Consider the following 109,209-nt stretch of genomic DNA (forward strand, 5'->3'; position numbering starts at 1 on the left):
TGTTACCTCTTGTCCTCTTGGGTCTAGGCACACGGTAACCCCTTTGCGGTCAAGGGTTTGAATAAGGAAAAGGCAAAGAAAGTAGCTGTCCTCCATCGTCACGAACCTCCGTGGCTGCGTATTGCGATGTGCGGGTGCTGGATACCGGGGCGACCCGAGGGACTTTAAATGTTGCCGTGCTCAGGGAAGCCCACAACTTGCATGGGTTTGGCTTAGGTTAGTGATCATGATGGACGGATGGTGGATGGACAGAGGAGCTAAAGCTCCAGAAAAGGCAACATCAAAGATTTCCCTTCTGGTCTCTTTGGTTAATGATTTCAGCTCTCGAGTATGATGAAAAACTAGTGTGTACTTATCACGTGCCAGGCGTTATTCTGAGGACATCTCATGCTTTCACCCATTTGATGCTTACAACACCATTACGAGTTGGTAGGAGTAGTGGGATCCCCATTTCACAGGAGAACAAACTAGTGCACAGGGAAACGTTCAATAATTTCCAGCATCACAGCATATACGTGGAGCCCGGGTTCAAATCCAGACAGGTGACATCAGAGCCCACAGTTCCAATCATTTAGTCATTCGTTCAGCCTCTACCCTTTGAATGCCTGCCACGTGCTGGGTATTATTGCAGGGACTGGAGATTCGGTGGTGAAGAAAACCAACACAAACCCCAACCCTTACAGGGGTCTGTGGGCCACACTGGTGATAAGGGCGGGCAGAGTGAGGATGGGCTAACATTACAGTAATGAAGCAGGGTGCTTGGTGCTTGATACGTGTATGCATCCTTCTCCACGCTGGGCTGCCTTGATGTCAGCTGATCTAGGAGATCACAACAGTCACAAAGAGGAAGTTCTGACTCACTGCAGGGTGGGGCCGCGGGGGTGCTATAGGCTTGGCCCTTACTCAAGGTTCATTTTCCCTAGGAGTCTTGCCAGTTTCACTTTCCAGTTTCAGTTTCTCTTTCCTCAAGCCAACTGCGGGAGAAAGCGAGGTAAAGGAACCAGGTAATGCTTCCATATATAGGTCTCCTTAGCATCTCTCTGAGGCAGAGGAGGAAGATTTCTGGAGAGCACAGTGGCCTGAGCTGCAGCCTTTCAGAACAGTTGAGAAGTGCCCCGTGATCATGAGGTAAAGATTCGCCTGCTCTGATCGTGTTGAAAATGTCCAATCAATCTTGTTGTGGAATGCAAATCCTATACAGCCATGCTCCTGAAACACGAGTTCCCGATTTGTTTTGCTTTAGTGTTTGCCTGTAGCCTTGCTGCGCATCTGTCTGTAGTCTGTCTGTGTTTGTCTTACCGAAGCTGGCTGGCTTATTTCTGTTATTTTCTGCCCCACGCAGTCAAGCTTTGTTAGGGCGTCTCTCCCAGGGAAGCTGACAGCTGAGGTCCAGAGGAGGGAGGGAGTGGGGGAAAGGCAGAGAGAGAGAGATGCTTTATCAGGCAGGTGTTTCATGTAAAGATGGATCTGGGGGAATTGCTCCTGTAGACTCTCTTTTGTTTTGAAAGGATTAAGTGGGGGCTTTTAATAGGATTCTTATTTAATGAACAATCTCTTTTGGGCAGATATTGTTAAAATGTACTCTGGGTAGCAACCCCAGCTCATGCTAAGCTAGATTTTACTTTTAATGTGCTCATTCATCTCAGATTTGTATTAGGGCTGGTAAAATGTATTCATTCACTCAATAGAAATATATTTTACCTCCAAATGCTACTGATTAGCTAGAGTCCTTCTCTCTGAAGTATGAATTGGAGGTAGGGTGCTTGGAGAAAATAGCCCCCACCTCAAAAATGCTCTCACACCTCAGAAACATAAGATTTCCCGGGAAGGAAGAAGGGTAGGAAGGGAGATTTCTGTTTTCTCCAGCATGAGGGTGGGGTGAACAGACTAGATACCTATGCCTCAGGCTTGGGAGCTCCAGAATCTGGAGACACCCACCCCGGCACTTACTTCCTAGGGGATACATTGCCCTCCTTCTATAAGTTTCCTGCTCTCTCTTCTTGAAATGATATTTTTTTCTGCTCCTCTACATGTCTGTCTGATAAGAAAGAGAAAGATTTGATCTATTTCCAGATGTCTGTTTGAGAATAACTCAGAATATTTAGAAATATTTCTTAGAACTTTAGCGTGGTCTCTCTTAGAGTCTTCCCCTTAAGAACACAGACCCATCAGTATCTCTCCTAATTGTCTTTGGTCCCTTAGCTATGGGCACTGTCACCAGGCACTGGCCCTGCACTCTAAGGTAGTGGTTCTCTAATTTGAGCATGCATGAGATCTAACTGGAGGGCTTGCTGAAGACCATTCCTGGGCTCAAGCCCCCACTTCAGATTCGGATTTGGTAATCCTAGGTTGAGGTCCAAGGATGTCCATTTCTAACTGCTCTAAGACACTGGTAACGGCATTGGCTCTGAGCCCAATAAACAACCATCACCGTGGCTTTCATCCAGACCAGAAGCAGGGGAAGAAAGTGTTGTGTGTATACAGTTGGTGCTTCTAGAAGTATCAGGAGCATAATTTTCACAAGTCTGAATCCAGGAAGCAAGTGTCTGGAACCAGCTTCTGATTCACTGGTAGAAATAAAAGCCCATAATCACGGAGTGAAATTGGATGTTTTTGAATGGCTGCTCGAAGGGATTTTACCTAAGTGTGTATAGTAAGTGCCTCTCTCCTGCAAATGCACAATTGACCATATGCTTTATATGTTGGCAATAATTTCAACTGTATTCACTCTGTTTCTTTCATAGAATGAGAAAGCTGCTAAAGAGCTTACGTGCTAAGGGAATCTTCCTGAAACCTTATTGAGAAGGAAAATAGATCAGGTCGGACGTGAACTTTTCAAGGGGAGGCTGCTGTCATTACAGTGACAGAAACCACACCAGGCACTCTCCTGGGCTCACACACATATATATGTGTGTGCGCGCGTGCACACACACACACATACACACACACACACACACACACACACCAACCCCCATATACATCAAGAGGCTCAGACATCCTGGCTTTTCACTAAGACCTATCCAGGGCTTTGAAAGGACAGAGGGTCCTTCCCCAAGCAGGAACTCCTACCCATTTTCCTTCATCTCTTCTGTTTATTCTACCTGGGATAGTTGAGTCTCCATCTGATTCAAGTAACAGAAATGAACAGGGACTGATTTAAAGTTCCTGGAAGGGCTCACAGGACCCACACACATGACTAGAGCCAGCCACTGTTCTAGAGGGCCAGAACAGGACAAAGGAGAGCTTGGGAGCCCCAGAGTCTCTGTCCTGTGCATGTGTATCCAGTCACAGCCACTCCATTGTGTGCCGCAGATCATGGACGCCATGACACCTCCAGTGTGCACAGTGCTCTCTTTGACTCCAGAAAACCAGCTCCCTTGCACTTCCATTTCCAGCTTCCACTTGAGTTTGGGTGCCCAGCCCTGATCTAGTCATCAAATTGGGGGGTGGGGGTGTGGGAGGGTATCAAAAGTGAAAGATAGGGGACAGGAAGAAAATGGAGGAATATAATCTTCCATTTGTACAACATTTCAACAGCGGTATTTGCCACGTTATGTAACTTCCCAGATATCTACTGCTTGTCTATGTCAGAATTCATAACATTTAGAATATCAGCTCCTCATAAAAGGGTTAATTAACATATACCCTGAAGAAAAAAAATTTTTTTTAAGTGAGAAAGAGCAACATTTCAGGGACTCCAATACATAGGCAATGCAGAGAAACGATTTGGGGCAGTTGATGATTTTTAACCTTCTCATCGCTGAAGTTATCTAAGATGGGGTTTTGGGGTGGAGAGTTTTTATTTTATTTTATATTTTATTTTATTTTATTCCATTCTATTCCATTCCATTCCATTTTAAAGAACTAACGCTGAAGGGAATGGAAAATTCTTCCAGAAGAGTTTCAAGAGTACCTTAAGGGAAAAGGAGCATTTCCCATAACAGAAGATGCTAGCTGTCTTCTGAGCCTCCTCCCGGAGCTGCACTTCTAACACCATGAGTGAAAGCAAACCATAGGAGAGGAAAAATAAAATTTCCAAAGATAATTAAAGCAACAAATGCAAAATTTTTAATAGACCAACACAATGGGAGATGTTAAGAAAAGAAATCTCCAGACTAAGAAATAGAGGTGGGGGTGGAGGGGAGAAAAAAATGATTATATTTTATTCCAAAATAAAAGTTTAAAACATTGCTAGCATATATAATAAAATTAAGGGGTAGAATAATACAAAAGCAGAAGAAGTAAGAATTTAGAATTATTGAAATACAATTTAAATGGTTAAAATGTAAAAGTGCAGATAAAATGAGGACAGAGAATGCTGAATTAATAAAAAGACAAGAAAGGGGCACCTGGGTGGCTCAGTTTGTTAAGCATCTGACTTCAGCTCAGGTCATGATCTCACAGTTTGTGGGTTTGAGCCCCGCGTCGGGCTCTGTGCTGACAGCTCAGAGCCTGGAGCCTGCTTCGGATTCTGTGTCTCCCTCTCTCTCTGCCCCTCCCCTGCTCATGCTCTGTCTCTCTCTTTCAAAAATAAACATTAAAAAAATAGTAATAATAGTAATAATAATAGTAATATAATAAAATAAAAAGACAAGACAAAGCCAATGGGATTAAAAAAACGTTTGGATAAACAAAGAAAATCAATTAAGGATATATGGAAAACTTAAATAATAAGATAGGCTATAGAAAGGAATAATGCTAAAAAGGACAGACAAAGAACTAAGGAACTAAAACTACAGGGGACAAAATGCAGCTGAACTTCAGAGGGATAATAAGATTAAAATCAAGCCGGCAAAACATTAAAAGAATAGTCCATTCTAAAGCTAACATCTTCAAAACACGGAAGTAAATGCTAGGTAAGATGAAAGGAAACATAAAGTAATCAAATAGCCTTTCTTCAAAACCGCATCAGGTCCACCGTGGGCTGGAATCCCTTCCCCCAGGCTTGACCCAGCACTACCTGACGGAAACCACCTTGTTCAGGGAAACCCAGCCCCGGGCTCAGGGCATCCCTCCCCCAACTCCACCACTGCCCTCTCCCTAATTCCTCTGCCACCCAGTCACCCAATCCCTGAGTCTCTGTGCATTTAATGCATAGGCCAAAATATAGAAAGTAACAATCAGGAAATATTGTTCTCTTTTGAACGGGGTGAACACCCTTGAGGAGGAGAGGAGAGTTGTGTCTGCCCTGCTCCTGGAGAATCCGTGCTGTGTCTCAAAGTGTCCATCTCTCTGTTTCGCCCTCCAGTGAGACCACCAGAAACACCCTGGAGAGTTGTCTGCGGCAACTTAAATGCCATTTCACGTGGAACTTGGTGGAGGGAGGAAAGTCGTTGGATGACTTTGAAGACGAGGTATGTAACACGACGGAGTTCCAGAACAACGAATTCAAAGCCACGGTGTTCAACATACTGGCCTACATAAAACACCGCAGAGGCCACGATGAGGCCGCCCTGGGGTGCCTACAGAGGGCTGAGGAGCTGATCCAGCGGGAGCACGCGGAGCAGGCAGACATCAGGAGTCTGGTCACCTGGGGAAACTACGCCTGGGTCTACTACCACCTGGGCAGACCCGCAGACGCTCAGATGTACGTGGACAAGGTGCGACGGGTGTGCGAGAAGTTCCGCAGCCCCTACCGAATCGAGAGTCCTGAGATGCACTGTGAGGAGGGGTGGGCCCGGTTACAGTGTGGAGGAAAGCACAACGAGAGGGCCAAGGTGTGCTTTGAGAAGGCTCTGGAAAGGAATCCCCGGAACGCAGAATTCAGCTCTGGCCTGGCCATCGCGAGCTACCGTCTGGACACCTGGCCGCTGCCTCAGGATCCCGTCGACCCTCTGAGGCGGGCCATTCAGCTGAATCCTGACAACCGGTATGCGAAAGTGCTCTTGGCTCTGAAACTTCAGGGGATGAAGGAAGAAGGTGAAGGAGAGAGGCTTGTGGAGGAAGCTTTGGAGGGGGCCCCGTGTGCAACCGACGTGCTCTGTGGAGCAGCGAAGCTGTTTAAAAGAAAAGGAGCCCTAGACAAAGCTATCGAACTGCTTCTAAAGGCTCTAGAAGGCATGCCCAACAATGCCTACCTGCATTACTACGCTGGGTGCTGCTACAGGGCAAAAGTCCTCGATATCCTACAGGACACAGGAAAGAATGGCGTGTCCTGGAGAAGAGAAAAGTTACAGGAAGCCATTGAGCAAGCTGTGTATCATTTGAAGAGAGTGGAGGAGGCCGACGCAAACCACCCCTGTGTCTGCTCCTATCTGGCCTGCCTCTATGCACAAGCAGGTCAGTACGACGAAGCAGAGTGCTACTTCCAAAAGGAATTCTGCAAAGAGCTTTCTCCCGTAGCCAAACAAGTCCTCCACCTGCGCTATGGCAACTTCCAGCTCTACCAGCTGAAGAGCGAGGACAGAGCCATCCACCATTTCATACAGGGTGTGAAAATAAAGCATGACTCAAAGGAGACAGAAAAGATGAGAAATAAGCTGCAAAAAATTGCCAGTGTCAGGCTTTCTAAAAACGGGGCGGATTCTGTCGCTTTGCACCTCTTGGAGTTTCTTCAGGAGCTGGGTACAGAGATGCGGCCAGCAGAGGAAAAGTCTGAGAGGCATTTGGATTCTGGAAGCTTCCTCCCTTCAGCATCTTCCCCTGAGGAATGAGGAATCAGGATATGGTGCCCGTGGGATGGTGACGGGAAGGGAAGCAGAAACCCCTCCACCAAGTAGTTCGTGTTCAAGATACTTCTCAACTGGTATGGCGTAGGCCTGGACCGAGCCACTGGCCACCAGTCTGGACCAGGTTTACAGAGGAACCCACTGCGTAGAGTGTTTACACATGGATCACTCAGGCTGTTCTGAGACAGGGACTAGATTGGAGTAGGGGGGGTGGCCCTGGGACTTGGTAAGAGGGCTAGTTCCGAATTGACCTCCTGGGAGCACTATGCGTTGTGACATTCCCTTAGTCATCCTCCCTGGGTGATGCTTTGGGTTTTTCTTTATGTTTATATAAAGCAGCCAGATTCCTCACATCTGTAACACCGTGGTCCATTTTTTGTAATGTTTTTCCACCCTTAGATCCTATACGGTTTGGCCCTGCATAGACACCAAAGTGCTGTTTCCATTCAAAGGCTGGGGCACCAAAGCCTACGTAGGGCTGGGTGTCTCTTCTCCCCCACTTCTGCCTCCTTCCCCCAGACAGTCTTCCATCTAGACTGTCCTATACAACCTGAGTTCAACTGTCCCATTAACTGAATTGGGAACGTAGTTTGAAGAAAAGAGAGCAGAGAACAGGTTGAATTTAGAAGGAACACACCCAGGACAAGCCATGGGATCAGGCAATCACAGCACAAGGGTTTTGGGAGGCACGTGGGGAGGTTTCGCCTCCATTCCACCCTCCCAGTAACACAGCGCGTGAAGAATAAAAAAGGGGATTGTGCGCAAATGCTAGAAACCAAAATAATACATTTCTCTAAAACGTGTGGAAAAATAAATATCACACCAGTAGGGACAGGGATCGAGTAGGCAAAAGAGAGAAAGAGAGAATGCTGGTTTGTCACTGTAGACCGTAATCCTATGGAGAAAATTTTCATTTTCTTGGCCATTATTTGGAAAATTTCCTTGTAAGATGAAGACGTGTTTTGTTCAAAAGTGCCCAGGTTCAAGGTGATGGGAAAGTAGCAGAACAGAAGGCTCCTTTGGAAGCCAAGGACCTAGAGAAAGGTCTTGTCAGAAGACATCAATAATGGAGGGGTTTTCCCCCGACTAGACGTTTTTATATTAGGTGATATAAAACTGCTTTTCACCCTGAAAATCTTCAAGGAAACCACAAAATTCATGATTTGCTTGGGGTGACTGGGGTTTTCTAGGTAAATACTGAATGCCCCATGACATCAGGGTCCATGTGAACCAAAACAAAGTCGGTTGACCCAGCCTGAGACCATCAGTCACCCTCTGGGTTGGAAAAGATTTGCCTGTTCCGATTAATTTAAATTTAAATGGCAGTTACCAGGGGTTGGGGGTTGGGGGAATAGGAGAGATGTTTAAGGGTACAAACTTACAACTGATTAATAAGAAAGTACTGGAGATCTAATGTGTAGTATAGTGACTATAGATAACAATATCATATTATAATCATCAAACTTGCTAAGAGGCTAGATCTTAATTACTCATACCACAGAAAAGAAATGATAAATATATGACATGATAGAGGTAGTAACTATTGCTACAATCATATTATGGTATATAAATGTGTCAAATCAACCTTAAAGCTGCAGTGTTATATGTCAAGTGTATTTCAATAGATTTAAGTATATTTAACATTTTTACTAAGAAATGAAAACATTATACAAACTTCAAGGTTTTTTTAAATGAAAAATTACAACTTTGGGTGATGGGCATTGAGGAGGGCACTCGTTGGGATGAGCACTGGGTGTTGTAGGTAAGCAATGAATCACGGGAATCTAGAGCACGCTCTATACACTGTATGTTAGCCAATTTGACAATAAATTATATTTTAAAAAATTGCAACTATATAACAACACTTTTCATGTTGTCTTCTGCATTAAACATAGATTGTTGTGGGGGCACCTAGGTGGCTCAGTTAGGCGTCCAACTCTTGATTTCAGCTCAGGTCATGATCTCACAGTCGTGGGATTGAGCTCCGTGTCGGGCTCCGAGCTGAGCACACAGCCTGCTTGGGATTCTCTCTCTCTCTCCCTTTCTCTCTCTGTCCCTCCCCCACTAATGCTCGCTCACGAGCTCTCTCTCTCTCTCTCTCAAAATAAATAAATTTAAAAAACAATAGTGTTGTGTGCACTTGAGATCACTGGTATGCAGAGCATCGATTCTTGAATAAAGCAATAGATTTAATTAATAAAGAACTTAGAGGTGATGGAATATAAAGGGGGGGGGGGTGGTTTCTGGTTTTTTTCAAAATTTGCTGCACCTTAAGTCTTCCAGACCCAGCTACTGATTAACGGAATGTCATGCGGGTTACGAACTATATATAACCCAGATTGGTCTAACATTCTAACCACTGAATAGTACAGGCTTTTTTCCCCTCCACCTTAAGAATCCAGGACTTCAGCTTACACCCTGACCCCCACCACCATGCACCCTCATGCACACAAACACCCTACCCCCACACTCTGCCAGAGGGTGGGCTCCCTCTCTTCCTTCCGTTATATCTTGTTAACACCACGTGCTGCCATCCGCATTCTCTCTCCTCTTCTGACCTCCTTTACGGGAAATGACTGTCGCCCATTCTCTTTTATGCTCCATCCTGGAGGCAATCTAAATGGCTGTTGGAGAGGTTTTCCTATTAATTAAAGAATAGAAAGAGACAAAAGGCCCCGAAGTCTCTTGTTTTCCGAGAGGCCTCTAGTGGAAAATACAACTCACACCAGCTGCAACGGTAAACTCATTCCACTGGACTGAATTGAACAAGCGTACATCTCAGGGAAAGGTTTGGCTTCCTTATTATTGGATCTGGTGCTTGGGGAGGAAGGGCAGGGGTGCTCTGAGTGGAAGGTAAGATGGGCAGGTAGGCCAACCTTGAGAGAGGACCACTGGCGTCTGTGGAGTGCCAAAGAAGGTATACTGGGTGCACACCATCTTGTCCAGGCAAGTGACGCCAGCAAAACCAGTGCTTGGATCCTTTCAGGATCCTGAAAGGACACAGGTGGAAAGAACAGGGAAGAGATATAACGTGTTATACTCAATTTTTATTTGAGGACTTAACACTGACAGAAATGATTAGAAAACAATAGACAAAATTATGTTGGTTGCTCATGTTTCCTGAAATCTCGCTGTCCAGGGACAACAAATGGAGCCATGTTATTTGGAATGAGTCAAAACTCCCTGACTCTTAACCACATTCCTCAGTGCAGGGCATGTGACTCCCCTCGGATACCCACCCAGCTAATTTGAGGAGGCATCTCACAGGTGTTGAGAAACAAGCCTGACAGAATTTTCTAATCACGTCTGTTATTCATATTGTTCCCACACCTACATGCACTAACGTCCTCTGCTCACAAAAGTGCCTCGATATATCGCCTCTGGTTGCCACCTTGAGAGCTTCCTGATATCCTGCCAAAGATGTTCTCACCTGTGTTAGTGCCCGTGAAGGAGTAAGGAGAATTCCTCTCATCCGTCTGGGTGTTAAGCAATACTGAGTATTTGCCAGCATTAGAGTCTTCAGTGGAAGGTTCGTCAGCTTCTGCTCATAGCCCCTTTTTCCACAGAGCTGAGAGACAGCCCCCAGGGACAGCAGACCTTGAGTCATGCTCCATTTTTATCTTCCTTCCTACCTCATGTCAACAGATTTTCACAACCTGCATCCAGTGCAACTAGAAACATTGGAAGGGTCCAAATCCTGAAGATAAACTCAGGTAAAACTGTAAGGTCCCTACTGTGTGCAAAATCGACCTTGGACGCCAACCTGGGAAATGTGGATTCCACCCAGAGACGATATGCTCCTCTCTCCCTCCTTCCTCTACCATTTCCCTCATCACTTAGTTTTAGGAACGGAGTAATTAGGATTGACAAGTAAGTATGATTTACAGTGTAATTGTTCATTGCTGGTGACCTGTAGCTTCTTGGGAGGCTGTGACACACTAAGGGTGTCTGGGTGGCTCAGTCAGTTAAGCAGCCGACTCTGGATCTCAGCTCAGGTCTCAATCTCAGGGTCTTGAGTTCAAGCCCTGTGTTGGGCTCCACACTGGGTGTGGAGCTTACGTGAAAAAAGAAAAAAAGAAAAGAAAAGAGAAAAAGAAAGAAAAAAGGGAAACTAACTAAAATCCTTAGTATAAAACAGTACAGCGACTCGGACAAACAGTTCCGCAGTTTCTCAAATGGTTAAACATAGACTTAGCATACAGCCCAGTGATTCCATTCCTATATACCCAAGAGAAATGAAAACACATTCACATAAACTTGGACGTGAATGTTCATGGCAGCATTATGCATAATAGCCAAAAAGTAGATTCATCAACTGATAAATCGGCATATTAAATATGGTATATCCTTACAGTGGATTATTACTCAGCAATAAAAAGTGTGGCACTTATTACAATTATTGCAAATAAATGTAGTACTGATACATGCTCCAACATAGATGAACCTTGAAAATATTATGGTAAGTGAAAGAAGCCAATCACCAAAGGTGTATTAATATGAAATGTTCACAGAAGGAAAATCTATAGAGATAGAACGTGGATAGTGGCTGCCTAGGGCTGGGGTGAATGGCAGAATCACAGGTGACAGCAAAGGGGCATGGACTTTTCTTTTGCAGGGAATGAGAATCTTCTAAAATTTACTGCGGGGATGGTTGCACAGCTCTGTGAAATGGTGAAAGCTTTTGAACTGTACCCTCTAAGTGAGTCAATTGTATAGTATATGGATTATGTTTCAATATAACTGTTAAAAATTTCATAATAGCCAAAAAGTAGATTCCTTAACTGATGAATTGACTCTTGTTCCAAATGAATATAAAGAAAGCAAGCTTTTCTTTCATTGCCTTCTATTTTTAGCCACTAGGTTTGTTTTCATTGTATTGTAGCCTTCATATGACTAGCATTTTAAATACTGTTGCTGCTTCACTGCTTGTGTACTCCACAGATATGTTGGGAGAAATCCTGCAGCCTATTGTCTGAGTAGAGTATGAAAATCTGGTCTTTATCATTTTGATATTTATTTCTTTATTTGTTTATTTATTTAGAAAGAGAGCATGAGTGGGGGGCCAGAGCAGAGGGAGAGATTGAATCCCAAGCAGGCTCCGTGCTGATGGTGCAGAGCCTGATGCAGGACTTGATCCCACCAACTGTGAGATCCTGACCTGAGCCGAAATCAAGAGTCAGATGCTCAACTGACTGAGCCACCCAGGCGCCTTTATTTGTTTGTTTGTTTATTTATTTATTTATTTATTTATTTATTTATTTATAGAGTATTTTACTTTAAGTTTATTTTATTTTGAGACAGAGAGAGACAGAGTGCAAGCGGGTGAGGGGCAGAGAGAGAGGGAGAGAGAGAAACCCAAGCAGCCTCCATGCTGTCAGTGCAGAGCCTCAGGTGGGGCTCAAACTCATGAACTGTGAGATCATGACCTGAGCCAAAATCAAGAGTCAGACGCTTAAATGAGTGAGCCACCCAGGTGCCCCAGAGAGCATTTTACTTTAAAACACCTGTGCCAAACAACCATTCATGGGCAAACTGGCACAAAAGAAGGGTCCAAATGGAGAAGGAAATTTAACTTGGTGTAGAAATCTAGGTCTACATGGGTACAGATTTAAGAGGACTGTGAATTTCTTAATATGCAGAATGTTATTCAACCATATGCGATGGGTACAAATACTGTACTGCTTCATAAGTAATTCTTGAGCCAGGAATTAGAATAAGAAAGAGAAGAAGAAGGTAGGCAGCCAGCACCACTGTACTTGGAAAATAACTCTTTCTTAGATAAGAGTCCATTGTATTCAAGCAGACAGGAAGGCTTTGACCAGAAAAGGAAAAGTTGCCTTTTCCCTAATCTAACCACTTCATTGCTCAGCCCCTCCCAGCCCCTCCAAACCCATGTGCGGCTCTCAAGTCAGTACCCTCACAACACGGAAACTTGCACCGTACAACCTCCCTTCTCTTTCAGCAAAGAAGGTAAGACACAGAGACCCGTTGCTCCTGGGCTGGATGCTTAGGGTGTACAAGCCTAAGCCAGGGTTAAGATCTGCCAGGGTTAAGCACCACATTCTGAGCAACAGAGATGCTATGTGTTCTCTTAAAAATTTACATTTTTGGGGGCGCCTGGGTGGCTCAGTCGGTTAAGCGTCCGACTTCGGTTCAGGTCATGATCTCGCGGTCCGTGAGTTCAGGCCCCGCGTCGGGCTCTGTGCTGACAGCTCAGAGCCTGGAGCCTGTTTCGGATTCTGTGACTCCCTCTCTCTGACCCTCCCCTGTTTATGCTCTGTCTCTCTCTGTCTCAAAAATAAATAAATGTTAAAAAAAAAATTTAAAAAAATTTACATTTTTGTTTGTCTATGACATGTGAGGCCCTCTAAGGCACAGGGTTGAAGCCAAGGGCCCCTTCTACCTGGGTGTAAGGGTATGACACCTCTTATCGTATCACAAGTATTTGTACCATTTATAAAGGTATGCCACTTTATTACTACCAGGATAACAGATTGTTAAGGAAGACAACCAGTCAGAATTACAGACTTTTCCAAGTTGCAGGTTACTTTCCCTAGATACAACAATAATCTCTGGGCTCGAGATATCTCCTGATATGCCTGCTGTTGGAAAAACCATATGCCAGCTTTGTTACGCAAGCATCTCTTCTTTCTGTAGTTGCAGAATGGAGGGAGCCTTTCTCCTATCCAACTGACCATTCTTTCATCAAATCAGCCATAAGAACTATGGTCCCTAGGTTTTCATGTATATACACATCATGACCAAGAAATTTTAGAAAAACTTTTTAAAAATCTCTCAGGATAATATCACTCCTTCAAGACTTGAAGCATAAATACATGAACTTATCAGACAGCCATGAAACGTTATTACATGGGTCACTATTCCCATGTTACAGCTGAGAAAACTAAAGGATTGCCTGAGACCTCAGAGAGCTAAACTGCACTCCCAGGCGTGGCTTCCTGTATTTAGTGCGGGGCAAGAAGGAAATTTAGACTCAGTGATTTGACTAATGGATAATCAATCCCACAGCTAGTAAACTGAACACACAAAATTAACCCAGGTCTCCAGTTGCAAATTGTCTCCCAGGAGTAAATTTACTGGAAGAAACTACTTTTCACAGAGTATTTCTGGATGGTCGTTCGCATCATGAGGTCCCAGAAATCCCTACATCAGAATCTCCTGCACACTGCTATTAAAAATGCAGTTTCTGGGAATTCTGGTCCAAGATGGCAACGTAGGAAAACCCTGAACTGGCTTCTTCTACCAGGGCACACCAAATCACACCCATCGATAGAACAATTTTCCCCTGAAGTACTGAGGGCTGACTGAACAGCTACTGAACAACCAAAGATAGAGAAAATGGCCAGAGAGACGGAGACATCATAAGGAAGGGAACCCTGACCACCAACGCTGCCAATGGCAGTGGGGAGGGAATGTACTGAAGGACTGAGAACAGATCCCCCTGTCCTGGGGCTTAGTCTCTTAACATATAAGAGACAACACAAGACTACTGCCAAGTAGTAGAGGAGCTGCAGGAACACTCTCCAGGTCAGAGGGACTGGATAACGACATGGTTACGTTCCCATCCGCCTTAAAAGCCCAGATCAGAGTATGGACACCATAACAGGCAGGTCCAGTGGTCACAGGGAGTTTGCAACCTCAGTGAGCACAGGATCCACAAGCCCACACCAGCCCTGGTCTCACTGGGACAGAAAATAAGCCAGAGGTGAGAAAGGCCAAGTTGGTTAAGCGTCCGACTCTTGATCTTGGTTCAGGTCATGATCGCATGGTTCGTGGGTTTGAGCCCCACATCAGGTTCTGTGCTGATAGCACAGAGCCTGCTTAGGGTTCTCTCTCTCCCTCTCCCTCTGCCCCCACTCCGCTCGCGCTCTCTCTCTTTCTCTCTCTCTTAAAAACAAACAAACAACAGACAAAAAGGCTGAGGAGCTGTGGGGATGCTCCCTCCCCTCCACCTTACAAGCCCAGAGTGGAACAGAGTCTGGAAAGCATAAGTGGTGCGTCCAGTCATCACAGAGAGCTTGTGACCTCAGCAACCCCAGTGTCCACAATCCCACATCAACCTCTGTGGTGCTGGGAGACAGAAAATAAACCATGCTGTATTTTTTTTTTAATTTTGTTTTGGTTTTAATTAATTTTTATTTTCTTATTTTTTATTTTTTTTAATTTGTCCCATTTTGTTTTAATTTTGTTCTTTTTGGTTTTGTTTTTTCCTTCTCATTCATTTTTTTTCTTTTCTGCTTTTTTCTCTATTTTGTTTTCCTTTCTTTTATCTTTCCATTATCATCATCATCATCGTCGTCATCAATCATCACTATTACTATCATTACTTTCTTCTTTCTGTAAAAAGCCACTGTTTAAAAGAATAACTAGCATTTACAGCCACAGCTTCAGCCAGCCAGCAGTCACCACATACACAATCTACACAGGGAATACCTTTCACAAGACAAATTTAGGAGAAGTAGCCATTCAACCTAATCCACAGAAATAAACACAGAAAGCCAACCAAAAGGGGGAGCCTGAGGAATATGCTGCAAAAGAAAAAACAAAAGGAGAACAAGAAAAAATATCAGAAAAATAATTAGCTGAAACAGAGATAAGAAACATGCCTGATAAAGAATTTAAAGTAATGATCATAAAGATGCCCACTGGGCTGGAGAAAAGAGTGGCAAAACTCAGTAAGACCTTCAATAAAGAGATGGAAAATATTAAAAAGAACCAGTCAGAGCTGACGAATACAAGAACTGAAATAAAACACACACGAAAACACTAGAGGGAATCAGCAGTAGATTAGAGGAGGCAGGAGAGTGTATCAGCCATCTGGAAGACAGGGTAATGGAGAACACAGGGGCTGAACAGCAAAAAGAAAAAAAGAATTTTAAAAACAAGGAATCAATTAAGAGATCTCTTGGACAACATCAAGTAAACAAACATTCACAGTATAGGGTTCCCAGAAGAAAAGAGAGAGAAAAGTGTAGAAAATTTACTTGAAGAAATAATAACTGAAAACTTCCCTAACCTAAAGATGGAAATAGACATCCAAATCCAAGAATCACAGAGAGTTCCAAGCAAGAGAAACCCAAGAAGGTCCACATCACCATACGTAATAATTAACACATCAAAGATTGAAGATAAAGAGAGACTCCTAAAAGCAGCTAGAGAGAAACAAAAAGGTACCTATAAGGGATAAACTATAAGGCTATTAACTGATTTTTCAGTAGAAATTTTATAGGCCAGAAGGGAGTGGCATTATATATTCAAAGTACTGAAAGAAAACAAACCCCTACAACCAAGAATACTCAAGGTTATCATTCAGATTTGAAAGTGAGATAAAGAGTTTCCCAGACAAACAAAAGATAAAGGAGTGTATCACCACTAAACCATCCTAAGAGGCAATGTTAAAGGGACTTCTTTAAGTGGAAAAGAAATGGGGGCACCTGGGTGGCTCTCAGTTGGTTAAGTGTCTGACTCTTGGTTTCAGCTCAGGTCATGATCTCCTGGTTCATGAGTTCAAGCCCTGCAGTGGGATCTGTGCTGACAGTGCAGAACCGCCTTAGGATTCTCTCTCTGTCTCTTCCTCATCTCTCTCTCTCTCAAAATAAATAAATCAGCTTTTTTTTTAAGTGGAAAAGAAATGGTCATAATTAGACATTAGAAAATTATGATTAAAAGAGGTAAAGTATGACAACATATACATAAAATGTGGAAAAGGGAATAAAAGGGGAAGAGAAGGTAAAATAGAAAAAGAAAGGTTTTTTTTCAGAATGTGTTTGAATTTAAATGACCATCAAATTAATATAAAATGTTATTTACTTAGGATGTTATACATGAACTTCATGGTAACCAGAACCCGAAAACCTGTGACAGATATGGAAAAAATAAAGATAAACACAGCACAATAGAAACTCATCATCCACAAAGAAAGAGATCAAGATAAGAAGAAAGGTACAAAGCAAATCTACAAAAACACCCAGAATAAAAATTTTAATATGGCAATAAGTAAAGACCTGGCAATAATTTTTTTAAATGGAAATGGCTGAGGGGCACCTCTCTGGCTTAGTCAGTGTGACTAAGCATGTGACTCTTGATCTCAGGGCTGTGAGTTCAAGCCCCATGTTGGGTATAGAAATTACTTGAGTGTAAATGGCCTAAATGCTCCAATCAAAAGACATGGGATGGGAGAATGGATAAAAAAAAAAAAAAAAAAAAAAAAACAAAAAAAAAAACAAAAAACAAGACCCATCTATGCTGCCTATAAGAGACTCACCTCAGACCTAAAAACACATACAGACTGAAAGGGAAGGGATGGGAAAACATTCACCTTGCAAATGGAAGAAAAAAAAAGCTGAGGTAGCAATACTTCTATCAGACAAAACAGACTTTAAAACAAAGACCATAACAAGACAAAGAAGGGTATTACATAATGATAAAGCGATCAATCCAACAAGAGGATACAATAACTGTAAATATCTACACACCCAACACTGGAGCACCTAAATACATTAAGCAAATATTAATGGATATGAAGAGAGAAATTGATGGTAATAAAATAACAGTAGGGGACTTTAATAACCCACTTACATCAAAGGATAGAACATCCAGACAGAAAACCAATAAGGAAACAATGTCTTTGAATGACACATTGGACCAGATGGACATAACACATATATAGAAGGTATTCCATCCAGAAACAACAGAATACACATTCTTTTCAAGTGTACTTGGAACGTTCTCCAGAATAGATTACATATTAGGCCATAAAACCAGCTTTAATCAGTTTAAGAAGACTGAAATCATACCATGAATCTTTTCCAACCACAACGGTATGAGACTAGAAATTAATCACAAGAAAAATACAGGAAAAAACACAAACATGTGGAGAGTAAATAATATGACACTAGACAATGAATGGGTGAGCAAAGAAATTTTAAAAAGAGATAAAAAAAATACATGGAGACAAATGAAAGTGAAAACACAATGGTCCAAAATCTTTGGGACAAAATGAAAGCAGTTCTAAGAGAGAAGTATATAGAAATACAGGCCTACCTCAAAATATAAGAAAAAAACCCAAACAATCTAACCTTAGGCCTAAAGGAACTGGAAAAACAAACAAACCCAAGGTGAGTAGAAGAAAGGGAATAATAAAGATCAGAGAAGAAATAAATGACACAAAAGTTAAAACAATAATAGAGAAAATCAATGAAACTGAATAGTTGGTTCTTTGAAAAGATAAACAAAATTGACAAACCCTTAACCAGACTCATCAAGAAAAAAAGAGAAAGGACCCAAATAAATAAAAACAGAAATGAGAGAGAAGTAACAACTAACACCGCAGAAATACCAAGGATTATAATAGAAGAGTACAAAAAATTATATGCCAACAAACTGGACAACCTAGAAAAAATGGATAAGTTGAATTGGTAATCAGAAAACTACAAAAAGATAAAAGTCCAGGACCAGATGGATTCACAGGGGAATTCTAACAGACATTTAACAAATGTTATTATTCCTATTCTCCTCAAATTATTCCAAAAAATAGAAGAGAAAGGAAAGCTTCCAAATACATTCTATGAAGGCAGCATTACATTGATACCAAAAACAGACAAAGATACCACAAAAAAAGAAAACTACAGGCCAATATCACTCATGAACACAGAAGCAAAAATCCTCAACAAAATATTAGCAAACTGCCTACAATAATAAATTAAAAAGATTGTTCACCATGATCAGGTGGCATTTATTCCAGGAATGTACGGATGCTTCAATATTCACAAATAAATTAGCACCATACACCACATCAACAAAATGAAGAACAAAAATCATCTGACCATCTCAACAGGAACAGGACAGGGATGTCCACTCTCCCCAGTTTTGTTCAACATAGTACTGGAAGTCCTAGCCACAGCAATCAGACAAGTAAAAGAAATAAGAGGCATCCATGTTGGTAAAGAAGTTAAACTGTCACTATTTGCAGACAACATGATACTATACACAGAAAATCCTAAAGACTTCACCAAAAAACTACTAAAAGCAATAAACAAATTCAGTAAAGTGGCAGGATACAAAATTATTACTCAGAAATGGGTAGCTTTTCTATACACTAATAACAAAGTAGCAGAAAGGGAAATTAAAAAACAAAACAAAACATCTACAGTTGCACCAAAAATAATAAAATACCAAGGAATAAGCTTAACCAAAGAGGTGAAAGACCCATACTCCAAAAACTACAAAACACTGATGAAAGAAATTGAAGATGACACAAACAAATGGAAAAATATCCCATGCTCATGGATTGGAAGAATTAATATTGTTAAAATGTCCATATTACCCAAAGCAATCTACAGATTCAATGCATTCCCTATCAAAATACCAACAGCACTGTTCACAAAACTAAAACAAATATTATATTATAGAACCACAAAAAGACTCCAAATAACCAAAGCAATCCTGAGAACGAACAAAGCGGGAGGTAGCACAATACCAGATTTCAAGATCTAGTACAAATCTGTAGTAATCAAAAGAGTATGGTACTGGCACAAAAATAGACACGCAGATCAGTGGAACAGGCTAGGGAGCCCAGAAATAAGGCCCCAATTTTATGGTCAATTACTCTATAACAAAGGAGGCAAAATATACAATATATAAAGACAGTCTCTTCAACAAATGGTGCTGGGAAAACTGGATGGCTACTTGTAAAATAATAAAACTGAATCACTTTCTTATACCATACACAAAAATAAACTCAAAATGGATTAAAGTCCTAAATGTGAGACCATAAACCATAAAACTCCTAGAAGAGAGCAAAGGCAGTAATTTTTCTGACATGTCATAGCAACATTATTTCTAGCTATGTCTCCTACTACAAGGGAGACAAAAGCAAAAATAAACTGTTGGGACTACAACAAAGTTAAAAGCTTTTTCACGGCAAGGGAAATCAGAACCATCAACGAAACAAAAGACAACATACTGAATGGGAGAAGATAGCAGCAAATGATATATCTAATAATGGGTTAATACCCAAAATATATAAAGCACTTATACAGCTCAATACCAAAAAACCACACAATCCAGTTAAAAAATGGGCAGAAGACCTGAACAGACAGTTTTCCAAAGAAGATGTACAGATGGCCAAGACACACATGAAAAAAATGCTCAACGTCACTAATTACTGAAATGCAGATCAAAACCACAAAGAAATATCAACTTACACTAGTTAGAATGGCTAAAATCAAAATGACAAGAAATAACAAGTATTGGAGAGGATGTGGTGTGGAGAAGAAGGAACCCTGCGCACTGTTGGTGGGAATCTAAACTGGTGCAGCCACCACGGAAACAGTATGGAGCTTCCCCCCAAAATTAAAAATAGAAATACTATGAGATCCAATAATTCCACTAGTGGGTATTCACCCAAAGAAAATAAAAACACTAATTTGAAGGGCACCTGGGTAGCTCAATCAATTGAGTGTCTGATTTCGGCTCAGGTCATGAACTTGTGGTTCGTGAGTTCGAGCCCCACATCGGGCTCTTTGCTGACAGCTGGGAGTCCGGAGCCTGCTGGGATTATCTTTCTGTCTGTCTCTCTCTGCCACTCCATCACTTGTGTTCTCTATCTCAAAAATAAATATTAAAAACAATTTTTTTAAGTTGTTTTGTTTTCAAACAAGAATAATAAAATATTCACTTGCAATTTAAAAAAAAAAAAAAAAAAAAGCTGTTTCCTGGGACTCGCCCTGGACTGATGGTCAGATTCCTGCGAGCGCCTTCACGTTCTCTCAAAGCATCGTTTCAGAATTTTTAAAGGATGCTTCCACTGAGTTACCAGAGATTTCGACCTTCAGTCTTCTTTTCCTGGAATTTGATCAGTTTCACTTTCCAGTTCCCTTCCCTTTCACGGAGGCACTGGCTCGGAAGCAGGGAGAAAACATCAGCTGACGCGTCCCCCGCCCCCACGCCCCTTATATAGCTCCTTCAGCAGGGACTTGGGGCACACTCGGGACGTTTCCCAAGAACGGATCAGCTTGGGGCCCAGCTTTTCAGAACGGAAGAGGAGCAGGTTGCAGACATGAGGTCAGTGACATAGAAATGCGTAAGCGCCCCTCCCCCGATCTTGAAGGCAAATTGTAAACGGAGCTGCTGGGTGCAGGCAGGGTCCTGTGTTGTCCCGCGGCTTTTGGATGAACCGTGCGTTTATCGGTGTGGGCGCCTTTTATTTCCGGGTCTTTTCCCCGGAGTACACACACTGAGGCTTCCGGAGCTTCTAGAACTGCTCCTCCAGCTGGGAGCCCAGAAGAGGGAGGGCTCAGCAGGAGTGTTAGACCCGCTCAAGCACAGTTTGTGGATTCCAAGTTGGACCTGGGAGGAGTGATGGAATTACTCTTTATGGGCTTTTTTGTTGTTGTTTTCTTTGCAACGACTGAGAGGCTTTTTTTCTTGTCGTTTTAAAAAGAAGCATTTCTTTTCAGCAGATATTATTAAAGATGGAATTGGTAGCACAAACTCCACTCGTGTGTTGAGGAATTTTGCCCTGAAACGTTGGGTCAGTTCGAGGTGGGAAGTGGAAGAAATAATTCTTCCATGTGGGCATTTTTCCATTTCTTATATCAAAACAAAACCAGAAGCATAGAGTGTGTTTTTATTTCTGTGATGAGAGCTGGGGAGCAGCAAACAATTTGCTCTTCAAAACAGAACGACCTAATCTCTTGTTTAATAACAATCTAATCTCTAGTGATGGAAAGCAGGTCGGTGGCTGCCTGGGATGGTGGAGGGGGCTGGGGCTGGGTAGGAAGCAGAGTGGGGAATCTTTGGGAATGATGTCAATAGTCTGTAGGGAGAGAGTGGTGCTCGTTGCTTGTCAAAGCTCAAAGCTCATCAAACTCTACACTTAAAATGTGTGCATCTTATTGTATGTAAAGTATAACCTTAGCAAATTTGGGTTTTTGTTGGTTTTTTCGTTAAAGCATGTGAACATGCTTAAGTTCTGCCATTAGAGCCTCAGGAAAGATAGAGTTGAGAGAAGAAGAAGCCATTTTCACTCAAACACCAAGGGGAGGGAGGATCCCAGTGACCACACCCTGGGAAAGTCCCCAGGGCTCCTTTTCGGGAATGGGCCAGGTAAGAGGAAGTCACTGCCAAGTGCCTCAGGTTACCCTTTGCTGTGTAACAGGTTCCAAGTTATATATGTGTCTCCATGAGTGGGGTTAACCAGAAAGCCTGGCCCTGCCCTGCGCCCTGTTAGCCAGTTTGCCCCAAGAGGTTTTACAGTGGCCTGTGCTTAGGTGTGTCCAGAGTCACTGACTTGAGGAAGTCTGGGGGGTGGGGGTGGTAAGGGGTTCTCTGGACTCTGCTGGACCGGTGCCCACATCAAGTTGCCCTGTTCCCAGAGGCTATATAGGGCCAGGGCCAGGTGGGTCTGCTCCTCCCTGGCAGGACTAAAAATTGCCAAAGGGGAAAAACCACCTGGGGAAACACCTGCTATCTTCGGGCTGGCTGATGGGCACCCTCCTCTGCCCCACTCACTGAGGAACTCCGTGGCTGCCCCGTGCACTAAAACTTCTTTTAAAATCGTAACACTAATAGACCAGCGATTGTGAGGGTAACTCTTTCTGCGTGGTCAGCAGCTGGTAGTGCGCTCTGTCGAGGGCTTTCCGTGTGTTATTTCATATCACCTTCCCAATAGCCCTAGGAAGGAAGAACTGTGATTTTTATCAGCCTCATTTTCTATTGTTTATGAATGTAATTTATTGTCAAATTGACTTACATACAACAAGTGCCCTCCTCGATGCCCATCCCCCATTTTCCCCTCTCCTCCATCCCCCATCAACCCTCAGTTTGTTCTCTGTATTTAAGAGTCTCTTGTGCTTTGCCTCCCTCCCTCTCTGTAACTATTTTTCCCCCTCCCTTCCCCCATGGTCTTCGGTTAAGTTTCTCAAGATCCACATCTTGAGTGGAACATATAAAACATATAAAATCTGTCTTTCTCTGCCTGACTTATTTCACTTAGCACAATACCCTCCAGTTCCATCCACGTTGCTGCAAATGACATGGTTTCATCCTTTCTCATTGCCAAGTAGTATTCCATTGTATATATAAACCACATCTTCTTTATCCATTCATCAGTTCGTGGACATTTAGGCTCTTTCCATAATTTGGCTATTTTTGGAAGTGCTGTTGTAAACATTGGGGTACAAGTGCCCCTACGCATCAGCACTCCTGTATCCCTTGGGTAAATTCCTAGTAGTGCTATGGCTGGGTCATAAGGTAGTTCTATTTTTAATTTTTTGAGGAACCTTCACACTGTTTTCTAGAGTGGCTGCACCAGTTTGCATTCCCACCAACAAACAGGACAACCTGGAAGAAATGGACAAAATCCTACACGCCCACACACTACCAAAGCTCAAACAGGAAGAAATAGAAAATTTGAACAGACCCATAACTAGTGAAGAAATTGAATCAGTTATAAAAAGTCTCCCAACAAATAAGAGTCCTGGGCCAGATGGCTTCCCAGGGGAATTCTACCAGACATTTAAAGCAGAGTTAATACCTATCCTTCTCAAGCTGTTCCAAAAAATAGAAATGGAAAGAAAACTTCCAGACTCAGTCTCACTTTCTAGATGAGGAAAATGAGGCTCAGCAGCCAAGAGAGTAGGTGTCAGAGCAGAGTCCTTAGTGAGGTACCAAACTCTAGGGCCGAGCATCTTCTAATTCTGTGGACCAAATCCAAGAGGGTGGAGGCTCTTAATGCTTTTAATTGTGCTCACACTAGAGACAAGGGGCAGGAGTTAAAGGACTGGGCCTTCGAGATCCCTATTTGGAGAATGAGGACCACTCTCTTTGATGGAAACTCTTGGAGTGCACAGAGCCACACATTAGAGGAAGGTAAAAGCAGACCTCCCCAAGGCATAGTTTCCTACAATTTGGATGGAAGGAAAAAGGAAGATCATTCAGGACCATTTCCTCATAAGGAAATGAGGCTAAATAATGTGATTGCAGAAATATTCCAGACTAGGTCAAAGAGGTAACAGAACTCCAGGTGTCTTGTGGTCATTTTCGTCTCTTCTAGATTGTCTGCCTCGCTCTTTGATGTGCTACATTATCTCTGACAAGTAAGTGGGAAACTGCTTTTCAAAATCCCTCTAGAATAGTGCTTCTCAAAATGCGGGACAGGGGCTCCTCCAGGTACACAATTTCCCTGGTGCTTGTATGAATGCAGATTCCTGAGCCCGAGCCCACACCCAGATTTCAACAGAAGCTCTGAGAATAGGGCCTACATATATACGTATAATGCCTTCTTCCAAACCCTCAGTGTGTGTGGAACCCTGTTCCTGGTGGGAATGACCTCAGCTCTGACAATTAGGTTTCAGTTTCTCCTCAGTGGGAATCCTGATAGCATTGTATTGGTCTCATTGTCCTTTTCTGTTTGATAAAAGCATAGATCTCAGGGCTAGCTGGCATCCTGGTTGGAAGGCCCTTCAGCAGTTGCTTCTGATCCACAAGCAGAAAACAAAATCAGCCTGGACCCCAGCCTTTCAGAATTGAGGGAATAGCCATCATGAGGTAAAATGTTCCCTACTTTTCTGAAAGGAAGTTGAGAATTTCCCACAAATCTTCAGCCTTGCATGCAACTTCCTGAAGTATGTTGATGCAGTGCTTGCTTATAGATGAAATACACAATTATCTAATTTGATCATAAATCTCTCTTAGTTTTGTGGCCATTTCTGATTTACAGACACTGAGGGAAGTGCTTCCAGGAGAGCCGGGGATGGGGGGGGGGGGGGGTGGGAGGAGAAGAGACTGGCAGGTGGAAAGGGGCAGAGGGCCTGGAGGGCACCACTGTCCCTCAGGAGAGTTCTGGAGGTCCTGGTCCCTCTTTTGTTTCTTTTGTGAAAAGACTAAGTCAGTGAATTTTGTTGTGGTTGTTGTGGGTTATTTCAAAAGTGTGGTTACTTCTCTGCTAATGACTAAGCCAGCACTGCATTTCATAATGAGGTTGCTCTTACCCAAAGTTTGCTCTTTCAGAACTGAGAAATATGGTGAAGGGGCGGAAAATACGCCACCCCAAAATGTGCTGCTTTGGCATGTGGGTTATTTTGAGCCAAAGGCAACTGAGACCCAACAGACTCAAGAAAACGTTTACCTCTCTGTTAACTGCCTGAGAGAATTTAGATACGGGCCCTGACCCCAAAGGGAGCTGTTACCAGAGATAACTTTTTATCTGAAAGACTTACATGCACGGCAGGGCAAAAGGCTGAGTATCAACCGTCTACACTCATCTTTTTGGGAATTGCTCTCCACCGCTTTGAAATTCCGGGACCCAATCTACTACTTAGCTGAAGATGGCATTTGAGCCTCAACTGCCTGACTGCCTTTGGGCCTCATGCTTTTATGGGGCTCCTACACCTACAAAATTAAATTTTTCTTCCCTGTTCATCTGTCTTATGTCAACTTAATTATTAGACTAGCCAAAGAACCGAGAACAGTGGAAGGAAATTTTTCTGAGCTGACAATGTCTACCTGACACGCCCTCTTACTGACCTGCTAGGCGCCCCCTGTGGACTATGAACTGTCACAAACTGTAGCAAATATCCTATATCACAACTAACCTGAGTGCCCAGTTAGAACGCAAATTAGCAGGCCCTGCATTCCGAAATGCAGATTGAATAGATCAGAAACAAGGCCTAAACTTCATACATATACATATAAAGAGTGTTTAGAGCAACTTTCACAAACATATACAAGCTAAATTAGTAAGTGAGGAAGCCATGGCATATGGGGTATTGGTTTTTAAAAAGGGAATTGTATTTTTTATATTTTTTAATCAGAATTATCTTCAAATGTTTTATTTTGATCTACTCAGTTAATGATGTTAACATTATCATAAATATGTAATTACAGTGACATGTGTAAATATGTGAATTAACATATAAAAATATGTAATAAAAATCCAAAGAGGGGAGTGAGGAACAGAGTGTTTCATGTACCTAAACTACACAGAAGAAAAGGGATAAGAATTGCTAAAGTAATTCTATTCTTTTCTTTCAGCTTTATTGGGGAATAATTGGCACATAAAATTCTAAGATATTTAAAGGATACATCATAGTGATTCAATATACAAACACACTGTGAAAGGGCTCCCTTTTTCCATTAGGTCAGTTATCACCTCACATACTTGTGTTGTTTGTTTGTTTATTTTTGGTGAGAATATTGATGTTCTACTCTCTCCACAAATCCCAATTATATATACAATACCATGTTATTAATTATAATCACTATGTCATACATTAGATCTTCAGACCTTATTTATCTTACATCTGAAAGTTTGTACTTTTGGCAACCTCTACCTATTTCCACACTCCACCCCCCACAACCACTTTTCTACTGTTTCTATGAGTTTGACTTTTTTTTTTTTTTTTTTTTTTTTTTTTTAAGAATCCACAGATAAATGACATCATGCAGTATTTGTCTTTCTCTGTCTGGCTTATTTCACTTAGCAAGATCTCCTCATATTCCCTCCATGTTGACGCAAATGGCAGGATTTCTGTGTTTGTTTGTTTGTTTGTTTATGATTGAATGATACTGATCAGAAAAGATGCCTGATATGATTTGAGTCTCCTTAAATTTTAAGATTTTTTTTGTGGCCTAACATATGATCTGTCCTAGAGAATGTTCCATGTGCACTTCAGAGGACTGTGTATTTTGTGCTGTTGGATGGAATGTTCTGTAAATGTCTAAGTTCACCTGGCTAAAGTGTTGTTTAAGTTTGATGTTTTCTTATTCATTTTCTGTCTGGATGATCTATCCACTGTTGAAAAGGGATAGAGCAGTCCCTTATTATTACTGTATTACTCTCTATCTCCCTTCAGGTCTATTAATATTTGCTTTATATATTTAGGTGCTGGTGTGTTGGGTGCATAAACATTTATAAACATTATATCCTATTGTTGGATTGACCACTTTGTTGTTAATTAATGACTTTCTTTCCCTCTTTAACTTGAAGTCTATTTTGTCCAATATAAGTATAGCTGCCCCTGCTTTCTTTGGCTTTCATGGAATATCTTTTCCATCCCCTCACTTTCGTCTATGTGTGTCCTAAAAGCTGAAGGCAGCTTGTGTTAGGTCTTCTTTTACATCCATTCAGCCATTCTGTGTCTTTTGATTAGAGAATATAGTCCATTTATATTTAAAGCAATTGTGGATAGTTATAGACTTATAGCCTATAGACTATAGACTATTGCCATCTTGTTCATTGTTTTTCTGGCTGTTTTACAATTCCTTTATTTCCTTCCTTTTCTCTTGCTCTCTTTCTTTGTGATTTAATGCTTTTCTGTAGTAGTGGTGTGCTTCTATTCTTTTCTCTTTACCTTTTATGTATCTAGTACAGGTTTTTTCTTTGTGTTTACCATGAGGCTGAAATAAAACGTCTTATATTTATAACAGACCATTTTAAGTATATAACTTAAAAGTTTGAGTGCATACCTTTTTTTACTCCTCCTTCCCCCTACATTTTATGTTTCAGATGTCACAATTTATATCTTTTTAACTTTTCTATACATTAACAGATTATGGTGGTTATAGTTATTTTTTTAAAAAAAAACTTTTGTTTTTTAATCATTATACGGGATTTATAAGCAATTTACCTATCAAGCCAATAGTGTTTTAAAGCAAATCTCCTGGACTCCAGCTCCAAGTTTCATGTTTCTTCTTATCAAGATATCAGGACTCATGGTCCAATATACTTTTCTCCAAATCTTACTTCAAGGGGGTATCAGGTGTCAAATATATAATCAAATTGGAAATGTACAGAGGAAACCTTATGAAAAGTCAACAGAACTTAATTAAAATTTTCAATAAGTCTTATAATCATGAAGCCACTTACACAGTTGGCTCTCTTCCTGAACAAACTGCCCTTTGTTAGCATACATTCCTTAGCATGGCTAGCTCTAGCATTTGGTGAGGTGGTGGTAGGGATGGAGTATCCCTACGTGTTCCATCTTTGGGGCTGTCTCTCAGGTTCAGGAATATAGAGGGAGCTTTTCTACTTGCCCTACACTTCATGAGCCACTGACATCTCCTGAAGCTTATGTATAACAGGATTGGAATGTGTTTCATCTTGGAGAGTTGATGGAATATGTTTCATCTTTATCAATAAGGGCCTAAAATTTTAGTCTGGTAAGATCCCTCTGGTTTACTAATATTTCAGCCTGTGTCATCACCACGGGAAAAAAAAATAGCGAGATAGTGTTATCAAACTGGTGTTATAGCAAAAACAACCAAAGTCACCTGCTATTCTGCAGGCTCACTGAGAAGTTGGATGAATACACTCTATGGCTGATAGAGTGTTCACCTATTATTTCCAGGCACCTATATCTACAGATACATTCTACCGATCTGAAACTCGTGCCTTCCTCCAATGCCCTAATTGGGAAGTCAGCAAAGTTAACTAATGCTGAAACACAGAAATGCCTTTATTATGCCTTACTTGCATAACAGTTATAAACATATTTGTTCAGTGATCATCTTTACAACTTGCTCTTAATGTTTACTTTCTAATACTGGCTACCTTGAGTTATGATCTGTAGTCCTTCAAACAGGGCAGCTAGAATCACCACATGAAGCCAAACTGGAAAACCCTAGAATGGAGATAAAAGACATTGGCATTGTGGTACTCTAGCCAGGGACCTAGAGAATGATAAAGATGGCCAGGAATAGAGGCATGCACATAAAAGGGTATCTAGATAGACAGCAACTTCCCCCTTTTTCCTTGTCTTGGGTCAATTGCCTTGCCTCTGTGTCTTTCACTATAAGGCATTTCACATGTGATCACATTGGGTCCAGAAATGGCCTAGATGAGCATTGCTGGAGAGACAGACAGAAACTAGAGCAGCAGCAGTAGTGTGTGGACTGGTGCTGGTCCTTGGGAAAGTACAAATAAAGTCAGTGGCTCCTCAGTGAGCAAAATGTATTTTGACAAGTTAAAGAACTTCCCTTTATTCTCATTATATCTTTCTTATTTCTTCAGGGATAAAAATGCTTCTTTCTTTTTGTTTTTTAATCCAGTGTTGGCAAGCATAGGTGGTTGGTGTCTTTTGGAATACATTTTCTCCCATTGTCATGATTTTGCCAAATTTAAGTTGGCAGCCCTATTTGACTCAACTTCTTTATGACGTTGTGCTAGTCTGTGAAACCCAAAACTATGGACAACAACTGGGTTTAATGATTTCTGGAGGTTCTTAACTATCTTGTGGTGTCAAGAATCTACTAGTAGAAAAGGGGAGCACAAACTCAGTGAAACATCCTCCGAGTCCCAGGCAAAGAGTGATAGGAGAACACTTTGAGAACCTGGTAGTTTATCCAACTGAATAAGGCCAGTGATCTCCCTTGGCATCCTCCATCTACAAAACTCAGATATGTTGATTTTGCTTGTTTGTTCCTCAAAATTAATTCATTCTGTCTGGGGATCTGGCCTGTGACGGGAAGGCTGCCCCAATCAGACTGAAAGTGAGCGCCCATGGGTCTGTGTGAGTGACTGTAGGGAGATGGTGAAGATGAAGGGAAAGGGCTCAGTCTCCACAGCATGGTGTAAAACACCCCTGGGCTTCCTTCTCTTTATGTGGCTCCTTCTAACCAGTCTGTGGGCTTCTAGGCCAGAGAGAGCAAGGATAACTGACTTTACTTTGCCTTGGCATCCTTCAAAACTAACAAAGCGACACAAAGGAGTACCCCTGTAAAGGGTCATTGGATCCACCTTGCCCAGCATGTGAGGACTGAGCCCTGACTTCTAATGGAGCAGGACAAGAGATCCAGGTCTTCTCTCTGCAGTGCTCTCCTCCCACCCGCCCACCTCACCTTGCAGATCTGCCCACACAGTGGGAGGGACGTGCTCCATGGGCTCTTGCACAGAGCACAGCTACAGGCGGGTGAAGCAAGGGAGCGTGAGGAAGGTACCTCCTCTTCCGTCAAGGACAACGTAGGGTGCGCATTAGTCAGGGCTCTCCAAACAGGACCACTAGGAGATACATGTATGTCCATGTAAGCTGCTGGGAGGTGTCAGGCCCCACCCACCAAGGCTGGGAAGAGGCAGCAGGCATTTGCTAAAGGCAGTTGTTCCAGGCTCTTTCATGTGTTTGCTGACCAAGAAGTCAACCGTTCAGAGCACCACAATAGAGGAAACGCGGGCAGCCAACTATGGAGCTCAGACTGCATGAAGGGCTTTTTCTTCAGCTTCTACGTGAAGGTTAGGGCAGGATAGACTCCTGGATGGGGGACTCTTGGCTGTCCCACCATCAACTCTGCCCTGAACTGTAGTCACCGACTTCACTCAGATCATGAGTAGGCTCAAGTAGTGGATTCACAACGTTTGAACTCAACTAGTTTTTCTGTTACTTTGTCCATTTGCCAACAGCGAAAACAAACTGGATCTTCAGCTTTATCCCCATTTCTTGAAAGGGAAGAGCCTTTATACAACCGGACATATTTTTTTGGTTTTCCTCACTGAGAATTTTAACCCTCTTTTTTCTTCTTTCTATAACAATTTCTAAACATGCTTATTTTTACCTACTCTTTTCTCTACTTTCAGTAAAATAAAGATTAAAGATTCTTACCTACTGCTGGTTTAAAATATATATGTGTGTATGTATATATTTATATATACATATATACAAAATACATGTGTATATATATTTATAGATACATACCATATTATAAATATATATTACGAATATAGTATTTATATATAGTATACTATACACACACACACACACACACACACACACACACACACACACACAAAATGAAAGAGATTTATTCTCAGGAATTGGCTCACATGATCATGGAGGACGAGGACCATAATCACGGGTCACTGTCCACAAGCTGCAGACCCAGGAGAGCCAATGCTGTAATTTCAGTCTGGGCCAAAGGCCTGAGAGCTGGAGGGACAATGCCATAGGCTGAGGTCCAAGTCTGAGGGCCCGAGAACCAGGAAGGCCGATGTACAGGCTCCAGTCTAAGGGGAGGAGAAGACACATGTCCAGCTCACACAGCCAGGCAGACAATTCACACTCCCTCTGCCTTCTTGTTGTACTCAGACCCTCACCAGACCGGGTGGTGCCCAGCCAACACTGGGGAAGACAGTCTGCTTTACCCCTGCCTCCTGAGTCAGATGCTGGTCACAGACACACCCAGAACTGATGTTAGACTCGAAGTCTGGGCCTCCCACAGCCCGGGCAGATTGACACACAAACTTAACCTGTAACTGCATCCCAGGCCGCGGTGCCTGGCAGGTGCACATCGCAGTGACCGTGTCTATTTTCTCCACAGTGAGGTCAACAAGAATTCTCTGGAAAAAATCCTCCCACAGCTGAAATGCCATTTCACATGGAACTTACTTAAAAAAGATGGTGTCTCGCGTGATCTAGAAGACAGAGTGTGTAACCAGATTGAATTTGTAAATGCTGAGTTCAAAGCTACAATGTACAACTTTTTGGCCTACATAAAACACTTCAATGGTCACAACGAGGCCGCCCTGGAGTGCCTACAGCAAGCTGAGGAGCTGGTCCAGCGAGAACACTCTGATCGAGCAGAAATCAGAAGGCTGGTCACCTGGGGAAACTATGCCTGGGTCTACTATCACCTGGGCAGACTCACAGATGCTCAGATCTATGTGGACAAGGTGAAACAAGTATGCGGGAAGCTTTCAAATCCATACAGTATGGAGTGCCCTGAGCTTGACTGTGAAGAAGGGTGGACACTGCTAAAGTGTGGAGGAAAGCACAATGAAAGGGCCAAGGTATGTTTCGAGAAGGCTCTGGAAGAGAAGCCCAACAACCCAGAATTCTCTTCTGGACTGGCCATCGCAACATACCGCCTGGATAGTAAACCACAGAAGCCATTCTCTGTCGATGATCTGAAGCAGGCCCTTGAGCTGAATCCCGACGATCAGTATGTCAAAGTACTCTTGGCCCTGAAATTGCAGAAGATGAATGAAGAAGCTGAAGGGGAGCGGTTGGTCCTAGAGGCCGTGGAGAACACTCCTTGTCCAGCAGATGTCCTTTGCAATGCAGCCACATTTTACAAAAATAAAGGTGATCTAGACAAAGCTATTGAACTGTTTCTAAGGGCATCGAAATCCATTCCAAACAATGGTTACCTGTATCACCAGATTGCATGCTGCTATAGGGCAAAAGTCAAACAGATTCAGAGTGCAGGAGAATCTGAAGCTGGCAAGAATGGAGAGAAGATTGAAGAACTAAAGAAACATGCTATTGACTATGTGATCAAAGCTATTGAGAAAGGAGTAGATCCACTGTATGCATATTCTGATGTCACCGACCTCCTGGAAAGAGAAGACTGTTTTCAGACAGCTTTCAGTAAGGAGCTCCCCAACACTGGGAGGCTACAACCCCACCAGCACTATTGCAACTTTGAGGGGCATCATGGGAAGTCTGAAGACACTTCTGTCCAACGTGATTTAGAGGGTGTGCCCACAAGCACAAAACCAGCTGAGAAGGGAGAGACGAAGTGCCCACCACAGAACATAGCTGGAAATCAGCTTCCACAAAATGCACCCAATTCTTGGTATCTCCAAGGATTAATCCACAAGCTGAACGGAGAGCTGCTTCAGGCAGCCGAATGTTATGAGAAGGAACTGGGCTACCTCTTAAGGAACAGCCCTACCGGCATAGGCAGCTTTTTCCTGCCGTCCCCTGAGCTTGAACAAGGCAGTGAGGAAGCAGGCCGGGGCCCACACAGCCCCGTTCTCAGAGCTCCCCCAACCCTGAGCTGAAACACAGAGGAGGGACGGGAGCACAGTCAGGGAGCGTGGGGTGCTGGTCTCGCTTATTGCTTTAGGGCACATCTGAGGAGTTGTTTCCTCGTGTCTGTCTCCCCTGTGCATATCAGCCACACACACTTCCCTAGTCCGCAGGTCTTATAACAAAATTAGCAGTGGAAACAGTGCTTCAGGCCTGCATGCTGCTGAGTAATTCTCAGTCTGCACTCGGTTCACCGGATAGCCCCCATTTCTGCCCTTCTTGCCAAGAGTCTTAGCTCGCCGCTGCCTGCTCCCAGGTCTCCCGCCCTCTGCCCCACTGCTATCTAGCCTTCTGGACCCCCTGAAAGACCACCTTTTGACTAATCCTGGAATATTCCTTCTGTCTGACTCTTGGCTTCAGCCACGTATATATATTCCTGATTGTGATACTACAATAAATATGTATTCTTGATAGCGATGCTACAATAAACCTTAAAATTTTGACTCAGGATTAAGCAGTTGTGTGCTTTGCATGTGTGACTGAGAGTACTATTAATTCCCAAAGTTTCTCTTCGGGACACTGTCTAGGGACAGTGGGTAACTGCTACAGCCATACCATACTACTGTCAACGTGCCCTTGTTAGCTAACACTCCCCTGTAGCCGGCCTGCCCTTGGCCATGGGAACTCTCTCTCTTATTCCAGTCCAGGGGCCCCAGCGGAGTGCAGTGCCCAGCCAGCAGCTTCTGCAGGGTTGCTGTGCACCCAGCAATGCCTGGACAGTTGCCCTCCTGATGGTGTGTAAGAGGTGCCAGTACTAGGCTGGCTATAGAGACAGAGATCTTCACCCGCCCGACGGTATGAAAATATTCAAGTAGTCCCTCCCAGCTGCGGAGACCCACAGGCTTGTGCACCATGCAGCTAGGAGATGTGCCGAGGACCCTGTCCACCTCTCCTCAACCCATTACAAGGCCTGCATCCGTATGCTTCTCTAGTGGTATCATCCGATTGTCTGGGTGCAGAGGAAGATTGTTAGGCACCAGATCCCAGACAAGACAGAGGGACTGGCAATCCCACCTCCTTTGTGAGTGGGCAGTCAGAAATTTGACTCTTTCCTTGTGCAGAAGGGGAATTCTGGGAAGGTGTTTCATAAGCCACATTGGCTGTAAAAGCAGCAGACTTCAGTGAGGCTGCCCCCCACCCCTGAATTATCTGTTGGCTCCAGCAAGGCTGGGAGAGCCTCCAAGTGCCCAGCAGTGAATTGCTGCCTCCTGGCCAGCCTTGGCCTGGAGCAGCCCGTTCCAGAGGGGTTGCTGGGCCCAGGTAAAGAATATTAGCATGGAAACCAACATTGAAAGCGTGGAAGAACATGGAAGGGTGGCTGGGAGTAAGGTGGAGACTGGCAACAGGTACAGCTCTGGGGTAGGTGAGGAATTGCCCATCTATATGCAAACACACATGCTCAAGGACACAAAGATTTTGAATACTGGTGGCGAAGGAGGACATTGGAAGTTTCTCCAACAGGGGTACCTGGTCCCATCCCCGGAAATTACACACAGCTGATTGACACAAGGATCGTGGCCACCTACCTACCCTGTCCCTCCATGCTCAGGGTCCCATCCGCCTTCCAGATGGTGCTAAGGCTCCCAGAATTGCTGTTGATCTGTCCTGACCTACATACCTAGGCTTTGATTTATTTTGCTGCCTGGACAATTTTATGGAAAAGATGCCTCTGCACCCACAATCTACTGTTGTCTGAGGGAACGTCCACAATCTGCACTTCCTTGTGTGTGCCCCTGATCTCACACAGCCCCGCCTCTGGAGACCCAGAGGGAATAAGAAATCGCTGGTTTTTCACAGACATCCACTCCTTACTACCTGGGGCCATACCCAACCCTACCCAACTAGTAACTCGGTGGGGACTTAGAACTTCTCGACCAGTGCCATTTTACCACCTAGGCTGTGGGGCAGGCTTGACTGGTGGCCACATAGCATGTCTTAGCAGATTCTAGGGCTGTCCACAGAAGAGACAATTGGAGGAACGGAGTCTGTCTCCACAGGGGAAACCATGGGCTCCTCCCCTCAGGTTTATCAGCTCCAGGGAAGCATGGACTCTGTCTCCTTTGCTCACAACTATATGCCCATTCCAGCAGTGCCTGGAATGAACTGAGCTCTCAAAAAATTTTGAACACATTGTCTCCATTGACAGCTATGACGTTGCCATTACCACCAGCTCAGTGGCTCACTGTGTGAGCTCACCTCTTCTAAAACAACTTCTCTGAATCCTAGGGGAGGGTTCTGGGAAAATAAAAGAGTAAGTGTCCCAAACTACAAAACAGTAACAATAAAAGCATGGCAGGTTTCTGTACTGGCCTCTGAACTATGTTCTAGGATCTGTGCTAAGCCCATTGCTAGCATCTAAAACCAGTGTGGAAGGTATGAGGCTCAGAAAGGTTTGGTAACTCGTCCAAGGCCACACAGCTAGAAAGAGGTATCGCTGGGACTCAAGTCCATAGCTGTGTGAACCAAGACGCTCTGCTCACATGCATTTCTGTACTTTCTCACATGCTGTGTCCTCAGTCTGTTGGCACAACCAAGAGGTTTCAGGCTCTACCGTGAGGGTAGACCCCTGACTTGTGTCTCCTCCTATCAGTTCCTCCACTTAATCCAAACCCCCCTCCCCCACACTCCCATGTGTGATTCCGGAATCTCCTGGCTTTCCATTTTACTCCTCTTTCCCACTGTCTTTTGTAATCCAGTGTCAGATTTTTTTAATTCATCCTGATACGGCAAATTCACAGGACCTTGACAGTGGTAATGCTCCTCAAGCTACATGCAAAGGAATTTAGAATTACGTCCACGCAGGGCTGCACCGGCCTCTCCAGAACCACCAGCAGCTGACACAGTGAGCTCCGTTTTGTAAAAGTTGGGCCTGGACAGCCAGGATCTCTTAAATGCACGGGGAATACTTTCCTTGGACTTTAAGATTTTCCTCTGCAGTCCATTTTTTATTCATTCTCATAGGAAATTGGGAAGGGTGGAGAGAGAGCCACACTCAGCAAGTCTTGGCCTGTCCTTCCTCCCCCTTGCTCCACTAGATGGAGTGACTGTTCCCTAACTGCCTGCTGTATTGTGTTCTCCAATGAGAATTCTAGGAAGTTGGCATCAGAGTCCCCAAGATACCACCTGGGTCCGGTGATTCACTAGAAGGACTCACAGGACGCAACATACGGTCCTATTCATGGATTAGACTTATTACAACAAAAGGATACAACAAAAGCAAAATCAGCACAGGGAAAGAGTGCATGGGGTGAAGGTCAAAGAAACCAGGCACAAATCTCCCAGATTCTGTCCCAGTAGAATCAAACAGGATGTGCTTAATTCCTCCAGTATCGAATGTCACACATCTGAAGCTAGTTGGAGCCTCAGTGCCCAAGGGTTGTATCGGGGACCAGCCACACGGGCACCCCCTGCTTAGCACATATCAAAATTCCAGACTCCCAGAAGGAAAGCAGGTGTCGGCATTAACCAGATTGTTTGCACAAACCGTTTACGCACAGCAAACCAGCCTGATCAGTTAGAGAATGGTGGGAGTGTTCCAAAAATCCAAGTTCCCAGATGTCAGCCAAGGACAAACCTTGCAAGCAGGTCTTTCTAAGGATCATAGTCTAAGGCCTGATATGTTAACCCTTTTCTGTACAGTTTATGAGTGCCACCAATGACTCCACAGGCACCAGGCACCCCAGGTATCTATCCCCTTACCCTTCATTCCCAAACAATGCTTTCACCATGTTTCAGTGAGTCAGGGTCCTTCAAGCATGCAGTGAGGGGACCCACGGCCACCCTCAGGTTTGCCCATATGTTAAAAGGACTCCCAGACTCAGCATGCAGCCATAATTACAGGTAAGTTATATTATAGTGTAAGGGAAGAAAACAAATCTTTTCCCCCTACAGTACTCCCAGGTTCTCCAGCAGGGGCCCTGCAAATTAGACTGACGACAGATTAGCAAGAGAAAAATAGCTGCTTATTAACTGGTATATCCACACACATGGGGGAACTCAGGGATGCATAACTCAAAGGGGTGGATAGAACTAGAGCTTCTATAGTGCAGGGGAGGAAAAATCTTTCTCCCTCTACCCTCCTATATTCAATGGCTGGGCTCATGAGTCAGTTAGACAAGAGCCAGGTTAGTAAGAGAAAAAATAGGTTTAATTACATACATACACACAGGAGTTCACAAGGAAAACATCGCTTCCAGAGGTGCCAGATGACTGAGGCTTATAAACCATCATGCAGGGTTGATAAGTCATTGGCAGACCTAATTCCCTTCAGCTCATATTCAAACCTGACATAATGAATTTGCTGACATCATGTCAATGAATTTTTCCTTTTATTAAATTTTTTTAATGCTTATTTATTCTTTTTTGAGAGAGACAGAGAGACAGAGCATGAGTGGGGAAGGGGCAAAGAGAGGGAAACACAGAATCCAAAGCAGGCTCCAGGCTCTGAGCCATCAGCACAGAACCTGATGTGGGGCTTGAACTCATGGACCATGAGATCATGACCTGAGAGGAAGTCAGACACTTTACTGACTGAGCCACCCAGGCGTCCCATCAATGAAGTTTTCTAAGACTTCATGGCCTCTAAGACGTCTGTCTCCGTAAACATGTGGAGCCCAGAGGGGACAGAGGTCACTGAAGTGGGATGCTGTAGGGGCTGCACCAAGCACAGAACAGCCTGGAATGATGTTGACAATGCTGAACTTTACCTGAGCCCTGTGCTTCTAGACAAAAGCCACGGTCAAAAAATCTGCCCACCCCCAACTTTGGTGTCTGAGAATGTGGGGAGTTTAGCTAAGCTACTCCATGTTATTGCTGTCTCGGTATCCATTTTGTTTGGCCAAGGAGCCTGAGTGGGGCGTTGAACTAACATTAGTCTTCATGTGCAAGTACACGCCCTAGATAGCAGCCTACAGAATTACAAGCAAATGTAGGTTCCTGATATGATATCTCCCAGCAGCCTGTCTGAGCAACAACCTTCCTGGCCTCCTGGGGCCTTCCCCTTCTGCCCTCCTCCCCTTAGAGAAGCCCCTGTGGAGCTGACCGAAACCCCACTCTTTTGAGTTTGAAGGGACCATTACGAACCTACGCCCAGAACCCCAAAGCATTTCACTCACAGCCTATGATAAACGCTTCCTCTCTGCCTGCAGCCTGCCTTGACATCCCTATCATGTGGTGTCAGGACCTGTGAGGAATAAACCTGTCCAGTTCAACTTCTCTTGTGGTCTTCTGTGAAACTGCAGAGAAACACCCTTTTCCGTATTACTTAGATAAAACTCGGGATGGGACCCCTGTCTCCCTCTGTTGAGGCCACAGACTCTCCAGATTCTCATTCTGCTTCTCCTAAATGATCATCTGAATTATTTGTTCCCGTGATCAATCAGAACAAAGTGCCTGTACATTTAATCAGACTGACTAGAGGTTTATCAATTTTGTTAATTCTTTCAAAGAACCAGCTCCTGGTTTCATTGATCTGTTCTACTGGGGTATTTTCATTTTTGTTTTGGTTTGTTTTGGTTTGTTTTTGATAGCTTTGATTTCGGCTCTAATCTTTATTATTTCCCTTCTTCTGCTGGTTTTGGGTTTTACTTGCTGTTCTTTTTCCAGTTCTTTAAGGCGTAAGGTTAGATTGTGTATCTGAGACCTTTCTTCTTTCTTTAGGAAGGTCTGCATTGCTATATACTTCCCTCTTATGACTGCCTTTGCTGCGTCCCAGAGGTCTGGGGCTGTGGCGTTATCATTTTCATGTACTTTTTAATTTCCTCTTTAACTTCTTGGTTAACCCATTAATTCTTTAGTAGGATGTTCTTTAATCTCCAAGTATTTGTTGTCTTTCCAAACTTTTTTATTACGGTTCATTTAGAGTTTTGCTATGAAACTCTTTATTGTGGTCTGAAAATATGCACAGTATATCTCAGTCTGTTTGCACCTTTTGAGGGCTGATTTGTATCCCAGTATGTGATCTATTCTAGAGAATGTTCCATATACACATGAGAAGAATGTGTATTCTGCTGCTTTAGGATGAAATGTTCAGAATATATGTTAAGTCCATCCGGTCCAGTGTGTCATTCAAAGCCGTTGGTTCCTTGTTCATTTTCTGCTTAGATGTTCTGCCCATTGTTGTAAGTCAAAATGCCTATAAATTTAACTTGGCCAAATCTCTCTCTTTCCCCACGAGACCCTTAAGTCTGACTCACCCCCAAGGCTAAACAAGTATTGGAAGGCCAGACAATCCCTCTCAAAGCTTGGCTGACAACAAGGAAAGAGACTTCCTGATCTCTCCACCCTCTCCCTTCTTCCCTGACACCCAGTTTCTAGAAGTTTCTAGAACACCCAGTTTCTAGCCTTGTTTGCACCTCTATGTAAAGGAAAAGCCCTCTTCTGACTAAACCTTTCAGACATTAGCAGATCTTAAGATCAGAACTGTCTCCCTCCCTTATTGCAAGTCGTCTTCTTTTTTTTTTTTTTTTTTTCACTTAATAAACTCAATTTCTTAGAGCCCTTTTGGACATATAGAAAAATGTGCAGGAAGTACAGAGTTCTAATATACCTCCCTCCTCCACACCCTCACCCCTCCTACAGTTTCCCCTATTATCAACACTTTGCATTTGTGCGTATATTAGCTCCAACTGATGAACCAATATTGATACTTTATTCCTAACTAAAGTCCACAGTTTACATTAGGGCTCACTCTTTGTATTGAGCACAACATCACCCATCTACCATTGCTCTATCATCAGAAGAATTACATCGCCCTAAAAACGCCCTGTGCTCCAACAATACCACTTCCCCTAAAGCCTTGGCAAACACTGATCTTTTTACTATTCCTATTGTTTGGTTCTTTCCACAATGTCATGAAGTTGGATGTACAGGGTATAGCCTTTTTAGGATGCTTCTTTCACATAGCAATGTGCATTTAATGTTCCTTCATGTCTCCTTTAGCTTAAGAGCTCATTTGTTTTCACTGATGAATAGCATTCCATTCTGTGGCTGGACCACAGTTTGTTTATCCCCTCACCTGCTGAAGAACATCTTGATTACTTCTAATTTTTGGCACCAACAGGAGTACCAAATAAGCCAACTCACTGAGAGGAAGTGGGTATAATCCAGCTCTGCACCTCTGCTTCTTTGAGTCCGATCCCCAGGTGGTATCTTGCCTGTCCTAGGAAAAGTGAGGGGCTAGATCTCACCTACAGACCATGGAACAACTGACGATGTTCAGGGGGTATAAGTGCCAAGCCACCTGAAACAAACTCATGCCTGACCGGACAGTAAGGGCAGATCCACACAGCGAGGCCCCTGTCATGTAAAATGTCCCATTTCCAGAGTCCCAATCTGGTGGTCGGCTGGCACTTTCACAGTTACATATTCCTCTTATCTGCTTCTGCACGTTTACTGTGACTTGAGATACAAGTGCTGGTTTGGCGATCCTTCTGGAAGCCTTAGCATGTGCAGCTAGCATCACTGCACCTTTGCATAAGTAGCCTCAAAACCGCCAGGGCCTGGCCTGGCCACTGCATATCTTCTTAGGAGTATTCTCTAAGTGGGGAGCCAGCAGGACTATGATTCTTCAAAATACTTCAGCTGAAAGATTGAGAGTTAACCCAAGAAGGTGTTTTCAAGAAGAGAGAAAGAATCCTTCCTCTGTGATTATAAAGCAACCAACACCTACTGCTTTTGTTAAAATTAAATGCTCATGGATCTGTCTCCCACCTAGATGGCAAGTCACCTGAGAAGAGGAAATCTGTCATATCCATGTCCCAACAGAGCGCCTGACATGTAACTAATGGTCATTCATGGCTTGCAGACTTTAGAAATGGGTAAGGAAGGAGCTCATGGCAACGAAGGCCGCCTTGGACATGCCAACAGCTCTGGGCTGAAGCAATAATATAGAAGCTCTCTGAACAGAAAGAAAGAGACCCACACAGCCCGACGCTATCAGCAAGGCCTCGGTGGTGCTGGACAGCGCCCCACAGCCAGGACCCTGTTCCCCTGTCCCACATGCACATTATATCAACATCAGACAAGGCCACCCTGACACCATGAGAGACCAAAACAAAAACAAGGCCACTCCATAAAACATGTCTGAACACAGACAAAAAAGATGAATGCTGCCCAAATGGGTCCTACACTGACCCAACACCAGGTGAAGTTCTCCCCACATTTCCTCTGACAGCATTAGTGGTGCACTGCAACGTTGAGGAGAGAAGGGTTTTGCAGGGCTGAGGGTGGGGCTAAAATTGTTTTGACATTAGCAGAATTAATCCCTTTCAAGTTGCCTTTTAGACTACGTGTAACCTACCTGTTGGGGCCATAAAGCGATGAGCGTTTCCTCAGGGTTTTTAGGCCAACCTGCTCTCTGTCCTAATGACGCGACCACAAGAACCCAGGGAGGCAACAGATAGGGGGAGGCAAGGACACTGGAAGGTATCATTTGACCATTCAAGTGCTGGCTCCATTTCTATTAGACTGAATGCTCCTAAAAATACAAATAATTGTTGTCTACTTTTTACAGTGACGAATCAAACGGGAATCCCATTGAAGATAGCCTGGTTCAGCTGAGATGCCACTTCACCTGGGAGCTGCTAGTTGAAGACACTGAGATGCCCGATTTAGAGAACAGGATCCTGGATGAGATTGAGTTCCTAGACACCAAATACAACGCGGGCATACACAACCTGCTGGCCTACGTCCAACACCTGAAAGGCCAGACTCAGGAGGCCCTGGGGAGCCTGAAGGAAGCCGAAGACCTGATCCAGCAGGAACACGGCGACCGATCGGCTGTGAGAAGCCTGGTCACCTGGGGCAACTACGCCTGGCTGTATCACCACATGGGCAGGCTGGCGCAGGCCCAGACTTACCTGGCCAGGGTGGCGAACACTTGTGAGAAGTTTGCAGCCCCCTCCTGCTACAGGCTGGACTGTCCTCAGATGGACTGCGAGGAAGGGTGGGCCTTGCTGAAGTGTGGAGGAAAGAACTACGAGCGGGCCAAGGCCTGCTTCGAGAAGGCTCTGGCAGCGGAGCCCGAGAACCCTGAATTCAGCACTGGGTATGCAATCACCATCTATCGGCTGGACGGCCTCAACAAAGCGACCCAGGTCAGCGACGCATCTTGTCTGCAGCCTCTAAAAGAGGCCATCAGGCTGAACCCAGAAGACGCGTACATTAAGGCTCTGCTCGCCCTGAAGCTTCAGGACGTGGGCCAAGAAGCCGAAGGAGAAAAGTACGTCGAAGAGGCACTGACCAACATGTCCTCGCAGACCTACGTCTTTCGATACGCGGCCAAGTTTTACCGCAGGAAAGGCGCTCTGGATAAAGCTCTTCAGCTCTTAAAGAGGGCCCTGCAGGCCACGCCCTCCTCCGCTTTCCTGCATCACCAGATGGGGCTTTGTTACAAGGCACGCATGATCCAAATCAAGAGAGCGGCAAACTGGCAGCCCAGAGGACGGGATAGAGACAATGTCCACAGACTGGTTCACTTGGCTATATGTGAAATTCAAAAGACTCTGATGCTAAGGCCCACATTTGAGTTGGCTTATGTTGAACTGGCTTACATGTATGCAGAAATAGGCCAACACACAAAGGCTGAGGACGCCTTTCAGAAAGTGTTGCACATGAAGAACATCAACGATCATCTGCAACAAGAGATTCATTACTGCTATGGCCATTTCCAAGAACTTCATAAGATATCTGTGGATAAAGCAATCACCCATTATTTAAAAGGTCTCAAAATAAGAAGCATCTCCCGCACCAGGGAGAAAATTCTCAGCGCCCTAGAGAAGTTAGCTAAAAGACATATTCATCAGAATGTACGTGTGGTGGAAAGTTTCAGCATCCTCGGGCTCATCCACAGATTGAAAGGGGAAGTGAGTGAGGCCCTGGTGTGTTATGAGAAGGCTCTCAGGCTGGCTGCTGACTCCAACACCATGGTCTGAAACAGAGGTCACCATTACTTGTTTAATGTCATAACTAAACATAGCCAACACCTTCCTGATCGCTGCTTTCAGGAACATGTGACATGCTGAAATACAAGAGATGATACAACACAGGCTGTGCTGCCTGCTGAGCGCCGCCCCCCACCCCACCATTTTCTTTCCCCTCCCGTCCATGTGTAACACATCCCTGTACTCATTGGCCAAGGTCGGTTGATGCTTTGGGGGGCACCTATCACCTGCTAGACCAACGGAAGCTCTTTTCCCTACGGCTTTGCACGGGGAAAGGGCGCATGGGTGGCTTCCGTCCTCCATCCGCCCGGTCTCCGAAACAGAGGAGTCTTAAACAGGGAAGATTTCAGCCCCTCCTGGGCCCAGCACACCGGTCACACGCCAGTGTAGCTCTGTGCACACGCCCCTGTCTCTGCAGGCGCACACACACAGGACGTCCGTGCCTTGGTCCGAAGCCACTTCCGCTGGTTGGCTCACACACTCAAAGCATGAATTCCTGGAGACAGTCATCCGGAGCCAAGAGCATGGGCTGCTCATATACACATGCACCACGTGTATCTCTCTCCACACACACTGATCCTGGAGCTCACACAGGCCCATTCCTGCGGACTTGTGCACATACACATTCTGTATTTGGAAAATTCCTGACACTGTAACCCAGTCAGAAGTTTAAAAACAAAAATTAAAAAAAAAAAGATTTACTTTTCATGTGGCCGGGCGTGCTGACCTACCAGATCTAAAAGCAAAGCAAATGAGCAAAGATGAAAGAGAAAAGAGAAGGGACTTCAGAAGGTCACTAGAGTGTTCCAGTCCCGGTGTCCATCTCCCAAGGCCTTCCCACAGCCAAGAACTGCTGGCCAGGAAGCCAAGTCTATAACCTCATAAGAAACTCAAACATTTCGGGACACGTTTGTCGAGCCACCGGCAATCGCAAAGAATCTGTGCATTCCAAACACGTCGCTGGACGTGTACTTACCCTAAGAAAAATTAAAATGTACCGGGGAAAGACAAATAAAAGAAAAGCCCATTTAGGAGGTGCAAGCCACAAGTGACAAATACATTAATGTAGTTTTTAGGTGCTGGCCCTTGGAGTGCACCATATAATCTTCTTTTTCCCTAAGATATTTTCTCCAAAAGCATTCAGTAAAGTTAGCAACTTGGGAAGCTAACAAAGTCTTTGAGTGAGTTTTATTAGTGAGATTTTTAAAAGGTATATATTCCAGGGGCACCTGGATGGCTCAGTCAGTTAAGCATCCGACTTCTGCTTAGGTCATGATATTGGGCTCATGGGTTCAGGCCCCGCGTCCAGCTCTGTGCTGACAGCTGGGAACCTGCTTAGGATTCTGTGTCTCCCTTTCTGCCCCTCCCCTGCTTGCACTGTCTCTCTCTCTCTTTCTCAAAAATAAATGTTAAAAAAAATTCTTTTTTAAAAAAAAAGATGTGTATTCTTGGGGCACCTGGGTGGCTCAGTCAGTTAAGCATCCAACTCTGGATTTCAATTCAGGTCATGATCCATCGGTTTGTGAGTTCAAGCCCCGCATCAGTCTCCGTGCTGACAACGCAGAGCCTGCTTGGGATTCTTTCTTCCTCCTTTTCTTTCTCCCTCCCCGGCTCAAGCTCATGCTCTCTCTCAAAATAAATAAGTAAACTTAAAAACATATATTCTATGTTTGGATGGAAGTAGAAAAACACAGAAGCGACTTCTATAAGCAATAGAAGGTCTGAGGCAGAAGCTTCGGGAATATAAACACTACCAAGAATTTTTTCAAGTATTGGGTAGGGATTTACTTTTGCAGGCCACGGAATTGTAAGGTTGGTTTTTCCCTGAGGGCTGGAACTGACCTATGGGGGCGGAGGGTGGCGGTCACTCAGATGATACCCGAGGAAAACAATTAATAGCAATAATTAGCACCAAAATCACTGCCCTTTCCAACTTTGTCGCTCCTAAACCAAGAATGGATTTATTATATTGAAGCAACACAAAAACCCTACTGGGGCAGGAATACTGTCTTTTTCTTGTAAACAAGATGTGACTGAAGTCATCACAGTATGCATGCCGACACGTTTCATCGGCGAATTGCCTTCTTACACAACAAAAACTAAGGTAAATAAATGGATGGAGACTTGATGGATGAATAGATTTGCAGTTAAGCAAATGTGTAAAACGTTACTGTAGGATCTAGGTAGTTGAGTATGTTAGTGTTCATTGTAAAATCCTCTCAACTTTTCTCTGATGTTCAGGACAAAACTGTCAGGATAAAAAGGTCAAAAAGCCGTATCTGAAAGGTAAACCAAAATGAGGCAAGTGAGCCAAAATATATACGGGCTAGAAGATAAAACCACACATGATGAGAAAATACTCTAAGTGATTTGTTTGAAGCACCAGGTATCTATGTTCCCCTGACGTGGGACTTTGAACACCACGGGAACAGCCCCTCTGAGGGGAGGACGGGGCTTCCTTGCAGCCCGTGGCCTCATGGCACGAGACAGGAGAAACAGGCTTGTCTCTCCTGCTCTCATTAAGGACTGAGGGGACCCATGAGTGACTCCACCCCCTCCACCTCTCAGCCGGGGAGAAGCCACCTTGGTGACGCGTTCTGTCCTAACCATTCCAGTAGGCGGAGAAGGAGAGGCCCGGCCCCAGCATTACTGGGTGAGGTGTACATGGTAAAGAAGGGGCACAGTTTGGATTAGGCCATGGGCTGCCCCCATCCGGAAGCGTGCGCAGCGTTGGGGGGGCGGTGGAGAGCGCAGTGATTGGGCCTCTGCCCCACCTTGTCCCTGGCCGAGCAGGCAGAGTAGGGGACGTGGATGGGGTACACTGCATGTCACTGGTGGTGTCCCCCAGTTTGGCCCCACAGCAGGCTGGCTTGCTGGCTCCTTGCCGGCTGCCCCGGCCACAGGACCTGAGAAATACACGGGATGCTCCGAGCCACTGCATCAGCGTTAGACGTAAGCCATCCCCAGAGCTCGGTGTACTTCCTGGGTCCGTTGGGGCAGTGCGGTCTTGCCAGTCCTGACGGCCCACGTGGGCTCAGAGGCCAGGACGACCTTGCCCTGGTCCTTCGCGTTATCCACAGCCACCTTCTCGGTGACACCAGCTTCCCTCCCGTGTAGCTCCTCCCCAGCGCAGGCGATCACTCCAGTCCCTCTGCGAGGCTGTGGGCCACTTTCTGTTCCATCAGCTCACCTGACTCGCCCAGGACTGATCACCCTCTGCAGCAGCTCTGCGCAGCCACAGCAGTCTCGGGGTCCCTGCCAGGGGCAAAGTCCGTGTGACAGTGGGGGGTGCACAGACCACCTCAGCGTCTGCCCCAGTTTCGCACCCTTCGGAGTGAGGATGGGTTCCCCTAGCCTCTTCTTACAGTGCTCCCCACAACAAAGGACTTCCTGAGGGAGCCGAGGCACTGGAACCCACACGCCGAAGGTCAGCATCACCCCCCACCTCCCAGAGATTTTTAGCGTACTGTAATTTGACTCTACAGTTTTAGAAGAATAGATCTTATGGACAAAAAGAACAGAAAAAAAATCTTAAACTCTACTCAGCCATCATTGTGAAGGTTGTTTTGTGGATTTTGTTACTCTGAGGCTGTTGTTACCCAGCCTCATATGAATAGAGCATATGAATATGGGTATCAGATACTCCATTCAGGAGAAGAGATACACAATTAGGTTGAGTAAAACTCCTATAAGCTTGAATCAATAAGATGAACTCGTGATATATTTTGTCTTTAAAACATACACACAGTGCCAGTGTCACTTTCCTGGTTTCGATACTGTACTACAGCTACGTAGGAAGTAGCCACTCAGGGGTGGGGGTCAGGGGGGAGTTGTGTGAAAGGCAGACAAGACCCCTCTTGCTACTTCCTGTGAGTCTGTAACTATTTCAAAATAAGCTTGAAATGTAAAAAAGGGAAATCATAAAAATTCAGTTCGTACTTGAATATGTTGCAATGGGCCAAATGGGGGGTCAAGGTGGCCTGAGAGGGTGCGGGAAGTACCCGAGATGTGAAATTCATCAAACCGTTCACAACAAAGGATTCCTGGTGTCTCTGAGTCCTTCCCCACGGATATGATTGCAAGTATTTGGGGAAAATCCCAAAAGCCAAGAAGATCCTTTTACAGAAGGGTCCAAACATTCAAAATTCCATTCTTTTTCCATGCCATCTTGTGGGGTCAGTAAGAGGTGGAGGAGTTAACTGTCCATTGTGCAGGTGGGGAAATGAGGGGAAATGAGTAATGAAGACACTGAATGTGAGCCACACAGAACGGCGAGTAGGTCCAGGGTTGGTGTCTCAGACCACTCAGTCAAAGAATTTCAGTTTTACAGTAGATTCCAGGGGGCATCTAGGCCCTGGTTCCTCCCCAGGTGTACACCAAAATCACCTGAGGATTTCTTTTTAATACAGGGATGGGAGGGGGGCATTCCCTGACATGTATTCGACTGGCCTAGGATCGGGCCTAGTTAGCATTATTCTTAAAACCTCCCTAGATGCTTCTAGGGTACAGTAAGGGGTGAGATCCAATGATCTATCCCAAGTCACTTGTTTATCACCTGAGGAAACTGAGGTCATCGAGGTGAAGTGGCTTATATCAGCTGGTCAGTCACTCAGGGAGCTGGTCGTAGACTCCCAGAAATGGACTCATAGTCTAGTGCTGAAATTTCATTTTCTGTAAGTTTCGTTTTCTCCAGTTCTTGATTTCTTTCCTAACTGAACACACACATACACAGACACACACACACACACACACACGCACACAGAGGTACGCATGCGTGTGTACTTTATTGGCTATTTCCTCTCTGCTTTGTCTAGTGTCACTCATGGGCAAGACTCTGAATTACCTATTCACTCTGAGTCGGCGCTCATTCGAACTGGAACCATTGCCAAATTCACAGTGATCACAAGATACACATTCTTTCTGCTTGTCTACAATCTATTTAGTGCGTTTGGAAAATTACAAACTAATTGCTTTTCTCCACAAGAACTCCAAAGACACTTTTCTACCCCCAAAAAGAGAGCTTTTCTAATGCATGTAGTTCAGCGTTCGCTTATGGCCTGAGCATTTATCAGAACACATGGATAAATGTGTCTTATGTATTGAGAAATTTTTACTTGTGCAGAACTTTCTGGCTAGCTCAGGATGCCTCCATGGAGGCTTATATTACTGGTGAGAGCTGAGATGGGAGATGAGCTGGGCACTCTGCTGTCAAACCACAAAATCTTGCTCTTACCTCCCGTCCAAGTGATCAGGGATTAAGAGGCATTCTTGGTATTTGGTCCATTTCCTTCATTCGTGAACCAGGTGGCTTGTTTATTTCTGTCAGGCTGAAACCAATAGTAACCACCAGAATCTTGATCACTTCAAAATAAGAGTAGGTTTTTATATTTTACAGTAGATTCCTTCTATATTTAGGAGGCTAATTGAAACTGGGGCTACTACCTCCCTCAATTCTTCCAGAATCCAGCTACCAACCTCCATGACAGGCAACGATGGCCTGAAGCTCTCCTTTAGGGTACAAGACAGATCTGGTTCCAGACACTGCTGCTAAGTGTTTGCACCACTAGGAACACCCCTCAGTAAGATCCCAGGTTCACAGCCATTGGTACTCTGATTTCGTACAATTCTGTACTCACCTGCAAACTCCACAAGACCCTGCACATGGTCCTTGCCCCTTGACTCTTGATGGTAAAGCTGCGGACAAAAGACATCATCAGAACTTTCCATCTCTTACTTCAGTTCTCTATTTCTCTCATTAACCACTTGCGATTCTTCTCTTTCAATAAGCTTCTTCTGTTTTTATTTTCAGGCCACAGGAAAAAACATGGCTGACAATGGTACTCAAATATATATGCTACAGGTCCAACACTTCCAAGATCCAGCTTTCTAGGGAAGCAAGTCTAATTGTCTCCTCTTAACAAATTTCTTTTTTTTTTAATTAATGATTTTATTTATTTATTTTTCTTTCTTTATTATTTCAATTTAAATCCAAGTTAGTTAACATATAGTGTAATAATGATTTTAGGAGAATTCAGTGATTCATCACTTACATATAACACCCAGGGCTCATCCCAAGTGTCCGCCTTAATGCCCATCCCCCATTTAGCCCCTCCCCCTACCCACCCACCTCCCCTCCAGCAACCCTCAGTTTGTTCTCTGTATTTCAGAGTCTCTTATGGCTTCCATCCCTCTCTGTTTTTATCTGATTTTTTCCTCCCTTCATCAGATGAACATATGTTCATCTGTTGTGTATCTTAAATTCCACACATGAATGAAATCATATGATATTTGTCTCTCTCTGCCTGACTCATTTTGCTTAGCATAATGGCCCCCTAGTTCCCTCCATGTTGTTGCAAATAGCAAGATTTCATTCTTTTTGATCACCAAGTGATACTTCATCATATATATGTGTATATATATATATATATATATATATATACATATATATACATATACATACATATATATGTATATATACGTATATACATATATGTATACATGCATACATACACACCACACCTTCTTTATCCATTCATCAGTCGATTAACATTGGGCTCTTTCCATAATTTGGCTATTGTCAATAGTGCTGCTCTAAACATTGGGGTGCATGTGCCCCTTGGAATCAGCATTTTTGTAACCTTTGGATAAATACCTAGTAGTGCTTTTTCTGGGTTGAAGGGTAGTTCTATTTTTAGTTTTTTGAGGAACCTCCATACTGTTTTCCAGAGTGGCTGCACCAGTTTGCATTCCCACCAACAGTGCAAAAGTGTTCCCCTTTCTGTGAATTCTTGCCAACATCTGTTGTTTCCTGACTTGTTCATTTTAGCCACTCTGACCTGTGTGAGATGGTATCTCATTGTGGTTTTGATTCGTATTTCCCTGATGATGAGTGGTATTGAGTGTCTTTTCATGTGTCTGTTAGCCATCTAGATGTCTTCTTTGGAAAAGTGTCTACTCACGTCTTTTGCCCATTTCTTTGCTAGATAGATTATTTGCTTTTTGGGTGTTGAGTTTGATAAGTTCTTTGTAGATTTTGGATACTAACCCTTTATCTGATATGTCATTTACAAATCTCTTCTCCCGTTCCATTGGCTGCCTTTTAGTTTTGCTGATTGTTTCCTTCGCTGTGCAGAAACTTTATATTTTGATGAAGTTCCAATGGTTCATTTCTGCTTTTGTTTCCCTTGCCTCCAGAGACGTGTCAAGTAAGAAGTTGCTATAGCCAAAGTTCCTCTTAACAAATTTCAAGCCGAGGCTGCAAAACAAAACCAAAAAAAAAAAAAAAAAAAAGTTCCATTTCCCTAATGGAGCTCCATTTTGTGACCCTTAGCAATCATAACTCCATTTTATAACTCTGTTCACATCTCCTCCTTTTGATCAAGATCTTTCTTCAGAAAGCATGGATGATCAATAAATTTTCAAAAACATTGATGAATAATTTTATGGTTTGGGTCCTTCATCGCAGGAAGGTTCATTTCTGGTATGTCATGTCCCACTGAGGAGAGAAACAGGTGTAGGCAGGAGTTGTTGACCTAAGGCCAATGGCTACATTTGAGCAACAGGGAGCCTCAGGGAAATGGATCTTAGGCATTGTCCTCAGTCATATCTGTCAGTTGAGGAAAGATGTCAGGAGGGAAGGTTTGGTCAATCGTTTCTAGTCTCTGAGCTATCGTCACAACATTTTAGGAAGAAACAACAAAAAGAAATAAGAAATGCTGGGAATGCAAGCTGGTGCAGCCACTCTGGCTGCTATTTTGTCTATAGCTTATCACTTGGAAAAATTATCAAAAGGCTTTGCTCAACCTACTTTTTAAATCCATTCCCTTGCCTGACCCTCACTTACAAGCATGTGGACAAGTTGATAAAGGTTGGAATAACCAGGCTCCTAGGTCTGACTGACTACATGGAATTCTTTCACAAATCTTAGCAGGTCTTCAAAGGCACTGGGAAAGTCCTCGGTAATGGCTTACAGTTCTTAGTCCGAGGAGCATAAGGAACTGATGAAGTCTCAGAGCCTCCTTCCTTAGATCTAACTGGGAAAGGATGCCTGCAGGATCTACATGAACGCCCAGGCTGTCATTATAGAAGGGCAGTCCAACTCATCTAGGATGTGTACATGGAGAGTAGGAGACAGAGGGTGGGAACAGCAGGGGTGGGGGCAGAACAGAGGAGGAGGGGCAAGGGGTTGAGAGGCATCAGCTATTTCTTCCATTCTTGAGAGCCTCTTAGAAGGGTCTGAATTAACTGCTGGGAATGTAGACTTAGCTCCTGAAGGGAAGCAAACTTTCCAGTGTTTCTTTTGGAATCTCCACTTAAAATAAGCCCCCCACTCATTTTGTTCGGTTTCATAACTCCTTTTCAGTCTATGCATGCAAGTAACCTCAGTTTGGACTATCAGAAGTGCCCCACGTTGGCCAATAAGGCTTTAAATCATCGTGGGGAATGCGAGTCTAACAGGCAAACATTTTTCAGCAAGAAGAGCCGTCTTCCTTACACATAAATCCTGCAGGAGCTCTGGCAGGGGGCTGGTTATCAAGAGTCCCCTTAGGAGAATGATCTCCCCAAACAGAGTATTCATCAAGAAGCTGAAACCCAACTCTTGCACTCAAAATGAGTGAAAACAGAATCCTCTCTTCAGAAATGAGAGAGGACAGAAGCCAGCAGCAGAGGACACCCAAACAAGGGAGGTTTGGGCCCAGGAGGACTTCCCACCAAGAACAAGGTTGCCAGGGAAGAGGGTGGAAAACAATGGCATCCTGCAGCTACTTCACAGGCGCCCACTGCGGCTTGGAACACAAGGCAGTTGCTCTGGACCCCACTTCTCTGACACCATGGAATGTCAACGGATCTCAGACTGTGTCTGTAAAAACAAGCAATGCGTTTATTTGGGGTCTTGGGGATTGCAGTTGGGAAGATAGATTCGAGAGGGATCAAACAACTGGGGGAAGAAATTAGGAGTTTCTAAAGGCAAAAACCACAAGTTGTTTTAAAAGAATAATGATTGATTCTGACAACAGGTGAGCTATCTGATACATAGAAATGTTCCAGAAATGGTTCTGTGGTTAAGGCCCGGGTTCTAGAGTTCAGTCTCCATCCAGGGGCAGACACGCACAAACTCCATTTTCCTAAAGATCTCCCAGCTCCCTTTTGGGACCCCCAGCAATTCTCCAAGTCCATCTCGGGACTCCCTGTTCACACTCATCTCAACATGGAGCTTTCCCAGGACTAAATGAACTGTGTCTGGGGATAAATTTGCTTTGCGGGAGCGGCTGGAGAACCCCCACTCTATGACGTGTATCGGGAGGGTGGGACAGTTTCCAATGAAAGGTAGAAAGAAACAGGGACTTGGCAGACAGCACCAACAGGAGCCTCACCCCCAGTTTCAGCACTTTTCTCGTCTCCCTGTTATCACAGACACCCTGAGCACAGAACGTGACGTGGGCCGGGATGAGGGATGCCAAGCCTGGTGCCGTGGGCGCCTCCAGAACTGGACAGGGCCCTGAGCAGCTACGAGAGTCACGTCTGCTGAGTAAGGACACTTTAGACGACTACCGTAGAGGGCATCAAAAATACTGTCATTAAGGCCTAACGTGTTCTGTCTGAAGTCTCAAGATGCTAGCACATACACTCTCTCCGTTCTAATGAACAAGGAAGAGGTTACAAGCTCTTACTGCCATTGGCCATTCTCAGGAAGGGTATGCAAAAAACAAAGCAGAGAAGAACTGGTAAAACACAGCCTCTCAGACAACAGTGGCAGATTTGGGTCAAAACTCCAGCTTGGAGAGATGCAGAATTTTATGCCACGAAAGGGAGGCCTTCTATTTCCAGATGAGCAAACGAAGGCACAGATCTGGGGCGAGAGTGTGGCAAGGTCCCGCAGCCAACTTCCCCAGGCCTCCCTGGCTCCAGGGTCCGCGGACCCTGCGTGCCTGGCACTCCACACTCCCAGCTCTGCACAAGGCCACGCGGAGCCTGAGAGAGGACTTAGCACATCGGTGAAACTGCTTCTCCTCGGCCTCTTCTCAGTCAGTTTCCAGACAGACCAAAGAAAGCAATCCTGGTTTTGTTTTCCCCAAGCAGGAACTCTGCTCACTAGTTTCGCTTTCCACTTTCAGTTTCCATCTCGGTTTCCAGTCTAACTTGCCAACAACATGCCCACAGGTTACGTCATGAACTGTTCATCTTTCTCATATAGCCCTGTGGTGGGGCTCACATCCTGAAACCCCAGTCTCCTGGCTGGATCTCAGAAGAGCCCACAGCTAAACAAGGCCCTGCAGAACTGCCAGCCATGAGGTAAGGACTTCTCTGCTTCTCTGCCTGTCAGTCTAAAGTTCTAGAAAAAAAGGCTAATCAATACTATCTCAAAAGACTGATTTCAGTGATGTCGAGTTTCCTTACTCTTCCAGGTGAGGGTCTGCTTGGAGACTGAGTGTCCTTAGTTCAGGCTTTTTCTTTTCTTTTTTTTTTTTTTTTCTTTTTTTTTAGCATCACCCCGAGGAAGCTTACCTCATAACAAAGCCCAAAGAAGCAGAGGGATGTGGGAAAAGAGTTTCTCAGGGAGGGAGAAAATGATCCACGTCTCTGAAATTCTCTTCCCCAAACTCCCGTCCGTCTGACCGAGGGAGGGAATGGACAGTTTGTCTGGAAAGGGACACTGCTTTCTGCTGGCTCCTCGCCTGGGGAAAAGGACCCCCACAGCCGTGTGAGCCACAGTCCTGGGCTCTCCCCAGATGTCTTGAGGAAAATATTGTGGGCAAATGGTGGCAGAAGCTCACTGTCTAGGGAGCAAGGCCCTCCTCTGTAGACTTCTGGTCTCACTCTCTGTGCTGCTGGGCTCCTATGTCAGGCCTTCTCAACGTCCCTGCATTTAAGATTAGCAGATGACCCTCTCTCCTGGGGAAGCCTCTGGTCTGCAGATACCCTCCTGTCGGTGGGGCTGGACTGCAGTTGTGGCCTCATGTGGGAATTTCTGTGCTGTCCAAACTGAATCTTGAGTTAAGTAACCCTTAATATCAACAGATTTTTAAAAAATTAATTGATACTGACTTGCACATTTCCCCTCGGTGCTCCAGTGGGCAAAATTTTCAAGGGGCAAAAGTTCCAGAAAGTGCATAATTACAGGCCTATGATCAACCCTCCTCCCAGGTCCATTGACAGAGGGGGTTGTCACTGACAGGGAAAATAATAATGATAATAAAGTAGCTATCGCTTCCTGAATGCTTATAAAGTGCCAGCCTGGCTTCTAAAATTATTATGTAAACCATGGGGCGCCTGGGCGGTTCAGTCAGTTAAGCATCCCACTCTTGGTTTTGGCACAGGTCATGATCTCACAGCTTGGTGGGTGTGAGTCCCACGTCAGGCTCTGTGCTGACAATGCGAAGCCTGCTTGGGATTCTCTCCCCAACCCCCTCACTCTCTGCCCCTCCACCACTTGTGCTGTCTCTGTGTCTCTCAAAATAAAGAAACTTTAAACAATTTAAATTATGATGTAAATTATATTTAATTATTTAAAAAACCCTCAAAAGACACCTACGAAGCAGGTACTCATATCACCCTGATTTTGCAACAATGAATCTTAGATTTAGAAACATTAAGATCACACAGATAGTAAGTGATAGAGCTGGGACATGAGCCAGAGTCTCTATTCAGTGATACCCAATTTGACCTCTACACCCATGCTTCTTAAAGTGTACCAGTGGAAGGTTTGTGAGACTATTTCGGATGGCACTCCAGTTGGTGTTTATGTTTTAATGTTTTGTTTATTTCAACATGTACTAACGAAAAATACATACATCATTTGAAGAATTTCTGTTCAGGTTACTAGTACAATGTTTCATTGTGATAAGATACATGTATGATAAACTTAGCCATTTTAACTATTTTTTAAGTATGCAATTTTGTGGTATTTAGTGCATTCACAGTGATGTCCACCCATCACCAGTATCCACTTCAAGAACATCTTCCTCACCTGAGGGGAAATCCCGTACCCCTTAAGCAGTCACTCTCCACTCATCCTTCGCCCCAGGCCCTGGCAACCATTAATCTGCTTTCTCTCTATGTATTTGCCCCCTGTGGATATTTCTCTTTTTTTTTTGTAAGATTTAAAATTTTTTAATGTTTATTTATTTGGGGTGGGGGGGAGAGCACGGGGGGAGGAGCCGAGAGAGAGAGGGAGACACAGAATCCAAAGCAGACTCCAGGCTCTGAGCTGTCAGCACAGAGCCCTATGCAGGGCTCGAACCCGCGAACAGGGAGATCATGACCTGAGCAGAAGTCGGATGCTTAACCCACTGAGGCACCCAGGCACCCCCCATTGTGGATATTTCACAAACAAAGAAGCATACAATAAGTGGCTCTTTGTGACTGCCTTATTTCACTTAGCACAATGTCTTCAAGGTTTACCCATGTTGTAGCAGGTGACAGAATGTCCTTCCCTTTTAAGGCTGAATAATATGCCACTGTATGTATTTACCACTTTGTTTAGCGGTTCATCCGTCTATGGACATTTAGGATGCTTCCACCTTTTGACTATTGTGAACAATGCCTGCTAGGAATAGAAGTATGCAAATCGTCTGTTTGAGTCTCTGCTTTTACTTATTTTGGGTACATACCCAGAAGTGATACTGCTGAATCACATGGCCGTTCTATTTCATTTTCTGAGGAATCATCACCATTTTCCACAGCAACTGTCCCAGTTTACATTCCCACTAGTAATTCCTCCACATCCTCGCCAACGCGTGGTTTTTGTTTTCCGTTTTGTTGAGGGCAGCCATCCTAATGGGTGTGAAGTGGTGCCTTGTGTTTTCGATTTGCATCTCACTAATGATGGGTGATGTTGAGCATCTTTTCATGTGCTTCCTGGCCATCTGTGTGTCTTCTTTGGAGAAATATCTGTTTTAAGTCCTTTGGCCATTTTGTAGTCACCTGTTTTTTTGTTGTTGTTGAGTCATGAGAGTTGTTTATATAGTCTGGATATTAATCTCTTATCAGATATGTGATTTGCAAATAATCTCTCCCATTTTAGGAGTTGCCTTCTCATTCTGTCAGTAGTGCCCTTTGATGCACAAACGTTTCTAATTTTGATGAAAATCCAGTTTACCTCTGTTTACTTATGTTGCCTATGCTTTCAGTGTCCTATCCAAGACTGCCAAATCCAATGTCATAAAGTTTTTTCCTATTTTCTTCTAAGATTTTTGTAATTTTGATCCATCTTGAGTTCATTTTTTATATGTCTACAGTGTAAGATAAGGGCCCACTTTCATTCTTTTGCAAGTGGATATCCAGCTCTCCTGGCACCATTTGTTGAAACATGTTTCCCCATTAAGTGGTCTTGGTACATGTTTCAAAACTCATTTGGCCATTGTTATGACCATCGTTACGGCCACGTTATGGAATTGTGAACCCCTAGCATCTCCCCAGATTTATATGTTGAAGCCCTGACCCCCAGTGTGACCGTATTTAGAGACAGGGCCTGTAAGGAAGTACTAAGGGTTAAATAAGGCCATAAGGGTGGGCCCTTAATCTGAAAGGGCTGATATCCTTGACAGAAGAAGTGCATGTGGACGAGAGGTCACATGTGGACTCCAGTAACAGAGCCCTTCTCAGGAAACAAATCAGTGGGCACCTTGATTTGGGACTCCCAGCCTCCAAAACTGGGAGAAAAGAAATATCTGCAATATCTGTTGGTTAAGCCACCCCGTCTGCGGTACCTCATCATGATAGCCTGAAATGACCATTGCAACCATATACGTAAGTGTTTATTTCTGGGCCCTCCATTTTGCTCCACTGCTCCAGGTGTCTGTTTTTATGCCCATCCCACACCGTTTTGATTGGGGTAGCTTTGTAGTAAGTTTTGAAATCCGAAAGCGTGAGACCTCCAATTTTGTTCTTTTTTAAGATCGTTTTGGTTATTCGAGATCTCTTGAGATTCCATATGAATTTTAGGACGGATTTTTCTATTTCTGTAAAAAACATGTCATTGGGATTTTGATAGGGATTGCACTGAATCTGTAGATTGCTTTGGGTGGTACTGACATCTGAACAACATTAAAGCTTCCAGGCTGTGAACACAGGATGCCTCTTCCTTTCTTTGTGTCTTCTTAATTTCTTTCAGCAATCTTTTGTAATTTTTAGTGGACAAGTCTTTCGCCTCTTTGGTTGACTTTATTCCTAAGTATTTGATTCTTTATGATATTATTAAAAAAGAATTGTTCTCTTTTTTTTTTTAATGTTTAAGTGTTTTATTTTATTTTTGAGAGAAAGAGAAACAGAGTATGAGAGGGAGAAGGGCAGAGAGAGAGGGAGACACAGAATCCAAAGCAGGCTCCAGGCTCCCAGCTGTCAGCACAGAGCCTGACGCGGGGCCTGAACCCATGAACCATGAGATCGTGACCTGAGCCGGAGTCAGACACTCAACTGACTGAGTCACCCGGGCACCCCAGGAAAAGAACTTTCAACCCAGAATCCCATGCCCCACAAAAATATCCTTCTAGAATGAAGATTAAATCAAGATGTTCTCGGATGAGGTGCGTCTTGCCGGCTCAGTCAGTGGGGTGTGTGACTTTTCATCTCAGGGTTGGGAGTTTTAGCCCCACACTGGGTGTAGAGATTACTTAAAAAGAAAATCTTTTAAAGTGAAAGTGAAAAAGGTGAGTGAGAAAAGGCAATCTCAAAATGCTGTATAACTCCATCATCTGACATTCTTGAAGTGACAGAGTGAGAGAGATGAAACAAATTACCAGAGGCTGGGGATGTTTGGAGAGTGGGGAGCGAACAGGTGTCACTGAAGGGACAGTGTGCGGGAGATATTTGTGATGATAAAATAGTTCTGTATCTTGATTGGGTGCGTGGATTTACTCACGTGATGAAACGACACAGGATTTACACACATTGTACCAATGTTGGTGTCTTCATTTTGTTATTGTATGGTACTTGTGTAAGGTATTGGAAGAAACCAGGCGAAGGGTACACTGGAGCTCCGTACTCTCTTTGCAAATTTCAGTGATTCTCTAATTATTTCCAAATTGTAAGTGGAAAAAAAAATTGGTCGAACAAATATTCTCTTTCAGGTGGTCTAAATTTGTGGCATAATCTGCAGACTAAGGTCCTGAAGTGAATACGGTTTTATAAGCCTCTACGTTTCTCTTTCTTTTTTCTTTCTTCTTTTTTTTTTTTTTCTTTCTTTTGAGAGAGAGTGTGTGTAAGCGGGGGAGGCACAGAGAGGGGGACAGAGGATCGAAAGCAGGCTCTGCGCTGACAGCAGCAAGCTCAATTCAGGGCTCAAACTCACAAACTGCGAGATCGTGACCTGAGCCGAAGTCAGATGCTCAACTGACTGAGCCACCCAGGCTCTATGTTTCTAACTGGTTTCTGTCCTGAATGTAGGAATAGGAAAATAGGAAACTCTCATTATACCATGTAATATGTGCTCTAAGTACTTAACACACATACAGGCTTATTAATGTTCACCCAACTTCAGACTCAAGTGTGCTCAGTCTATTCCTATCCCCATTTTACAAACGAGACTCTGAAACAGAGAGAGGTTACTTGCTAAAAAGTGGCAGAGCCAGTGTCTGAGACCAAGCAAACTGCATTCAAAGTCTGTGCGGATCTTAGGAACGTAGGGATTCTGAGGAAAATCAAAGCAGGCGTGCCCTTTCCAAGGCTAAGTCCTAAAGAGGAGCTGTTTTCTCTGGCTTCTTTCTATCGACCGCTCCTCACTTAACAACGAAAACTTGTTTTTCTCTTTTGCAGTAAGAACGCTGACGAGGTCAAAGGTAAGCTGCTTCAGCTGAGATGCCACTTCACCTGGGAGCTGCTAGTTGAAGACACTGAGATGCCCGATTTAGAGAACAGGATCCTGGATGAGATTGAGTTCCTAGACACCAAATACAACGCGGGCATACACAACCTGCTGGCCTACGTCCAACACCTGAAAGGCCAGACTCAGGAGGCCCTGGGGAGCCTGAAGGAAGCCGAAGACCTGATCCAGCAGGAACACGGCGACCGATCGGCTGTGAGAAGCCTGGTCACCTGGGGCAACTACGCCTGGCTGTATCACCACATGGGCAGGCTGGCGCAGGCCCAGACTTACCTGGCCAGGGTGGCGAACACTTGTGAGAAGTTTGCAGCCCCCTCCTGCTACAGGCTGGACTGTCCTCAGATGGACTGCGAGGAAGGGTGGGCCTTGCTGAAGTGTGGAGGAAAGAACTACGAGCGGGCCAAGGCCTGCTTCGAGAAGGCTCTGGCAGCGGAGCCCGAGAACCCTGAATTCAGCACTGGGTATGCAATCACCATCTATCGGCTGGACGGCCTCAACAAAGCGACCCAGGTCAGCGACGCATCTTGTCTGCAGCCTCTAAAAGAGGCCATCAGGCTGAACCCAGAAGACGCGTACATTAAGGCTCTGCTCGCCCTGAAGCTTCAGGACGTGGGCCAAGAAGCCGAAGGAGAAAAGTACGTCGAAGAGGCACTGACCAACATGTCCTCGCAGACCTACGTCTTTCGATACGCGGCCAAGTTTTACCGCAGGAAAGGCGCTCTGGATAAAGCTCTTCAGCTCTTAAAGAGGGCCCTGCAGGCCACGCCCTCCTCCGCTTTCCTGCATCACCAGATGGGGCTTTGTTACAAGGCACGCATGATCCAAATCAAGAGAGCGGCAAACTGGCAGCCCAGAGGACGGGATAGAGACAATGTCCACAGACTGGTTCACTTGGCTATATGTGAAATTCAAAAGACTCTGATGCTAAGGCCCACATTTGAGTTGGCTTATGTTGAACTGGCTTACATGTATGCAGAAATAGGCCAACACACAAAGGCTGAGGACGCCTTTCAGAAAGTGTTGCACATGAAGAACATCAACGATCATCTGCAACAAGAGATTCATTACTGCTATGGCCATTTCCAAGAACTTCATAAGATATCTGTGGATAAAGCAATCACCCATTATTTAAAAGGTCTCAAAATAAGAAGCATCTCCCGCACCAGGGAGAAAATTCTCAGCGCCCTAGAGAAGTTAGCTAAAAGACATATTCATCAGAATGTACGTGTGGTGGAAAGTTTCAGCATCCTCGGGCTCATCCACAGATTGAAAGGGGAAGTGAGTGAGGCCCTGGTGTGTTATGAGAAGGCTCTCAGGCTGGCTGCTGACTCCAACACCATGGTCTGAAACAGAGGTCACCATTACTTGTTTAATGTCATAACTAAACATAGCCAACACCTTCCTGATCGCTGCTTTCAGGAACATGTGACATGCTGAAATACAAGAGATGATACAACACAGGCTGTGCTGCCTGCTGAGCGCCGCCCCCCCCCCCCCCACCATTTTCTTTCCCCTCCCGTCCATGTGTAACACATCCCTGTACTCATTGGCCAAGGTCGGTTGATGCTTTGGGGGGCACCTATCACCTGCTAGACCAACGGAAGCTCTTTTCCCTACGGCTTTGCACGGGGAAAGGGCGCATGGGTGGCTTCCGTCCTCCATCCGCCCGGTCTCCGAAACAGAGGAGTCTTAAACAGGGAAGATTTCAGCCCCTCCTGGGCCCAGCACACCGGTCACACGCCAGTGTAGCTCTGTGCACACGCCCCTGTCTCTGCAGGCGCACACACACAGGACGTCCGTGCCTTGGTCCGAAGCCACTTCCGCTGGTTGGCTCACACACTCAAAGCATGAATTCCTGGAGACAGTCATCCGGAGCCAAGAGCATGGGCTGCTCATATACACATGCACCACGTGTATCTCTCTCCACACACACTGATCCTGGAGCTCACACAGGCCCATTCCTGCGGACTTGTGCACATACACATTCTGTATTTGGAAAATTCCTGACACTGTAACCCAGTCAGAAGTTTAAAAACAAAAATTAAAAAAAAAAAGATTTACTTTTCATGTGGCCGGGCGTGCTGACCTACCAGATCTAAAAGCAAAGCAAATGAGCAAAGATGAAAGAGAAAAGAGAAGGGACTTCAGAAGGTCACTAGAGTGTTCCAGTCCCGGTGTCCATCTCCCAAGGCCTTCCCACAGCCAAGAACTGCTGGCCAGGAAGCCAAGTCTATAACCTCATAAGAAACTCAAACATTTCGGGACACGTTTGTCGAGCCACCGGCAATCGCAAAGAATCTGTGCATTCCAAACACGTCGCTGGACGTGTACTTACCCTAAGAAAAATTAAAATGTACCGGGGAAAGACAAATAAAAGAAAAGCCCATTTAGGAGGTGCAAGCCACAAGTGACAAATACATTAATGTAGTTTTTAGGTGCTGGCCCTTGGAGTGCACCATATAATCTTCTTTTTCCCTAAGATATTTTCTCCAAAAGCATTCAGTAAAGTTAGCAACTTGGGAAGCTAACAAAGTCTTTGAGTGAGTTTTATTAGTGAGATTTTTAAAAGGTATATATTCCAGGGGCACCTGGATGGCTCAGTCAGTTAAGCATCCGACTTCTGCTTAGGTCATGATATTGGGCTCATGGGTTCAGGCCCCGCGTCCAGCTCTGTGCTGACAGCTGGGAACCTGCTTAGGATTCTGTGTCTCCCTTTCTGCCCCTCCCCTGCTTGCACTGTCTCTCTCTCTCTTTCTCAAAAATAAATGTTAAAAAAAATTCTTTTTTAAAAAAAAAGATGTGTATTCTTGGGGCACCTGGGTGGCTCAGTCAGTTAAGCATCCAACTCTGGATTTCAATTCAGGTCATGATCCATCGGTTTGTGAGTTCAAGCCCCGCATCAGTCTCCGTGCTGACAACGCAGAGCCTGCTTGGGATTCTTTCTTCCTCCTTTTCTTTCTCCCTCCCCGGCTCAAGCTCATGCTCTCTCTCAAAATAAATAAGTAAACTTAAAAACATATATTCTATGTTTGGATGGAAGTAGAAAAACACAGAAGCGACTTCTATAAGCAATAGAAGGTCTGAGGCAGAAGCTTCGGGAATATAAACACTACCAAGAATTTTTTCAAGTATTGGGTAGGGATTTACTTTTGCAGGCCACGGAATTGTAAGGTTGGTTTTTCCCTGAGGGCTGGAACTGACCTATGGGGGCGGAGGGTGGCGGTCACTCAGATGATACCCGAGGAAAACAATTAATAGCAATAATTAGCACCAAAATCACTGCCCTTTCCAACTTTGTCGCTCCTAAACCAAGAATGGATTTATTATATTGAAGCAACACAAAAACCCTACTGGGGCAGGAATACTGTCTTTTTCTTGTAAACAAGATGTGACTGAAGTCATCACAGTATGCATGCCGACACGTTTCATCGGCGAATTGCCTTCTTACACAACAAAAACTAAGGTAAATAAATGGATGGAGACTTGATGGATGAATAGATTTGCAGTTAAGCAAATGTGTAAAACGTTACTGTAGGATCTAGGTAGTTGAGTATGTTAGTGTTCATTGTAAAATCCTCTCAACTTTTCTCTGATGTTCAGGACAAAACTGTCAGGATAAAAAGGTCAAAAAGCCGTATCTGAAAGGTAAACCAAAATGAGGCAAGTGAGCCAAAATATATACGGGCTAGAAGATAAAACCACACATGATGAGAAAATACTCTAAGTGATTTGTTTGAAGCACCAGGTATCTATGTTCCCCTGACGTGGGACTTTGAACACCACGGGAACAGCCCCTCTGAGGGGAGGACGGGGCTTCCTTGCAGCCCGTGGCCTCATGGCACGAGACAGGAGAAACAGGCTTGTCTCTCCTGCTCTCATTAAGGACTGAGGGGACCCATGAGTGACTCCACCCCCTCCACCTCTCAGCCGGGGAGAAGCCACCTTGGTGACGCGTTCTGTCCTAACCATTCCAGTAGGCGGAGAAGGAGAGGCCCGGCCCCAGCATTACTGGGTGAGGTGTACATGGTAAAGAAGGGGCACAGTTTGGATTAGGCCATGGGCTGCCCCCATCCGGAAGCGTGCGCAGCGTTGGGGGGGCGGTGGAGAGCGCAGTGATTGGGCCTCTGCCCCACCTTGTCCCTGGCCGAGCAGGCAGAGTAGGGGACGTGGATGGGGTACACTGCATGTCACTGGTGGTGTCCCCCAGTTTGGCCCCACAGCAGGCTGGCTTGCTGGCTCCTTGCCGGCTGCCCCGGCCACAGGACCTGAGAAATACACGGGATGCTCCGAGCCACTGCATCAGCGTTAGACGTAAGCCATCCCCAGAGCTCGGTGTACTTCCTGGGTCCGTTGGGGCAGTGCGGTCTTGCCAGTCCTGACGGCCCACGTGGGCTCAGAGGCCAGGACGACCTTGCCCTGGTCCTTCGCGTTATCCACAGCCACCTTCTCGGTGACACCAGCTTCCCTCCCGTGTAGCTCCTCCCCAGCGCAGGCGATCACTCCAGTCCCTCTGCGAGGCTGTGGGCCACTTTCTGTTCCATCAGCTCACCTGACTCGCCCAGGACTGATCACCCTCTGCAGCAGCTCTGCGCAGCCACAGCAGTCTCGGGGTCCCTGCCAGGGGCAAAGTCCGTGTGACAGTGGGGGGTGCACAGACCACCTCAGCGTCTGCCCCAGTTTCGCACCCTTCGGAGTGAGGATGGGTTCCCCTAGCCTCTTCTTACAGTGCTCCCCACAACAAAGGACTTCCTGAGGGAGCCGAGGCACTGGAACCCACACGCCGAAGGTCAGCATCACCCCCCACCTCCCAGAGATTTTTAGCGTACTGTAATTTGACTCTACAGTTTTAGAAGAATAGATCTTATGGACAAAAAGAACAGAAAAAAAATCTTAAACTCTACTCAGCCATCATTGTGAAGGTTGTTTTGTGGATTTTGTTACTCTGAGGCTGTTGTTACCCAGCCTCATATGAATAGAGCATATGAATATGGGTATCAGATACTCCATTCAGGAGAAGAGATACACAATTAGGTTGAGTAAAACTCCTATAAGCTTGAATCAATAAGATGAACTCGTGATATATTTTGTCTTTAAAACATACACACAGTGCCAGTGTCACTTTCCTGGTTTCGATACTGTACTACAGCTACGTAGGAAGTAGCCACTCAGGGGTGGGGGTCAGGGGGGAGTTGTGTGAAAGGCAGACAAGACCCCTCTTGCTACTTCCTGTGAGTCTGTAACTATTTCAAAATAAGCTTGAAATGTAAAAAAGGGAAATCATAAAAATTCAGTTCGTACTTGAATATGTTGCAATGGGCCAAATGGGGGGTCAAGGTGGCCTGAGAGGGTGCGGGAAGTACCCGAGATGTGAAATTCATCAAACCGTTCACAACAAAGGATTCCTGGTGTCTCTGAGTCCTTCCCCACGGATATGATTGCAAGTATTTGGGGAAAATCCCAAAAGCCAAGAAGATCCTTTTACAGAAGGGTCCAAACATTCAAAATTCCATTCTTTTTCCATGCCATCTTGTGGGGTCAGTAAGAGGTGGAGGAGTTAACTGTCCATTGTGCAGGTGGGGAAATGAGGGGAAATGAGTAATGAAGACACTGAATGTGAGCCACACAGAACGGCGAGTAGGTCCAGGGTTGGTGTCTCAGACCACTCAGTCAAAGAATTTCAGTTTTACAGTAGATTCCAGGGGGCATCTAGGCCCTGGTTCCTCCCCAGGTGTACACCAAAATCACCTGAGGATTTCTTTTTAATACAGGGATGGGAGGGGGGCATTCCCTGACATGTATTCGACTGGCCTAGGATCGGGCCTAGTTAGCATTATTCTTAAAACCTCCCTAGATGCTTCTAGGGTACAGTAAGGGGTGAGATCCAATGATCTATCCCAAGTCACTTGTTTATCACCTGAGGAAACTGAGGTCATCGAGGTGAAGTGGCTTATATCAGCTGGTCAGTCACTCAGGGAGCTGGTCGTAGACTCCCAGAAATGGACTCATAGTCTAGTGCTGAAATTTCATTTTCTGTAAGTTTCGTTTTCTCCAGTTCTTGATTTCTTTCCTAACTGAACACACACATACACAGACACACACACACACACACACACGCACACAGAGGTACGCATGCGTGTGTACTTTATTGGCTATTTCCTCTCTGCTTTGTCTAGTGTCACTCATGGGCAAGACTCTGAATTACCTATTCACTCTGAGTCGGCGCTCATTCGAACTGGAACCATTGCCAAATTCACAGTGATCACAAGATACACATTCTTTCTGCTTGTCTACAATCTATTTAGTGCGTTTGGAAAATTACAAACTAATTGCTTTTCTCCACAAGAACTCCAAAGACACTTTTCTACCCCCAAAAAGAGAGCTTTTCTAATGCATGTAGTTCAGCGTTCGCTTATGGCCTGAGCATTTATCAGAACACATGGATAAATGTGTCTTATGTATTGAGAAATTTTTACTTGTGCAGAACTTTCTGGCTAGCTCAGGATGCCTCCATGGAGGCTTATATTACTGGTGAGAGCTGAGATGGGAGATGAGCTGGGCACTCTGCTGTCAAACCACAAAATCTTGCTCTTACCTCCCGTCCAAGTGATCAGGGATTAAGAGGCATTCTTGGTATTTGGTCCATTTCCTTCATTCGTGAACCAGGTGGCTTGTTTATTTCTGTCAGGCTGAAACCAATAGTAACCACCAGAATCTTGATCACTTCAAAATAAGAGTAGGTTTTTATATTTTACAGTAGATTCCTTCTATATTTAGGAGGCTAATTGAAACTGGGGCTACTACCTCCCTCAATTCTTCCAGAATCCAGCTACCAACCTCCATGACAGGCAACGATGGCCTGAAGCTCTCCTTTAGGGTACAAGACAGATCTGGTTCCAGACACTGCTGCTAAGTGTTTGCACCACTAGGAACACCCCTCAGTAAGATCCCAGGTTCACAGCCATTGGTACTCTGATTTCGTACAATTCTGTACTCACCTGCAAACTCCACAAGACCCTGCACATGGTCCTTGCCCCTTGACTCTTGATGGTAAAGCTGCGGACAAAAGACATCATCAGAACTTTCCATCTCTTACTTCAGTTCTCTATTTCTCTCATTAACCACTTGCGATTCTTCTCTTTCAATAAGCTTCTTCTGTTTTTATTTTCAGGCCACAGGAAAAAACATGGCTGACAATGGTACTCAAATATATATGCTACAGGTCCAACACTTCCAAGATCCAGCTTTCTAGGGAAGCAAGTCTAATTGTCTCCTCTTAACAAATTTCTTTTTTTTTTAATTAATGATTTTATTTATTTATTTTTCTTTCTTTATTATTTCAATTTAAATCCAAGTTAGTTAACATATAGTGTAATAATGATTTTAGGAGAATTCAGTGATTCATCACTTACATATAACACCCAGGGCTCATCCCAAGTGTCCGCCTTAATGCCCATCCCCCATTTAGCCCCTCCCCCTACCCACCCACCTCCCCTCCAGCAACCCTCAGTTTGTTCTCTGTATTTCAGAGTCTCTTATGGCTTCCATCCCTCTCTGTTTTTATCTGATTTTTTCCTCCCTTCATCAGATGAACATATGTTCATCTGTTGTGTATCTTAAATTCCACACATGAATGAAATCATATGATATTTGTCTCTCTCTGCCTGACTCATTTTGCTTAGCATAATGGCCCCCTAGTTCCCTCCATGTTGTTGCAAATAGCAAGATTTCATTCTTTTTGATCACCAAGTGATACTTCATCATATATATGTGTATATATATATATATATATATATATATATACATATATATACATATACATACATATATATGTATATATACGTATATACATATATGTATACATGCATACATACACACCACACCTTCTTTATCCATTCATCAGTCGATTAACATTGGGCTCTTTCCATAATTTGGCTATTGTCAATAGTGCTGCTCTAAACATTGGGGTGCATGTGCCCCTTGGAATCAGCATTTTTGTAACCTTTGGATAAATACCTAGTAGTGCTTTTTCTGGGTTGAAGGGTAGTTCTATTTTTAGTTTTTTGAGGAACCTCCATACTGTTTTCCAGAGTGGCTGCACCAGTTTGCATTCCCACCAACAGTGCAAAAGTGTTCCCCTTTCTGTGAATTCTTGCCAACATCTGTTGTTTCCTGACTTGTTCATTTTAGCCACTCTGACCTGTGTGAGATGGTATCTCATTGTGGTTTTGATTCGTATTTCCCTGATGATGAGTGGTATTGAGTGTCTTTTCATGTGTCTGTTAGCCATCTAGATGTCTTCTTTGGAAAAGTGTCTACTCACGTCTTTTGCCCATTTCTTTGCTAGATAGATTATTTGCTTTTTGGGTGTTGAGTTTGATAAGTTCTTTGTAGATTTTGGATACTAACCCTTTATCTGATATGTCATTTACAAATCTCTTCTCCCGTTCCATTGGCTGCCTTTTAGTTTTGCTGATTGTTTCCTTCGCTGTGCAGAAACTTTATATTTTGATGAAGTTCCAATGGTTCATTTCTGCTTTTGTTTCCCTTGCCTCCAGAGACGTGTCAAGTAAGAAGTTGCTATAGCCAAAGTTCCTCTTAACAAATTTCAAGCCGAGGCTGCAAAACAAAACCAAAAAAAAAAAAAAAAAAAAGTTCCATTTCCCTAATGGAGCTCCATTTTGTGACCCTTAGCAATCATAACTCCATTTTATAACTCTGTTCACATCTCCTCCTTTTGATCAAGATCTTTCTTCAGAAAGCATGGATGATCAATAAATTTTCAAAAACATTGATGAATAATTTTATGGTTTGGGTCCTTCATCGCAGGAAGGTTCATTTCTGGTATGTCATGTCCCACTGAGGAGAGAAACAGGTGTAGGCAGGAGTTGTTGACCTAAGGCCAATGGCTACATTTGAGCAACAGGGAGCCTCAGGGAAATGGATCTTAGGCATTGTCCTCAGTCATATCTGTCAGTTGAGGAAAGATGTCAGGAGGGAAGGTTTGGTCAATCGTTTCTAGTCTCTGAGCTATCGTCACAACATTTTAGGAAGAAACAACAAAAAGAAATAAGAAATGCTGGGAATGCAAGCTGGTGCAGCCACTCTGGCTGCTATTTTGTCTATAGCTTATCACTTGGAAAAATTATCAAAAGGCTTTGCTCAACCTACTTTTTAAATCCATTCCCTTGCCTGACCCTCACTTACAAGCATGTGGACAAGTTGATAAAGGTTGGAATAACCAGGCTCCTAGGTCTGACTGACTACATGGAATTCTTTCACAAATCTTAGCAGGTCTTCAAAGGCACTGGGAAAGTCCTCGGTAATGGCTTACAGTTCTTAGTCCGAGGAGCATAAGGAACTGATGAAGTCTCAGAGCCTCCTTCCTTAGATCTAACTGGGAAAGGATGCCTGCAGGATCTACATGAACGCCCAGGCTGTCATTATAGAAGGGCAGTCCAACTCATCTAGGATGTGTACATGGAGAGTAGGAGACAGAGGGTGGGAACAGCAGGGGTGGGGGCAGAACAGAGGAGGAGGGGCAAGGGGTTGAGAGGCATCAGCTATTTCTTCCATTCTTGAGAGCCTCTTAGAAGGGTCTGAATTAACTGCTGGGAATGTAGACTTAGCTCCTGAAGGGAAGCAAACTTTCCAGTGTTTCTTTTGGAATCTCCACTTAAAATAAGCCCCCCACTCATTTTGTTCGGTTTCATAACTCCTTTTCAGTCTATGCATGCAAGTAACCTCAGTTTGGACTATCAGAAGTGCCCCACGTTGGCCAATAAGGCTTTAAATCATCGTGGGGAATGCGAGTCTAACAGGCAAACATTTTTCAGCAAGAAGAGCCGTCTTCCTTACACATAAATCCTGCAGGAGCTCTGGCAGGGGGCTGGTTATCAAGAGTCCCCTTAGGAGAATGATCTCCCCAAACAGAGTATTCATCAAGAAGCTGAAACCCAACTCTTGCACTCAAAATGAGTGAAAACAGAATCCTCTCTTCAGAAATGAGAGAGGACAGAAGCCAGCAGCAGAGGACACCCAAACAAGGGAGGTTTGGGCCCAGGAGGACTTCCCACCAAGAACAAGGTTGCCAGGGAAGAGGGTGGAAAACAATGGCATCCTGCAGCTACTTCACAGGCGCCCACTGCGGCTTGGAACACAAGGCAGTTGCTCTGGACCCCACTTCTCTGACACCATGGAATGTCAACGGATCTCAGACTGTGTCTGTAAAAACAAGCAATGCGTTTATTTGGGGTCTTGGGGATTGCAGTTGGGAAGATAGATTCGAGAGGGATCAAACAACTGGGGGAAGAAATTAGGAGTTTCTAAAGGCAAAAACCACAAGTTGTTTTAAAAGAATAATGATTGATTCTGACAACAGGTGAGCTATCTGATACATAGAAATGTTCCAGAAATGGTTCTGTGGTTAAGGCCCGGGTTCTAGAGTTCAGTCTCCATCCAGGGGCAGACACGCACAAACTCCATTTTCCTAAAGATCTCCCAGCTCCCTTTTGGGACCCCCAGCAATTCTCCAAGTCCATCTCGGGACTCCCTGTTCACACTCATCTCAACATGGAGCTTTCCCAGGACTAAATGAACTGTGTCTGGGGATAAATTTGCTTTGCGGGAGCGGCTGGAGAACCCCCACTCTATGACGTGTATCGGGAGGGTGGGACAGTTTCCAATGAAAGGTAGAAAGAAACAGGGACTTGGCAGACAGCACCAACAGGAGCCTCACCCCCAGTTTCAGCACTTTTCTCGTCTCCCTGTTATCACAGACACCCTGAGCACAGAACGTGACGTGGGCCGGGATGAGGGATGCCAAGCCTGGTGCCGTGGGCGCCTCCAGAACTGGACAGGGCCCTGAGCAGCTACGAGAGTCACGTCTGCTGAGTAAGGACACTTTAGACGACTACCGTAGAGGGCATCAAAAATACTGTCATTAAGGCCTAACGTGTTCTGTCTGAAGTCTCAAGATGCTAGCACATACACTCTCTCCGTTCTAATGAACAAGGAAGAGGTTACAAGCTCTTACTGCCATTGGCCATTCTCAGGAAGGGTATGCAAAAAACAAAGCAGAGAAGAACTGGTAAAACACAGCCTCTCAGACAACAGTGGCAGATTTGGGTCAAAACTCCAGCTTGGAGAGATGCAGAATTTTATGCCACGAAAGGGAGGCCTTCTATTTCCAGATGAGCAAACGAAGGCACAGATCTGGGGCGAGAGTGTGGCAAGGTCCCGCAGCCAACTTCCCCAGGCCTCCCTGGCTCCAGGGTCCGCGGACCCTGCGTGCCTGGCACTCCACACTCCCAGCTCTGCACAAGGCCACGCGGAGCCTGAGAGAGGACTTAGCACATCGGTGAAACTGCTTCTCCTCGGCCTCTTCTCAGTCAGTTTCCAGACAGACCAAAGAAAGCAATCCTGGTTTTGTTTTCCCCAAGCAGGAACTCTGCTCACTAGTTTCGCTTTCCACTTTCAGTTTCCATCTCGGTTTCCAGTCTAACTTGCCAACAACATGCCCACAGGTTACGTCATGAACTGTTCATCTTTCTCATATAGCCCTGTGGTGGGGCTCACATCCTGAAACCCCAGTCTCCTGGCTGGATCTCAGAAGAGCCCACAGCTAAACAAGGCCCTGCAGAACTGCCAGCCATGAGGTAAGGACTTCTCTGCTTCTCTGCCTGTCAGTCTAAAGTTCTAGAAAAAAAGGCTAATCAATACTATCTCAAAAGACTGATTTCAGTGATGTCGAGTTTCCTTACTCTTCCAGGTGAGGGTCTGCTTGGAGACTGAGTGTCCTTAGTTCAGGCTTTTTCTTTTCTTTTTTTTTTTTTTTTCTTTTTTTTTAGCATCACCCCGAGGAAGCTTACCTCATAACAAAGCCCAAAGAAGCAGAGGGATGTGGGAAAAGAGTTTCTCAGGGAGGGAGAAAATGATCCACGTCTCTGAAATTCTCTTCCCCAAACTCCCGTCCGTCTGACCGAGGGAGGGAATGGACAGTTTGTCTGGAAAGGGACACTGCTTTCTGCTGGCTCCTCGCCTGGGGAAAAGGACCCCCACAGCCGTGTGAGCCACAGTCCTGGGCTCTCCCCAGATGTCTTGAGGAAAATATTGTGGGCAAATGGTGGCAGAAGCTCACTGTCTAGGGAGCAAGGCCCTCCTCTGTAGACTTCTGGTCTCACTCTCTGTGCTGCTGGGCTCCTATGTCAGGCCTTCTCAACGTCCCTGCATTTAAGATTAGCAGATGACCCTCTCTCCTGGGGAAGCCTCTGGTCTGCAGATACCCTCCTGTCGGTGGGGCTGGACTGCAGTTGTGGCCTCATGTGGGAATTTCTGTGCTGTCCAAACTGAATCTTGAGTTAAGTAACCCTTAATATCAACAGATTTTTAAAAAATTAATTGATACTGACTTGCACATTTCCCCTCGGTGCTCCAGTGGGCAAAATTTTCAAGGGGCAAAAGTTCCAGAAAGTGCATAATTACAGGCCTATGATCAACCCTCCTCCCAGGTCCATTGACAGAGGGGGTTGTCACTGACAGGGAAAATAATAATGATAATAAAGTAGCTATCGCTTCCTGAATGCTTATAAAGTGCCAGCCTGGCTTCTAAAATTATTATGTAAACCATGGGGCGCCTGGGCGGTTCAGTCAGTTAAGCATCCCACTCTTGGTTTTGGCACAGGTCATGATCTCACAGCTTGGTGGGTGTGAGTCCCACGTCAGGCTCTGTGCTGACAATGCGAAGCCTGCTTGGGATTCTCTCCCCAACCCCCTCACTCTCTGCCCCTCCACCACTTGTGCTGTCTCTGTGTCTCTCAAAATAAAGAAACTTTAAACAATTTAAATTATGATGTAAATTATATTTAATTATTTAAAAAACCCTCAAAAGACACCTACGAAGCAGGTACTCATATCACCCTGATTTTGCAACAATGAATCTTAGATTTAGAAACATTAAGATCACACAGATAGTAAGTGATAGAGCTGGGACATGAGCCAGAGTCTCTATTCAGTGATACCCAATTTGACCTCTACACCCATGCTTCTTAAAGTGTACCAGTGGAAGGTTTGTGAGACTATTTCGGATGGCACTCCAGTTGGTGTTTATGTTTTAATGTTTTGTTTATTTCAACATGTACTAACGAAAAATACATACATCATTTGAAGAATTTCTGTTCAGGTTACTAGTACAATGTTTCATTGTGATAAGATACATGTATGATAAACTTAGCCATTTTAACTATTTTTTAAGTATGCAATTTTGTGGTATTTAGTGCATTCACAGTGATGTCCACCCATCACCAGTATCCACTTCAAGAACATCTTCCTCACCTGAGGGGAAATCCCGTACCCCTTAAGCAGTCACTCTCCACTCATCCTTCGCCCCAGGCCCTGGCAACCATTAATCTGCTTTCTCTCTATGTATTTGCCCCCTGTGGATATTTCTCTTTTTTTTTTGTAAGATTTAAAATTTTTTAATGTTTATTTATTTGGGGTGGGGGGGAGAGCACGGGGGGAGGAGCCGAGAGAGAGAGGGAGACACAGAATCCAAAGCAGACTCCAGGCTCTGAGCTGTCAGCACAGAGCCCTATGCAGGGCTCGAACCCGCGAACAGGGAGATCATGACCTGAGCAGAAGTCGGATGCTTAACCCACTGAGGCACCCAGGCACCCCCCATTGTGGATATTTCACAAACAAAGAAGCATACAATAAGTGGCTCTTTGTGACTGCCTTATTTCACTTAGCACAATGTCTTCAAGGTTTACCCATGTTGTAGCAGGTGACAGAATGTCCTTCCCTTTTAAGGCTGAATAATATGCCACTGTATGTATTTACCACTTTGTTTAGCGGTTCATCCGTCTATGGACATTTAGGATGCTTCCACCTTTTGACTATTGTGAACAATGCCTGCTAGGAATAGAAGTATGCAAATCGTCTGTTTGAGTCTCTGCTTTTACTTATTTTGGGTACATACCCAGAAGTGATACTGCTGAATCACATGGCCGTTCTATTTCATTTTCTGAGGAATCATCACCATTTTCCACAGCAACTGTCCCAGTTTACATTCCCACTAGTAATTCCTCCACATCCTCGCCAACGCGTGGTTTTTGTTTTCCGTTTTGTTGAGGGCAGCCATCCTAATGGGTGTGAAGTGGTGCCTTGTGTTTTCGATTTGCATCTCACTAATGATGGGTGATGTTGAGCATCTTTTCATGTGCTTCCTGGCCATCTGTGTGTCTTCTTTGGAGAAATATCTGTTTTAAGTCCTTTGGCCATTTTGTAGTCACCTGTTTTTTTGTTGTTGTTGAGTCATGAGAGTTGTTTATATAGTCTGGATATTAATCTCTTATCAGATATGTGATTTGCAAATAATCTCTCCCATTTTAGGAGTTGCCTTCTCATTCTGTCAGTAGTGCCCTTTGATGCACAAACGTTTCTAATTTTGATGAAAATCCAGTTTACCTCTGTTTACTTATGTTGCCTATGCTTTCAGTGTCCTATCCAAGACTGCCAAATCCAATGTCATAAAGTTTTTTCCTATTTTCTTCTAAGATTTTTGTAATTTTGATCCATCTTGAGTTCATTTTTTATATGTCTACAGTGTAAGATAAGGGCCCACTTTCATTCTTTTGCAAGTGGATATCCAGCTCTCCTGGCACCATTTGTTGAAACATGTTTCCCCATTAAGTGGTCTTGGTACATGTTTCAAAACTCATTTGGCCATTGTTATGACCATCGTTACGGCCACGTTATGGAATTGTGAACCCCTAGCATCTCCCCAGATTTATATGTTGAAGCCCTGACCCCCAGTGTGACCGTATTTAGAGACAGGGCCTGTAAGGAAGTACTAAGGGTTAAATAAGGCCATAAGGGTGGGCCCTTAATCTGAAAGGGCTGATATCCTTGACAGAAGAAGTGCATGTGGACGAGAGGTCACATGTGGACTCCAGTAACAGAGCCCTTCTCAGGAAACAAATCAGTGGGCACCTTGATTTGGGACTCCCAGCCTCCAAAACTGGGAGAAAAGAAATATCTGCAATATCTGTTGGTTAAGCCACCCCGTCTGCGGTACCTCATCATGATAGCCTGAAATGACCATTGCAACCATATACGTAAGTGTTTATTTCTGGGCCCTCCATTTTGCTCCACTGCTCCAGGTGTCTGTTTTTATGCCCATCCCACACCGTTTTGATTGGGGTAGCTTTGTAGTAAGTTTTGAAATCCGAAAGCGTGAGACCTCCAATTTTGTTCTTTTTTAAGATCGTTTTGGTTATTCGAGATCTCTTGAGATTCCATATGAATTTTAGGACGGATTTTTCTATTTCTGTAAAAAACATGTCATTGGGATTTTGATAGGGATTGCACTGAATCTGTAGATTGCTTTGGGTGGTACTGACATCTGAACAACATTAAAGCTTCCAGGCTGTGAACACAGGATGCCTCTTCCTTTCTTTGTGTCTTCTTAATTTCTTTCAGCAATCTTTTGTAATTTTTAGTGGACAAGTCTTTCGCCTCTTTGGTTGACTTTATTCCTAAGTATTTGATTCTTTATGATATTATTAAAAAAGAATTGTTCTCTTTTTTTTTTTAATGTTTAAGTGTTTTATTTTATTTTTGAGAGAAAGAGAAACAGAGTATGAGAGGGAGAAGGGCAGAGAGAGAGGGAGACACAGAATCCAAAGCAGGCTCCAGGCTCCCAGCTGTCAGCACAGAGCCTGACGCGGGGCCTGAACCCATGAACCATGAGATCGTGACCTGAGCCGGAGTCAGACACTCAACTGACTGAGTCACCCGGGCACCCCAGGAAAAGAACTTTCAACCCAGAATCCCATGCCCCACAAAAATATCCTTCTAGAATGAAGATTAAATCAAGATGTTCTCGGATGAGGTGCGTCTTGCCGGCTCAGTCAGTGGGGTGTGTGACTTTTCATCTCAGGGTTGGGAGTTTTAGCCCCACACTGGGTGTAGAGATTACTTAAAAAGAAAATCTTTTAAAGTGAAAGTGAAAAAGGTGAGTGAGAAAAGGCAATCTCAAAATGCTGTATAACTCCATCATCTGACATTCTTGAAGTGACAGAGTGAGAGAGATGAAACAAATTACCAGAGGCTGGGGATGTTTGGAGAGTGGGGAGCGAACAGGTGTCACTGAAGGGACAGTGTGCGGGAGATATTTGTGATGATAAAATAGTTCTGTATCTTGATTGGGTGCGTGGATTTACTCACGTGATGAAACGACACAGGATTTACACACATTGTACCAATGTTGGTGTCTTCATTTTGTTATTGTATGGTACTTGTGTAAGGTATTGGAAGAAACCAGGCGAAGGGTACACTGGAGCTCCGTACTCTCTTTGCAAATTTCAGTGATTCTCTAATTATTTCCAAATTGTAAGTGGAAAAAAAAATTGGTCGAACAAATATTCTCTTTCAGGTGGTCTAAATTTGTGGCATAATCTGCAGACTAAGGTCCTGAAGTGAATACGGTTTTATAAGCCTCTACGTTTCTCTTTCTTTTTTCTTTCTTCTTTTTTTTTTTTTTCTTTCTTTTGAGAGAGAGTGTGTGTAAGCGGGGGAGGCACAGAGAGGGGGACAGAGGATCGAAAGCAGGCTCTGCGCTGACAGCAGCAAGCTCAATTCAGGGCTCAAACTCACAAACTGCGAGATCGTGACCTGAGCCGAAGTCAGATGCTCAACTGACTGAGCCACCCAGGCTCTATGTTTCTAACTGGTTTCTGTCCTGAATGTAGGAATAGGAAAATAGGAAACTCTCATTATACCATGTAATATGTGCTCTAAGTACTTAACACACATACAGGCTTATTAATGTTCACCCAACTTCAGACTCAAGTGTGCTCAGTCTATTCCTATCCCCATTTTACAAACGAGACTCTGAAACAGAGAGAGGTTACTTGCTAAAAAGTGGCAGAGCCAGTGTCTGAGACCAAGCAAACTGCATTCAAAGTCTGTGCGGATCTTAGGAACGTAGGGATTCTGAGGAAAATCAAAGCAGGCGTGCCCTTTCCAAGGCTAAGTCCTAAAGAGGAGCTGTTTTCTCTGGCTTCTTTCTATCGACCGCTCCTCACTTAACAACGAAAACTTGTTTTTCTCTTTTGCAGTAAGAACGCTGACGAGGTCAAAGGTAAGCTGCTTCAGCTGAGATGCCACTTCACCTGGGAGCTGCTAGTTGAAGACACTGAGATGCCCGATTTAGAGAACAGGATCCTGGATGAGATTGAGTTCCTAGACACCAAATACAACGCGGGCATACACAACCTGCTGGCCTACGTCCAACACCTGAAAGGCCAGACTCAGGAGGCCCTGGGGAGCCTGAAGGAAGCCGAAGACCTGATCCAGCAGGAACACGGCGACCGATCGGCTGTGAGAAGCCTGGTCACCTGGGGCAACTACGCCTGGCTGTATCACCACATGGGCAGGCTGGCGCAGGCCCAGACTTACCTGGCCAGGGTGGCGAACACTTGTGAGAAGTTTGCAGCCCCCTCCTGCTACAGGCTGGACTGTCCTCAGATGGACTGCGAGGAAGGGTGGGCCTTGCTGAAGTGTGGAGGAAAGAACTACGAGCGGGCCAAGGCCTGCTTCGAGAAGGCTCTGGCAGCGGAGCCCGAGAACCCTGAATTCAGCACTGGGTATGCAATCACCATCTATCGGCTGGACGGCCTCAACAAAGCGACCCAGGTCAGCGACGCATCTTGTCTGCAGCCTCTAAAAGAGGCCATCAGGCTGAACCCAGAAGACGCGTACATTAAGGCTCTGCTCGCCCTGAAGCTTCAGGACGTGGGCCAAGAAGCCGAAGGAGAAAAGTACGTCGAAGAGGCACTGACCAACATGTCCTCGCAGACCTACGTCTTTCGATACGCGGCCAAGTTTTACCGCAGGAAAGGCGCTCTGGATAAAGCTCTTCAGCTCTTAAAGAGGGCCCTGCAGGCCACGCCCTCCTCCGCTTTCCTGCATCACCAGATGGGGCTTTGTTACAAGGCACGCATGATCCAAATCAAGAGAGCGGCAGACTGGCAGCCCAGAGGACGGGATAGAGACAATGTCGACAAAATGGTAAGGTTAGCCATAGCTCATTTTCAATTTGCTCTGGAACAAAAGCCCACATTTGACGTTGCTTATATACACCTGGCCGGTATGTACATAGAAGCTGGCAACCACAGAAAAGCTGAAGACATTTACCAAAAATTGTTATGTTTGACGTCCTTCGACGAAGAAAAACAGCAAAAGGTACATTTCCACTATGGTCAATTTCAGGAATTTCAAAAGAAATCTGAAGTCAATGCAATTATCCATTATTTAAAAGCACTAAAAACAGAAAAGGTGTCACTGACAAGAGATAAATGTATTAATTCTTTGGAGAAACTGACTTTAAGAAGACTTTCCAGAAGTGCATCAGACATAGAAAGCTTGAGCATTCTTGGGTTTATCTACAAAGTCAAAGGCGAAATGAATAAAGCCCTGGAGTACTATGAGCAGGCCCTGAGGCTGGCTGTGGACTCTGGGAACTCTGGCACCTGATCCTGGTTGTGGAAATATGAACCACATTCACATTTTATTTGATTTTAGGTAAACATGTTAACTCTAACCATTGTTTCTGTTTGCTACTTTCAGAAACATATTAAGCAATCCACTGCAGTGATGCAAGTTTTTAACCATTACCCAAACCTGGTAAAATATTGGTTCTATTCAGAAAATACTGAAACAGAATATATACATCTCTGTTATGTGAGAGAGGAACCATTTCTCTGCGAATGTTATATAGTCAAAAAACCATTTGTCGAGTAGATTCGTAGCAAATAAAAGCCTAGATTTACATAAAACAAAAATGTTTCATTCATTCATTTTATCAACAAATAGTTTTTGGTGTTAGATACCAAATATGGTGATGTAGTGGAGGAAAAAATCTTTTTACGCTACCCATTTTAGGTTCATTGGCCAGGACTCCATAATTAGAATGACAAGCACAGATTAACAAGAGATAAACAAACAGAGATTTATGAATACATGCACCGCACACACACAGGGGAGCACCCAGTGATGAGTAACTCAAAAGGGTGGCTAGAAAACATAGCATCCTGGCAAACGAACAATGCATTTTTAGAGAAGGGATAAGAAATTTTAGAGAAGGGAAAAGAACCTTGAGTTTCTAGGGTGGCAAACTGTAGGAATGTAAATATTTGGGGGAGATTAATGGAAAACAAGGGCTAGTTGAGAAGGTTTGTTATGGGGGCCTGGGTGGCTCAGTTAGTTGAGCGTCCAACTTCGGCTCAGGTCATGATCTCACAGTTGGTGAGTTCGAGCCCCGCGTCGGGCTCTGTGCTGACAGCTCAGAGCCCCAAGCCTGCTTCGGATTCTGTGTCTCCCTCTCTCTCTGTCCCTCCCCTACTCACTCTCTCCCTCTCTCAAAAATAAATAAACATTTTTAAAAATTAGGGGAAAAAAAAAAGAAGAAGAAGGTTTGTTATGTAGATTACTCCAGCAGTGACTCTGGGCTAATAAGGGTCTACACTTGTCTCAGGCAATCAACTTCTCACCTTCCTGGTGGAGAGGGTAAGGGGACATCACTACAAAGTTCTGTACTGCTTGTAGGCAGGTAGGGGGAGTACGCAGAGCGTTTCTTGTACCCTGCTTCTTCTCAAGTGCCCTCAGTTCAAAATAATCCCTACACCAACATGGCATATTTTGGGGCGGCATACTCTGCTCCCCTTCAGCAAAGAAAGCAGACGTCTCCCCAAACCTCCTGAAGTTTACGATCTAGTCAGTAACAAGTACACAGTCAATTACTTGTTTGATGTTTGATATTTATTGTTCCAAAGCAGTTTCTCTTCTTTCATGCCACATGTAGCACTGTTTATTCAGTCATTTTCTGGTATTGATTGATCAAAAACACAGGAAAAGGATGCTAAATGATCTGAGAGACCATCAGCAACAACCACCTTTGTGACATTTTATTAAAAGGGGTTGCACACCAAGCAATATTTTTAAAAGGAAGAAATAAGGAAACAATGTCTTTTCTCATCCAATAGTTTTAAAAGGAAGAGATAAGGAAACAGTGTGACTGCTTTTTTCATCCATGTATTTTTTTAGGGGGAGGATGTATTAATTTCCCACTGTGGCTGTTAACAAATTACCACAAACTTGGTGGCTTAAAACCGCAAAAACTTATGATCTTACAGTTCTGAAGGTCAGAAATCTGAAATGGGTGTCACTGGATGGAAATCCACTGGCAATGGCCACAGAGGTATTGGCAACTGCCTCCAGAGGTCCTAGGGGACAATCCTTTTTTGTACCTTTTCCAACTACTTAGAGGCTGCCTGCATTTCTTGGTGGGGATCCGTAATCCACAAGAACACAAATCCTCAAGGAATTCATACACAGATTGCGAAAGCCTTTTGATTTCTACTAAAATTCGTTAGGAATCGAAGGGAGCAAAGTTCATCATTGAAGGCTAGACATGAGAGCCACACAGATCCGATCTTCTCAACATACTTGTAACTAAAACAAAGACTTCTTAGGTTTAACAAAAATGGTATCTTACAGTGCTTGAGTTTGGGGAGGAGGCCCAAAGTGACACTGGCACTAAAGTGAGTCTAGCCACTGGGAACTCTCCCAGAGAGAGAAACATGAAAGGTAAATACTGGTCGGATGACTGGTTAATCTACTAGGCAGCTCTTCCCAGGTATTGCTAATACATCATTTGCAGCCAGAAAGCAGAGCTCATTCATGCAACATAAATCTCTGGATTATGGATGTGTTTGTGTGAGGGGTGCTTGACGACCCAGAGGTCGCAGTCATCAGAGTGTCTTATAATCTAACACCATCTCTCTATCCCCTCGCGTCCCCTCCTCTGGAAGAGGTGTCTGCACTCTGAGGGCTCAGAAGCTCTAATGTGTGGAAGAGCCTGGACGCTTGCAGGGGAAAACAGCAAGCAGCAAATCCAGAAAAAGAGCTGCTCTTCCGTAGTGAAAACGCTCCTGTCAAGCCTCCACATGACTATCTCCGGGCATTACGGAGAAGTCTCGGAACTGACAGCTGACTTCCAGGACTTGTTACCCCTCCCATGGAAATGACCGGCAAAACCTCAGCTGGCGTCCTTGTTTAGAGTTTCTGCCGCTCAAAACTTTCTCCAAGTGCCTAGGGAATGTCTCTCACGTAGTCCAAGTCCGGCCAGGCCACAGCTCCTGCCACTCCCTACTGTTAAGGTGCCCCCAGCCAGATCTTTGCTAACTGCTGTCCGCACACCACTGCAAGCTCCAGTTCCTCGGGGACCCTCTCTGGTCACCGTTGTCCCCATTGTTATGATGCTGCTAGTACTGGAACTGCATTGGGACTGAGGGCCCCTACCCATAGCCTGCCCCAGCTTGACCCAGAGGGTGGGTCATGAATCCACAGCCCTGAAGCCTGTCCCCAGCAGACCAGATGTGACACAGCCACACTTCTCTGACATTCCCCTTGATGTCCACCGTTCTCTCACGCACGCCTCCTCTTGAACTCCAGGACCATCCCCAACTGCTCATCTGTGCTCAACTCTTCCTCTCCTTCCTGAAATCCAGCTCCTATCTCTTGCAGGCTGTGTCCTGAGGACAAGCTCACATGATTTCAAACACATACACGAGGGTATTATTGACAGCACTGATTCTCAAGGAGGGAGAATCTGAGGGGAGAGGAGAATGTTGTCCCTGAGAGAAGAGAAAGAAAAAAAAGTTCCTCAATAGCACCAAGGTTGAGAAACTGACTTACATGTATTTCTTAAAAGCGTTACTTAATTTTCGGTTTCCCAAGAAGATTTTAGATCAATTGCCATGTTTCACTTTCTGTTTCCCTTTGTTGCTAGTTGCTGCGTCCTGCATGTTGACTGGAGTACGTTCAAAAGACAACACACTACTGGTTTTACCAAGAATCCACCCAAACCAACGGTCTGTGAAAAAAGATCAATATTCAAATTCCATCTAGTAATTCTGGCACGTTCAACACCCACTCAACAGCCAGACGTTTGTTTCTTCTCAATCCTGAAAATGTATATTCCTTTAAATTTTTCACAGATGGTTTTTGCCTTTCTGAATTTGAATTCCTAAACAATATAAGTAGATAGGCAGGATTTCCTTTCCCTTTAAGGTTCACTTCTGGTTGCTTAGTTGCTATCGGTCTAAACCTTAATAAGCAAAGACGACCTTTTGGCTTGGATACAGTTAAGAGAAAGGAAGGGAGAGAAGCAGGAACAAGGAAGGAAACATAATCCATGCACTGAAAATTTTTTCAAACACTGGAGCGCCATTAAACTTTTCTACATCCTTGGTAAGGAGGGTATTCTGGCTTTATTCTTCCACCCACAGCAAACTGTTCGGTACCTTTTCTAAAATGCAGCTTCCTTGAGGCACCTGGGTGGCTCAGTCAGTTGACTGTCACTCTGTCTCGGCTCAGGTCATGATCTCACTGATCGTGGGATCGAACCCCACTTGGGATTCTCTGCCTGCCTCTCTCACTCTTTCTCTCAAAATAAATAAACATTTTTTAAAAACAAAATAAAGGATGCCTGGGTGGCTCAGTTGGTTAAGCGTCAGACTCTTGATTTCGGTTCAGGTCATGATCTCAGGGTTCGTGAGACCGAGCTCCACCTCACTCTCCATGTTGACAGCACAGAGCCTGCTTGGGATTCTCTTTCTCACTCTGTCCCTCCCCTGCTCGCTCTCTCTCTCAAAAATACATACATACATACATACATAATAAATAAAATTAAAAAAAAATGCAGCTTCCTGCTTAAGTTAAACATTACAGTAGGCTTCAGGCCCATGCCATTCTTCCTCTGATCTCATTTCTTGAGACCTCCCCCCTACCCTTACTGCTCCAGCCACACCATCCATTCATGGCAAGTATGTTCCCACCTCCCTGGGGTTTGTACCTACTGCTTCCCCTGCCTGAACCATTCTTCCCTGGCCCCATAACCACTCTCTCCTTCACCTGCTTCAGATCTTTACTCAAATGTCACTGACCCAGTGAAATCTTTCCTCCCCACCATATTTATAACGGTGAAACGCCCTGCACTGTAACCCTCTCCATGCTTTTTCTCCATAGCACCATCTCACACACAATACTTTATTTGTTCTTTATTATCTTTATCTCCCACACTAGGAATGAAGTACTCGAAGGTAGATCCTTTGTCTGTTTTTTTCATTGCTGCATTGCCTGTGTCTTGCACAACGTCTGCCTCTTAGCAGTTGTTCAATGCGGTTCACTGAATCCACGAAAGAATGACTGAAGTCACAGGGGGACAAAAATTTTAGTGTGTGGGTATTTGGCATTTTCGGCTCAGATTCCTGATACCACCCTGATCTTTATTAGAAGTTGTTAGGCGAAGCACGGTTGGCAAGGGCACAGAAGGCAAGCACTGTCCTACAACTCCAGGGAGGGGTGTATAAATCTCTCCGCAAAGTTATTAAGCAATAGCTATCAAATTTTAAAATGTGTATGCATTTTGACTCCCAAGTTTCTCTAACTTTACCCCATGGGTAGTGCACCTGTGTTGTTTGTTGAATCAAGACGAGAAGCAGAGACTTCTTTCCGCTTAGGATGCAGAAAAACGAAAAGAGCATCGCTGCCACCCTTGCAACAGAAATAACGCGGAGCAATCTCGCGTCACTTTATTTAAAAAGAGAGGGGGGGGCGGAGGGGGGGGCACGAGGACTCAGCAAGGCAGGCGAGAGCCCAGATCAAAGCCAGAGGCCCCGCTGCAAATACCACACCGCACCGCCCGGAGTCTCACAAACCTCTCCCCGGCCCCACTCAGCTCTTGCAGACGTTTCCGTTTCTTGGAGCTGGACTCCGCCGGGTCGGGAAGCTGAGACACCATCTACGTTCCATCTCCCGTCCGGTTGCCGCCTTTACAAAAGCCAACTCCTAGCCTCAGAGAGCGCGCAGCTGACGCCCGGAGGGAAGCGCACTGCCGCGCCGCCGGCACTTCCGCGCTCCCGTCCGCGCGCACTCCGCGCCCTCCCGCCTGCACGCGCGCACGCACCCGCGCACTCCGCGCTCCCCCGTCCGCAAGCCCGCGCCCCCGCGCACTCCGCGCCCTCCCGCCCGCACTCCCGCGCCTGCCGGCGCCCTGGAGCGCGCGCTCCGCAGCTGGGGCTCCACTTCTAGAGCGGAAAGCCCGAGGGGACTGCCGCCTGCCGGGACCGTCCACAACCACCACGAGGTGAGGGTTTTCTCCGCTTCTGCTCCCAAACTCCGCGTAGGCCTTGGACTCCGTGGCCCGCGCAGCGCCGGGGCCCTTCCAGGCCGCACGGGCGTCGGGTTTAGGTTGCCCCCGCGAGCCCGGTCCCCGCCGAGGGAAGGGCAGCCCCAGTCCCGGGACGGGGAGGGGAGCCGGCGGACGCGACTCGTCACCGGGTCTGCTGCTTCTGCCCTGGTGCCTTTCTGACCTCGGGGTCTGAGTTCTTCCCTTCCCGGGAGCCACCGACTCCTGCTGGTCCGCCCCGTCGGCTGTTTTGCGCGGATGCCTGAGGCTGTCTCCTTTACCAGCTGACGCGCGGGGCAGGATGCTTCTCACCCGCTTTGGATCCCCAGGCTTCCGCAGCCTGCCCTGCGCCCGATCGGTGAACCTCCGCATTTAGATGAGTTGAGGGACGGGAGGCTAAAACCTTGTTCGAAGTCGTGACTCTGAACACCTCCTCGTTGGATGCCCAGAACATTTTGTAAACTCTGAGTCCGTTTCTTATTCGTAAAACTTAATGGCACCCAATCTTAGGACCGCGGAAAGAGTTCATTGCTTAGCATGAAGAGTTTTGCCAATGTTGATTACTACTACGTGAAGTAGAAGAGGAAATTGAATAAGCGCCCCACTTCCAACAAGTTTAAGAAGGGAGGGAGTTCGGGGGGGGGGGGGTGCCAGAAGAAACAAGAAGGAAAAGGGGGTGCACTGTATGTGGAACAGGAGCGGACCCCACTGGGGACAACGAAAGACTGCTCCTTCCTGGCTAAAACTCAAAATTGCCTAAAGATAAATGTCACCTCTTCAGACACAAGAGCCTCTCTCTGCCAGCTTCCCAGAGACAAAGTTTAAAGGTTAAGTAGACTGGGTTTAGAAGTAAAACTTATCATGGTATCCAGTTGTGTATAAATTCCACCGAGTCTGAGCGAAGCACTTCAGTGGCTGAGTGAACGTCCCTTTGAGATGTCACTGTCACGGCCACATTCCTATTGCCCGAGGCGGTCTCCTCAGCCTCCTTGGGCTGGGCCGGTGTAAACCTCTGCAGCAGAAGCGGATGTGCATTTCACTCTGCCCACGGGCAGGGGGCCGGTAAGCCCAGATCGCCATGGGTCTGGACAGGCTGCTAAGGGGAGGTCTTGCCCAAAATTTTGGTGACGTTGCACCAGAGAAAGGAACAACTAACTACCGAGGGATGATCATACCAGGTTTCCCAGTCAGGACCGTAAAAGACAGCCCAAACCCTGTATTCAAAATCCAAACACAGAGCCAGACGGAGCGCACGCCAAGATACAAAGACAAGTGGGGTGGGGAGAATTGAAGTGGGAGGTGGGAGGTAGTTTGGAGCCATCAGCAGGAAGGGAGGGACTAGCAGGAACTCCTCATCAGGTATCCAGGTGCTTTTGATGCTAAGCCCATCCTCTGGGCTGGACACGTCAGAAGCTGCTAGTATGTGACTACACTGTCGTTCATTCAACAAATATTTATTTAGTGAGCTTCCATTATCTGCCTGGAATAATAACTAGATGCTGGGACACAGAGGTGCAAAAAGTAAGATCAAAACAAGGCCCCTATTTTCATAGGGCTTTTATTTAAATGGGGGAAATCCACATACAATAGATAAATGAGTAAATAATATAATTCAGAAAGTGAACAGAGCTGTAAGGAAAATAAGTGTAATGGGCTAAGAGAGTGACCTAGAACAGAGGGGTCTATTTTAGATGGTTCTGCCTCAGGCACCCTCTGGGGTAGGGCATATTTGAGCCGAGTTACAAGAAAGAGCTAGGCATGCAAAGATTTAGAAGCAGAGCATCCCGAGTAAAAACAACAGGTATAAAAGTCCTTGAACTTGATGTGTTTGAGATAGGAAGAAAAGTCAAAATGTCTAAAATGACAGTGAATGTGGAGGACAGTAGGAGGGAAAAGGTCGGATGGGTAGGCAAGGCCAGGTCCTTTAGGGACTTGTAGGACCTGGCAAGGGCTGGATTAATATCTAAGGGTGTTGGGTAGCCCTTGGGAGATTGTAAGTGGGAGACTTACATGATCCAGTTTACATTTTCAAAAATATACTAGGGCTGTATTGGGGAATCAAGACCAGAAGGAAGCAGGGAGACCAGAGTTTTGCCCCAGCTCAAAGGAAAGGTGATTGTGGTTCAGAGGAGGAAAACAGCAGTGGAAGTGGAGAGAAGTGGATGGATTTGAGATGTGACAGAATTAACAGAACTTCGTACTGGAATGGATGAGGGGTTGGGAGAGGAGGAATAGAGGGATCAAAGATTACTGCTAGGTTATTTGGCCTGTGGAACTAAGAGGTGCCAAACAAGATGGGGAAGACAGGAGGTACAGGATCAAGGCGCCCAGGTTTCTGTATTGCATGTGTGTATTTGAGATGCCAACTGAACTTCTTTTTTTTTTATGTTGATTTATTTTTTGAGAGAGAGAGAGAGAGACAGAGAGAAACAGAACACGAGTGGGGGAGGGACAGAGAGAGAGGAGATACAGAATCCGAAGCAGGCTCCAGGCTCTGAGCTGACAGCACAGAGCCCCACGCCGGGCTCGAACTCACCAACTGCGAGATTATGACCTGAGCCCAAGTCAGCCACCCAACTGACCGAGCCACCCAGGCGCCCCAAGGTGAATTTTAAATACATTGCATGTATCCTGTATTTTAAAGCAAACTATTCTAAAAAAAAAAAAAAAAAAAACAAAAAAAACAAAAAAAACAAAAACAAAACCACCTCCAATTTTTATGGTAAAAAGAGGTAGTTTAACAGTATTGAGCTTTGAGTCAGGCAGAGCTAGGTTTGATTCTGAGCTCAGCCACGTTAGAGCTGAGTAACCTCGGACATGTAATATAAACTCTGTCCCCTACTCCTCATCCACAAAATTGTGAAAATAATAAAATGGCATAAAAATTAAACGTAATTTGTAAGTGCCTGGTGCACTGCTTGGCGTGCAGTAAGCTAGTGATGCATGGCAACTTCAGGTTTCCTTGTTTGTGGAGTTCTCCTCTGATTTCAGACAGTCTATTATAAATAGTGTAACATTTACACCATTGAGCCAAATCTGCAATGAGCCCAGCTCGTGTGTATAAGGTTGTTTTTTTCAAATCCATCTTTATTTGCCATCTAATTTAGTTCTTCACCTTGAATAAAATGGCAGAGATTTTAAGTTAAAGGAGAGCTCTAATCTGGTGTGTGGGAGCTCTTTTATTCCATTAAAGTCTGACAGGCCCAAGTGTCTCCAGTGTCCTGTCTCACACAGGAGCCGCTGGTCATATACAGTTATTTAAATTAATTAAAAGTAAACGAAATTTAAAATCCAGTTCCTCAGGCATCCTAGCCACATTTCAAGTGATCATGGTCACTTGTGGCTAGTGTCCATCATATTGCAGAGCATGGATAAGAACATCTCCATCATGGCAAGAATTTCTGTGGGCAAGCTCTGGCTAGAACCTGTAGTCACTAAAGTGTGGGACCTGTATATTGGTGTGTATGTATATACACGGAGAGTGAGAATAAACATGAAAAAATATATAAAATTGAAATTAATTGCAAATTAACTTAAATGTGTACTAAAGATAATATTAAGTCACTAAGGATTAAATTTAGTTTCTATAAAAGTTGGAAAACTGTTCATGGAATAGTATATTTGGTTGTAAATATGAAATGGTTTTATCTGTCCAATTACTACTACTCGTGCCACTAATCCAGTTCTCTAACTCTTCTGTCACTTTTGGCTAATTAAGGCAGCCCCTTCACAATTCCTAAAGACTTGGTCGATTCACTGTAAAGCCTCAGTCTCTTATTTGATTCAAAGCACTCTTTTGCTATGCAGGACAGGAAAATGAGAAATACTATACTGTAGGGTGGCTGGCAAGGCAGGGGTGCAGTGTTAGCTAGAGTGGTCAGAGATACCCCTCTTGGAAGACCTCACATTTGAGCCAAGACCAGAATCATGAGAGTGAGCAATCCCTAGACCTCTCTTAGGAAGAGTTCAGAGACTGAGGGTGTAAAAAGCAGGTGCAGATGCCCTGAGGATACAGACCTGGCAGAGGAAAGAAACTTTTTTAAAGGCCAGTATGACCGGAGGGCAATGAAGGAGAGGAGATTGTACAAAATGAGGCTATAGAAGTAGACACGGGACAGATGAAGAAAGGCATGGCGACCACGGTTAGGAGTCTGAGTCTGGAGATAAAAATGTATTAACATTGTATAGCTTCACTTCTGCTTCATGTTCCATCTTTCTCGCAGTTATCCCCACCTCTCTCCTACAAGCGTCATTTTCTCCCTTGATACTGGATCATTCCCACGGGCATATCATTAAGTCATTAAAAATTTCATGATTAAAAATGTTTTTGACAGTTCCGCCAACCCCCCTCCAGATGTAGCTCTATTTGTCTATTCCCTTAATAGTAAAATTCCTTGAAAGGAGTGACCTCTATTCCCCGTATCCACTATTCCACCTCCCATTGTCCACCCCCCCCCCCCAACTAGTAATGTTTTCATCCCTACCTTTTTAGTAAAATGCTCATCAGGGTTCCCCACAGCTTTGCTCCAGCCCAGTGATCTCTTCTCTGTCCTCAATCACTCAACCTCTTAGAGTCATTGTACATATCGAACATCCATCTCTCCTTCCTGAAATAAATATTTCTTCCTTAGGCTTCCATAATATCATGGATTTTTTTTCCTTTTTTCCTTTTCCCTTTTTTTAAATCTACTTCACCCATCCCCTCACCTACCTCCCCTCTGGCAACCACCAGTTTGTTCTCTGTATTTAAGAGTCTGGTTTTGGGGGGCACCTGGGTGGCTTAGTCAGTTGAGTGTCCAACGCTTGATATTGCCTTAGATCATGATCTCGCGGTCATGGGATTGAGGCCCACATCAGGCTTCATGCTGATTGGGGAGCCTGCTTGAGATTCTCTGTCGCCTTCTCTCTTTCCCCTTCCCCCACTCGTGCATGTGTTGCTCTCTCTGTCTCTCTCAAAATAAATAAACATTTTAAAAGAGAGTCTTTTTTTTGTTCATTGGTTTCTTAAATTCCACATATGAGTGAAATCGTATGGTATTTGTCTGTCTCTGACTTATTTCACTTAGCATTATACTCTCTAGGTCCACCCATGTTGTTGCAAATGGCAAGATTGCATCCTTTTTTTATGGATGAGTAATATTCCATTGTATATGTATCCACATCTTTATCCATTCATCTATCAATGGACACTTGGGCTGCTTCCATAATTTGGCTAATGTAAATGATGCTGATATATATATATATATATATATATATAATATATATATATATATATTTATATATATATATTATATTATATATATAATATACATTTATTGTTTTGTTTTTTGTTTTATTTTGTTTTTTAGTAGGCTCCATGCCCAGTGCAGAGCCCAATAGCCCAACACAGGGCCTGAACTCACAACCCTGAGATCAAGACCTGAGCTGAGATCAAGAGTTGGACGCTCAACAGACTGAGCCACCAGGTGCCCCCAGAGGGACATCTTTTAGGCCTGTATCAAACATTATCATTTCCCTACTTAAAAATCTCCCTGTAATGGCTTCCCATTAGAATTATTGTAAAATTAATATTCCTTGTCATGGACTGCAAGCCTGCACCTTCTGTTCCTGCTACTGCCATGCCTCACCTTCCACTTAACCCTTCTTCCTTCTGTCCCCTGAACACTCCAAGTCTGTTCCCACATCAGGGCCTTTGCACTTGCTGGTCCCTCAGCCCCAACCAGGGTTTCTCAACCTCAGCATGATTGACATTTTGGGCTGGATAATTCACGGTGACTGGGACCTACCCGTGCATTGCAGGATAGTTAGCAGCATCCCTGGTCTTGACCTACCCAGTGTGACAACCAGATTGTCTCCAGACATTACCAAATGTCTCCCGGGAGCAAAAGCACCCTGGTAGAGAAGCAGTGGCTTAGACCATTCTGCCCTCAGATCTTCTATGACTGCCTCTGTTCCACTGCTGGGATCTGATTATTTCAATTGCCCCTTTTTACAAGGGCTGTTTCTTCACAATCATAACTAAAGTACCTCCCCCCGCCTCCAACCACCACCTCTTAATACCATTACTCTGATTATTTTTTCTTTTTAACACTTATCACCATCTGGAATTATACTTTCCATTTGTTTCCATATTGATTTGTTTCCATGTTTCTTTTCTTTCACCTCCTTTTGTTCCCTCCTCTTCCAGAATGAAATTACCATGAGGAAAGGGCCTTTTTCTAACTTACTCGCTCACTACTATATCTAGGATACAACTAGGATACTGCCTGGCATGTGTGACATGAGGTGGTCAACAAATGTTTTGATGGAAATATTACTGTAGTTCCCATAAACATTTGTACAAATAGGTTTATATTTTACATACAAGAGGGTGGGGATCCCGTGTGCAACAGAAACAGAAATACACACACGTAAGCAGGGAACTTCTCTGTTTGAGAGAAGATTTAAGGAATTTTTTTTTCTGCGAATTTCTTAATTATGGCCAGTAGTAGATGTAGAATGTCTTTCTTGACTGTCTCACCACTACCATCAGCAAAACAAACAAATAAAACTAGGAATATTACTCAGGATTTCATCAGTTGCAGACAGTAGAAACCTAATTCAAACCAGCTTAAACAAAGGAGAGAGAAGCTATGTCTTTAAGTAAACAGAAGTTCAGGGGTAGACAGGGTGATCCAGGCAAGACTCTTTAGTCACTGGCATAAGCCGTCTGTCCTTCCTCCTGTCTGAGCTCTGCTTTCTGCTGTGTTAGATCCCTTCTCAGGTAGGCTGTCCCTAAGTCTGGAAAGATGGCCACTAGCAGCTCCAAGCTTATATTCTACCAGCTTACACTTTTCAGAAGGAAGAGACCTAGTTGCAGTAAAATTATATATATATTAAAATATATATATGAACTAATATATATTAATATATATTTAAATTATATATTAATCATATAGAAGTATTACAATTAATTATATTAATTATAATTACATGTTGCATATATTAATTATACTGATTAATGCTAATTATATATAATACAAATTTTATATATTATTATATTGTATTAATATTAATTACATATAATATTATATATTTGTTTATTCATCTATTATTGAGAGAGAAAGCGAGCACCAGCTGGCGAGGGGCAGAGAGACAGGGAGACGCAGAATCCGAAGCAGGGTCCAGGCTCCAAGCTGTCAGCACAGAGCCCAACGTGGGGCTCGACCTCACCAACTGTGAGATCATGACCTGAAGTCAGATGCTTAACAGACTAAGCTACCTAGGTGCCCCTCAGCAAAATTATATTTTAATTGGACTACCTCTGAGTGAATCACTGGGACCAGGGAACGGCTGGAATATCTTGCGCCTTCCCAGATTGGAGTGAATGGTGGACGGCCCATCTCAAATCACATGGACTGAGAGTAGAGGGAGAGCATGTTCCAGAAAGGAAAACCAAGAGAAGGGATCCTCACCAAGCCAGAGCCACAGATGTCCACAGCACTGGACTGTGTGCACTTCCTGGGTCACTTTCACAGACCTTGGTTGGAAGGCTAAGCTGTAACTGACCAGTGACTTATAACATAAGCTCTCCATGAGCAGAGCTGTGTCTCGCTCAGGGTTACATCCCCAGGGTTATTGACGAGATCTCGCACAGAGAAGGCTGTCCCTAATGAATAAGTATTTCCTAGCCCTTCCTTTCCTCTTCCTCTTCCTAGTTTCTGAGATCATGTTTCCAATGGGCTCTGCAGAGTTACACTGTGCGTTGTACAAAGGGAGCTCAGCAAATATTTATGAAGTGAATATTGAGGGAGCTGATGAGTTAATAATAGGTCTTAGTCTTTATTGTTGCCCACAACCCGAGAGGCCAGAAGGTTGTGGGATTTGACAGCAAAACCTACACATTACCCACCCTCCTTTTGTCCTTTCCCGATCTTTTAAAAAAAAATTTTTTTTTTTAATGTTTATTTATTTTTGAGAGAGAGACAGAATGCAAGTGGGTTAGGGGCAAAGAGAGAGGGAGACACAGAATCCGAAGCAGGCTCCAGGCTCCAAGCTGTCAGCACAGAGCCCAGCGCTGGGCTTGAACTCACAAGCTGTGAGATCATGACCTGAGCCAAAGTCAGAGGCTCAACCGACTGAGCCACCCAGGTGCCCCTCCCCATCTTTCTTGAACTCTCTGCTGCTCTCCTTGTTATCTATCTCAAATCATGCTTTCCTCATCTCTTGGTATACCTGTTCCTGTCTGTTTCTGGGCCTTTCTCTCCCTGGGGTTTCCCACCCCACCCCATCCCGCTCTCCCTCGCTTTCTTCCTTCCTCCTCAAAAATGATACATTGAGGGGCGCCTGGGTGGCGCAGTCGGTTAAGCGTCCGACTTCAGCCAGGTCACGATCTCCCGGTCCGTGAGTTCGAGCCCCGCGTCAGGCTCTGGGCTGATGGCTCGGAGCCTGGAACCTGTTTCCGATTCTGTGTCTCCCTCTCTCTCTGCCCCTCCCCCGTTCATGCTCTGTCTCTCTCTGTCCCAAAAATGAATAAAAAACGTTGAAAAAAAAATTTTAAAAAAAAATGATACATTGATATGGCTTCTGTGTCTCCTCCAGTGAACTTCTTTTTCTTATTTCTCACATATTCTTCTCTCCCTTCCTACTCATAATGCAGAAATGGAATTTTTATATTCGTTACTGTTTATAGATCTATTATTTTTAATTTTCAAGCTGTTAGACAAAACATTTAAATTCCTCTCTGATTGATTGATTGATTGATTGATTTAGAGACAGAGACAGAACACGAGCAGGGGAGGGGCAGAGAGAGAGGGAGACACAGAATTTGAAGCAGGCTCCAGGCTCTGGGCTGTCACCACAGAGCCCAACACAGGGCTCAAATTTGTGAACCACAAGATCATGACCTGAGCCAAAGTCAGATGCTTAACCGACTGAGCCACCCAGGCGTCCCTAAATTTGTCTCTGTAGGGGCGCCTGAGTAGCTCAGTTGGTTGAGTGTCCAACTTCAGCTTAGTCATGATCTCATGATGTGTGAGTTTGGGCCCCATGTCAGGCTCACTGCTGTCAGAGCAGAGCCTGCTTCAGATCCTCTGTCTCTGTCTCTGTCTCTGTCTCTGTCTCTCTGTCCCTCCCCCTCTTATGCCCTCTCTCTCTCTCTCAAAAATAAACATTTAAAAAATCATAATCATAATCATAAATTCCTCTCTGTAAAAATATGCCCAGTACTGACGTGTGGGTGGCTCAGTTGGTTACACATCCGACTCTTGATTTCAGCTCAGGTCATGAGTTTGAGCCCTGCGTTGGGCTCTGCACTAACAGTGCGGAGCCTGCTAGGGATTCTCTCTCCCCTCTCTCTCTGCCCCTCCCTGGCTCTTGCTCTCTCTCAGAAATAAATAAAGTTAAAAAAAAAAAAAAAAATAGGTGGTACCTGGGGGCTAGTGACTGCCAAAAGGAAATTGATACCCTGTGATGCAGAAAACCCTGCTGTCTTTCAGAACTGGCTTTGCAATGAGAATTTAATGAAATATTTCTAGAATGTAACTGGACCCAGAGGAAACCAATATAAAGTTACAGGGGCCCAGTGCTTCAAGTGTAAATTCCAGTAGAAGACTGGTTTGGTTGCTAAGCAGAGAACAGTGTTAGAGGTTTAAACAATGATTCAGTTCTTCAAAAATTTAAAAACGACTTTATCTTTGACAGTGAAATGCCTAAGGACCCCCTGAAGGCCATTCTGTTAGAGTTGGAATGTCACTTTACATGGAATTTACTTAAGGAAGACATTCTGTTTGATGTGGAAAATACAATCGGGCAGCAGCTTGAGTTTCTCACCACAGAATCCAGACTCACTCTTTACAACCTATTGGCCTATGTGAAACACCTAAAAGGGCAAAATGAAGATGCCCTGGCGTGCTTGGAACAAGCAGAAGACATAACCTGGAGAGAACACCCGGACAAAGAAGAAATACGGCGTCTGGTCACTTGGGGAAACTATGCCTGGGTGTACTATCACACGGACCAGCTTAAGGAGGCACAGAGGCATTTAGACAAGATAGGGGCCGTCTGCAAGAAACGGTCCAGTCCTTCTGACTACAAGTTGGAGAGTCCTGAGATTGAATGTGAAAAAGGGTGGGCATTCTTGAAATTTGGAGGAAAGTATTACCAGAAGGCTAAAGCGGCTTTTGAGAAGGCTCTGGAAGCGGAACCTGACAATCCAGAATTCAGCATTGGCTACGCCATCACGGTGTATCGGCTGGATGACGGTAACAGAGGAGGGCCTGCAAGGAGCCTGTCTCTGGGCCCGCTGAGGAAGGCTGTCACCCTGAACCCAGATAACGCCTACATGAAGGTTTTACTGGCGCTGAAGCTTCAAGATGTCCATGCAGAAGCTGAAGGGGAAAGGTACATTGAAGAAATCCTGGACCAGATAGCTTCCCAACCTTACGTCCTTCGTTATGCAGCCAAATTCTACAGGAGAAAAAAATCCTGGGACGAAGCTCTTGGACTTTTGAAAAAGGGCTTGAAGGCGACGCCCACGTCCTCGTTCCTGCATCACCAGATGGGACTCTGCTATAGGGCACAAATGATCCAGGTCAAGAAGGACACGTGCAACAGGCCTAAAGGGGAGGATAAACTGAGAGTCGACAGGCTTATTGCGATGGCTCTCTCTCATTTCAAAGCAGCTGTGGAACGAGACTCCACGTTTGCATTTGCCTACACGGACCTGGCCAACATGTACGCTGAGGGAGGCCAGTATAGCAAGGCTGAAGACGTTTTCCAGAAAGCCCTTCACCTGGAGAACATAACTGATGATCACAGACATCAGATCCACTATTACTATGGCCGCTTTCAGGAATTTCACTGTAAATCAGAAAGTACTGCCATCCACCATTATGTAGAGGCCTTGAAGCTTAGAGACCGGTCACTCCTCCGGACCAAACTAACAAGTGCTCTGAAGAAACTGGCTGTCAAGAGACTTAGTCACGATGCTTCAGATGTGCAGAGTTTATGTGCCCTGGGGTTTGTTTATAAGCTGGAGGGAGAAAAGAGGCAAGCTGCTGAGTTCTATGCTCGGGCCCAGAGGATAGACCCAGAAAATGCAGAGTCCCTTGCTGCTCTCTGTGAGCTCAGACTTTGTATTTAAATACACACTCTAGGAAATTACTTTGAAGATTTTCTCCTCATTGTGGGTTCAAGTATTCTTGTTCATTGTTTTAATCTATTGTTAATTATGGAGCTGATTTTTATTGAATGTTTACTGTGTAGCAGGCATCATGCTAAATATGAATCTTTCACTGTTTTTTTTCTAATGAAAATAGTGTAATCCATTTGGCAACAAAAACATTCCAGATGTTGTTACCTTTCAAAAATGGGAGGGCTATTATGACTTTACACCTCGATCTCTGCTATTTATAATAATTTTCTGATAAATTTCTTGTCAAATTTCACATATTGCTCACTTAGGCAACAAGCATAATCTTGCCGTAAGCCTTTGACCCCTAGGTCAAGAACGGACTTCCGGCAAAATGGAAAATTCTATTAGTTAAGCTCTTAACTGTGTAGCTTGCCAAAGATGGATCCTATCCAGTTCTGACTCTGAGGAAGGTATTTAACCATTAGCCCGCTAGTCACTTAAAGAATCCTTTTTGTTGAAAGAAAAAGTTCTTAACAGTAAAAAGTCTGCTGTCTGTGATGACCTCAATGAAAGGAGAAAAAAACTAGAACAGGGGAAAAAATATTTCTTTAAATACAGAATTCCAAAATGTTCATTACGCAATTAGAAATAGTTGTGAGGAAAAAAGTAAACAATGGAAAATCCTTAGTCTCGAGTTTCTCCGGTCTTTCAACTGGAAAGTAAACCTTATCTAAATGGAATTAACTTCATTCCAACTAAAATTGCAGAATTTTTAGGTTAAAATCATTGTACAGATTGAGGAATTGTGGGAGAAATGATAATTAAATGGATACATAGATATCCCCATTCTACATCCATAGATTGCCAAGTTTTGGTGATTAAGTTTTGGGTCTGGGCTGGGTGGTTCTTGTTCCCCCAGTTTCCGGCCTGTGGTTAACTGTTCAAGCATTCCAAAGTTACTTCTGTGTGGCTCTTTCTTTTGCCTGAAGTTTTCAGATTGACATGTTTTCCTGTAGATCGTCCAGGAGTAGTTAAGCCCTGCTTTCTGTTTGAATGTCCACCTCGAAGGGTCTACTACTCAAGGACTCTGACCCCAGGGATGCTTTTTACAACAGGATGCTACTGAAAGTGGCTTCTTTTATGTTGTTTCTTTGATTATCATACACAATTGTGTCTACCACCAGTGTTAGTGGAAAAGCGTGCCGTGCGATTTGATTCTCCATACTGCCACTGCCTTAAGACTGCCATGAATTTGTGTGTTATTTCTACTCGTTACTATTTTTATTTTTTTAATTAAATTTTCTGTTATGGTTTTGATGGGTTTGATTATTATAAAAGTGGTGAATTCTCACTGTAAAATTTCAAATAAACAGAAGCATATGAATTTACAAGTAAGAGCACTTCCCTCACTCTAACCCAGTTCCACACCCCCATGGTAACCTGTTAACAATTTAATATGTATCCTTCCAGATATTTTTCTATGCATATTCAGACACGCATCCACACTGCAGTGTATTTCGCGAATTAAATTTTTTTAAATGTTTGTTTTACTTAAGTCTCTGCTGTGTTTATTTTGCTCATTTCATATGTTTATTCAGGAAGGAAGAACAGGGAAGGGAAGGATCTTTACTCAGGTATTTCAGAAATTCAGGACTGAAGTCCTAACCTGTCAGAAGAAGCATTTGTCACACTTTGCATCAAATATTTTGCAGCAAGTCATTTTCTCTCACTGGGAATAATGTTGTAATCAAGCTTATGTTCCCAAGTAGGGACTCCACATGCAATTAAATACAATTATGATATCAAAATAACAGTAAGTATCTGTATTTAAATATTAGACTTTAATGTCTATTAAATGACTTTAAAATTTACTAGATATTAGAACCTTGAAGAATTGGCTCACGTGATTACAGAGGCTGAGGACCATAATCATGGGTCACTGTCCATAAGCTGCAGACCCAGGAGAGCCAATGCTATAATTCCAGTCTGGGCCAAAGGCCTGAGAGCTGGAGGAACAATGCCATAGGCTGAGGTCCAAGTCTGAGGGCCCGAGAACCAGGAAGGCCGATGTACAGGCTCCAGTCTAAGGGGAGGAGAAGACACATGTCCAGCTCACACAGCCAGGCAGACAATTCACACTCCCTCTGCCTTCTTGTTGTACTCAGACCCTCACCAGACCGGGTGGTGCCCAGCCAACACTGGGGAAGACAGTCTGCTTTACCCCTGCCTCCTGAGTCAGATGCTGGTCACAGACACACCCAGAACTGATGTTAGACTCGAAGTCTGGGCCTCCCACAGCCCGGGCAGATTGACACACAAACTTAACCTGTAACTGCATCCCAGGACGCGGTGCCTGGCAGGTGCACATCGCAGTGACCGTGTCTATTTTCTCCACAGTGAGGTCAACAAGAATTCTCTGGAAAAAATCCTCCCACAGCTGAAATGCCATTTCACATGGAACTTACTTAAAAAAGATGGTGTCTCGCGTGATCTAGAAGACAGAGTGTGTAACCAGATTGAATTCGTAAACGCTGAGTTCAAAGCTACAATGTACAACTTTTTGGCCTACATAAAACACTTAAATGGTCACAACGAGGCCGCCCTGGAGTGCCTACAGCAAGCTGAGGAGCTGGTCCAGCGAGAACACTCTGATCGAGCAGAAATCAGAAGGCTGGTCACCTGGGGAAACTATGCCTGGGTCTACTATCACCTGGGCAGACTCACAGATGCTCAGATCTATGTGGACAAGGTGAAACAAGTATGCGGGAAGCTTCCAAATCAGTACAGTACTGAGTGGCCGCTGGGTTCTTCAGTGACCAAAGCTGCCAGGGTCCTCTGCAGAGCAGGTCACTGGGAACTGTGGATGCCACCCCAGTGTGTTGACACTGGTGGCTCCCGCTCGTCCTTGTTCCCAGCCATCTGCGTAGGTCCCAGCTTCCCAGGCTCTGGGTGGGGCAGAACCAAAGCAGGCCCTTTGCCCGGAGCCACAAAAGGGCTCAGAAACCCAGTGTTCACTTGGCTCTTCCTTTCCCAGCTAGAACCCTTTGTGGCTGGAAGTTGCCTCTTGGCACTGGGCCGCGCCAGCTGGCATGGGCAGGATCAGGGGCAGAAGGAAGCTGTCCTCCTTCTGTTTTTGAAGTTATTCTCAGGGTTTTTGTTCCACTGTTGCTGAAGTTTGTCAAGTGGGCTCCTGAGCTCTCCCGGAGCTGTTTTGTTCATGGATAGGTGTCTTGATGTTGAGCTTAAATGGGGGAGGCGGCATCTCCTACCTCACCATCTTGGTGACATCACTCTCCAACAGAGTTTTGTGTTTCATTTTCAAATAACTCCTAATCAGCTACAAGACTGTCTGACTCATAACTGATTGATAAATATATTTAGAACTTGCTTATTTTTTTTTTTCCATCTTACAACAGCCCTGTAAACTAGTTACTGCTGTCATTCACTTTTTAGTGAGGGAGAAACCAAGGATTTCAGTGGTCAAGTCACCTGTCTAGACTCACAAATGTGTTGAGCGGTAGAGACTGGCCGTGTATGCAGACCAGACTGACTCCAAAGTCCATGCTCTTCAACAGTGTTTCACTACACTGCTCCTATCGGACAGCCTTTAACAATCCTCCTCAGTCACATTCATGGGCCTTGTATCCTGGCATATGCAGCTGAGGAAGAGACCTTCTGGAAGCAAGGCCCATAGAGTGTACTGCATATAGGGAGCTTTCCTCACAGAAAGTAACAAAGGCGATCCCAGCTCATCCTCTGCACCATGCCATTCCTCCTCCTCTCCCCACACCCTTCCCTCCACCTTGAAAACCATGGACATCTGGCACAGCCTATCCTCAAGGGCCTTTCTTTGAAGGCAAGTCCCCAGCAGGCTCAAAACTACACACATTAATACACCCACTTGAGAAAGCATTTGGAGAAATCTTGAACCCTACCCATTGCAATCCAATTACAACTCTTTGTCCCTCTGACTACCAAGTTCCACAGAACCCAAAGGGCACAAACTGCCTTTCCAGTTCTCTGTCTAGAACCAGGTCTCCCAAGGATAAGAGCTGGAGCCTCACGCCTCAGCCCCCTCTGGAGTCTGGAGACAACACAGAAGTGCACGTGCACAGAGCCACGAGCTATGCCTTCCCTTCCCTGGGTCATCAGACGTCATTACTTACAGTTCTGGACTCGGTGCCCATTAGCCTCTATGGCCCTTCCTTTAGAGCTGCCCCAAACAATCTCTTCTCCCAGGAGGTGCTGTTTCTACAATCTCTAAGGAGAGGGTTTAGAAGTGGGCTTTAATCACAGCCTGTGTCTATACTGACATAAAACTACCACAAATAAATGTATATCACAAATATATCCATATCATTTATGATCATAAAATATTTAAGAAAAACTAAAAACAGAGGCCAACAATTTAAAAATGTCATATCCATGATCATCAAAACCTCTTAGATTGCAAAACAGGTTTCTTTGGGAAAATTACACAAACATTAAAAAAAACGGAAAAATTGTAAAAAGAAATATAATCCAAAAGAACACCCCCTCCTCTCAGAGTTAACTCTAAGTGCAAACTCTGACATTTTTATAAAGAGCATGATGCTTTGTGACTATCTCTTTACTGAATAGTACACAGTGAAGATCTTTATTTATTAGTAAATATATTTTAACAATATAAAATCCCTCCCTTACGTCCATGATAATAGCCAAGAGGTTTACATGTTCAAAGAAAGAAAAGATATAGGTATAAATAAGAAATGTGCAGTCTATATGAAGGAAACTATTGAATTTTAGTGCATAATAGTTTAACAGATTTTATGTTTACTGCCCATATTGTAATGAATACATACTTGTGTGTAATTGTATTTGTATGTATTCCTAATTGAAATATAAAATTTAAACTATAAAAGTTCAAAAATCATGTTTCATAATTTTAATGTTGAGAATGCATGACACCAGCTGCAGACAAAATTTATTTAAAAGTTTGAACTTGGGGGCGCCTGGGTGGCGCAGTCGGTTAAGCGTCCGACTTCAGCCAGGTCACGATCTCGCGGTCTGTGAGTTCGAGCCCCGCGTCAGGCTCTGGGCTGATGGCTCGGAGCCTGGAGCCTGCTTCCGATTCTGTGTCTCCCTCTCTCTCTGCCCCTCCCCCGTTCATGCTCTGTCTCTCTGTCCCAAAAATAAATTAAAAAGTTGAAAAAATAAAAAAAAATAAATAAATAAAAATAAAAAATAAAAGTTTGAACTTACGAAATCTTGATCTCAATAATCTTTCTGTAGACAAATTTTAGAGGGCACTCCAAAAAAAATGAGAAGGGTATCATATTAATGTGGAATAATATATTATAAAATGAAAAAAGTCAGTATGTATAGTTCTCATTGTTGCTGTAAACAGAGATAAAAGATATTATTACAAAGAGCACATAAATCAAGAAACTATTGTACTACTCTTTTATGACCGTTACAGAGTAAGCACCTCAATTAAAACGAGGCCTAGGAACCAAAGGCACTTCAGGTCCTACTGATACCAGTGCCCTGAGCCCTTGGGGAGGGGGGCAGTGGGGGAAGGGTGAGCAGTCAATGGCCAAATCATTCCTCTTACTCCCCCTGCTGGCTTCCCCGTGCTGCTAGGAGGTATGAGTAAGGCCTTTGAGCTCTACTCCGGAGGATCTCTGGGCCCTGGTGTCCAGGAGCACAAGACCTCTCCCCCAAACTCAATTACTGACCACCTTCCCCACATATGGCTGCCCCGGGAACCCCAAAATATAGACCCTGGGTCCATCCGCCGCTTATCTTTTTGCACAGACCCAGCCCAATGCAAAACAGTAAAACTAGAAATTTGCAAAACAAATAATTTTTTTATGGTTCATAAAAAGTGTCCTTATAGCTAAGGACATGAGCCAACACAAAGAAAGAAATTGAAGATGATAAGTCAATAAATAGTATTAAATTGCTCAATGTCTCTAGAAAACCTTATATCATATAAGGCTGGGAAGAATCGTAAAAGAATAGGATCCATGGTGGGAATAGGTTTAGAAAACGCACATTTTCAAACTTTGGATGGATCTGAAATTCATACAGCCTTTCTGGAGTCAGTTTCATCAGCACTGAAAATGAACTTACCTTTTAATCCAGAAATTACACTCTTAGAAAGAAATTCAAAGAAGAAAACCTGGAGGAATGTAGAACGGTATATGCCCCAAGGTGCTCCTCCACAGGTTATTTATAATAAAAATACTGGAAACCACCTAAGCGAGTATCAATAGATTGTAGGTAAAACGGTACTGATCCGTAAGACAGAATCCTAGGCAGTCATTAAACATGATCACATAAAGGCAGAAAAACATGGAAAAATGTTACTCACATACTGTGAAATGAAATGTTATATATAATATATATGTTATCCTAGTAATTGTGAGAGACAGAGAGAGAGAGAGAGAGAGAGAGAGAGAGTGTGTGCGTGCATATTTCCTAAAAGAACACTGAAATAGAAGAAAGCAAACCAAACACCAGAGACAAAGCCACAACCCACCTATGGATGACAAGAGAGTGGTATTATTTTTTCACTAATTTTCCCATATAAGTAAAATTGAAGAACACGTTTCAGAGAATGTAAGTCTGTGACTCCTGTGGTATATGAAAGTCATTTTATTTATGTTTTCTGAGCATACTATTTTTCTCATTACCTACTAAACTAACAGCATGCTATTTCCATGGTATTTGCTCTTCTAAAGTTACTGTGGTTCAGATGTTTTTCATCACAACCACTAACATCAGCAGTTTTAAAACTTTTGGATACATTTTATAGGAATTTTAAAATGTTTTAAACTATAATAATATAGAATATCTGCACAAATCACCAAATCATATGCAAAAAAGACTCCAAAAAACATAAATAATAGTTGTTCATCCATAGGCTATTAAAAATTACATGGTTTATTTCTCTTTAGGAGCAATTACAAAATACAGCTTGCAAATCGCTGGGCATGACAGCTTTAAAGTTGTCTAATTCCAGGCAACAACGTATTATTTGGAAACGGCATATACACTTTTGCTTGCAATGTAGGATTTTAGTATTTTGACAGTGTTTCTGATTTGCAAAAGTCAAATGCCCTTCAGATTCTGGTTTATTATAAATTCTGTGTAGGTAAACAAACATGGATTACAATGCATGGAAAAAGTCCTAGGATACATGCTGGACTGAAAAATGATAGTTATTTTAGGAGAGGCAACTATTTAGGAGAGGATGGGGGTGAAGGCTACTCATCTGTTACATTCCAAAGAATACTCACGCCCTTTCCCCCCAACATGGGCAGATGGTAAGGACCATCAGCATAGGAGCGCCCAGTCACAGGAAGACTAAGGAAGTCCCACAACTCATGGACACTAGACACGGCTGCCATGCTTCTCCAAGTTCCTTTTCTAGTTTAAAGAATGTGGTCAGAGACCCAATAGAGCAGGATACATCTTCACTAGGGGCTGGAGTTCAAGTAGTTTTTTTGTTTTTGTTTTTGTTTTTAGTGTTTATTTATACTTGAGGGGGGGGGGGACAGAGCATGAGTGGGGGAGAGGCAGAGAGAGAGGGGTGAGGAGACACAGAATCTGAAGCAGGTTCCAGGCTCTGAGCTGTGAGCAAAGAGCCCGACGCGGGGCTCAAAGTCCCAAACTGAGAGATCATGCAGACAACCGACTGAGCCACCCAGGCGCCCCAGAGTTCAAACAATTCTAACCTCCCCTCCTATTCTCTAAGGACTTTGGGGGGTTAGACCAGTGAGAGTTTTTGGCCAGTGTGTCACTACAAGCCAAGATGAAAATGTAGTTCTTCACATGGGGAGAACTACCCCCATTTTGTAGATGAGGAAACTGAATGTCAGTTTGAGTGTCAAACATCCCAACCACACACGGCGGAAGGCGCAAGACATCAACCATCACTTTTCCACCTCCCCAAGTATCTGAGGGGACCTTGCTCCTAAAGTGGTGTCTAAGAGTAGATATTGGTCCTCGTTGTCTGGAAGGGAAGCCTGGGGATGTAGAATCTGAAAGGAGGGGCAGGCGGGGAAAAGGGAGGAGGCTGGGATCCCGTAGAGTCCGGTCCCTGAGTGGCAGATGAAGATCCAGCGGAAATAACAGGAATGGGAACAGGATAAGCCCTCCTCACAAAGAGGCAGAGGCGGGTAGCGCAAGGGCACAGCTACAGCTGCAGCTTCCGACTGGAGCCACAAGCAGGGTGGCTGAGGGCATCTAGGACGCCATGGGTTGAACCTTTCCAGAGGCTACAGCTCTACCTTTCCTTGCCAAGTACAGGCTGGACATGAAGTGATAGGGCACACCAGGCAAGGGGAGGCCAAGTTCAACACAGAAAATGGGCCCAATTCCCAAAAGACAAGTTCTTGGGAGTTTATCAGAAAACAATTTCCAGGCACTGGAAATGTAAATTGCTTACTCATTTCAGAAAACCACACCTGTGACCCAGGAATTCCTTTTCTGAGTTTGCACTTGAGCACTGGCTTTCAAGCTCTGGGAGATGACCCATTCGTTGGCTGTGGAATCGGTTTAGCATACAGCAACAAGTCTTTCTTTTAACAGAATGCAGTACAATACAAAATAAGACATCAGAATATATCACACGTAATTAGGGTGTTGTTTCAGGAAACAAAATTACAGGTATGTAAAACTGTTGGTTACACATGCACATGTATTACACACATACACGCAGCACACTCTCCCTCCCTCCAGATGACCAAATGGTTCACTCCCTCCGCTGCAGCCGTCCAAGTGAGGTCAGTCCCTCTCCACGCGATGTAGAATCAAACCATGTTTCTGACAACTTTTCCTATTTTTATTTTACTTTACAGCACTATCCCCATCAGGTTCTCCCGGGCGGACGTGTTTTCTTGATAGGACTTCTGGCAGCAACAAGGACATAAACTATCTGGTTACGGGGACTTGTCAAAAATATTCTAGGATGGGTTCTCATTGGCCTATTTTGTAACAAGTGACCATTCCTGGATCAATACAAATGTGGGGCCAGGAAGAGATGGTATCATCTGTGATAAATGTCAACTCACACATTCACAAGGACAGGTTATATTACTTGGAAGAATATAGAAAAGTTGCCTTGAGCAGACAAAAAGCAATAGTCACTACACACAATATATAGCACATGCTCAAAATGCCATTATCAAGCTGACGAGGAAAAGGGTGAATTGATCAAAAAATGCAGGGACAACTGGCTACTGATTTGGAAGAATACAGAGCTGCGTATCTCACAACACATATAACGAGAAACACCACAGAGAGATGTATGAAGAAAGCAATTCAACATACTACCTGCTTCATGCATGTCAACAGAGACACCTGCCACAGTGCTCAGTTCCAAAGGGAATTTACTTATGACACAAAAGCACAATGGAGCAGAAATATGGAACTTTCAACTAGTAGAGTAAGTTTATTTCTAATACGGAGACTTTACATAGGAATTTACAGAAATGAAAACACACTGAGCAGCTCATCAGCCGTTAGCTCCTCCCAGACCTGCTGTCCCCTTTCTCTGCGCCCACCTCAGCTAACCCGCACGTAGCACCAGGCCGGGTACTCCAAAGGGAGGCACCAGCAATTCAGTGCCACAATTCTGGTAGTGACAGCGTCCCCTAGGAGATGGTCTCTCCTCCGTGAGAGCAGCTCTTAATGGGCTCTGGTGACACCTGTCTCCATCCTTTGCCCCTTTAGCATTTAGACTGGTCATGGCTTCTCAGTGATGCCAGCCCCTAGGCGCTTCAGTATTCCTTGTTTCTGGCCCAAACCGCTGTGAGAAGTCTGCCATCAGAATCTTAGTTGGGGTAGCATTCTGGTTTTCATCAGAACCAAGGCTGACACAAAGAGCTATCCCTGTATTAGCCTGTCAAAAGAAATCATTCTTCCCCCAAATCACTGTATAGAACATAAACACTTAGAACTAAGTACGTGTCGGTACCAGCTGGAATGCTTCAGCTCTAAGTGACAGACAGCCCTAAGGATCAATAAGAAACCATTACTACTGCAGTAATGTAAAGTCCTAGCAGAAAACAGGTCCAGATGGAGTTGTGCAGCTCTATGACGTCACCTCTGAGCCAGGCTTTTTCCATTTTGTCTATTGTTCTCTTCAGGCTATTGCCCTTCAGGGCCACAAGCTACAATTTGGTACAACATGCAAACATGAAAAAATCCAGCATAAGAGAGACAATCTCTCCTTGTGTCTTCTCATGTCATGACAGTATTTGATCACTGAGATCTTTCCCAGAAGTACCGCAGAATATTTTCCAAACATCTCACTGCTCACGTGTCCATCCCAACAAAATCATTAGAATAGCATCTCCATGATTAACTTAAGCTGGATTTACTCCTAAATTGCCTGGGGGTGGGGGGATGGGGGATGGGAAGAGAAACAAAACAGAGCCCAGCAAGTAAGAAGTAGAGAATGGGTGCTGGGTGGGCAATGTCCTTGGAACTGCGATCAGTGTGTTCCAAGGAGGCACAGGAAACAGGACAAAGGAGGAAGAGACAGTATATGACATCCTATTATTTTAAATACAATTACATAGTTCCAGTTCCTGGGTCACATACAACGTATCATGCCTAAGTAGATACCACAACCGAATACCAAGAGAATGAAAGTGGCATTCTAGCGCATAGCACTACTTTCATTTGTGGAGAGTAGGGAGTATTCCTGTTCATAACTGATGGTGACCTGTGCAAAATTCATGGGATACCATTGTTCTTAACAGCTCTTACGTTACAGACTGACCCAGAGGCAGCTGAAAAAACTCAGAAAAATACTATCTGGCTTCTTTTGGGAAGTAGTAGTTCAGTAACAACAGCCCTACTCACTCATCCTATACGCCAGCAATGTCACAGAAGAGGGTGGTGATGCGGTGGTGACACAGCACAGACTGGCCAAAGTACGAAGAGGCTCTGGTAGTATTTACAATGAAGACTGATGTAAAGGTAGTTAAAAAAAAAACCTCACAAAAACAGATTTGGGGATATTTATTGACGCAGTTCAGTGATAATGGCCACAGCCATTTATTTATGGCGGGAAATGGGACAGGGGGTAGGGTATATAGTTTGTACTTTAAATTTTCCAAATATATTTTCATATATACACAGCGGTGTGCCGGTAAATATTTGACAACAGGCTGTCTGAGAAAATAAAAAAATAAAAACCCCGGTTTGTAGGGTTTGCCAATTTGCAGGGTGTAAACACTCCCACTGAAGCCAAGCTACCCTCATGACTGAGTACAGAGGTGGGAAGGGACGGGCGGAAGCACGTGTTGTATGGTATTGTCACCATGCAGACTCGATACTGTGAGTGACCTAAAGAACAAGGCTAATAGCAAAATATTATAAAATAATTAGGAAGCAAGGAGTGCTGAGTATTTATTACCTTTGTTTTTAATATAATTTAATTTTTAAATAATGATTATGTTCTGAGAACTGGCTCACAAAATTCCTGGGAATTTAACCATCAGCAGTACTTGCAAGCTATTACGGGCTTACTCGAACACACTACTGCATCTGTGTGGGTATGTGTGCATAAGTATATTTACAGCTACATATATACATCTATATTTATGTCAACCCGTAGACACTGGTGGTATTTAGTGTGGGAAACATTAATACAGACCATAAGTCATTTAATGAAGGGACAATTTCTCCACAAGTTCGTTGGACTCCAATTTGCAAATCAAGCGTACATCCAATTCCTGTTATATTGCTACACCCACATTGGGCCTGCAATCGTCAGAGACTCCTCACATAAATGTTTAATGCTGCTGTGATTGAACTTTTTTTAAGCTTCAGATTCCACTGTGAGTCTGGGTATGAATGAATAATACCATCCACTGTATTTACAATAAAATTTGGTATCACATCCGGAATACGACACAACATAAATTCTAGACAAAGATTTTTACATTACTTAAGTGAATAAACTTCCCCTCAATATAAATTTTCTGATGAAAAGTTTCAGTTTTTGAGAGCTTTCACATATTCAAAATATCTGTAAGATTTCATTCTAGTATTAATTATTTGAAGTACAACAAGATGTCGCTTTCTAGTAACATGAGGCATTCTCTGGGTCTCGTTCATCTCATTTTCAAAAATGGTGTAAGACTTTGAAAGGGTGGGTGGAGACTTCTGGACATCAGGATGTTGAAAGAGCTTTCACCCTCGTGTGAATTCTCTGATGTTTCGTCAGTACTGACCTCTGACTAAAGGTTTTCCCACATCCGTTACACTCATAGGGTTTCTCTCCTGTGTGAGTTCTCTGATGTTTAGTGAGAGCTGATTTTTCACAGAAGGTTTTCCCACACTCATTACATTTATAGGGTTTCTCCCCTGTGTGAGTTCTTTGATGTACAATGAGGTTTGACTTCACACAGAAGGATTTCCCACATTCATTACATATAAAGGGTTTCTCTCCTGTGTGTGTTCTCTGATGTACAGTTAGGGCTGACCTGTGGCAGAAGGATTTCCCACACGTATTACATTCATACGGTTTTTCCCCGGTGTGCGTTCTCTGATGTTCCGTGAGGTTTGACTTTACGCAGAACGTTTTTCCACACTGCTTACATGCGTAGGGTTTTTCTCCTGTATGTGTTCGCTGATGGTTGGTAAGGTGTGGTTTCTGACAAAACGATTTCCCACATTCAGTACATTCATAGGGTTTCTCTCCTGTGTGTGTTCTTTGATGCTGAGTGAGGTTTGACTTCTCCCAGAATGTTTTCCCACATTCACCACATTCGAAGGTTTTTTCTCCTGAGTGAGCTCTTCGAAGTTGGGTGAGATGGGACTTCTTGCTGAAGTTATTCCTATTTTCATGGTGCTCATAAGGTTTTTTGCCCATGTGTACTATCTGATGTTTAAAGAGGGCTGACTTTTCCCACGTTTTATGACTCACTTTATATTCGTGGGGAATCTTTCTTGCATAGGTTCCCTGATGGATAATGAAAGTTGAGTCATCACAGAAGGTTTGCCCATATCCGTCATATTCATAAGGAGTCTCCCCTGTAAGAGTTCTCTGGTGTCCCAATCTTAAATCGGTATAGAAGGACTTCCCACAAAGACTGCATTCATATGGCTCCATCTCCAAATGAGTTCTCTGAGATAAACTGAGTTCTAAACTGTGGATGAAGGTTCTTCCACATGCATTGTATTTACAGAGCGTCTCTCCTATCTGTATTTTCTTGTTTGTGAAAAATGCCGCTTCCTCGTGGAAGGCTTGTCCATTTTCATTATACTCAGAAGGCTGATCAAAAATTGGCTGACTGAGATCGTGACTATGATGGAGCACATTCCTTTTTTGATTATATTTATAAGATTTCCCTCCAGGAGGAGTTTTCTCATGCCTGATGTCAAGGAGCAATTTCTCATATACATTAAACTCATCAGGCTTCTTTCCAGAATAGCTCTTTCTACTGATAATTAAGCCTGAAATATTTTTCAAACTCATTTCACACGAGTCACATATCTTATATGGAAAATTTCTTGAAGGAACAGAATCTGTGCCCAGATTGAAAGTTTTTCTTACTCTAGCACCACTATCTATATTTAATGTTTTGTTGGCGGTAAAAGCAAGTTGCCAAAAATGTTCGTCTTCATTGTCCTGGCTGCTCTCTATCAGGTCATCAACTTTCCAGTCTTCTAGAAATGAGAAAAATAACCACATCTTATGAATCCTAGTACATTTCTAATGGAAACGAACTCACACAAACGCCCTTTTATCTAGTTGATGCTTTTGTCTTGGGCTCGGTTTCCTGGTGTGAACTAAATCCAAGCATACGTTTTTTATCCTTCTGCTTTCACTGGAAAATAAAGACACGCGACAGTGGAAACAGGGAAGGAACCTGGCAATGACATTTAACATTTTATTATTTTTTAATTGTTTTTTAAGTTTTATTTATTTTGAGAAAGCGAGTGAACAAGCAAGCATGAGCAGCGGAGGGGCAGAGAGAGAGAGGGGGAGAGAGAATCCCAAGCAGGCTCTGCACTGACAGTGCAGAACCCGATGCATGGCTCAAACTCACAAACCGTGAGATCATGACCTGAGCCGAAATCAGGAGTTGGACGCTTAACCGACTAAGCCGCCCAGGTGCCCTGACATTTAACATTTTAAACACGTAACCTTCAAAACTGGACAGGAAAGGGTGAAAATTCAAAGCACAGGGAGCCAGGAGTGGCTGATTCAGGGGAACTCAGAGAATGGGGTCAGCCCGACAGAGACACTGAACACTGCATAAAGTGACAGTGGAGATTAGCGGACAGGGCTTTCAGAGGATGAACTATGTTTGGTGGAGACAGAACAGTCCAGTTCTAAATCCCCTCAGATACAGATTTCCGGGGCAGGATTCCTGCCGGAGCATATCTTCTATCGATGCACCAACACCAACTTCCTCAGGTTCTACCAGGAGGTCCTACAGCCCAGAATCTTGTTTTTCTTTTGACTTATTTCACAAGAAATAATTATTTAAAAAAAAAAAAAAAAGCTGTAAGAAGCAGGCTGGAAGTGAAATAAACTCAAGACACGGTGAGCAAGGGCTGGAGATTTTCTGAGAGGTGTCCATTTAGGAAGCAGGAAGTGTAGAGAATTGGATGAGTTCAACAAGGGAGGGGTTTTTGTTTTGTTTTGTTTTTTAGTAACAAATAAACTACAAATAGACTGTTTGAGAAACACGGCCGAGGAAGAGTTCAGAGGCAGATCATGGCTGATGTCCTCACATCCTCACAGCCCGACCTCGAACTACGGTAGGATCCTCGCCTGTGTGCGTGTGGCCATTCCTTTTCCCCTCCGTTTGATAGATCAGCATCAGAAGACATTTCTGAAAGCACCTATTTCCTCATGTTTTGAAGGACACTGCTTCGCCTCAGACTCTCATTCTCTACCTAGCTGTGATTCACAACACCACAAATATCCAGCAGGAAATACAAAACAGATGAGGGGCGGGCCATCTCTGCAAAGGAACAGGTTCATTTTGTTTTCTCACAGCTGTTCATGAATCTGTCCTGACCGGCACGTCACTCGATTACTCACCCCAGTCTGCTGGCTTACTTCTCCCCAAAACATTCTGTTTCTGAGGCAATGCTGATCTTTAAGTCTGCTTTATATCTAAGTTTATCTTTCACATCAAGGTTTTCTGCCTTTACACCTGGCCTCATCTGTGGCTTTTACCTACTTGTGAGACTTCCTTATGGAAGGATCACTCCTCTCTCTACACGGTTCTGAGACCTTCCGCAAACTTTATCTTACAAATTCTTGGCTGTGCTTCACTGCTGCTACCCAATGCAACGATGTTCATTCGTGTGAAAAAAAGTCTAATGCCGTCCTGAGCCCACTGCTCCAAGGACCGACTGATAACAGTTACTACACTGCAGAAACAAATTAAAAGTAAGTGTGCAGGCCGCCCTGTCCCAAGTCCATTAACAGGATTTCTGTGCAGCTCCAGCTGGGCCTCTCATAAGCCGCTCACTCCCAGAGACACACCTTTCACCTGGCCAGCTGCGCTCCAGCCCCCTTCTTCCTGGAACCTGGACATCTTCCAGGAAATGCTGCTTTCTTTAATTGAAAACAAC

The 109,209-nt window shown here is 44.3% G+C and overlaps 7 protein-coding genes, 1 long non-coding RNA gene and 2 pseudogenes across 11 annotated transcripts in view; 6 read left to right on the forward strand and 4 right to left on the reverse strand.

The window, feature by feature from the left end:
- The first annotated feature begins 751 nt into the window (after nt 1-751).
- Nucleotides 752-8,372, forward strand: IFIT2 (interferon induced protein with tetratricopeptide repeats 2). The gene is made up of 2 exons (XM_042907569.1): nt 752-1,128; nt 5,249-8,372. The coding sequence occupies exons 1-2, from the start codon at nt 1,124-1,126 to the stop codon at nt 6,651-6,653; spliced, it is 1,410 nt and encodes a 469-aa protein (XP_042763503.1). The 5' UTR covers nt 752-1,123; the 3' UTR covers nt 6,654-8,372.
- A 12,301-nt stretch (nt 8,373-20,673) lies between these two features.
- LOC122201680 (interferon-induced protein with tetratricopeptide repeats 1B-like) lies at nt 20,674-43,657 on the forward strand. The gene is made up of 2 exons (XM_042907566.1): nt 20,674-20,753; nt 41,004-43,657. Exons 1-2 carry the CDS (start codon nt 20,749-20,751, stop codon nt 42,421-42,423), a joined length of 1,425 nt encoding a protein of 474 aa, XP_042763500.1. The 5' UTR covers nt 20,674-20,748; the 3' UTR covers nt 42,424-43,657.
- IFIT3 (interferon induced protein with tetratricopeptide repeats 3) lies at nt 20,675-32,958 on the forward strand. The gene is made up of 2 exons (XM_042907565.1): nt 20,675-20,753; nt 30,999-32,958. Exons 1-2 carry the CDS (start codon nt 20,749-20,751, stop codon nt 32,461-32,463), a joined length of 1,470 nt encoding a protein of 489 aa, XP_042763499.1. The 5' UTR covers nt 20,675-20,748; the 3' UTR covers nt 32,464-32,958.
- A 462-nt stretch (nt 43,658-44,119) lies between the features above and the next one.
- Nucleotides 44,120-45,867, reverse strand: LOC122202681 (annotated as a pseudogene).
- A 1,489-nt stretch (nt 45,868-47,356) lies between these two features.
- On the reverse strand, nt 47,357-49,514 carry LOC122201686. Its single transcript, XR_006194297.1, has 3 exons — nt 49,478-49,514; nt 48,069-48,126; nt 47,357-47,759 (listed from the first exon to the last, which is right to left on the reverse strand). It is a non-coding gene; the product is annotated as an uncharacterized LOC122201686 (long non-coding RNA).
- Nucleotides 49,515-52,654: 3,140 nt separating this feature from the next.
- On the forward strand, nt 52,655-60,836 carry LOC122201682 (interferon-induced protein with tetratricopeptide repeats 1B-like). The gene is made up of 2 exons (XM_042907568.1): nt 52,655-52,725; nt 58,186-60,836. Exons 1-2 carry the CDS (start codon nt 52,721-52,723, stop codon nt 59,597-59,599), a joined length of 1,419 nt encoding a protein of 472 aa, XP_042763502.1. The 5' UTR covers nt 52,655-52,720; the 3' UTR covers nt 59,600-60,836.
- A 462-nt stretch (nt 60,837-61,298) lies between these two features.
- LOC122202683 lies at nt 61,299-63,046 on the reverse strand (annotated as a pseudogene).
- Nucleotides 63,047-69,835: 6,789 nt separating this feature from the next.
- On the forward strand, nt 69,836-77,406 carry LOC122201681 (interferon-induced protein with tetratricopeptide repeats 1-like). The gene is made up of 2 exons (XM_042907567.1): nt 69,836-69,906; nt 75,367-77,406. The coding sequence occupies exons 1-2, from the start codon at nt 69,902-69,904 to the stop codon at nt 76,781-76,783; spliced, it is 1,422 nt and encodes a 473-aa protein (XP_042763501.1). The 5' UTR covers nt 69,836-69,901; the 3' UTR covers nt 76,784-77,406.
- A 5,562-nt stretch (nt 77,407-82,968) lies between these two features.
- On the forward strand, nt 82,969-93,937 carry LOC122201678 (interferon-induced protein with tetratricopeptide repeats 5-like). The gene is given in 3 exon segments (XM_042907564.1): nt 82,969-83,500; nt 83,502-83,561; nt 92,181-93,937. Coding segments are annotated over 3 exon segments (1,566 nt in total). The 5' UTR covers nt 82,969-83,435; the 3' UTR covers nt 93,622-93,937.
- A 7,330-nt stretch (nt 93,938-101,267) lies between these two features.
- Nucleotides 101,268-109,209, reverse strand: part of ZNF248 (zinc finger protein 248) — a 23,450-nt gene continuing 15,508 nt past the window's right edge. For all 4 annotated transcript variants that reach the window (XM_042907563.1, XM_042907561.1, XM_042907560.1 and 1 more), the window contains one exon: nt 101,268-107,283. In XM_042907563.1, coding sequence (XP_042763497.1) covers nt 105,785-107,283 — 1,499 coding nt within the window. In that variant the 3' untranslated portion in view covers nt 101,268-105,784. The remainder of the gene's footprint in view (nt 107,284-109,209) is intronic.

The sequence above is a fragment of the Panthera leo genome, chromosome D2 (genome assembly GCF_018350215.1).
Source record: "Panthera leo isolate Ple1 chromosome D2, P.leo_Ple1_pat1.1, whole genome shotgun sequence".
NCBI classification, from domain to species: Eukaryota; Metazoa; Chordata; class Mammalia; order Carnivora; family Felidae; genus Panthera; species Panthera leo.